Source organism: Enoplosus armatus, chromosome 16, assembly GCF_043641665.1.
Source record: "Enoplosus armatus isolate fEnoArm2 chromosome 16, fEnoArm2.hap1, whole genome shotgun sequence".
Lineage (NCBI taxonomy): Eukaryota > Metazoa > Chordata > Actinopteri > Centrarchiformes > Enoplosidae > Enoplosus > Enoplosus armatus.
In genome coordinates, this window is record NC_092195.1 from 8,588,329 (window position 1) to 8,710,224 (window position 121,896).

Consider the following 121,896-nt stretch of genomic DNA (forward strand, 5'->3'; position numbering starts at 1 on the left):
CTCTTTCAACTATAAATTTAAAACGTACTTACAAATGAAAGACAAATCCTGGTATCAAGAAAATAAAATTAGCTGATGAAGTAAATTAGCTTATGATATGCCATTTAGTTTACAAACCAGCCATTTCTAGAACCCGCTTTGTCCTAGTTTTGGCTGCTACCAAAAGATGCGGAAAAACAGCCAAACTGAGGTGATGTATCTCAGAAAAGTTTCCTGTAACGTCAGTAGGGTCCCCGCTGCAGGTGTTCTGAATGCCTAACTAAGCACCTCGGGTGCCATTAAACTTGTAAAGTAGGACCACATTCACCCAGGCTGGTGTATTCAGTTGTTTGTTCCACACACATTCTTGATTTAGCTCATTAATAAGATTTCGGTAAAAAGGAAAAGCCTCTTCTGAATTTTGATATGTGTAGTCTATGGTTGTGTGATACATACAGAGGCAATACTTTTCTATGCACATTGCAGTCTTGAACAGGGACTGATCATGTCAAAGCTTCGCGCACACTTCATCCTCACACAGCTCTTTGGCATCCACGTCTCTACAGAAATCTTACTGTCCGAAGCTATTCGGCGCTTTTCAACACCTGTCAGTTTGTTTTGCATAAAGCACCTTTCTCCCACATCTCTGTACAAAGGCAACCCGCCTACGCAACTACAAGTTTCATTCTTTCGTTAATATCTAAAGGCATATTTCTGAAAGACGACATGCTGAATGCTGGTTGGCTAGGTAGAGTCCCTCCTGATCAGCAGGTGTGGCTATCTGAATGGCAAGTGCCCTCACTGAGGTTTTCTCAGGCCTGTTAGCTGTGTATTTAAAAAAAAAAAAAAATCACCAATGCCAACTGCTCCTTTCTAAATAAGAAAAGAGGCTGCCAGTCTGCCACCTGATAAAACACTGCTAACGCTGCAACAACTCCAAAAGTCCATTCTAGTTTAGTGCAAAAACAACATTGTCAAATGTTTGAGTTTTATCTCCAGGAAAAGCAATGCCATTCTGATCTGCTATTTTAAGGTGCTGGTAAAGGTAATGTAAAAACGCAAAGAAGCAGTAACAACAAGCACAAAGCCATCTGCTAAAAAAAGACACCTTGATGTCCTGAATTTCAGCACATTATCATTTAGGACACCCGCTCACTTTCCCACTTTCTACACAATATGCCTGGCATTTACCGAGGACATTCACATTTCCAAACATAGCCCCAACAACTGGGCTCCACCTGACAAAGATTTCAATGCATGATTGCATATGATTACAAATTACATAATGTTCTGTGGTGAAACTTAACTGATCAAAGGCCTTGCTGAATTACATACCTTACAAAACTCTTTCAATATGTGCTTGATTTACTCTTTGTTAAAGCCGCTTGCAAGTTCAAAACAATACAGTCTGACTAACAGCACCACAAGAGTGCATTTACAATGTCTCCAAATCAAGAATGTGCACTTATCATACCTGATGTGGGCTTTGCATTTGTTGTTATACTGCTCAGGTGGAAAAAAAAAAAAAAGTTTGTCAGTTCACTGGTGCATAGAATAAAAAGGAAAGAAAAAAGGGAAAGCTGTGTGTGAATACCAACACACTTGAAGAATTTGGTCGTACAGCTCAACGCTCAAAACCCCTAAAACGAAAAAAACCCAAAACACATTCTCTCTTATTAGTTCGAGTAAAACTATGAAGAAAAAAAAAATCACACAACTACATAAACTGAGAAAGCGCGTTCACCATCATGCACACCAAGCGTTTAAAACCTCTACTGTCAATGAAAGACTCAAACAATGCCAATTAGATAGATAGCAGGGGTAATTATACAGAAATGGCCAGCAGTGTGATGTTACCATAACACTTTAACAGGTAACAAGAGGTAGAACACACGGCCATTTCCATACAATTACACCAGTGTCACGCAATATGGCCGAGCCTCCTGCTTCAATTGAGGAACACACATCTATAGAACGTTCTGCTATCAAAAGTGCATCCAAATTTACATGTTGTGAGACCAGCACCGATAAGAACAATATTGACATCATAACAGTAAATATCAAGTACATGATTTTCAGAATGCCCCACAAACACAGTCAGTCGGATTTCTAGTTGCTTTACAGGTAATGAGTAAAAAGGGTAACACAGAGAGGTCGTCAAAGGGAGAGAAGAGATCCTCAAGATGATGAAGCGTCTTTTTAACATACAGGTAAAAAGCCTTGTTGACCAGTCCAGTGAGGATTTAAGGTGGTTAACAGTGAAAACTTCTAGCACCTAGAATCAAGATGTCTGTTTGTGCTTCCATGTCTTTTGAATATTAATCATGTAAAAGTTTGTAATCTTGTTTGGCTAAGAAAGATTGTGTGTTACAAAGGATACACCCAATTTTCAGGCTATAAAATTTACAACGTTACAAATGACCACATAAATACTTCATCCCGTTAGAAAGGCATGAAGATGCTGATAAGCACTAAGAAACGCTACTAAATGCAACATGCTAAAAAAACTACAATAACAAAAAAAAGCCCTGATTATCTACTTCTATAAATGACCCAAATTCATGTGAGATACCCCCACTGCTAAATCTCTTGGTTAAAAATGATGCATAGTTAGAAAATATAGACTACTCGCCTCCAATCAGGACTATGAGAACATTCGCCAGCTTAACTTAGTAGTAAAACTCAGGTGGGATGTTAGGAAATGTCTAGAATTATTAGTAAGACTGTAACAGTCTTAGAAGGCAAGAGAAGATTTGCATTTAAAATCTGTATACAAATAGACAGTGTTAATTTAGACTACATGTGGGCCGGTCATTTAAAAAAAATCTCTATAATATTTTCAGCAGCCTCCACTGAAAGCTTATTCAAAATATACCTTATTACCAACATCATTATATAGTATAAAGACTCACAAAAAGTCATTTGCATAAAACCCAAGCTTTTGTGCAACGACTGCTCCCAAGTCCTGGAGCAAACACTAGTTGTTGTTTTTAAGGGAATTTCGATCAGTTAAACTCTAACATGTTGCAGCTTTCACTCCACTGTACCGAATGCCTGGATATCGAGACGCCACACAAATATCCCGCTCTGACAAAGACACTGCAGAAAACACTATCCTGCTGCTATATACATTAAAACATAGAAGAAGGGTTAATGTGTATAAAGGAAGAAATAAACAATTATCACAAATGCCTAAATGTCTAAAACATGAGTCAGCTACATGCATATTCATTACAAAAATGATTGAAATTAAATTAGACTATAAAATCCGAAGGGAAAAAACAAAAAGATTTCATCAAGTTCCCCCTCTACGTTGATTTCTACATCATGTGTTCATCATTTTATCAACACGGCTCAGAGTACATTAGAAAGGTGTCCTAGTTGGGAACCAGTCCCAATACACTATTTCTCGGCATGGGAATTAGGTTACTGGTGCGACTCTTTCAGTTCAAACTAACGAGAGAGGCAGAGAAGGATAAAATTGCTGTTCGTTCAATCTCTATCTGAACACTAAAAGCCCTCTAGAATAAACTAAGTGTTGGTTCAAGGGTTGATAACAAATCTGATGCAAAGAATCCTTTAGTAAGTTACCACCAGATTTGGCATAAAATGGTCAGTGTCAATCAAAGACAAATACTGAAAACCCAGCAGGCCTAATAATTCATAGTTTTACACAGACATGACAACAGAAAGGTGGTCTCAAATGGCACTTTTCATCACAATATATTAAGTACTTTTGTCCTGATTGAAGTACCCATTCTTATCAGTGCACTTTGCTTTGATTGGCTGATAAATAATGTTTGTCAAATCTTTAGGCATATAAACAGTGAACAGGCCCCCTCATCTTTTGATGAATTTGATCCTTCTCCCTTCAAGCACCAAGACCCTAACAATCAATAGAAACAGAGAGGAGGAGGGTGAATAGCTTCTTCTAAATCATAAATCACCCCAATGTATAATGTTACTGCCCACTAGTTTAGAAATGGTAGATTTCTTCTATCAGTGTACAAACTTTTCTTTTTCCTTTCATACTTTGCAACATATTTCCCTACAACAAATACAAACACACACACTAATGCACAACATGTAAATAAAACCTCTTCCAGCTCAAACTCCAAGAAAAAGGGGTTCTTTTGCATCTTACAGTCTAATAGCTGGCTTGGTTTGGGTGGGTCAGGGGCTGAAGTACAATTGTAGACATATAGGTAACTGACAGGTCTGTTAGGTAGGGAGATCATGATGTGAAACCACTGTGATGCTATCTACAGCTGACAGTGAGACAGCAAGGGGTAGTGTGTTCCATCAGTGGGGGTCTCACCCACCCCAACCTGGGGTTGTGTGCTCTCAGGCAAAGTACATGGTGCGCAGGGTGTCCTGGTGGATCTGAACGGCCTTGGCCAAGGCCTGTTGGTCACGCCCGTTACTCTGGCCTGATGTATGACTGCCCTCGGCACTGAAACGGCAACAGAAAAAAAATGACAGAAGTGTTAAAACTGAGGGTTTACATTTCATTAGGTTTGATTGAGGAATACATAAAGGCAAAGCTATTCAAAAAAGGTGGCAAACACAGCAAATGGCTCAGAGTCCTTACCTGTCATGCTCTTTGTCCACCAAGTGATAGCGAGCACGGAAAGCCACCAAATGGGCGTAGTAAGCTGGTGCTGGGATGGAAACTGACCGGGTGCAGCGCACATAGGTGTGGCAGAGCTGGTAGGTGAGGACCTGCAGTTCATCTGAAGAGAAGTGGTTGTCGTCCCAGAGCACGTGGTAATGAGACGGCCTGCTGGTACCCTGCAAGGAATGTTCATGGATGACAGGTGTTGCTTTTGACTGCCAACAGTCTTCTGTTATTGGCTTATTTGGCTGATGATCCGTTTGTCTTTCATGAATAGTCAAAATTCATCTGCCTCTTACTTTTAATTACTTTCTCTAAAATACTTCACAGACAAATGGCCAGTTAAATTTGTTAGTTCAGTTACAGCTGATCTTAATTCAGTTCTTACCTGAATGCCAGCGTGACTGCAAAGGTAGAAGTCAAACTCTGATGGGTGAGTGATTTTTGTGTCCACTGTGGTGCCTGCAGGAATGTTGCCACTCTTCCCAACCTGCAAAAATACACACAAAAAATGCTTCAGTGAGATAGCGTGGTTTCTTTACATGTTTGGACAACAACTGTGATTTTGTGGGAAGCAAAGGCCCCAAGTAGGGATTTAAATGCTAGTGTCGTGCTAGTGTCACCAAATTACTTAAGATTACTACCTAATTTAGGGACATTGTGTGAGATAGTACACCAACACCTGTAGCAGCTGGCTTGGTCCATCTGTGCAATTTGGTTACAAAGAAGCCAAAATTTCCCACCCTACTACCAATGACAATACTGACCCTCTCGTTTCTGTCCATACAGAACAGTCTTGTGTGGTGTCTCTTCTGCACAACCACAAAGGTGATCCCAGGCTGGTAGTCCTTCTCTAGTTTTATGCATGCCTCACGGATCGCCAGCAGCTCATGTTGAAGGACCTGCATGTATTCAAGTCAAAAAGTCAAACTAATTTAACATGTAAAACATTTACACTGACCAAATTTTTGTCGGATATTTCATAGTTTCTGCATCCTCCCTGTTATATGTAGTATCACCTGGTTGAACTGGCCCTCAGAGATGCCATCCCGGTAGTAGATGATTCTGGTGGGCTTGAAGCGGGTGGACTTGTAGAACTGGATGAGCAGCTCCCTCACCATGGTGGCCAAGTCCTGTATGATGTCCTGACGGTGCTGCTGCACACGGACTGTCGCACAGTATCTGCTGGGATGGGCATCCATACTACCAACAACCTGAAAAGGAAATATTATTTAGTACCAGATAATGTCTTAGGGACATGCAATACACCCTCTGATACAGTTTCTGCTAATGCTCTCTCAAGGGAGTTAACAGAATGTCGAGGGTTACTCTTTATTTGCAAGACTGGATCAGGTATTTGGTTTCATCTCACTGTGGAATTATTCATTAAAACTACATTAATGGATTTTGGGCTACTTGAAGTAGACAAAACAACCTGACAGATACACAGCTGCTATCATATCACCAGTTTATAAAATTGTTAAGGCTAATGTGTTTTCCAAAATGTTCACATCTAGCAGACAGAAGAACTTTGTGTGTAGCCTTGCACTAGGTAGGTAGCATACAGTGGGTTTTTGCTGAAAACAGCTGCCTGAGGGGGGACGTTGGGAGCAGCTGAGACTCTCAATAAATGTGCCGGCCATAAAACCAAAACAATGAGTTGAAAGAAGCTTCAGAGCTGCAGAGATGGCTGGTGATTCTCTGTGACTTTGGTGCTTTCATCACACCCCATTTAAGCATTTTGTGAAGGGTAGATGTTCGTTTGTGTTGTGTGATGTTACTTACAGCAGCGATGGAAGGCTTTTTTCCATCTCCTGCAGGGGGATGAGTCACATCTGCACCAAGGAAGATCACTGGCTGCTGGAACACCAATGGCCTGGAACAAGAACGCAGAGTGCAGACACAGGTGAAAATCAGCACAAAAAATGATATCAACAGTTGATAGGTGTCACATTTCAAAGATATGCACATTGATTCATTTCATTCGTATGTCCACTAACCTGCCCTGTGGGAGGAGGATGTTATTGACACCGCCCAGCTTGACGTTGATCTTCAGACAGAGGTTGGAGAGTGTCTGAGGTGTTGTCTTTTGAACATTCTTCACCTGGACACACTGTGTGGCCATGCCAAGCACCGTGTCCCCAACACGTTTCACCTCAGCTACACACACATCAGGACAATAAGGAGACATCAATTAATTAAACATGATAATAATGATGTTTAGAGTTCCTTCTCTGGTGCATTGCATCAAGTGCACGCAGGTACATTGACCAATAACAGCCATTTTGAGACTGAGGCAACGAAAAGTGTAATATAAATACATTTTCGGGGTTAATCCTTTCATTTGGTTGTAATCTACAAGCAGGGTGGGATTACTGATGTTTAAATGACAAGCCAAGGGGAGAGCAGGTAGGAAGAATCACAGAGAGAATGTATTCTCTGTTGTGGTTATTTCCTAAAGCTGAAATAGAAGCAGTAAAACTCGCTCAGCAGGGACTGAAGCAGCAGGCATGTTCAGATACACCACACCAACTGCCAGAGCTTCAAATATAACACTTGCTAATCACACTGACTTGAAAAAGGGTTTGTTTTAAGCAGTGCCTTGCAAACAACTAGAGTTTGTGATGTCAATTAGCATGACGCTTCCGTTTTAACAACTACAACTGTCCAACCCTAATTGCATGCTGTCATGGCATTATTATTTAGTCAAATGTTATTCATATTTGCCTTAAAGAAGATACACTGATCATGTCCAGAAATAGATAAATATAATCATGTTCCTAAATGACACAAGAACAACAGACTGTATGGGTGGATCCCTCACCGTAGACGGGCGTCTTCCCCGGTAGGATGACGACCACCAGCTGGAGGCCCTGATAGGTGTACTTGAGGTGTCTGAACATGGGCTCCACGCTGTCCGCTCCCTGGGCGTATTTACAGAAGCAAGGCTGACCCTGGATGGGCATCCCTGCATCCCGAGAGATCTTCCTCAGCTGATCTGTGAATGCTCTGAGACAGATGAGGAACTTGTTTACTCACAGTTCAGTGAGGTTTAGGTTGCAAGAGAAAGTAATGACAAGTGACTAACATCACTGTGTGTGTTTATCCTGAACCACAATATATCTGAAAAGAAAATTATGAAACCCAGATACAAAGGCACCTTTAAGTCTTGTACATGCTGGTCTAAAACCTATGTCAACACCAAGATAAAGCTTGAAGCATACCCTATACAAGTACACAAATGCAAATGACAGAACCTAGCAAAGGCGTCGCAAATTAATGGCACAGCTGTACATACTCAACGTGCACTCTTATGCCCCTGTGGAGCTAAAATACCTCGGTCCTCAGGGGGGCAATACAGCGAAAGACTCTGTAAGCTGGGCTGTCATGACAGTTGTGAAAGACCCAACAAAGGCACAAATCAAATAAGACAACGGTGTGCTGTTTCTGCGCTCCTGACTGCGACATTTGAAACTCCAGCTCAGAGCTTAGTATTCTTGTGTTGTGCACTTCTAAAGGCCCTACGCAATATACTGCAGCACTTACTTGAGCAGGAGTTCGGTGCACTGCCTCTGTGGTGCAAAGCAGGCGATGGCCCACACTTTAATCTCAATGCCAGTGTGGAACTGCTTGTTCCTCATATCCCATACTCCCTGGATCGGTGTGGCTATTGCTTTGTTCTGCAAATTGAGACAGCAGCCTTATTAGTGCTAGTCACGATACACAAGATGAAGCTATTCCAATAAAACAGAATACCGATAAACTAATTGTGTTGCAGCTACATGCATGAAGATTAACTTCAGGCCACCATCAATGCATGCAAACTGGTGGTCAACATACCCTGCCTCCATACAGAATGGAAGGTGCTTGTAGGACACGGCCATTCACTTCCGTCATCTCATCCCTCACCATCACTCCAAATTCACGAACATAAGGGTCGGTGTTGAAGTTGGCACTTCTCATCTGAAAACAAAACAAAACAGCAGTTGAAATCAATGTTAATATATCTCAACCTGTCACTTTATCTGAATGCCTGAAAGTTAAGATTTCTTAATTTTCCTTCAAACGTAGTCATGATTTATAAGACAAATGTAACAACTGCACATATTTGTAAACTAAACACTTTATAGTTTACACGTTTATAGTTTATCACAAAAATCATTAATTTAAAATAACAAATAAATAACACTCATCCTTATTTTAAATTAGTGTTACTTTCCAAGCAGAATTCTCAATGTGTTGCGGAGGCAGAGTTGGTGTGAATCTGCATACACCATATATCGTATGTATATTTCTACTAATGACTGAAAAATATGGTAGGTCAGGTAGATCAGCCAATTATAACAAACGTCATGAACCCTCTACTGCAGTAACCAATCAGCAAACGCCACTGAGCATGTGCTTGATGGGCATGGGCAGAAACTTTTTCTTATCTCACCTAAACAGTCAACTAAAGCCTATTTCTGAAAATGAGTCAAGAAACAGGCAATGCAGCTACTGAATCTTGATATATTTTAACACCCAATTTCATTTTTCTGACTTCTCATTGTGTATGTGACAGTGGCACGACTGTAAACAGTTGGTGGGAGTGGCTGGCATGTCTGCATGTTCCAAAGGTTCTCTGACGTATTTGTCAGGAGCCGGCTGCAACCATTGATGTTGCAGGCTTTTGTTGTGTTTTCAGCACTGTCCTGATTGGGGGATTGAGCTCTTGAGTTCATCATCTTGACATGATTTGACCATCAGGCAAGCATTATTGATGAATCTTGGCATGTAGCAGTTGGCACAACGTGAACACTTTGTGTTTGCTGTCTTGTATTGTTGCAGAAATAGTGTCCAAACCAAAACGGAAACCAAGATTTGACAACTGGTTTAAGGTTTGAGATTTGAATGGTTTTCAGGGACAGAGCTAACTCCTGAGTTGCATTCAGTGAACATTTAGGTCACAATCACTTACCAATTTACTAATCTCGTCCTGACGATCCGGTGCCGATCGGGCTGTGGCACGGATCATAGTGGAGGTCTGATTGTCTGTCAGCTTTTTGATGCAGCGCTGTCCTGCCACTATGTTACACACCTGGAGTGGATATACACGAAACCAAATGGGTTTAGAGGAAAATCAATAGTAAATCAGGCAACTTTTCAAAAGGCAAATAAGGATAGGAGGTTAGCGATGCTTACCTCGAGAGGTAGGTAGGTGTGCTTCTGTTCCTGTCCCACCTGAAGACACGGGAGGTGGGGGTATCTCAGGATGAGCTTGTACTTGTCTTTGAAGTACTGTGCTACTGTGCATTCAATAGTTTGGCCGTTCTCCTGCTGCAGGGGGAACCTGAGGGACGCACAAACCAGAAAAGTAAGAGGAAGAAAAATACAGCAAGTCTTCAGCAACAGTTAACAATGATATAACAAACAAAGATGAAACAGAAGAACTTTCTTACGTTTGGTGGCTGGCTGGTCTTCTAGTCACGTTGCACACTCTATACTTCCTCTTCATCTGCCCACAGTGAGTGATCTCCACCTTCAGGCCTGGATGGAGGAATGATGATAAAAGATAACAGAATATTGAAGAATACCCAAAAACTGAAATTAAATAAAGGCCAATTTTGAATGGCAAAAGACATGGGTCATAACTCCTTACATGACAAAAGGGACAAACAAATATTTAAACTGGCAAGTATAAAACTCAGGAGACTTTAGAATAAAGGTTCTTATCTTGTATGACTCTAAACTGAACATTGAATCAGGTCTAAAATTTGAATTATGAAAAGATTTAGAACCTGGATCAAATCTGGATCAAACACTCCCACACTTATTATAAAAACATTTCACCAAGAAATAACCCAAAATACAAAACACTTCTCTGACTGACAAACAAAGACTTGAGTAGCAACTACTGAGTGAGCTCCTGAGCTTTACTTACCTTTGATTTCTTTTGTAAATTTCACTCGTTGAGAGTCTGTTAAGGGCTTCTGTTGTTCTTCAATGCTTTTGAAATCCAAGACCTCACACATAAACTCGATTACAGGCTGGGCTTTGTAGAATGCAGTGGCTGAAACTACAGACAGAACAAGCACGCAGAGATGAGATTCATAGAAACAACTTTACTTCACATAACTTGTGCACAATCAACGAGAAAGTTACCATCGATATTGAGCATCATTTTCCACAGGGAAGGCCTGACAGACTGGTGGAAGCCAAACCACACCTCTCTGCCACCACCGAGGGGGTTCGAACATCCCTCTGAAGGAGTGAAGAAAGAGCGGCCCACCGGGGTATACCTATATATGGATATGGATAATCATTTTGGCAGTTCTACAAGGTTCCAGCTCACAAAAAACAAATGTTTAGCATGACAGATTACCTATTTCAAGTTTCAAGTCTCAACAAGTTTTTTGTCACACCATACTGAGACAAATGCAACCCAATATCTGCCTGGAACTATCCTGAGAAATGAAATAAGTTAAAAACAGGTCCCTCAACACTTTTCTATCATGCTATTTTTATGCTTTGGCAGATGAATTTGGTTTCTGTTTATTTGAATACAAGAGAGGTAATCACTAATATTGTGTGACCAGATTTCCACTTATTTTAATGGACTTGCTTGTGACACCTCACAGCATGTTGAATGGTTTAGAAGAATAATGTAAAGTATGTGCAATTCGTAATTGGTGTTAAAATCACCTCTGTAGTCAACCATAACCTATAAATAAAATCCATCATCCATTAATGAATCAATTCAACAAGTTCAATAATAAAAATCCCACCTCATAGAGGGCAAATGTCTCATGACCACATCCAAGGCTTGGACGGTCTCAAAGGGGACGCTGGGTAGCCGTCCTGATAGTGCCTCGTGCAGAGCTTGCAGGCTGACGCAGGACATCCACTTGATGGAGACTTTGAAGCTGCGGTCTTTGCCTTCCCCAGGAATGGTTACCTCAAGCTCCACCTGTGTGGTAGGTGGGCAAGAAAACATCAGAGGCAAAGCTGTGATATTTTTTTACAAATGCCTTTGTAATTTCTCCAAAAGTGGAGATGTTATTGTTGCAGGCTATCCTGAAAAATACATACTTTGTCTCTGCCTATGGGCAAGGGCATGGCAGTGTAGAGATTCTTCCTGCCGTCATACACCGGCTTTCGATCACCAAAGATTTGCGTTTTAAAGTGCTGGACCATGTGCTCCACAATTTCACTGAGAACAAAATAAAACAAATAAATGATCACAATGCCTGAGAAATTCCAACAAGTTATCCATCCAGGGGCTTCTGATAAAGTATACACATGCACGTACCGATTGACCCTCCTGGGGCATTTCTCAGGCTTGATGTCGATGTCATAATGGTAGACCTCCAGTTTGGGGATTTCCATCTCGAAGAAATTGGCCTGGAGCTTGATTGTCCTGCCCATGGTTCCAAAGTCCGGCCGTGATGGTGGCTTGAACACATATTCTGGCACTGGGGAAGATGGGGGGTCTGAAACAGGGGGGTCAAATGGAGGAAAGTGACATGGTATATAATTAGTATCACATTAGACAGACATAAAAACATATATAACTGGACAGTGTCACTTACAGATTAAAAATAAGTGTTGTGTGTTGCTCAACTTATCACAATGGAAAATAATAATAAACACTTTTGGTGTTAACGGCTTTCAGGGCATCAGAAAACATTAGAATCCATTAACAAAAGAATGGGTGAGGAATTAAATGATAAATTACAGATGTAAATAGTCCTCTTTTTAATGGTTACCTTTAGCAAAAGTTATCCAAGACGCGTCTTATATGACATGTCTCAACCAGTTCTGCACAACCTGTTCAGCCATGTCCATTAATCCTCCTATATATGAAAATTATGATGCAACAAACTAAGAGACGTGATCTATTTAACTCATACACTATTTTGGGATACTATAACCTGTAATATATATATATTTTTTTTTAATAGCATCCCAGATCTGATTGACAGCAGTTATTATATCTAAGGGGTAAATAATTTAGGCTTGTAATGCACATTTGTAACCATGAGGCTTAAAGGGAATTTTCTTTAGTGAGCCTCATCAATGGACCATATGACTCAGCAAGCGGGTCAAACTCAAACAGCCGTCATCTCATGGCAGCTGCATGAGTGCTCTTTTCTAGTGAGACCTTATCATGAACCCTTCCTGCTTCTTGTTGGATAAACATGGCACTTGCAGGCAATCTTGATCTTTGTTTCCCATTTAATAAAAAGGAAAAATGACACCTGTCATTATCTGGTGAAATTAGTTTCTGAATAAATCTGAGGTAAGAAATGAGCACGCAGTTACAGAATCAAGTCTCCTTTTACATCTGCAGCACCTAACTTTATTAGTTGTTCACAAGTTTTGGAAATATTAAGACGCAGTGAGTCATGTCATCATCTAACACCACTGCCTAGTTCATTGATTGTTTTGGCTTCTAGCTTCCAGATTAATATCTTCTAGTCAGTATTGAGCTTGTGAGTGGCTGGCAAAACTCACACTGTCGGATATTGATAAGCCTATTTGAGTATGTGGACCTTCACAGCTCCAAATCAGAACCACTCTGTTCTCTCTCTGAAAGACTTTGAGGTTTTCTTTGTATCATCCTGGAGAAGATGCACCAAACTTTTATCATTGGTAGGCATGTTGAACCCAGATGCTCCACATCTGCAACTTCAGATGTTACAGTGAGACTGTCAGAGCCCACTCTCAACTCCCTTCATCTTTGTGCTCCAGCTCTGTTCATTCAAACAGAATAACACCCATAAAAGCTAGTAATATAGTGGGTACTATTAAATAACCTTCATGTGTGTAAAATGTCCATTCAGAGAACAAAATGAGATGCACTTAGAGGAAATTGACTTTAGAAAGACACTGTTTTTTAGAATCTCACATATAACGCCAAATTACCTGTATCCTATTTCATTATTCAGTCAGAAGGTTAAATCACACTTCATATCGCAGTTCATACTGTGATGCTTGTAGGGTGTAAAAAAGCATAATGTTGCCATTTACACTGGACCAATGCTGGCACCAGTTTAAAGCTTTTAAAGCCCAAATATGGGAAAAGCTTACCAGAGCCTGTTGACCCAGAGGAACGGGGTCCCTCGAGCATCTCAGCAGCTACAGAGGACAAAAATGACGTTATGAATGCTCAAAAATCCATTTGATCAGATACAAGCAGCACTTAAATATGCAGAGTGGTGAAAACGTACATTTGAATCACTTAACACAGGACAGATGTTATTGACTGTTTACTGTAACGTAGCAAGTGGCAAGGAGAGGCAGCACAGAGTGCTTATCATCTTAACTTGTACAGTTTCACTGCAAATACTTTCTTCATTTCAATATGTCTGCTTCCTTATCGCCTCCAGAACACCATCGTCCACAATCAAGGACAACTTTTTCAAAACTCTTATCAATATGCACACAGAAGGCATCAAGCAAGCTGGCAATCTAACAATGCTGAAGCCACCCTTTCTCCTGGAAATAGCCCAATGCTACACACCAATTCTACAGATGCCTCCTGCAACATAGAAAACAAACCTAAGACAATTACTTGATTTGAGAGAAATACAACCTAGTGTTGCTTTTGTTTTTGCCGTTTGTTGCTCAGGATAAAAAAGAGCCAATAGGCAGAAAACCATATGTGAAAAACAAATGCTACAATATTATAAAATAATTAGTCCACTTCCCAAATGAGTCAACTGTTACACCGTGACTGTATCTAGCTTCAGTCAAACTTTATATACATATTTCTCGCTTAACCTTTAAACATTCAATGTCATAGAGTCCGTGTCATATTGGCAGTGTGATTTGATGGCGTCGGGAAGTATATATCGAGGGCAAAAACGATGTACCATAACTACATTTACCAAATGGATACTGTTAGCTAACCATAGCTAAGATTGGTGATGAGATTAGATAGCATGGTCGGCCGCTAAATGTTGCTTTTACTCTGTACTTTGTGTTAAACTGCGAGACACTGAAAAAAATTATTTGTGTTTATAATTGTAGCATTTATTAAGAAAACACACGCCAATCGATCACACTTCGTGAAAATATATTGGGAAGCTAACTAACAAGTTCGGTAACGAGTTACCGTTGAAGCTAACTTGGCTAACAGCAGCTTCTTGTTGTTGCACGCTAGCTAAGCTTGCCTGTACTACTAATGCCTCCACTAGCGACTGGGACGACATGTTCTTGATCAAATGATTTGTTGAGTTTTATAATAACTAGCTCAATGAAACAGAAATCGAGACGGTGTTCCACCAATGGCTCGAAGCAATGTAGCAGCAAAATACTGCAACTAGTGTGTTCATTTTTGCTAGCTGCATCACTTAGCCGATGCTAATGTTAGCTGCACCACTTACCTCCAGCAGAGGAATACATTTTGTCGACTTTTTAAGCGTGTGTCGTGGACGTACAGATACTCCACTTTATTTTGGCCAAATTCCACCTAAACTCATACGTGGTCGAAAAGTATTTATATCTACAAGAGCGGTGGAGGAAGCCCAGTTCGGAAATACAGATATTTAGTTAGCCAAGTGGTAAATATTTGGAGTGTCTCATCCTCGGCACAGCCCCATCCCCCCAACACACAAAACGGGAGCCGAGAGAAAAGATAGCACAGACAAGACCCATACAGGACAATAGGTTTCCCTCCATCTACTTCCGTTTTTGGTCACTTCCTGTTAAGCAGCCTATACCTTTATATTTCTACATTTGAATTGTATTTCTATTTCACAAAATGTGTATTTATCCCACCAGCTTAAGTTTGAGTTGTTAACAAACTAATATCCGTGACACCTAGTTAAGCTTGACACTCCTGTAAAGGAATAAGATTACAACAGGTACAATATGTTCTGTTTATTGTATAAATAATTTACAGTTTAGATTTTCTGTTACAGTCATGCTCTTCACCTGTTAACCAGTGTTTTAATCCTAGACTGTTGCACTCGCCTGAAACGCTGCAATTTCGCTGAAAGGACCAGCGGTTTATGTAGACATGAATAGGAGGGGAACTATCTTGCTCGTTGAACCCTTCAGTGATGTCAGACGCACGTTTAGCGCTCTCAGCCTTGACCCGCATTCAAATCGAATAACCGCAGCAAATGTAGTTTTCTAGGCTATAAAAACAAATAATGGCCATATATAATGTGGGTAACACTGTTTGCCTGGTTTTAGAAAATATTAACCACAAACCGAGTTAGAAAAACTTGTTAGCAAGCAAGACACCACAGGAAGAAATCCATGGCCTCGGTTGGGGAAGTATTTCCGGGGTACCAAAGCCAGGTAAGCTAATATGAAAGTAATAAAACAATCTTACAACACCTAGGCCCATTTACTATTGTTGTCACTGATATGAGAAAAGCACGACAGTGTGTAGGCTACAGAAGGTTAAACAAGGTAGAGTAGAAAAACAGTAGAAGTAAAAAAAAAAAAAAAAAAACCCCAAACACTGACATTTAGACCAGGTAGGCCTGTAGGCTATGTTTATATTTCTTTATTCTACAGGCAATTAGGTCCAGCTTGGAATAAATCCAGTGTATGATAATATATGATTCTGGAAACAGTGTAATGCTAAATACAATGTATCCAGTATTGGTGATTTCACACCTGTTGCCCTAATGCCTTTGGACAATTTGGTTTGTTATTTTTTGTTATGTTATTTAGTGGCCCAATACCCGTTTAAGGTGATCAAATTTATCACCCACTTTTTCTTTGTCAAAATAAATCTTTGTGGATTTGCCGCTAGTCTGATCTTGGCGTGCAGCTCCTCGGTTTTCCCACTGGTCGGCGCTGTCCACCACTCAATGTGAAGGCTGAGGGGCTGAGGGTTGACTTTGCTTGTTCGGCAGCAGGTTTTAAGATGAGATAAGATAAAATGAATCTTCAATGATCCCGTTGAGGAAGCTGGTCAATTTTGGCATTATTAAATATATCCAATCATAGAGCGGTTGGCATGGATTTGAGAGATTGCTTCTGTGGGAGGGTAACTAGTTATGGAATATATTTGATATAGCACATTAGATAAATTGGATCTGCTGATTATATATTGGACATTTAACACTGTTAGATGTAAGACTATATTTTCAGGAATGGGCTGTACAGAATATTTAATCACGTTTAGCCTAATACTAACCAATGAGATTAATGATCATCCGAAATGATTCTGTTTTATGTAGTATTTCTCTTTAATGTGACGTGATTGAGACATTTGATTTCATGCTGTCATTTTGGGGTTATTTGGCCCTGAAAAATTAATAGAATAGTGTCGAGCGTGTTTTAATAAAATGCATAAATAAAGAATAATGAAGACAACCGTAATAACCGGCCAGTCTTGCAGCAGGAGGCCTTTTTGGTAATGAGGTTTTGTCCCTCTAATTCATCCTTCTGAAAACGTCGATTGGCCACACGGCCAACACTTTAATTGCTTCCATTGATTGATAGTATAAAAACACAACAATGCAGCAGCCTCATAGCCCGGGTGGTTTCCCCCCTATAAGAAAGCTGGCTGAGTGAATTGGGTGTAGCTGTGTCTGTGTGCGCCTTGGCCAATGGAACCAGATCCTCCCTGCAGTGCGTAAGAGCGCGATTTAGGATTTAACCAAGTCTTTGCTGCGGGGCTGGCTGCAGTCTTCACCAGAGCCCGACGGCCCGAGAGCCTTTCAACAATGCCAGTGTAGTTTTCTCGCCACTTTTGAGTCAGACTGCCTCGGGTTTTTTTGGCTAATTAAATAAAACAAACCCACGCGTTCTCTCGAAGTATGACTGCAGTATTCGACCGGAGGATCCCGAGTGTGAAACCTGCAGACTTCCAGAGCTCCTTTCAACTCTCCACCATGCACCATCCGTCTCAGGAATCTCCTACTTTACCCGAGTCCACCGCCACGGATTCTGGCTACTACAGTCCCGCCGCTGGAGTCACTCACGGCTACTGCTCGCCCAGCTCCACCTCGTACGGGAAGCCGCTCAATGCCTACCAGTACCAGTACCCGGGCGTAAATGGATCCGCTGGAAATTACTCGACAAAATCCTACACTGATTACAGCTCGTACACGACCCCCGCCTACCACCAGTATGCTGGGACTTACAGCAGAGTGCAAGCCCAGCCGAGTCCACAAGGTACGGGCCGCAGCTTTTTCCATTATACAAGAGCAGATTATTAGAGGGCAACCACTTGTACTTTTTAAATAACCCGATTGTCAAAATTTCATCTTATTTTATAATTTCTTTGCATGTTTTTCTGACCTTTCGTCTTGCATAAAACCAAGAAATGTGCAATCTGAAGCTAAATGAACAAACAAGGAATAAATGCGTATTTGTTTCTTTGAAACTACGCGGTTCGATGTGATTTTTAAGGATTATGAGAATGCACGTGCTTAGCTTTTTTGCCAGTGTGGAATTATTTTGGTTTATGAAATTAGATTTTCTTGGAATTTAAGGGGTATAAGCGACAGTCATTAAAAAGACAGTGTAATTCGCAATAAGCACACATGCTTATTCTTGTTGTGGTTATTTACACAGAAAAGGAGATAAGTGAGCCTGAGGTGAGGATGGTGAACGGCAAGCCGAAGAAAGTGAGGAAACCCCGGACGATCTACTCCAGCTTCCAGCTGGCCGCCCTGCAGAGGCGCTTTCAGAACACACAGTACCTGGCGCTGCCGGAGAGAGCCGAGCTGGCCGCCTCGCTGGGACTCACGCAAACACAGGTGGGATTTTAGATACAATTCATTCTTCGCTCATTTTCGTTGTTTTAAATGCCTCTTCAGTGAAAATAATGACCGCTTTGGTGGGCGTTGTTTCTGTGCGCCTTTACGCACTGTGCCTCTTCTAAATCTATTGTTTCTGGGGTTATATATGTGAGATATTAACGGTCGTGCTTTGCGCTCTTTTCCAGGTCAAAATCTGGTTCCAGAACAGGAGATCAAAATTGAAGAAGATCATGAAAAACGGCGAGCTTCCACCGGAGCACAGCCCCAGCTCCAGCGACCCCATGGCGTGCAACTCCCCACAGTCCCCGGCCGTCTGGGACACGCAGGGCCCCTCCAGGCCGCACAGCCTACAGCCACAAAGCATCAACACGACGGCTTCTAACTTTTTGGAAAACGCGGGATCATGGTACACCTCAGCCGGCAGCTCCATGGCTTCCCACCTGCAGACCCCTAACTCGATACAGCACTCGTTGGCTCTTGGAGCGGGGACGTTATATTGAAAAACCCTGTTGTTCATTTCAAATCTTTTTTTTCTCCTTCTATGGGACTCGTGTTCAAATTTCAGAGGAATATGCAATGTATTTGATGACAGTCATAGAAGAAACGTGTAAAATGTGTAAATGTGTGCATGTAATTTATTGCATTTTGGAAGACTATTAAACGTTTAAATGGACAATGGAAGTTTGAACCCTCCGGCCTCACTGCAGTCTCTTGTTATTTTAACCCTCAGTTATTTACACTGAAAATCACGACAAAGACTCACGGACATAAATGGTGTCTGTGAGCCTCAGGTGACATTTCCACAGCAGCTTATAAATCACAGCAGCTCAGTTTTGAGATAAATGGTAAATCTAATATCAGTAGTTTTAATTCGCCATAATCCCACCCACAATCTACTTGTATTCTGTGGTTTTTATTTTTATTAAAGAAAGATAAACGTAATAATCGTCTTGGAGATGGGGATGGAAAAAAAAATCAGCCTTTTTGTGAGAAATGTGCCTTTATTTCCCTTTACGATCAGACTCAGTTTATGTGCGATGATATGGAAGGAAAAGACTTGCAGTGCAAATGTGTGACTTTATTAAACGAACATTAAGCAAAAAATGTGTTAAATACATTTCTGAGAAAACATGGCTACTATGTACCACAGTATGCCTTAACCCACCACAGTAATTACACTTATAACTGAATGCTAGTGTTTCTTGAAGTGGATTGATTTGTCCTATATTATTACCGTTGTGATTTCTGATATTAGATTAATATTGTGTGTGGAAGTCAGTAGTGGCTCATTTCCTCGATAGCATTTTTTTTTCAATCAATCTGATTTCTGGTGACATCATAGGCTTTGTATCCTGATGTTGTTATAATAATTCACATTCACAAATTAACCTAAATTGTTACAATAATCCCACAGTATTTAGGGATCTATTTTTCCTCATATTTAACATTCTGAAATAGTTTATTATTATTATTATTATTATTATTATTATTATTATATTCACTGCTGCCTCTGATCATCACCAGAATGATCAACCTTTTTATCACCCATATTGTATTTTAGAGGAGAACCTGATTGAGCCTTTCAGTCGGTCCCAGCTCGTCTGTGGAGAAAATGCCTGCTTCTTGCAGCAGACAGTCTGCAGTCGCTCTCGCTTTGTGTCCCCTACAATTAGCCGCTTTGAATGGCAGAGAGGAGGCGAGGGGGGCGGCACGGAGATCTGAGACAATCCGCATTCCTGTGGGGGTAGACCGGCTCCAGAGCTCTGCCACTCCCGGCCGCAGCCCACCTTCCGGGTAAAATAAAAAAGGGAAAAAAAAGAAAGAAAGAAAGAAAAATCCTCCACAATTTCAACATGTTATTAGCAGGCAGTAATACCAGCGCTGCCGCTGCGAAACCGCTAAACAAACCGCGCCACCGTGAGGAACATTGGGGATTTGAAAATTGATCTAATTGAATTTTCCCGGCCATGTGCACAAAGATCATTTAAGAGTTTTTACAAACGAACATGTTGCACCCCCCCCCCCCCCCGTCTGCCCCCCCACCCACACACTAAACAATACTGCATCTGACCCACACACTGACCCATGCATGTTACCATTTCCACCTGACACAGAATCCTCTTCCTCTTCCTGATTGCAGCCTACTGAATACACTTTACTCTCTCTCTCACACACACACACACACACACACACACACACACACACACACGCAGGAGATGAAAACGCTCGTCTTCATCTGAAACGTGCTTGTTGTTGTTTTCAGCCTAATTCTGCTGTAGGCTAAACGGCAGTCACATAATTACAGCGCGAGCAGGTCACTCGAGAAATTTGGATTTTTCACATCGCACGTGCGCGCGCTCAAGAACACTCAGGGCGCGCGCACACCCTCGTGCACAGATGCATACATAGGCCTTTTCTCTCTCTCTCTCTCTCTCTCTCTCTCTCTCTCTCTCTCTCTCTCACACACACACACACACACCACTACTGTATGTTTCCTCTCTCTCTCTCTCACACACACACACACTCACACACACACTTTAACACACACACACTAGTGGTGCCATTATATCGAGAGCCCCCGTTTATTTCCAACCGAACATTTTCCACTCAGCTAGTTTCCCCCCGTTTTGCAAATCGAGTCTAAATAATGACAGTTAGCTTTACTGGACAGCTTCAACTGTAACACTCCACAATAATTATTCTCCAGGATTAGGGCCTCCATTATCATAATCTGGACATTGACAATTACCTATAATTTGCAAAGATGCGCTTGGTTCTTGATTGCAGAGGGCTTTTTTTTTCCAAGCTCGCCATCACTAAACAGTGACAGTAATAACAGCTAATTTTGCAGGCAATATATAAGAGCTTACCGGGGTGTGCAAACACTTTCCCACCTGGATTTGCTTATTCACCCAGCAGCAGTAAAACCGTGCAGTGCGGTTCGGTTAGTCTGTGTTAGAGCAGCGGAGGAAGGTAAGGATGGGTCTTATATTTTCTTGTCCTGTGGCTGCTCCTGGTCTTAAAGGAGGCCGTGACACTCTTTGACTGAAAATGACTCTTCAGGAAGCTCCGAGCTTCGTCGGGATCATGACAGAGAAATGGAACCATTTTCCTAAAATCGGATTTCTGTTGTATTTCTATGGAGAGAATATTTGGATTGTGGATGTCTTTATGAGGGTTGTCCCGGCGCTGCTCAGGTGTACAGTTAATGTGGTGATGTCGTGTGAAATGTTGTCAGGTGCTGTAGGAGCGTTTTATATAGCCTGCTGTAGGCACCAGCTACTGCTGATAGAGCTCACAGAGCAAGAAGTGACACGTCCCTCCCTGCAACCCCCCCACCCCCCTGCACTTTACATGCATCCATCTATCCATCCATCCATCCATCCATCCATCCATCCACAGTCTCAGACTCATCTGATTTAGCTCATCAAAGCCTTTTTTCTCCACTTGCCAAACATGATGAAACGTGTCAGTTCTGTGAGCTGAATAACACAACTGTGTATTTGTGAGCTATGTTGATGTTTACTCGACTGCTGCTCCGGGCTCCCTGCAGCCTGCAGATCAGGGTGCACATGGCCCAGGATAGGCCCTCATGTCTGGGGGGGCCCCAGGTAGGCTGAATGTGCGCCAGTGGGACATCCGCGACTTGACAGCTGCATGAAGCTTTTCAGCGTTGTAATTTCAGATAATATCCCGAGCGCTCACTCTTCTCGGCAATTTGTATATGAATAACCGAATAATTTCCCCTTTTGTTCCATCTGTGCTACCTCAAATCCAAATAAAGATGCCTTTTAGTATTAAAAGTGGTAGAAAATTACAGGTAATTATCTTTGACGGTAAAAACGCTGTAATCAGCGGGCTACATCAAAAATTACCCTAATTATGCCTGCATTTATGAGAATGGAAAAAAAGCCTCACTTGGATAAAAACCCACAAATTGTCCCAAATATCTCCTTCATATTGAACGCCACTGCAGCTGGCTGCTTTGTTCAACATCGATCCCGTGGAGCTTGGCATTTAACGGCCTGCATTAGGACGGAGAGAAGGGAGAAAACATTTTGTCAATACTTCTAATAATTGAGGGTGAAATGACAAGATAAGCTGGACCTGGAGCAAATATCTCTCGGGGTGAATGTAGACAGCAGCGGGGCAGGGTAAGTTAATTTCCTCCGGCGTTGAGAGCATTTGATAAATCTATACACTGCAGCTTTCTTCATCAGCCTCTGAGCGCTTTGGATTTATTTAAAATGTTTACTCTGATGAAATGGGCTTTTCACTGAGCACTGTGTCATTACCTTATGTTCGTGTTGTCTGTTATAAGCTTGTGCACACCAGGGTGACGGGAAATAGGCCTGATATAGTGTGATGTTGGCCCAATATGAAGCATAAAAAAAGGCCTACAGTTTCAAATGCTTTTTTGGGGGGGAAATCATGCAACAGCAGGCATCTGTTTTGAGTCACGGTTTACTCAATCTGACAAAACATAAAAAGTGTATGTACAACTAGAATCGCAGATTATATTTACAGACAGACAATTTGCTTGGTTTTGCATGTTGGAGAAACAACCAAAAAAAAAAAAAAGGCAGTCAGGAGTCCACCATGGCTGAAGGCTGTGGGCGCCACAGAGAGTGTAAGCAGTCTTTGCCCCAAAGTGGCTTAAATGTCACTGATAATATTTGGTATATTGACGTTCAGATGTTGACATGAATGAAAGCATAACAAATATGCGAGCCCACTGAACAGCCATGTACGCTTAAAAAAAAAAAAAAAAAAAGGTTAGTTCCCTTGTTTTGTGTCATCACGCCGAGGCTTGGCTGCGTTTTATCCTCCAGCAGAGGAGCAGCTGATAGGGGTCTTTCTCCTCTCCAGCATCCAGTCTCTTCTGCTGACACAAATTGTATAGGCTACGTATAGGAAACTGCATGGCGGAGATCCGGAGGCCTCCAGGCAGCTCGCTGACCTTCTCGCCTCATCGTCGTCAGTCTATCTCTGCATTGAATCCTGATGTGGGGAGGAATACCAGTGAGAGTAGCCGGGCATGTAGCTGTTGGCCGGCATGTTTACTCCTTTGGAAGAGGCCGAGACGTCCCATATCGGAGGGATGGTCGGGGAGCGCGGGGAGAGGGACATGGAGCCTGGGATAGGGTCGCTCTCGTGCGGGTTGCCGCCTTGCTTCAGCAGCTTCTTGAACTTTGACCTCTTATTCTGGAACCATATCTTCACCTGCAGGAGAAGGGCAACAAGGGCGCGTGCAATTATTAAAGGACGTGTAGATAAAGAGCCTGTTGTGAGAAGGTTGGTTAGTTTGTGCAAGATTGCATGTATTAAATCATTCATTCTAGAAAGAGGATTCCCAAAACAAAAACTTCACAATAATAATAATATCATAATCTTTATTATAATTATATACATGATGACCTCCAGGAGTTAATGTAAAAATCCAGAGTGTGAACTCCTCCTCGTACCTGGGTCTGTGTCAGTCCTAGAGAGGCAGCCAGCTCGGCGCGCTCCGGTAAAGCGAGGTACTGTGTTTGCTGGAAACGGTGGTTCAAGGCTTGAAGCTGCAAACTGGAATAAATTGTCCGAGGTTTGCGAATCTTCTTGCCTTTCCCATTAAACCGAATCTCCCCATTTTCAATCACTGTCGTTTTCTGCTGCTCTGCAACAAAAACAATCAATGTTATTATTCAAAACACCAACAGCCTGGTTTGTCTGCACTTCTGTGCAGGAAAGATAGGAACGTGTCAAACGGCTGAAATATCCCGGGAAGGAAGGAGGGAGATAAATTCAGAGGCGCCGAGTGAAACCGCCTAAAAATGAAAATGCAGGCTGGTAAAGCGTTGACATCTCGCATTGCCTTTAAGCGCCGTGGCAGCCGCGATGCTCGTACGCTGTCATATTTAGGATATTGCTGGTAATGACATGTCAATTAAATGCTAATTACAACATTCAAGGCGTGCGGGCTGCCTAATTTTCACGAGTAGTTGGTGAGGATCGCACGGTCGTGATGATCACACCCCAGGCATTAAAACAGGTTTTGTGGGAAGTGAGGGGAGTGCTAAACGGGACAGCAAAACAGGCTGAGGAGGCTATAGGCTGGATGTCGAATTATCCGGTGCCATTTACGCACGATTTTCTTCGATGTAATCGCCCACCTACGCTTGAAAAGACCATTCGTCCGAATTTGGAGTGGCCGCGGGGTGACTTGGGCACGACACCAACACTGACAGGGAGACAAGGTTTGATCCCCACTGTGGGCCACCCATACTAAAAGAAGGTATGCGCTAATGGTACCGTCAGCCGCCGGGGATGGACATGACGCGGTGCATTTTCCACTTGGCACGGGGAAAAACGGGGTCTCTTACCTGTGCCGTCTAACCTTGTCTGTCCTCCCGTGTTGTTGTGATAGGACGGCAGGTACGGGCTGTGGTGCGGATGGCTCACGTAGGGGTAGGGTAACGACCTGTTGTAGGTGTTGGTCCCGGTGTACGCGGTGTTGTCGTGCTGGTGGTGAGCGTGTGAGCCGGAGTGGAGACAGTGCAGCGGGTAGTGGCCGCTGGCCATCGACGGGGAGCTCTGCTGTGAGTGCGACTGCTGCCCAAACTCCATGAAAGCAGACTTGGACGAGTCCTGAGCCTCCAGACCGTCAGCCATCGTAGTCATGGTCATCATCGAATTTTCTGCCTTGAGAGCACTCACCCCCCTCTCTCTCAAGACCAAATCGGTTTTCTCTCTCTCGCTGCGCTGTTGTCTCTCTCCCCTCTCCACCGCGAACAGATATTGTCCTATTAACGCCCGAATTTTCCAGAGGCGTCTTTATTCCCCCCCCTTGTCCTGTGATATTCTCACTCAAAGTGGCGGAAGGTAGGCATAAGTTAAGGGAGAGATTTTTAGGTGGATTCTGTTAAAATTGAGCCCTTGCTTCCAGACTTGATGCAGACACTACAAGTAAAATGGTTTGTCTCCAAAGGGCAGCGCCTCCCGATTGGTCATCCAACCCAACGTCATCAGTGCTCTGCGCTTCACGGAGACTTGAGCTGGAGTTAACCCACCTTACCAGCTCCCACCGCAACTATGGGGGAAATAATATATGGTGGGAAAGACGCATAATTCCTACAGACAAGCTTCACACGTAAAGCCAGCTCTTTCGGAATTGCCGAGTTGATTTTGTTTTTTACCCAAACCCCCAAATTACGCACGACGCGCAACATATAGTGCGCACTTTGATTTAGCCCGATGAGCCAGCCAGTCTATATGTGCCTCTCTTTTTCTCAGCGTTTAACTCCTCCTCCCCTCAGGAATTCATTACTTATAGGAAAGCATCACACAAACATCCTTTTTTTATTCTTTTTTATAAATAATATCAAAGTCGAATTGATTTTCAAACCATATACCAATCAATTATTTACAAGATAGTCACACAAGGGGAAAATCCATCTATATCACCGTTTAGATGGCTTAAATATTTTTTAATCAAATGTATAAACATTTACAAATGAGAGTGGAATAATCCCAGATTTATCAAACATACATTTAAATATTTTTCAAAGACCTTATACTTATTTAGACGAGAAGTGGTCTGTTTTATGTCAAAGAAACTCCTGAAACAGGTGGAGCAGCCTTGGAAATAAGTGAAAATAGGCCTAAGACATTTTTTTACTCTACAAAACAGAACTTTTGCTTTTTTTATTACAAAGAATACATGATTATCAAATACTATTTTTTTTTTTTTTGCAGTGTAGTGTTTGCTTTGATGTCGCCTAATGAGCAGTCCCTCTTTAAACCCCCCTCTGCTGTGAAAGTAACATATATTATAAGTGTTCGTTCCTCCTGGGGCTACTGACCATATGATTAAGGATCTTCAGACAATTCAAAATACAGCACATGTGACACATCAAATAACAATATGCCTGAGGTACAATAGGTTATTTTGCAGATAGAAGGGTGGATACCGAGATAAACTGACAGTGTCTTTTATCCCTGTTGTAATATGAGGCCTGATAAGGTCCTCAATATATGTAAATTATACAGTTTGCCTCTGAGGGCTGCGATGTTCGATTCGCAAATAAGAATAAAACGATATTTCCGCTTGTATTAATGTAAAAGGTATTCAGATCGTGTTTTGCACCACTTTCAGCAGGTTTTTTTTGCCGCAATGTAGCATTCAGGGATTTCACCCCCCAAAAAAACGATGAAAAATAATTATGGTTGCAATCAAGTTACTACGAAAACCTATTTGATTAGCGGCCACACTTTACTCAAATTGCAGCTATAAAATTAAGAACAATTCGCCTGTAATGATTATGGACTGGATTTATTTTGGGAGGGTGGAATAAAAGTGGATATAGCATAAATTATCCCCTAATTATACGCCAGTGTCGCCTCAATTATCCTCTTATCAAAAATGGTTGTCTAAATGCAGCGTTTAGTTTCAATTTTCTCCTTTTCTGTAACAAGAACTTGGTACCTTGCTATTATCGTCAGCTACGGTTGTTATTTACTTTGTGGGATTTAAAAAGTGCACAACCCAGCCGGATAATCATTTTACAGCAGCGGACCAAGAGAGGAGCACAGAGGCAGGGATGTGAGCCGCAGCACACCCAAGACGGATTGGTTTTATCCTTCCAGACTCTCTTACATTCATTTCAATTTTAATTTAAAAAAAAAATCAGTCTTTTGTCGTCAGCAGGGCTGCAGGTAAGAGCTCTTTTGTGTTCACTGGCATTGATGAATGATTTTATTGCCTCTGATAATTCAGCATTTTGGGCACGCAGCAGCGTGGCCGTGCAGACCTCAGCACCCCTCGGTCACCCCTCAGTGATCTAACACAGTGGCCAACTCCCCTGCCCGTGTTCCACTTGGACACGCAGAGGAGAAACCAGATCCTATACCTTTTCTAATCGCCTTTGAGTGCTACTACAAAGACATACATGCTTTGCAGCGATGTTGGTTTGCTTGCCTGCGGGCTAAAACCTCCGGGCTAGACTGGATGAGACGTCTTCATTTCCATTCAAGTTTCTGCAGAATCATGTGCACCGCAGGATTATTAAGTTGCGGGATAACTAAATGTCAAAGTCTCGGTGTCCCGCAGGCGTGTTGGGAGGCTTTTCTAGGCACACTGAGATTAAGAGAAGTGGTGAAAGGACGGATTTGTTTGAATAGAGAGAACATGACATACTCGACCTTGGTGCTTTTGAAATGTTTAGGATGTAGCCTGCTGCATGTGTGCTGACAACTGCGTCTAATTGCAAGGCACGTGAAGAAGCCGTCGGCCTATATAGGATGTTATCAGTGGAAGAGCATTTACTTTCGTTTATAACGAACAATTTGCGTTTGTGCCAAATGTTTTTAACATTTAGAAGGCGAGCCGTGATGCCCCCGAACGCACGCGTCACCTGCTGTCTCGCGCTGTCTCGTGCCTCCTGTTGTACTCCGCCCTATTAGGGGTTCACAGCCTTGTTCTGGAGAGAAATTATTTTATATTTCACTTCGTCAAAATGTCACTCACAAAATGAACAGCGTTCAGCTGAAAATCTAGAAATCACTTTGTCCCTAAGTAGATGATTGACCTTCAGCACAATCAATGGCCGCGGTGGTTTAACAGAAGTGGTCTTTATTTCCAGCTGTCTTATAAACGCTGATGAATGACTCTCTAAAATCACTCCAGGCCTGGGATTTCCCTCACATCCAATGTCCGCGCCGGGATACCTGAAAGCTGAGAATATTCTTCATTGCGTTTAACCTGACGTTATTTTATGGTTAACACAGTCACTGTCAGTGTGAATATTATGAAGGCGGGATAGGCACCTTAACCTAAATTGGTAATATCAGTGCGCACTGAGGTAAGGTCCTTTACGCACATGTAACATTCATGCACAAACTGCCACTAGACCTGTTAAAAAAAGATGTAAAATATAACTAGCTCGCTCTCCTCTCTCTGAACGTGTTTTAACTCCGCGCGTCTTTTCTTGTCAATATCTGGCCCCACGTGTTAATCATATCTGAGCGCTAACACAGTTCCAGCAGGACACAGGTCTGGGCGGCTGGGCGTTTGCGGTCGGTCCCTCTAACAGCTATTGACTGGCTCGCATGGAAAGCCACCTCCTTGGCTGCTCGGGGACCCGGGCGGTTGGGGACGCGGAGGCTTGTCACTGCAGAAAGAGACCGGGAGGCACCAACATGTCTCCCTTCTCCGCAACGCAAAGCCACTGGCGCTGCACAGACAGCCAGGCGTCGACGGCTCTGCATCTCTGCCGTGTGAAGGGCGGGAAGTGCATACCACACACAGCTGTCAGTATAACATGGTTCATTGTAACTAGATTCAGAGGGAGCACCCCACTCACACACACGCGCACACACACACACACACACATCAGCCCAAAATGATCACCGATCAGCCTTTAAAGCTCCAGTAGAATTCATCCGTGCCCAAATGGTGGCGCGCCGCTTTTACGCACATAAATTGCGCACAGCGTGCTAATGCAAACCCACTTATGCAGAGCTTTGATGTGTTTTGTAAAGGCGTGCGACTACAAGAAGAAGAAAAAAATGAGTGTGGTTTTGTCATAAAGAAAACCATGCGCTCCCAGACAGACGACTGTTTACAATAAGTTTTGCATCATAAATTAGGATTGCATTATCTCTTGAGTAAATAGCAAAATTGGCATATGCATGGCCCCAGGTGCAGGCGAGGGCCTTCAGATGGACCCAGTGTAGCGTGATGGTAGTGGAGCTAAATGACCACAAATAAGCAAAGGCCCTGCGCCACTGAGTCTTCACAGCCTCTCACAGACTAATGGATTTAATTTGGCACGGCTGAAGCTGCACTGGTCCCACTCAGGGCCGGAGTCCTAATTAAGACTGCTTGTTTCTCTTGTCGCCTTCTCTCACTGCATGTTTAAGTCCACCTGAGTGATTGCGTTGCTCGGTTTCCTGCACCAGGCATATGGATTTTTTTTTTTTTTACGTTTTGTCATTTGTTTCTGAAATGATGAAAAGGCCAATAAACCTGAGATTCAGTCAATTGGTTTAGTGCAATATGCGTTAAAATCCTGATCAGCGGAAGGTTGTGGAAATGGCCACATTGTTGTTACATTTCTGGCCATATTATCAATATTAAGACAATTCATGGAGAAATAGCCAAGGAGGAAGATAAGGGTTTTAACATACATTTGCTTTCTCCTGTCGGCAGTTTTAAGCCCAGAATATCCATACTATTTCATATATACTCTATTTTTATCAGTTTAGGCTCAATGCTGCTTGTTACTTTGTCTATATGACCTGGTGCACACGCCTAACTCTATGATCCTGCACGCCAAGTCAATAACAAAGGAGCTATATCCTAAAAGTTGATCTAAATTTTATGTCGGTGACAAATAAGACTGGTGAGTGCCGGGGCGTGCATTGGTCCCCCCCTTTCTTTTCCTCTCTCGACTTAATACGCGACATTATTAGGTCTGACAGCACAGTGGTCGGTCTTGAAGGAGAGGATTTGGTCGATAGATGACAGACAGGAAGGCCAGCAATCATGGGCTCTTTTTTTATCAGAATGTACTGTTCGATGCCGTTTATCCCTGATGATAGAAAATTGCTCTGTTGCCAGGACGCTGCCGCCGAAATAGAGGGCAGGAGCAACATTTCCATTTTCCAGTTTGAAAGCCATTGAAATGAATTAGCAAAAATGAAAAAAAAGAGGAAAAATGAGAAAGAATCCCCTGGTAAACAAAGGGGAGCAAACAAAGATACCATTTTCTTTTGCCGAGAATCCACCCTCCTTATTTCCCATTTTTCCTTTCCTGCAGCAGAGAGAGGGTTTTACTTCAACAGTTGCAAATCACATGCTTGGCTTCTAATGTAGTCCAAGGCCCGGGCCTACTTCAAAGACAATCATTTATTTCCCAACCTCCTGCAATAATTAGAGCGCCTTTTCATCTGTCGTGACACAGTGAAAAAAAGAGAGGGGGGAGAAATTAAGACAGAATATTTGACAACGAGGAGCATTAAGCAAACTCCTGAAATATTTACGCATTAAGCAAACGAACAGTAGCCTGTCACAGCGGGAACACACTGAATATTGAAGGACGAAATCTGGTTTGAACACAATTTAGGTAAAAAGGTTGATCACACATACATACAAATATGTAAAATATACTCATCGTCAATTATTGCGCGGTCTTTGCGTTTAATATTTGTTATTCTCAAGCTTTTTGCGTTCAAACATTGTCATCAATATTAATAATATTATTAGTGGGCCATTATTCTTGATGTTGATGTTGCTGCTGCTATTATCGCTACAATCATCATCATTACATTAATCACATCGCCAGTCTTGTATTTTGGGTTTTATGCTGCAGACAATCTTTAAAACAATCCCGTCAACACTAAAATGTGAAACATGAATAATAATAATAATCATTTCAAAAAGAATATAACAGGAAAATGATTGTGGGAGGTTTGATGGAGGGTATTTTAGATTCGTTAAGGTAATATAGTTAACTGTAATCTGTGGATTATTTCTCTGTGACACAGACGGATCCTGTGGCGAGGCCATCATCAGTGGGCAGGAGGGGTTACTGTCTGTGTCCGAGCAGGTGGTTTAAAACCCCCACAGGCTCGGAGCGCGCCTCCAGCGCGCGCCACGCGCTGCATGGAGTCTGACTGATGGAGAAATGAAGCACAACCCGAAGCACTGGATCACACTAAACCCCTAACAAGGGATATAATAAGGAATACTAAATGTCCCACCACGACTGTGCCAGTCCTCATAGCAGAAGAGTAACAGGCTGTTACAGTGGTGACATTATTACTGGAACATGATGGTTTTTCGTTTGGGAATTAATGGTAATTAAAATGGCTGGATTCTTAATGAGGTGTGGCATGTGTCGCAGCAACCTATGCTAATCTCGATTACAAATGCGAGGGACAAAAGGATGTTTTCACTGAATAATTGAGAAATAAATGAAACTCAGTAGGTCAATTCTGTTCCACACCACACACGTAGCCTGTATTATTAAAGACAAATACCTTTTATTATTAATTGAGTTATATGCTTTGGCCTGCATGGACTGAGTAAATGTTAAGTATAATCTTTATAGGATAATAATGACAGTGACACTTCAAATTTGGAGCTTATGCTGGATAAATAAAGCCACTATTGGCCAATTAAAATCTCACTTTGACGTGAGACTGAGGCTCATCTGCCAAATGCAACCAGATGAACCTCATAAAAGAGGAGTAAACCCTGAGAAAGAGAACTAAACTCTCCATGAAGCACTTTAAAATGGTACCAGAGAAGATATAGACCTTATAGATCTTACGCAGGATCTTATACAGGATTGAACCCAAAAACTTAAATACTACATAAATACTGAAAAATCCTGTTGGTGGGAATATTTCCTAGATGCATCTCTCACAATAAAACAACCACACACACACACACACACACACAACACTACAAACTAATAAGAAAATAGTGTGTGCTCCAACAGGAAAGTCCTGGCTCTCATATAGGAATGAATGCCTCACTGGAGGAAGTGCTGCACACAATAGCCAACACTGACTGTAAAATAAAAGAGCTTGAAATTTAAGAGCACGGTGTGAACTGAAGTGGAAGAAAAGTGAAGAGAAAAGGAGTCACACCTGGTGAAATACAGTGTGGTGGGCGAGCGAGTCTCATTCTCAGACGCTGCTCGGGTTCTCATGAGCTGTGGGCTTGTAGGAGTTTGTCAGGTGATAGCTGAGGACCTTTGTCTGCTGCACCTTAAGACACTCCTACCTGAAACTGCATTTCAGATCAGGTTGGGTTTTGGTTTGGTCTTATGCTCTTCCCTCTTAAAGTCATCGTCTTGTACACAGAAAGTTGGAGTAACTGAGTGTGTGGTATTTGCACAAACCCTACATTTCCACAGAGAGCAGGCCGCAATCAAAAGTCCTGAGTGTCCACATTCATTTCTGGTTATTTTGCAATAAAGAAAAGAGAAATGTCTTGTTAGTAAACGTGCAAACACATAACAAATGCTGTTTCCTTTAAGGGTCAGATCGCAGAGTAAAAAGCTTTTCTTTGTTCCACAATTTAATTCTAACCTGCAAAATAATATTGAAGCTTTTACAAAGATTCAGTTTTTGGGTATGCTTATTTGTAGAAAATACATTTTACATATATTTAACATATATTTGGTACTAAAAACAATTAAATAACCTAATTTCTTTCTCACAGCTCTACCTGCATCATCGTCATCATTATGAATATTATCATTACTATTACTATTATTAACTGGCTCTTGATGTTTATTTTGGTGCATCTGTTGTTGCTGTTGCTGCTATTATCATCATAATCATCAGCCTCATTACATTCATCACATCTCCAGTTTGTTTTTAAAGTATTTAAATCTTGTATTTGCTATGATACTACAGCTAATATTTAAAACAACCCAGTGAATTTTAAATATTAGAAAAACTGAATATTACAGAAATATTACTGCGGGAGGTTTAAAAAAAAAACCCAAAAAAACCATAACGTCAGAAAGCCCTCATCACTGAGCACAGGTGTGAAATTCCTTAAATAATGTCACAGGATTATATAAACTACAGTAAAAGCACCAATAGGAAGCTATGTTGGCTACACATATAATGCTGAGGACAGGCATTAACATTACTTCTTCTTAAAAATCAGGAAATCTGTAGAGGCTCTTTAGCATTTTTGGAGAAAATTTATTTGAAAAATATCAGGCAAAATCTCATCAATTCATCTCGTATTTAGTGACAAAGGTTACATTCTTGACATTAAAAAAGGCTGCTTTTATGAATCAAGCACGGCGAGACCATGTAAACATCACTTAGGGCTTGAAAATTAAAATATGAGCTTCCTAACAGAAACTGTTAGGCAGGACAGTCCAGGGTCCTCTGAGTGAACACACCACAGATCACAGATCAGCTTAATGATTTGGCCAGGAGATCATGTCCACAGCCTGCCTCATAATATCACAGTTATTAATTTGTTGCCTGGAAAGCCCTCAGGGCCTTTATTTTCATTTGCTCTGGCCTGTCAGATTGGAGTGGGGAGATTTTTAGGACTTTGTCCATTTTGGTGAAGTGAAGGTAGCCAATTATTGTCATCATTGCCCTTGAAAAAGCATTACGCCTCACCTGAGGGCTCACTCAATCAAAGAGACTGAAGGGGCGATTAACAGATGACTTCTGACCTTAATCCATCGCAAAATCACCCAAAAGAGCCAGACGGCGATCAACATTTCTCACTCAGCTTCATGGTGCAAACTTTCTTATTGTTGGCATCTAACCTTGGGCAGCATAATGGCAAATCTGGGTTTGGGACCTTGAACATTGTCTTTCGTTATTGCTGTTTGAAAATGGATTTGCCACATTCAAGTTGGTCCAACCTTGAATGAATCAAAGAGTAATTCCTGGTTGTCAATCCCTTTGCTTAATTTCTTTGAAAAATGTGTCAATTTCATGATTTAATTGGTAACACGTCACTTTAAGTCACCCTATGTAGCATTTATAAGCAGTTTATAAACATTTAAAATATGGTAATGGAGTTGTAAGCAGATATAAGGACATTTTAATTGTGAATTCATGTACAGTATTTGTCAACAATTATAACGTCTCCTATGAAGACATTTTATATTATTACACCTGTTATTCATTATATTTATAAAGCAACCTCCATTTTTAGATGCCAGCAGGAGTTATAGTACATAAATATACAAATATGTATTTATAACTACATTATAGTGCATTATAAACAATTTTCTTAAATGTTCATATTTATACTTATAAATGCTAAATAGGGAGACTGTTAAATGTTAGTTTGGATTATTTAAAATGAGCTTAAAGAAAATGTAAAACATAAATAGCCACAGTGTAGTGTCTACAGAGAGTTTAAGATCAAACCATTTAATGTTTCAATTACGGAAAAAAAACTTTGCATCATTATGCCTGAAACTACTGCATGGCCAGCAGTTTTAATTCAATTTAAACAAGCTCATTGTGCCTTCTGTCAAGCTTCCTCTGGTGTATTGTCGGTCTGGCCATTAGCATGTGAGTGCAGCTTCCTCACCTGGGGAACTTGAAAGATGAACGCGAGTCAGGCGTCATGTCCTGGTGATAGCCTTTTCACTGATTTTTCTCCACCTGAATAATTAAAGTGAGCATTAAGCGAGTGAATAAGCTGCTGTGATGTTTTTAATTTCAACAATCAGCAAAAGGTGAAATCGATTTTTTAGGAAATGCTTACGAATAACTCCCCCCCCCCCCCCCCCCTTTGTCTCCCTGTTTTCCCCCTCTCCAATATCTCTCCCTGGCTTTTCCATCACGCCCACCTTCCTCTCATGTTCTCCATCACCCCATGTATGTCCAGCCACTGGTCTCCATCTCTCCTCTCCATATTCCTCTTCATACCCACTCTACCCCTCTCTTCCTCTCCCCTCAACCTCGCTCCCTCTCCCTAACCCCACACCTCTCTCTCCCCCCTTTCCTTCACTACCCCCCCCCCCCCCCCCCCCCAGGTACGCCCCCATCCCCTCTTGGCAGCTCCATCTCCTCCTCGCCTCCCCCCTGTCTCTCCTCCCTCTCCCTGGTTGGTTTCCACAGCTGTGGTGAGTGAGGGGCAGATGACCGGAGAATTGGCCCCTGGGAGAGCGCTGAGCCATCCTGGTGCTATTAGGCTCGTGGCTAATAATAGGTGTTTCAGACCAGGGGAAGATCAATCAGGGGGAATCATGGGGAATGTTCGGAGCAGCGCTTTTTACACATCGGCCCAGATGGATGAAATTACACTTGTCAGTTTTTAGTTGCATTACTCCCAAATTGGTTGTCTACTCTCTCTTTTTTTCTCTCCCTCCCTCGCTCCCTCTCTCTCCTTTCTCTCTCTCTGCCCTCATTCATGTGTCAGTGGCCTGCTAAAGGGATTCGACGGTGAAATCCCTGTCATTTTTGTCTTTTCCCTGTTTAGCCCTCAGCCAGTGGACTCTGTTGCCTGCATATGCACTTAGAAGAAATCAGTTTAAGATGCTGTCTTATGGCTTTGGGCAATTTCCATGTTAAAGGCAAGTGTGCAGCTGACATTCTGTATGTGTTCTGCATGTATAATAAAACCATCTGATTGACTGAAACACTGAGTAGAGTCAAAACCATTAGTCCATCAACAGAAAATGAATCGGCAACTATTTCCATAATCGATTATTTAAGTTTTTTTTTTCAAGCCAAATATTCCAGTTTTTTTAAATGTGAGCAGTTGCTGCTTTTGTCTGTTTTATATTATTGTATAATATTGTATATTCCAATATTAAGTTCATTCACACAAATTTGTACTACCAAATTGATAAATGTGTAAAGTACAATATTTCTACTGTGATAGCAGAAAAATCTTGTCTAATTGTACTTCAATCTTTAGGCTGTGTCTCACTGTTTGAAACTGAATAAAAATTCACCACACAATACTGACTCTCTTTGGTGTTTATTTTAAACATGTGTTGATTTCTTTTAAAAAGGACATCCTACAACTGAAGGAAGGACATAAACAAAGATTTTCAGGTGGACAAGAAAAACAATAAAATTAAGCTGAGGTTCGCATCAGGTAAAAATCAAGGCTTTGAGCAGTACAAAGCTTCTTTACTATTTCCATCTTAATACTACAAACTCCTCTTGTGACTGATGGACTTAGACTCAGAAAATGTTTCACCAACAAGGCAGCTGAGAATATGATAGCAGAGCCGGAGATGTGTTAATTGAATGACCTGAGCTGTAGTTTCGGTGCAGTTGCAGGGAGACAACACGCTCAGTAAGGTGAACGGGGTTTATGTCTTGCAGTTCATGCAAGCCATACAGAATATCATCCAAACCCCCTCAAGCTCCTGATGTGTTACGTGATAACTAGCACAGCGTGTCAGTCAGCAAAGGTGACTATGGAGGCTGAGAGGGATCACTTTGAGGCAGCCAGACAACAGCTATTTGTTTCAGTGATTTCCACTTCTGACTTGGCGTTGACAGACTAAAATGTTGAGTGTTTACAATGCTTTCCTTGCAACTTGTCCTCACATTAGTAATTTCCTCTTGATGTGGCTACAAGCTAAGTCTCCAGCTCAAAGGGGGGTATGGTATTGATATATAAAAGTGCTTGCTTGTGTTACTCCCGTGTAAGACAAGCGGCTACTACACCCTGCCATCAAAACACTGGCGTGACAATCACAGCAGAAGATTGGCTGTGTGCTAAAGTAGCTGCTCTGAATAGCTCACTGGGGAGACATTTTCCCCCCACAGGAAATCAATACAGCCCCCAGATGTTGGGGTCTGCCAGTTCCACAGAGCAGCCTGATGCGGAGATGTTCCTCAATGTCTGATTGCACAACGGAGAAGACTGGAAACAGAAAGGCTCCTTTGACTGAAAGCACGGTGACCATGGGGGAGGGAACCAGGGCCTCTGTGAGAGAGAGTCTCCTTAGCAACGGGAAGAAAATTAACATTGACATCCTGACTTCCCAGCAAAACTCGTCCCAGGGATTCTGCTGGAGATTTCCATGGGGTGAGCAAAAAAAAAAAAAATAGAGAGATGTTCAAAAGCTGATATAAAGCCACACACTCCCTGCTTGTCTTCCATTTATATTGAAATGAGTTTTCCCCCCTCAGCTCGGCTTGTGTGTAGTGAATACAGAGAGTCCTAATGTATGTATTTTGCTCATTTTACTGTGTCTGGCGTTTCCGCGCCTCTCCTCTGCGACTCTGTGTTTGCCTCCTGCTGTGGTAAACACAACATTGCTATGATAGCACATGCATTTCAGAAAGCTCAAAACACCGCCGAGGAGCCGAAACATTCATTCTCTCTCTCTCTCTCTCCCTCTGCCTCCGTCAGTCCTCTCCCTCACTTCCAGCCAAGGTATTCAGCTCCCATGATTGCAAACACGCATAATGACAGCATCTCCCGGGGGCCAGCGGAGGTACCCCACTGATGCTGAGAGACTCTATCCTGTCGTCACATTGCAGGAAATTTGTCGGCAGTACACATTGGAGCCTGGTGAGCTTTGGCAAGGCACCGCCAGAAGCTGGGCTGGCTGTTTTTTGTTAATAAAATGAAGTGCAAATTGTGCCGGGCTCGTATGCATTGGAACAGCTCACTGCTTCCTCCCATTACGAGGCCAGGGCGAGCGCCATGGAAGCATAAGCGTGAATACATTATAAAGTAATGAGGAAACATCCAGGAGAGGGTCACGGGGGGCGTCAAGCGGCTCCAGAGGCCTCACCAAGAGCTTTCAGTGTGCTCCGTGATGGATTAGTCATTCGTGTTTGAAGAGCGAGCGAGAGGTGGAGTTCAACAATGTTACACATAGCAACAGTTGCTAAGAGTTGCAGCGAGCGAGGCCTATTCAGTTTGTGAATATGTACAGTTGCTGCTGAGCAGGAATATAGGTGAATAGAGATAGAGCTGTTTTGTGTATCAATGATGATGATGGTGACATTTGCAACAATGCCACATAATATTCATGAAAATGGAAACTCTACTAGGAACCATGGCTAGTGGAGAGGATGATAATGTAAACCATTCATACCATAGCAGAATGAGAGTGGTTAAGACAAAATGTCACTGATATTTGGAATTTGAGGCAAATCATGATTTGTGGATGTAAAAATGACATCCCAATTCCTGCCATGGCTGCAGCTGGAGCGTATCGTTCTCAAGAATCCCCCACAATTGAAACCCATACAGCCTGGTACTACTTGGAAGGCCTGGGGTTTGGAAAAAAAAAAATCATGCAAATCTGTCTTGCTTACCAGCAAACCATCCGCCTAACAGGAATTATCAAGCCCTATTTTAAACCCAACACTCTCTGATATGTCACAGAAAACGTTGACACACTTAACTGAGGAAGCAAGCCTTGAGTGCATTATATACACTCTCCACGTCAATCATGCATCACACAGACAGGTCACATTCTATACATTCCCGTAAGGTGGGGTGGGTGGCAGCGAGGAGAAGGGGGGTGGGATGGGGGGCTGGTGTGAGCCCAGTGCTTTAGAGCCACTTTCGGTTTCTCCACGGAGCAAACGCCCTCACATTGGCATTCAGTCTCTGATGAGCCCGCCGAGCCGCAATGGAGTCGCCTGATGGAACGCCATGGCAACGGCCGACACCTGGCAAGAGTTCATCCCACCTCCTCTCTCTCTCTCTCTCTCTCTCTCTCTCTCTCTCTCCCTCTCTCTCCTCCATCATTCCCCTTTCCCTCCCTCTCCTCCCCCCAGATGCTGGAACATATTTCCCTCAGACTGACTGAAAGCCCCTGTGAACAAATAATGGGTGCACGCCAGTCTAAATAAAGTGCGGTTTATGAGTTGTGGTCAGAAACGTCCCCCTCCCCCCCCGCTCTCTTTTTAATGTTCTGCACAAAAAACAGTTGCCAACATTTTTTCCTTTTTTTTGGGGCCATATGGCTGGTTGGTGATTATACAAAGCCATTTTTTCCTTTCTCACAGTGAGGCACATAGTCAAATAAAAGACAGCGGCTCCACACCAGTAGTCTGCAAACCCATTTCGTTGAATGGAACAAGGCTCCCAAGCCAAAACAAACCAATGTGTCCCTTTGCCATTTTTCAGCCTCAGCTTTTCAATAATATGTTAGACCTCAGCATTGAATAAATCTTCTGCAGAAAGCTTCAACTCAGCTGTGTTATCAATTAATCAAATTAATCAAGACTGGAGGGAGTTTTGCAAGGCCCTTGTAATTTACCGAGAGGTTGCATAAATATTCAAGTAAACCGCTGTTTGATGGAAACCCCAGAAGTATTCATCACATAAACCAAACTTACTGATGATGGAAGATCCTGTCATGTTGTTTCAGAGTTCTTCACACACAAGTCAGGTTTAAGTCTTTGTCATTAATAATATATTAACAACTATCTTTCCAAGAGCGACCTGAGAAGACTGATATGAATTTCATGTCTTCTACGGAGCTGGAGTCAAAACATGCTTAGCCAAGCTTAGACTGGAGACAGCTAGCTTGGCTCTGTCCAAAGAGAAAAAATAAGTCTACCAAGAACACAAAAGCTGACTAATGAACACGTTGTATCATTGTACATTTAACCTGTAAATCAAATGTAAGAAGAACAATTTTTGGGAATAATGTGCTGAAGCTAAGAATTATACAGAATTTTTACAAACACTTCATTACCATCTATCAATTTATTTTTACTCACTGCAGCCAAGTAGCACCCCTCCCTTTCAAATTCGAAAGGTTAATTCCAATGAATTCGTTGTTAACTGTTCCCAGAGCCAGGCTATATACAGTCTTTATGCTAAGCTAGGTAAACACAAGCTCCATACCCAACACAAAGAGATAAGCTTTATATCAATCTTCTCATCTCACTCTCGGAAAGAAAACAAATAAGTGTATTTCCTAAAATGTTGATGTTCATGGTTTTGAAGAATGCTATGCTATCAAATTCATTGAGAATCCTTGTACCTCTGTCTTAGTTATATCAAGTAACATGAGTGATGCTTCATAAAGTACACTTGATACACCATCATACATAAGACATCACTGACAGCTATGTCAGATAATAAAAAAAGGGTTAGAGGAAGTAGATTTGGCACGTTTATAAATATACAAGCTATCAAGACTTGATTTAGCAACCTGTGGTTAATATCTGGGTCAGTGCTAAGGTTTGGTGAAGCCCTTCGTATCAATTTCTTAGGGTCTGGCAGCATTTACAGGCCTCATTTTGTACCCTAAAACCAATCTGTGAAAGCCAAATGATGCCAGTAGAAAAACCAAGATGGCTACTGCTGTAAAATCACGGAAAATGTTTTGAGGTTTTAGTGAGGAGAACAGCACGATAAATCTTATTTATAAATGTAATACATCTACCAGAAATTATGTCCTCCATTTCAACAACTCCCTGTTAGAGTTAGTGACCAGCATAGATCTTTCTTTCCATCTTTCTAATGTTTCTGCAGTGAAGCATGTGGCAATTGCCAAATTATTTATCCTAAATTGCCAGAGCCAAGGAGAAAAAAATGGAGAAAAATGTTGAATGGTGGCTCATAAAATTATGAGACAGAGTAATAATTTTAAATAGTGTAATAGAGCTATGTTTAATTCTAGTAGGCGATCAAGCTGCTCTCACCATTATCACATTTATGCATGCACGTAAGGTGGAAAATACCTATTTGTAAGTCTATTACAACAGTACTGTATTAACAACCACTGCGTGAGACTACCGACACTCAGCAAGTTTGATATTTGCCTTGAATCCCAGTAACAACAAACTATTGTAACCTGCAGGGAAAATGAACAGAACAACACTGTGCTTTGCCATCCTTGTTTAAAACTTTGGAAAAGGTGTGGTAAACTTCAATGTAATGTAACCAAAAAACATGTTTACAGCTCTTAGTGAATGCTCTGCTTTCAGTCTTTCTGTGACAAATTGTGCTTAATGTGTAAAGTAATGTGTTGAGTATTTAAGTGGTTTTATATAAATACCAGTAGCAGCATACTAACTCCATGTTTATGGAGGCTTGAGAGGGTCTGGATAATATCTAGACACACTCAGGTGTGTCAGAATGATACTAACACTTACTTATGTATCAAAATGTGCAAAATGCCAAATTGCACACAATTGTACAATAAATGTGTTTTTTCAAGAATGTACACTGTTTTAATCTCTTATATTTAAGGTACAGCTTCATGTCAGCTACAGGGAGAAGTAGCCAGGATTTAAACTCAGGCCTGAGAGGAGCCAGAAGTGTTAATGAGCATTAAAAAGCTCTTAAAGCGCAATCATGGACATAGACCCTCACTCTGAGGTAATGCTTATCACATGGCCTCCGTTGGCACACTCTCTCTTAACCTCACAACCCACTCTCCTCTAGGCCAAGAATCATGACACCAGAACCCTTGAATCTACCAGCTCACACTACAATGTTATAGGAGCATTCATAGACATGCAATATATTGATTCAAAAAAGAAGATGCAGCTATGATATTATTGAATTTAGTACAACAATCTACTCTCAGATATGCTCAGATGTGAGAATTCAGCTTAACGTCAAAGTCATTCATTGGAAGAACAAGTTAATGGCTGTTCATGAATCTTTGTGGGGACAATTATTAGGTATTATGTCTTTTGTATAAATTGGACAAGCACATATTTGTCCATTCACTGTGGAAATGAGAGCAGTTCACAGAAAAAAATGACCCTCCCGTCACGCTGCTGAATGGACAGGCTGGGATAGATGTGAATGACAGGTGTGAAGTGGCCAAAATACTCCATACGCAACCAAAAACAATAGTCTTTGTGTTCGCTAGAGGAAGACAAACAGGTGACAAAGAGTTTGTGTGTGACAAGCTAAACCAATGTCACACTGAAGGGTCTGGAAAAAGTGGAGGATGTTTGTTTTTCCTTGGATGGACTGCTTCTTTCTGGAACTCCACTTAAGGGAACGAAAATGAAAAGTGAATACTCTTGTGTTTTACATCAGCCAAACAACCATCAAAAAGAAGAATTAGAATCAAAATATTGGATCTTGGTTCTTTTTTTATATGAAATGTTCTGTTCAACCCTGTTTCATATGTGGCAGAGATACCAAGTATTTGTAATTACCTGTGGGAGTTTTGGGCTTGCAAGATGGCCTACAGGAGGTAGTCAGTAAATTACAGAGGGGAATAGCCCCGGGCTAACTTAGCCCCATTTCACACAGGCACCTTTTAGCCCCATATTTTCAGGAGATAACCCCGCAAACTTGGGGCTAACCCTGTTCCAGAGAAGGGTCAGCAAGCCCAAGACTAAAGTCAAGGTTAGCCCACTTACAATGTGCCAGGATAGTGTCAATGTGAAAGCTTTCTTAGCATGGAGCTAACAGCTTCCTTCGTCTAGGGCTAAGAGTAGTGTTTAAAGCCTATTAGAATGAGGGGGTGTTAGGGTTTGGTTTCCTTAGGTAGCTACCACGAAAGTTTACCTGTTTTGGCTGAAATACCCTACTATGAAACAAAAAAATACTGTCAAACTTAGCAGTAGGTATATTCACATTGACTATTGCTGCATAGTAAATAACTGAAGCCAGACAACCCTATGGAATAGTAACTTTAGAAATAATATTAAACAAAACTGCCCTTCCCAAAATAAGAAAACTGAATTGATTTCAATATTAAAAAGTTCTGTCCGCTTTTACCAGTTTTACCCAATAGCAGAAATAATACATTTGCGGGCCTGTGCGTCGCGGTGCGGTCGACAGAATCCTTCTCCTCAGCAGAGCAAACATACAGAAAGTCCAACTCACATTTCGGAAGCCCTGAAGAAACAGTTCGTGGTCTGAAACATGAAACCAGACAGCACCGGAAGTGAAATCCTCGTCAGGAAGCACACAAACAGTCCTTTCCGGTCAGCAATGGCGTCCTCTGGTCTAACTTAGCGAACGTGAGTGTCTCCCCGACATTTAGCTTAGCACAGACACGCTCCCACAAAACATTCACCCTAATGAACTGCGATTAAACAAAAAATGTGCATCAACAGCTACAGTTTTCTTCTGTTTACTTACACACACACCAGACTATATATGCTAGCGTTTCTCGCGTCTCTTGTTTATTTCTTTCATCCCGCCCTCTCCCTCCGCTTCCTTACGTACAACCAATTACCACAGGTGGCAGTGACTGATACCTACAGCAGCCAATCAAACAAGAGAGCTGAAACTAAAGGCACAGTCTGTGTTTATTTTTTAATTTAGTTCACCACTGTCTTCAATATTGTTTAGAACTGTTTATTGTAACTACTTACTACTACTACTCAATTATTTACACCCTACCTTATTTATGACTAAATTATCTTGATCTCTCAGTTAATCATTTTTCTTTCTTTATTAAACTAAATTACTTTAGGTTCAATTGAATTATTTTCATCCAACTTTATTATGAACTACTTGTTTTAATCCCTTACTTTTATAACAGGGCTACACTGGTTTAATCCCCTGTAGGTTACTAACAGCATCTAGCGATCTGGTCAGCGCCGTGAATAAGATGGTAGATAGATTTGTACAGGAACTGCATGGTGAGGAAAGGCCCATTTAAGGTAAGACAGCTCATCTAGTAACTGTATGCTTATGGCTGAATATTGCAAACATTTGTCTGGCTCTATGATCAATGCTATATGATCAGTTTGATGTGAGCAAGTTGCTTTATTTTTATATACTGAAAATGACCATATATACGCTATCACAGCATTGTGACAATCAGTTTTGTTTTCCCCTGCTGTGAGCCCATCCTAGATTGTAAACAGAGAAACTGTCTATACTGTGGCACACCTCACACTATAACCGCTCTGAAGAAATAAATGTGTTCATGGGAATATATAATCTGAGGGCACATTGATACCAAAGTTCTTTTCACTTGTAAGTTGTATCAACATCTACTGGGTGTTACTCATTTTCATCACAACAACAGTTACAATAACACTAACTCACACTACCTCTGGGATTTATTAGCTTTCAGAGCAAAATTAAACAAGTCTGCTTTACATAACCACCTCAAAATGGCCATCGTAAATTATCACACATTAACAGACGCTTCTGGTGTGTAACAGTATTGTACCTCTGCTGTAAGAGGAGTCATGTACAGCAAGCACCAGGGGACAAACATCGTTCTGTCCGCTTGATTACAACAAATAAATACTACTGGAGGAAGGATACATCTTCCGTGAGAGTGTATCTGGAGCACAGCACCGGGATGTATTTATGAATTGGAGCAAAGAAACTTGAAATGTCAGTCTCTCCATGAGCAGCAGGGTAGCCATGGTTAGTTACAGAACATTTTCTGACTCACTCATTCAAACTTTGTTTTACAGCGCTGACACGCACTCATGACAAGCAGCTAAAATGCTGCCTAATAAATATCGCCTTCGTTTTTATGCCTGCTTTGAGGTAGCCCTAATTAACCGGGCACTACACGCGCTCCCCAGTGACATATGTCCCAGCCCGAGCCAAAAATAACACTGCCCCGAGGGAGGACGGAGGATGAAGGAGGAGAAGGCGAGTGCTTTGTTGTGTGTCTAAGTTGCATGCGTAGGTATCTGTGTTATATACTGTGTGTCTGCTTGTGTGAAAAAAAATGTTCCAAGGGCCACAGTCTCTCAGATTTTTCAATTCGAGTGTAGCTGCACATTTGCATTAAGGGTGCAGATCTGGGTCTCTGGTGGAATCTCCCAGGGGAGTGCTTCAGAGGCCAAGGCCCCGGGCGATGACAAGAGCCTGCTTCCATGTGAGTGAGGCTGGGGCACAGCCACCTGTGAGAAGGTTGAGGAGGAGGAGGAGGAGGAGGAGGAGGAGGAAGAGGAGGAAGGAAAAAGAGAGGAATATATATAGTGATAAATAAAATAAAGACAGAGGAGGAAAGAAAAATAATTCATCTGAGTTATGTTTGTCAGTTCATCCATACATATGGATGGATGTCGGTCACAGTGGTTTGCAGAGGTGGAGGTGAAGCTGTGGCAAACGGTGGTCACAGAGGGCAGAGGAGAGCTGAGCAGGTCCTATGAACCCAAATGACTGTGCAGTGGATTGAGGAAACAAGCAATAAGTTATCACAGGGGCTTCTGCACATAAAGAGTGGTGTGTGTGTGTGTGTGTGTGTGTGTGTGTGTGTGTGTGTGTGTGTGCGTGTGTGTGTCTCTACACACCTGTAACAACCTTTCTGCTGAATGGTTGTTTGCTCTGCATCTTCTCTCCAACCTCCTCGTCCTTCTTTCTGCTTTCAGTCACCTCTCACTTTAGTTTTCTTATTTAAAGAATGTTGGCCTGCTTGACTCACCCTCAATTTTTAACCCTGTGCATCCATCCAACAACAGAAAGACACAGGAATGTTGTAAATGTTAGGAATTGTGTAGTGCTGTTCCAAGCAAAGCAAATGTAACAGGTACACGTACTGCAATGAACCGAAGAGAAGTTGCATTTCAAGTTTTACAACTGTTAATCCTTCATAGTTAACAATTGTATAATACAAACAGAAACAATTAACCTTGTTTGCTGTTAAAGGAGACCTGTCAACATTTTTCCGTATGTGTCTTTGGTAATGGTGATCCATAAGGAAAAATGTACAGCTTTTCAACACCTAACTTCCTGATAAGACATTTCTGTCAATGAATCTCCATAGCAATCCATAGAGATTATGCCAGTGATACCTGCTTTTTGTAGTTTATGATAGGGAGTCAGCTTCATTTAAAACCTCTAGTTACTATTAACAGATAATCCACTAATGGAGAGCAGAAATTATTTGATGTTAATACTGCATTAATTGATTTTATGGCCACTGGGGCAACGCAATAAGCTGTAAACACAACACTGACACAACATTAGCATTCATTTGGAGTTGTGTTTCCATTCACCCAGCAAACGGAAATCCAATATTCACTCTCCTTTTAGCTCTGTTTTGTTCACCACCAACTCCTGAGGGAAATATCTGGCTCTTTATCTGCCAAATGCTCTACTATGTTCACCAGCTAGCTGCTAACTATGTCAGTCTGCTGTTTAGTGCTGAGAAGGTAGCGTATAGTTGGTTTATTAGAGCATTTCTGCCTGGAAAACCAAAACAAAGAGCTGAGGGGAACTGAAAAGTCGGGGGAATGATTCTCCGTTTGTTTGTCACTATAAGCAACACCTTTCATATAACAGATAGACACTTCTTCCATCGTTAATATAGAAATACAGAGTAGTGCAGCTTCAACAGTAGCTGTCTTAGAGCTGCTGCTGCTGCTGCTGCTGCTGAGTTTCATAAAAATTTGTTTTATGTAATTACTGTTTTCAATCAATTTGACAGTAATAACAGAAAACTTTATTGGAAAATTGTTGAAATATAGACTTCATAAATACAAACGTACCCAATTCCTCAACGTAATTGTAACTCTGCACTGTTAGACTAATATGGCACTGTGCTTTTGAATCCAAATCCAGACATCTACCACTAACCCGAGAGCCAAGAGTTGAAGAGCTGATGCTTTTCATCCAAGAGTGATAATTGGTTGAGTCAAGTCTGGATACAAAAGTGTGGTTTCAAGAAACAGCTGTTTCTTATACATCACCTACAAAAAAGAAAGAAAGAAAACCAACTTTTGCACCTATATGCGCCCCTAAATATTCACTAAGAGCCAGAACTTCAGATCCAAAACATAAACCATAGCCAAGAGCTAATTGATATTTTTCCATAAACAGCATCCAGTAAAGTTCTCTAATGGCCTTAAATCTTAATCATTGCAGTTGCTCTAGACTAGACATGACATCATGGCCACAGGTAGCCCAGTTTGTTCCACGGGTCTTTAATCATCAAGATTGCCATCATAATGGCTGAGTGGGCCACTGGTTCACAAAAGAAGGCTTCTCTGTGTGGAGGAGTCAGATAAGGTGTGTCTCTGCTTCAAACAGTCTGGAAACAGAAGAGAGGAGAACAGTGTTTCCTTTATTTTGATGGTCTTGGATAAGATGATACTCCAAAACTGTTCCATTTATGAAGGCCTGGTCGTTGCAATAATAAGCCAAAAATGGAAATTAACATAACAGAATGAAGATGCTGTCTTAATATGATGCAGTGGAGTGGACTACACAACCACAGATGGCTCTCAGATTCTGGACCAAGACAGTCACCAGTTATAGATTCAAACCATCACCAATGACCAGACCCCTGCCAAAACACAATCAGCTCCCTGTCAACACGTTCACTGCACTCCTTCCTCTTTCCTCTCTTCTCTTCTCTTCTCCTGAGCCCTGCATGTTGGATGCCTCGGTGTCAGCCACACCAGTTATTCCTCTAATCCTAAACAGATTGGCTTCCGCCACAGAAGAAAACCCTCAGCCTGGCCGTCTCCCCGGCGCTTGCTCCACAGAAACCCCATTAATCGGCAGCACATGGCGATAGGTTATGGAATGGATTATGGGCCTTGCGACGTATGTGGTCCGCTGGCTGCTCCGATGGTTACATGTTGGTGTTCAGGGACACACTCCCTAACGAGGAGACAGAATTGATCGGCGCTGTTCTCACTTTTACAGCCTCCCCGACCAAAGGGGGAGGGAGACAGTTGTCAGTCATTCCTAATAGTTGCTCCCCTCAAGAGCGGAGTCAATGGCTTTCTCCCTGATGTGAACACTGCATAGAAACTCATGCGGCGGGCTGAACGTGTAATTATCAAACTTGGAGCTGCTTATTAAGATGAGAAAGAGGACAAGGCGATTGTGTTTCTTTTATTTTTTGTTTCTCGGCACAATGGAGTAAGTGGAGGTCTGTGAAATCATGGCGAGGAAGAAGGATCTGAGAGGAGGAGGACAAGAGAGGGAAAGGGAGGGCGCAGAGAGAGAGAGAGAGACATGGGGAGAACGAGATAAAGGAGAAAGAGACAAACACACACACACACACACACATGAACACGCCTGTACACACACACATACACACACAATAGTCACAGAACATAATAGTGAGGTAACCATAGTTCTCTTTTTTCTACTGCTGTTTCAGTAGGTGGTATGTGTGAACAAGTGTGTGTGTGTGTGTGTGTGTGTGTGTGTGTGTGTGTTTGTGTTTGTGTTTGTGTGTGTGTGTGTGTGTGTGTGGATGTGTACCTCTTAGGGAGTGGGTTAGGTCTCAGAAACACAGCTGCAAGGCCTGCTCTGCCTCTGTCATTTGTGCAGCACTAGTCTGCCAAGGGTGAAAAGTGACCAAAATGATTCAAGAATCCAGGGTGAACAGTATGTGTTGGTGTGTGTAAGTGTGTTTGTATGTGTGTGTGTGTGTGTGTGGTTAAGGGGTGTCCTAATTAAGGAGGAAAGGGTGAAAATTGTCCAGAGTGTCCAAAATGTCCAGAGAGTGGATCGTACACCAGGTGGTTGCAAAGCTTCACAGTTTGTGAAGCTGTGTGTATTTAGGTTGTGCTGTGGATCACATGGTGTCACTTTATTCATTTGTTTGTTTGTCAACACGATGGAAAAAAACAGATGGAATTACATTTACTTTATTTCTTACTTTTTGTTGCAAGTGATTTACATTTCACATGTTTCATGTTGCTGAGGAATATGTTACATTAAGGTAACAATTTGCAATTATTTGCTGTTTTACCAAGGCCTGATGTTAAAGATGCCGTGTGGAGATTTTGACCACTAGTAGCGCTGTGGAGTCATATACGAGTAGTCCCCGTTTTGTTTGAACCGTGCGCACACGCCAGCATGCGGGCAGCTCGATATACATTACTGCCAATGTTTTCACACTATCCCACTGATCCTCAGGTGGCAGCAATGTGCCGGCGAAGGCAGGGAGGAGGAAAACTGCAAGCAAGTAAACATGGATGTATGTAGGATTTAAAAATGCGTTTTGGTGAGTAACACTGAATGTAAACATAACTTTTTCTTGTTTACAAGAATACTCCACAGAGCATCTTTAAATTTGTCTCTGTGTGTACAGTGAAGACACTGGTCCAGGATGAGGAGAGGAGGAGATATATCTGTCACAGCGTTAAATACAGAAGATGTGATGTGCAGGTGTGGAGACTTTGGAGTTTGGATATTTAAAGGCATCTCCAATGGAGCCTTGCAGAGTAATGGAAAGCAACTTTCCAGTTACTTTTGCTGTTGAGTAATTTGTAAAGTAATTTATTTAGAATTATGTTTCATTGAATTAGTGTGTAGACTTGGTGCCAGGCATTTACTTACTGTATGTGCAAGCACACGTGACTGGCCATTATCTCTGAGTGTGTGTGTGTGTGTGTGTGTGTGTGTTGGCCTATGTCTGCGCACGTATGGCTGTAAACAATGGGACTGGTTCATAGACGCCACTGCAAGCTGCCCAAGGCCAGAAGGACGTCGGCTCAACAACAGCTCATACAGACGACTCCCTGGCATCTCGCCCATTATCTTCCCCCAACCAGCCAGCTAGAACTACTCTGTGTTCTCTGGCCTTTTACAAAGGCTAATGAATAGACTCAGTAGCAAAACTTGAGGATGATCACGAAGATAGATCACCATATTTTAAAAATGATAGCCTATCCCTGCCAGTGAAAATACTTGATGTGATAAACCGCTCGTTGCAGATGATAGCCCATTTTTATTTAAAGTAATGCACTCTTCTGGCCCATTCAAAGACACATGAGCAGGTCAACATTTGACAGATGAACATGCAAAGTTGTTCGCAGCCTTTATGCCCTTCAGTGTCAAGTAATCAGACATGATTCAGGTTGCTGTGGTTTTTAATTTCATATGATTTCATTACTACCAGAATCAGCTCGGTTTTATTTCATTAGCGCTGGGGTCTAACCTCTTCACACTGCTGCTGTGTACAGCGTGCATGTTGCCGGTGATATTACCAGGTATGTGGGGTTTTTTAATCCTTATTATTCTGAGCTGTGGATGTTCACATAATGGAAGAGAAGAGGTGTTTCACTGAACAGGTCAACACAAAGTTACATCATTCTAAACTCTTTAGCATCTCTTCACAGAGTTAAAAGCATTTAAAAAAAATAATTTTAAAGTGTGCACTTTATTACATGAGAGGATTTTTGGGAAACTACTATAAAACACCTGCATGCACATGGTTGTGTTTGTGTGTGGTGGGAAAATTGATTCTGCAGCCTAATAAAAGAAAATGCCAACGCAATAAAATGTCACTGAAGTTTAGTTTTTTAGGCTTGTCAACATGAATGGTATTCTTATAAAAAACTTTTTTGCAGGAAAATGTTTTTCAGGGGTAATTCACTGCTTAGTGGACAGCTACAGAACAAGTATGTTGGTGTTGATTAATTGACTCATTCTGGATCAAATGACCAGGTTATCCTCTCCAAACATCGTTTTTAGGCAGGTGGGTGGGGCCCATTAACTTTGCTAATAATTAACTATAATCTTACTTTGAAATAACTTCGACACAGTTCAAACTTTTAGGAAAATCTCATTTTCTTCTGCAGTGACGGTGGAAAGGATCCCGTGCAATGCTGAGCTGCTCTGTGTTTCCGCTTCGCGTGTGTCGAGATCTGAGAACCCCCCACACAATCCCAGACTGCCTTGCCTTGATCAAAGGTACAGTGTGTTATTAGGAGAGTCTGAAACTATGATAAAGGGGCTCCTGTTACAATCAGCGGGAAGTTGTATGTTTTTTCACCACTACCCCTCCCCCATCCTTGTCTTGTAGACGCGTTGATCGGACGATTGTGGACATGAGAGCACCGGCTCTGACCCCTGTTTGACAGTAATGATCGTGCCTTGACCTCAGGCTGTTTTGTCTAAGTGATGATGACCCTGCATGTATTTTGTTGAGACATGACTAAGCGAGATCTAGGGCAGATGCATGTGATATGATATACAACACACCATTTGTACGACTTGTGACAGGATGGTTAAACAGTTAGGGAGATGATAGAGTTTCACTAACCCAAACCCATGTTGATCATATACAGTGTGTTCCCCTGTCTGAACTTTACCTCCATGGACTGTTGGACTCTTTAAACCAGCAGCTGCAGTTCAGATCTCATATCCCAGCATGCATGCATGGGAACTTGTCCTTTTTCCCCTGCAGTCCCCCCTCCTTGCATCCCCCCATCCACTTCCTGCTATCTTCAGGGCCAATCTAAAGCTGCGCTATTACCAGTCCTGTACTCGGTGTGTTGGCGGCCGATTTAGAACATCAACACCATCAATCAACCCTCCAATGGGGCCAACCAGCTGGCTGAACCGTCCTGTCCCACTGCCGGACAATTTGTCATCTGACGAGGCCAAGTTGCGTTCAAGTAACTACACCCTAACACCCAAACCTTTCTCCTCTCTGTCTCTCCCCTTGCTAAAACCTCTTTTGATGACATTTTGACTCGCCCTTTCAACTACTTCCTTGAAGCCTCGGCATCTCAACTCAGAACAGCCTCTTTACCAAAAGCTTTACAATTGTTTTCTTTCTGTCCCTCCATATGAGGATAATTAAACACGTAGAGACATCCATGGGACAAGGCTCACTTTGGTTCCTCTTGACTGATGGCTTTGTTTCTGTTCACAAGGGAGTATCAGCCTGTTTTATTCACTGTTTTGGCCATCACATTTGCCTTATGTGGTTTGCTGAGGTGGGTCATTAATCCCCCAAAATATATGGCCAACAAATAAACAAACAAATAAACAAGCAATGGAGAGAACATGAGTCATTGTTCTATAAAACATTGGATATGGCTGCCCTGCTCACATAAACTACGCAAATATTTGATTTTATGCACGCTTCCTGTATAGTTGAGCGATAATAATAGAGTAAAACAGACTTTATATGTCCATAAAAGTCATGGACACAGTCGATAAAAAAGAAGGCTTTACACAAACTAATAAAACAGGAGTAAGATTTATTTTCTAAAATCATGTCATCAACTAAAAAAACTTTTCAGATGAAATCACTGTTCATTATTTGTTCAATTCTAATTAGAAATCTGAGTTACTGCAGCTATACATGTGACAAATGGCTTTTATAAAATCCCTGTAACAATGATGTCATAGATTCCTCATCACCCCATAGCTCATAACACACACACTTGCAGACACACACACACACACACACACACACATTTCCCCTCTTAATTGCTCAGTGTTCACTGCCTTGCCTTATTTCTTGGTCGCTCTCACTCTCTGGGCCAGCTGAGAGGCCCCTGGGGGGACTGTGGGGGCCTTGGAGTTGTCCAAACACCCCAAATGAAGGTCTGGGGAAGTTCCTTGCTCTTTTGTCTCTGTCGTCTCTGCCAGGGGAACAAGTGCAGCACAGTGCGCAGACTTGGGAGTGTGTCTGCCGGGGTCAGTTACGCAGTCCTCGCAGTCACGCTACCATTTCTCCCCTTAGTTCCCCACTGCCCTGGCCAGCCAGACAGCCGGCCCCAGCTGCACAACTGGCTGCCCTTTACCAGTTCAATCAGCTAAGGTCACCAACAATCAACCAGTGATGATGCACATCTGTGTGTCTGTGTGTGCGGGCAGGAAGGCATCGAGCAGCATGCCTCCTCTGAGTTCTTTAAATAAAATGGTAATGTATCTTTTACACAAGAACAAGCGACTGTATACACATAAAATATCATGTTATTGCCGTCTGCAGAGAGCGAGAGCTGTGTTAAATTTAGATGATCAACTTTCAAGTGTGTGCAAGGGATTAAAATTAGTCTGCAGCAAATCACAGTCGACACTTCCAAATTTCAGAGTGAAAATGATTTCTGCTAAACAGAACCATACACCAAAAACTGGGCGGCTTGTTACATGGTCGCACGCAACTTTATTTGCCTGTAAATAATTTTCCAACATCCCATTCAAGAATTGGAGCGTTTGATTTTGGTTTTTATGAGAGCATGTTTTACAAATGCTGCACAGGCCAAGAGAAACTGTACCTGGCAGTCGCACTGAAAAAGGCTTTCCTCACCTTCTCTCGGTATTAATGAGCCCAGAAACAGCTCGGAGTCAAAGCCAAAATAGATTACATACAGCGTGAGGCAGTTGCCAAACATATTGCCTGACAAATATTGATGCAAATGCTGCTGAAAAGAAGAGACCTGTTATAACAATTAATGTTTAAAAATACTTCTGTCTATGTGCTTCATTAAAAATCCGAGTAGAACATTTTTAGCAACATTGTAAAAACATTTCTGGCTTTGTGAGGAACGTGATATTTTTGCATTTAATCACACGCTTCCAGTTGCAGCTTGTGTGGCGTGCTTTGGATACCTGAAAGAAGAATGCGTTCAGGGGCATGGGGGAGCGATTGGGGTGAAATTATAACAAGCATAAATTGGACCCATGGCATTGGCCTTTCTTTGAAAAGTCTTAATGACAAATCACCACTTTCTCTTTCACCTCCTAGTGTTTCATCTGGGCTCTACCCAGGGTGCTCCGCTCCGAATCCTGAGATGCCACATCATTGGCTGAGCCACTGAAGCCTCGCCCATGGCCATATTCTCAAGAAAACATTTTGGTTTGGACTTCTGTGCTAAACTGACTTTCACCACTGGCTGGTTACCACAATTTGAAAATACAGATTGGCAAAGTATGTGGGAACTGTGGTGTTTTGTTGTGGTGCAAGGATTGATTCTGTTTCTTTAATGCCACTTGCACAAAATCTGGCTTAAATGATAAATCATTCATGTCAATTTCTTCCTTCTCTAAATGTGGAATGTGCGAATGAGAACCAAAGTAAGGAAACATTACAATTGTTCTATACTGTACATGTAGAGTATATTGTAGCCTCTCTGCTTAATTTAAGATGTTTATTTTCTCTTTTTCTCCCTGAAACTTGTAAAATTGAAGATGAACAGACACACTGTGCATCTTTGTTTAAAAATTCATTGAAGGAGAAGAAACAATTAAGAAACAGTAATGACTTTACCAAAGGGGGGGAGTTCAATGCCTACTCTTGCATACCTTCCTCTCCGTTTTATCATTAACTTTCCCCAATACAAATAACAACACCTGTGAAGGGGGTAAAGTTAACAAGGGCTGAAAATGCTTCATTAATAATTCAAACTTCATATTGTCCTATGTTGTGGACAAAGTTGGATTGTTAACATGCAAATTCTAAAAGCAGAGGACGGTTTCCTGGTTGTTTTGATAAGGTGCTAATAATTATATCTTTTTACCTGACCAGGCTGAACAAACACACAACCTTTGACCTCAGTGCAGAAGAGAGGATTGTGTCCCATTTACAACATGAAACCACAGTCAGACCTCCAGACCTGACTGATGGCTGAGGGATGCCAAAGCTAAATCCAAGCCCAGGTGACCACCAGCGGTCCCTGTCTGCAGCCTCGTCTTGAGGGTCTAACTACTTAATAAGTGGCTGTCCCAGGTTTCCTGGACATAGTCCAGACCCACAGAGGCCCCCTTCGAACGGACGCCCAAAAGCATAAGAAGGGCTTCATTTATCAATCAGACCAATCACAGACTTTTCCGGGGCTAGGGACAGCCACATGTTGGGGATTAGGTGCATGGAATTCAGTACAACCAAATTGTGGAGAGTTAGTCAGTTAGAGATTATAGCAAATCAACAATGAAAAGAGTTGGATTACACTACAGCTGGATCGATGTGCTGGGGGTATCACCTATCAATGTAAATTCAAGACACTTTAAAAGAGAACTGTGTATGTTTCGCTCAACAGCGGCCACTGCAGTCACAAATGTCAATATAGGATTATACTAAAATGCTATTGTAACAGTAGCAGTAAGGAGTAGAGAACTGATTGCTGACCTTATAAAGCAATCTAATTTTTGCTAACATTAGCCACCATAAGCTACTAGTCATACCAGACCAAGTAAGGCTGTAACAGCAAAACCCCTGCGTGTATTGAATAGAGCAAGGGTGCGTTTCATTGCTGATGAAGACTGCTTTTCATTTGTAAGAGGAAGAATTAGTTATTTCTTCTCTCAAAAGTTACATAGTCTGGCTTTATGCATCTATAGGCTTGTATGTAGACTGATATACCTGTCAGCATAAATTCCAAACTCATTTGCAGTTTAAGATGATCAAACGTGTGCAGATGGACACTAATCATGCACATTTCCTTACACCACATCCACAGCATCACAACTCAAAGTAATGTGTGACATCACTGCATTACGAATAAGGTTCATCCGAAAGCTCGGAGTAGATAATTATTGTTACCCAGACGACACACACGAGCCGCGAGCTGTGCAACTGATTTAGAAGCCGGCGGAGAGAGATGAGCCGTCACCGTCACCTCTGGCATGTTTTGTCACTCCTGCTCATTTCCATCTCTGCACACAGATGACAGATGAGGCTCTGACAGGTGTCAGAGAAGAGCAGAGCAGGTCTTGTCACTCATTCACTGAACCCCCCGCCGTGGGGAACACGCACACTTTAATATACCATGACTATAACTAGAGAGAGAGAGGGGGGGGTCTCTTTCTGTGATAGATAGAGAAATAGGAAATGATTGGGGAGAGGAAAAGGGAGAAAATGGTAGAAAAGAGATACATAAGTGATGATAGATATGGATACAACAAACAATATGTAATGATCCTCTTAAAATATCAAGCAGACCAAAAAATTGAAGGTAAATCATGACTATATAAAGGGAAGACATATTTGTTTGGCACAGTGGGAGAGAGCTTAAGACGTTTTGAATCCAAAAGGTTAGAAAGCCAGGTAGCCAGCATTTCTCCATGGACATGTGACATGTGTCATCTCTCACAAAGCCCCTTTCGTGGCGCCGATCTTGGGACACATCACAGCACAATAGATGCACTTCAAATTAGCAACGGCTCAATAAGGAGAGAGAACATGTACACCTTCTTGGCCTAAATGAAGAACATTTTAACCATATTGCCTTTAAATTATTTTATTTTTCTAACTCAAACATTTTTCAAGTGGAATTATGAAACATCACAGAGCTCAGTAATTTGAATACACCTGCATAAACGGTATATATTTCATATCTGTGGGTTGCACTACTTAATTTATGTGGAATTTATTTGCAGCAGTCAATGAAACCATGCGCCATTGCCAAAGAAATTAACAATGATTTTACACAGAGGACAGCTTAAGCTAATGACTTAGTGTCAGCATGAGGATAGACTTAGCAGATAATGGGTACTTCCAATAAGAGTGCTTTTCACAGAGGGGGTTATCACCTATGGTAAGAGTGTGTGAGTGCTTTTCACGTACAGTATAGGTCTATGGCATTGGACCATGGACACAGAGGTAGCGCACTATTAGCGCACATTACTGGAAATAAATTAGCATGTAATTTTATGATTTTATTAAATTATATTTTGGAGGTCTAAAAGTACAGCTGCTGTAATTGTGATTGAAAGTATTTTGAGCGGCAGGATTGTCATGCATTTATGCAAAATAAATTTAAAATCTAAAATGGTTTGCAAAGCCTGTGAGGGAAATCCGTACCACCTCAGTGTTGGGAACAATATTAAACAGTATTGGCAAATAACTATTCTGAATTTTGGGAGTAATATGCTGTTTACTCCAACCCTATAGACTGCCTAACTCCACCAATAGAGGTGTCATTGTTCCTCAACTCTAGATTTCAACTAGGGGCTCAGGCAAAATGGAGCTAGACCCCCCATATTTCATTTCTCCCTCGCTGATAGCATTTATCAGCAGTGTCCTGATAAAAACAAAATATGCAACTTAAGCCCGAGCAGGGCTAAGCCGCCGAGGTGGACAGGATTACCTGGAGGCTAGCCGGGACAGGCATCAGATTGTACTGTCATAAAGGGCCATTAGCCTCTTGGCAAACTGTACCTCAAGCCCAAGATGACAGAGCTTTTCAAGACAGACAGGGGGGGGAAAATATGAAACTTAAATTCGTCATGACAGACATCTCAATGAATGAGATCCCCAGAAAAAAAAAAGGTTCTTTAAAGCAAAACAAACACAAAAAGATCCTTTCTTTTTTTCATTTTTAAGTTGATGCCTATGGGAATTTAATTGATTGTATCACCAAGTTTCTGCATGAAATAATCAATATCCACTGTTCTGTACTGGATGTAAGTATTTATATGAAAAGAGAGACTTCCACAAAACACACAATGGAGCAGACTTACTGACTGGCTGGGATTAAATTTAATACAGGATCTTGACAGACATATCCTGGAAGCACATCGCTCCCTCTGCAGATTTCCGAGGAGCAAAGCTTACATGTTTTTTCTTGGATTTGCCTCATTAATTGGCTAGTTAAGTCCCCTTAATCCATGATGATCACTTTCTTGTATGTCTCAGGGCATTTCTTTAAGCTCATATATCCCGTTACTTTCTTGTCGTAATACTTTCACAGCTTTGACAGCAAAATGAAGCTCCAACACAACTTAACTTTGTTATGGTATGCATGCTCTCTGTTTTGAGTGGTACCATAGGAAGCCTCCATTTTGAGGCAGGGAAAATGACAATGCAAAGTGTAATTGTTGGGAGGGGGTGTCTAGACAAAGTGTCCGCAGGTACAGCGAGTATACGGCCAGACGACACAGCAGACAGTCGGCTTTCTTCTTATGTCACTTTCTCTGACATGTGGAAGAAGAGGTCTTGTCTGTTACCTTTGGGAGGTGATCTGGATTATTTGGTGAAACACGCACACACACACACACACACACACACACACACAAACACACACTTCTCTCTTCTCTCTCGAAATCTCCACCCATTTCCATCCATCCACCTCTCACTGTGCACAGCCTCTAGGCCATATCATGAGTTGAGCCTCTGATAAAGAGCCAGGCAGTAGTGGCGGGGGTGGGGGTGGCAGACCGTCAGACTGGCCGGGCAGGCTTGAGCTGGAGTCTTCCTCTGTCTGCCCTGTCTGTCTCTTTCAGTGCACTTATAGCGGCTGCCGACTTGTCCTTTCCCAGAGGGCTTTGTGAAAGGACAGAAATGTGATGCTGCTACTTAGACAGAAGTTATGGTGGAGTCTGTCTCGGTGGCCATGTTGTATCTCCCCTTCTATGAAACCCCCCACCCCCCTCCACCTCCACCTCCTCCTATTTTACCCGAGCAGAGACTCCAGGCGCCAGGCAAGGTGTAACTGCAGTCTCAGGTATGCTGGGTGGACGTTGCAGCCACTTCCCAGGGCTTCACCTGCACCTGAGTGACGCATGCAGGCACCAGAATCAGCTATACTTCAAGGAGAAAGCAAAACAGAATATCATTCATCAATCAAATTCTCTAAATGAAGATGGGAATGAAATTGCCCCTTCAGTTGTCATTATATATCTTAAAGCCTAATTAAATGTGATTGCCCCCATCATTTCAATCCTATAGTCTCTTTAAAAACAGACACAGTGACACAAACTTATTCTGTTGTCAGAAATAGAGTCATTGTGAGAGCAGCTAATTGCTGAAGAGCTATCATGTAAGGGGCACTTGTATATTGCAGCTATTTTGATAATCGATTGATCATTTTCCAAGCAAAAATGTCAGGATTTGCTGCTTTTCTTTGTCTTATGTGACAGTAAATATAATATCTTTAGGCTTTGGACTGTTGGTAGGACAACACAAGACATTTAAAGACGGACCTTGGGCTTTAGGCATTTTTGATGTATTTTTCAATATATTTAGATATTTTATAAATCAAACAATTGATCAACTAATCGAGAAAAAGATCTGCATATTAATCTGTGATGAAAATAATCATCCTTGTGTCAATAAACATGTAACACTTATTCCTTCATTCATTATGTCAAATGAAAACAGTATTTTTAGTCTAAGAAATGTTACTAAAGGTATTCTAATTTGTATGCAGGCATGATCTTATGTTTTAAATGGTCTTTAATGCCGAAAAGCTGTCATTTTAAGCATGCATTTCTACATCTAACTGGAGTGAGGCTATTTAAACACAGTGACATTTACTTCCTGCACTTTTTCTCCATGTCTCTTGTTCCTCCCCCGAATGTTGTGGCATTGTCATGTGTAAAGGCTTAGGGTGATTACAAAATAATTTGAAAATAGAATAAGTACATTGAGCCTAAGTTGAGGTTTGCTCCATCTGTCAACATATGACAGCTGCAGAGCAATTTTCATTGTGGTGCAAGTGGTTTTGTGGTAAATGTGCGCTCTCATTTATCCAAAATACATCCTAAGCTGTGGCTGCCGCTTCATTATTTGAGCAGGCCACATGGGTTACAATGTGCATTTGTTCCTAAATGAAAAATCTTTGCTGAAATTTGACTGACTTGTGTGCATATGTTTTGAGGAAAGAGGACTGCACGAGGCTTTTGTGGTGGTGTGGGACAGAGAGAGTGTGTTTGGGAGAGAGAGAGAGAGAGAGAGAGAGAGAGAGAGAGAGAAAATATACAGGCAGAAATTCAGAGGGGCAGAGAAAAAGAGTTTTCTGTTTTCCCAAATATTTGCAAGTATTTTCTATGCCCTTTCAATGTTGAACCGCTGTTATTGAAAACCGTCCATGCTGAAAACACAGAAACAAGCAAACAGATGTGTTAAAGTAGCTCAAGCTATATCTGCAAGGCGCTAAACTGATGAAGGTCTGCAGGCTTTTTAAAATGTCTTCATCCAATAGGTATAGCTTTAAACAAAACATAATAAAGTTCACACCAATACAAATGAATGTAAAAGTCTAGTCTAAAAGCGTTTTTGGTCTTCGCATCTTTCAATAAGGTGCCACGCTGTTCAGTGCATGATCAGCAACTATGTAAGAATTATTCATTTCCATCCAATAAACCACATGCCACAACATCACATCAACTACATCAAGCTTTCCTCGTCTAAATAACAAAATTCTTATTACTAAATAATTTGATGGACAGCATACAACATGCACCTATATGGAAATTTCCATGACCATGTGGACTCAGGTACAACTTAGTCTTAAATATTTTTGTGCACATTAAATCTTTTATTGTCACATATACAGTATGACAAGCCAGTAAACTGTATTGGTGAGATTAATTGGGCTACTGGATGTCCAGAATTATTTTACAATTGAATAAACATAAGACTTACGTACATGTAGTCCTAAAAATCAAAGACTGGAAATGTATTCACACTTATGATTCACTTTGTCTCTGGAATACAGTGAGCAAGTCAGTCACCTCAATTAATCTGGATTTAGCTTTAAAAGTCAGTAACATGTATGACAGCTTTTATAACTTGAAACACTTTGATAAACATTTTAAAACATTTCATCATGTTTATTATCGGTTACTGCATGTGTGTATCTGTGTCAATGCTGCCTGAGCGGTCCCTGGGTGACTGCACATGCATATTAACGTAAAGCACGTTGAGTTTACTCGTCATCAAATGTACTGCATTAAAAAATGGCGTACCTTGCATTGCTGTAAGGCTGCGCTTTCCTGCGCAGTTAGCGCAATCTCTACCCGCTCAAACAGCTTCAGCGTGACGCAAGTCCTGCGTTTTAAGACCCATTCATTAACAAACAGCAACACAGCGGCAACGCAGCTAACATGTCAGACAAGAAACAGACTGTGGACCTGGGCTTACTGGAGGAGGATGATGAGTTTGAAGAATTCCCAGCCGAGGGTAAATAATCCAGATAATATTTGAAGTCATACTGCTCTTGTTTTCTTTTTGCTAGCCATCGGTAACTCTAACAGTTTTTACAGTGCTGGGCCCTGCAGTGACTCAGCTAGCCTAACGTTAGCCATATTAGCGTTAGCATTAGCTAGCGAACTGGTGCCACAGTCAACTCATTTAGGTAACATAACCAATATAGTTCACTCGTGGTGTTCTCTGTCTTTTAATGCCACATGCCAGTGTGCTTTTGTTATTTCACATTTACTTTTCTGTTATGTTGACAACGTGTGTACTTTAGCTCCCTTGCTAACGTTTACTTGCTAGATAGCTAACCTAACGTTAATGCGTAAACCGTAAACTGAAGTTAGCTAAGTAGACGTTTACACAGACGCACTTATGGTTTGTATTTTTACGTTTCTTTTTTAGCTTGAGACAAAGCTGCTGATAGAGTACGTGTCTTTGTTTTCTAATGTTGGTGATGTTCCACTGTTGAATTCCTAGATTGGACGGGGCTGGATGAAGATGAAGATGCTCATGTTTGGGAAGACAACTGGGATGATGACAACGTCGAGGATGATTTCTCAAATCAACTGAGGTAATCTGAAAATTCATCAAAATCCACAATATTGAGTTACACTTCCCTATAAGCTGTCAGTGTGTCTAAAGCAGGTTATGTAATCGAGGTGCTGGACACAGTTGAATTGGTTTGTTTTCATGAATGCTGTGACTTTAACAGGCCACTAAGTTACTGAGTCGTTCTTGGTGTGTACTAATTCATTTTACTTGATGCCAAACCTGCAGGCCAAATCCTCTTGCACACAGCTCTTTGATTATTTACTTGACATTTTCTAACTGGAACATACATCCTGTAGTGACACACAAACCACCTTTCCTCCAATAATTTGCACTGCAGTAATGGAATGACAAGATGTTGATCCTTGAAAGACTTCACTATATGATTAGCTACTTTGGATTCATGTGTTTAACTATGATTTTTATTGACTTGTATGTACTGTATGTATTAAATATTACTGTAAAATTAAAGGGGAATGTCTTGAAATGATTTAAATCTCATTCAAATGTGTGTTATCAAGAAATTAAACACAAGTAAACAAAATATACCCATATAAATAATTGCAGTTCATATTGAAACAAGTTGTTTTGATTAATTTGTTTTAAACATTCTGACAGGACCAGTTACAAGTGTATGAACAATGTATGAAAATGTGTTGTTTTACAGCACCAAAACTATAGCTCAAGACATGGCCCTTTGTTTTTGTTTTTTTTTACATGCATAGGAGTTAAAGTGGAACTATAACAAGCTGCTTCAGCAGCAGTCAACATCTCAACACAGCTACTTTTAGGATCCATAGTCATGATTTCTTTTCCTAAGTAGTGATTGTAAAGTGAGGTCATTTTTTAATGTTTCCTCATGAGTTCTTGCAATCTATTATGCAGTTTGAGTTGTAGGTCTAGAACTTGCAACACCAAAATACCTTTGGGGAATCTCATTATTGGAGATTGATCTTTGATCAATATTAATGCATCTTGCTATTTGGAAATTGCAGGAAATAAATCATTTGCTTGCACTCTTTCTTATTTTGCAGCCATTGTGCTGGCTCAGTAGCTTAGATTGTTGTTAATTGCAGTGGTCTGCTGCATTTTTTTATTAAACTGTTAAACTTGTAGTTATGTATTACACATCAAAGTTGTCACAAGATCTGTCATGCTTTCTAGGCTTACACTTTTATTGAATAATCAATAACTGTTGGTAGATAAGTGGCTGGTCTGTTTTTATTTGAGTACACTTTAGACAGTAATATGCTATTGTTTTATTTAGGCCAATTATGACAGCCATGCTATTATGTCGTTTCTTAAAGATATCATTATTGTTAAAGGGCACAGCTACCATATATATGTAATCATCAAATCCATAGCTGCACGCATTATGCAATATTTATATATTTTTTCACTCCCATCTCTTAATGGTTCTCACAATCAATAGCAGAGGGTACTTATGCCTCAACCACCCACCTGTAATCATCTGTACTGACTTGATCTTTCTATTTTCCTTTTCCTCTCTGCAGGGCTGAGCTGGAAAAACATGGTTACAAGATGGAGACGTCATAGCGGCTGACAAGGCCTTTGATGATATGATTGGCCACACACCACCGAACGAGATTTGAGGATGTTAATTTGTTTCCTTTTTTTGTAAGAAATGTTGATGGAAGTAAAGTGTTTGGAGAAAATAATTTCTTTGAGTGTTTTTACTGACCAACTATACTGCAAATGTTAAGACAATAGCATTTATAGATAATACATTTGCTGTTGTTTATGCACCACATTGTAGTTTATTTGACCATTTTGTGTGTTGTCCATTTTAGTAATATTTAATGTGATATACAGACTGGTCCTGGTCATCTAACCTAAAGAAACTGGATTGCATTTCTTTAGTAATCAAAGGAACATGAAATTGAGCAAGCTATATTGGTAAATGAATACATCATAATTGCCTTCATACCTCCAATTCATGTAGCATAACCAATGGCTAAATTTAACTGATGCTTCAATGGTTATCAGGAATCCAGCTCATGTCCTTTTGTTTCACCTTGTTCTTGGACTGCTCTTTTCTATGATACATAAGCTAAATCCATCTTTGCAGTTACTAGGTTTTGTATGGAAAATGGCTCAGGGTTGAAATATGTACAAATTACAGCCTTGGTAAGAGCTTTGGAGTCAACACAATCTACCTGTAATGGACAGCTTGTTATTGCCCTCTGACTCGTGCATTTATTTTGGACTATATGAATTTTGCACGATATTACTCAAGTTCAAGGGCTCAACCGAATTTATTTGAGACATTCCTGATGATTTTGTAGCTACCATACCTTTTTTATATAAGGCCCTGGTTATTGAAACTGTCAAAGTGATGTCTGCATGAGAGAGGAAGAGAGAAAAGGTGTGCACGGGAAAACGGATATGTACATACGCTGTGTGCAGTGGAAGTACACACAATGCAAACAAGTGTGTTTGTGGTGCATGATGCACACATACAGAGGCAGTTCCTCTGCACTGTGCTATATAACAGCCCCCTTCCCTCTTAGCCCCACAGCGCAGGGCCGAGTCCCTGAAGGAGAGATTATCCACTGCCGTGTTTGTCAGAGGCAGGGAGGGGGTCTCAGCATGGGGCCTCCCAGCCTGCCTTGCCTGGGCCTGCCCTTACTGCCAGCCAGGCCCTTCTCTTCCGCTTGGCACAGCGGGGACTCCGTACTGAACCAGAGGCCAATTTATCCCCGCCACACTCCCGCGGCAAAATGATTTCTCTCAGTGTTTTGTCGACTCTCAGTCCCAGGGTCCTAATGAGGTGAAATGGATGCCAGTAAGACCAAGGCTGCAAGAGCAGCTTTCATCCAGAAAACAACATCCATCCTCTGCCTGTAGAAGTGGAAAGTAACCTAAATACATTTACTCTAGTACTGTATTTATGTATATTTTTTTCAATAGAATTCCATTTTGTGCAACTTTCACCATGAAAGCCTATAGGGGGCAATATTAAAATAATAATGTAAACTTCAAAATTAATGTAATTCCACAAGAGCATTATCATTTTCCACATACGTATGTGTTATTTGAGTAAAAAGTGAAATGAAAATGCAATAATCCAATTTGCATTTTCACATACTCGTTCTATGACCATACTAAAATGGAAAAACTGTTGGACATTTAATTTTCAAAGTTGTACCCCACACAATATTCAAATGTTAATTCCACTTTGAAAATTAAAATGCATCATAAACAATATAGCCTAATTTTCCATTTTAAGTCAGTCAAAATTAAAATGCAATATTCCAACAATTTGAAAATGAAAACAGCATTTGACATTTCATTTGACACAAAACCTACTGTACAGTGGACAATATTCAGTCTATTGCATTTACATTAACATGTCTCCATGCTCTTTTAGTGTCAAAATGAAAAAGCAATCTGTCAGTCCTCTCATCAGGGCGGGTCGTCAGTTAGGACGTCACTTCCTCGTTCAGTGACGTGGTTCATAAACATTTATGAGTTCTACCTACCGACCTCTATGCTACCGACCTGGGCCAGCTTTACACACCAACCAGAAGCAGCAGTGTTTGTCTGTCACTGGGGCAATGGCAGCGGCTTGGCTGGTGCGGTAAATAACCACTTTGGCTGATCAGCAGACAGCAACTTCATCTCCCCAAGAGAGGCTTGTGACAGTGACAATTTTCATTGTAGTGAAAATGAAAATGCAAATTGGATTATTGCATTTAAATTTTTACTCAAATAACACATACGTGGAAAATTATAATGCTATTGTGCAATTACATTATCATTTTAATTTAGTTCCATATAGGCTTCCACATTTTACTCTTGCGGATGAAAATTTAGTTTTTAATCCAACATGTATGTAGCAATTAGTTACTTTGAATAATAAGGTTTTATTTGCAAAACTCTCAATTAGCTCAAAATGTCATGTGTGATAGGAATGTGTTCATTCACAGAATTTTTATTTTTTAGCATTTTATAGCATCAGACGTACAATTTAAATGCAGCAGGGCTTTTATGTCAGTATTGTTCCATTATGATATTGATCATTTCTGCCACATTCAGAATATTTCCTCCACCTCTGTCTTCTGCCTGTGGGTGGCCATTCCTAGTAGCTTTTGTTAGTTCCCTCTTGTGGATCTGATTTACCAGCACTATTTTCTGTTTTGCATCAGTTTATATTCAGTTTATATTTGGAAAATAATCACTTCACTGATTTTGGCAGTAAAGGCTGGAAAAGGTGGAAGTGGAAATCTGTTAGCTCAGGTCAAGCGTTTAAATGTTGGCAACTGAAAGCATGCTGACAAGCATCTGACATTCTCTCGCTCTCTTCTGGGAAAATACAAAATCCCTGTTTACTACTAGTTATTATCCCAATCAGCTGCATATCACAGCCCAACAGCTCTCCTGTGTGCACAGCCCATATTGTGATTGAAAGACAATGCTCCAGCTGCTACTGATATACATGTCAATAAAGAAAATAAATATTTAGTACAGCAGGAAATAAAGCAAAGTCACATGTTCATCAAGTGAACTCAAAGAGCTCTGACTCATACATATGTGATACTCAGATCTGTTTATGCCCTTGAAACTAAGGGCCCTGGGCCTGATGATTATTCTAAGGGTTGGGAAGTCAGTGAAGTGAGAGAATCAGTAAGTGAGAGCAACACAGGAAGACCTGTGACCATTTTGTTTGTGCTGAGAGCATGAGATTGGTCCCTTGTGTTTGACGCCATGAGGGCCTCAATGGGCCCTCAATATTCAACCTCACACAGATCGCCAGGCTTCTCATTGTCTCTGCACCAGTTCTTCTTTGATCCCATTTAATCCCAACTTTAATTTGTGCAAGCATTTTTGTTGTTCCTTTGTGACCCGCATGATTCATCTTGACATGTAGTAGAAGGCTCACTGTGGCTGATATTGACATAGAGAGACCCGGATAACAATCTGCTGGGTGGATGTTTCGGCATCTTTGAAAGGTTGCATTTTTTTGGTGGTAAAGTTTAGTCTCCATATGGAAATCCAAGCCATGAGTAATACTTTTGCCACATTACATTCTGGATCAGACTATATGGGAACTACTGAATGCCATAAATTCTGTAAACTGATTCTTGTCTTTCTGAAAGCCTAGATTCGTCAAAAAGCATTTTCTTATTTGCAAATCGTTTTCCCTCGGCCCACGCAGTTCTGAGACCACATGACTTCATGCAAGAGAGCAGCCAATGGAACTGTGGCAAGGACTATTTCATAACACTTCATGTTGGGAGATGGCAGATCCATTGTTCTCAAGGCCCACAAGCCTGTGGGCGAGAGTCCCTGCTGTGTCTACACTGAGGAAACACACCAGCCTCCTGGGCTATATTTTCCTCTCTTTTCTGCAGACCCTGGAGGCTACTGAGACCATTCCAGCTCTCTCCCCACTGCTGTGGGCCCTGCTCTTCTCCCCTCTCCAATCCCTTCACCACAGAGCCAGGGAGAAGATGAAGCTGCCGCTGCACAGCTAGGAAGCATGCAGCTGCTACTATAATAGCCCTAATTGCACGTTTCTTTTGTTGAGCTGAAATTAGCGGCGGAGCTACAATACTACTACTAAAACCCCCCAAAACCTCCAAGTAAAGATGGGGGGAGAGAGTAAAAAAAAAAAAAAAGACACTCAGGGTGCGTTCACCAGTGAGACTGCCAACCCACTGCCGAATGGCCCACACCTGCACGCTTGCACCCCTGCTAAAGTAAACACAGATAATAAGGTATAATTACTTTAGAAAATAATAACGAGGAGCAACCCTTCAGACCCCCCTACTCCCAGTGACAAAGGGCTGCCTGTTTATTGTGGGGGGTGAAACAGCCCCAAGGGACGCTGGCGAATGCCCTATCAAAAGACCTGAGGGCCCTACTGAGGGTCTCTTATAGGACAGTCATCAGTGTCAAGGAGGGCTGGGGCTTTTAAGTCGCTTCTACCCTAACTGCCTCAATTAACCAGTATGGACTGACCACAGGCTACTTTTTCAGCACCATTCATTCTCATCAAAATGATCCTGTGTTGTCTTGAATGGTTTTCCCTCCTTTGTAGGGGATCAGAAGGTGGTTCACAGTAAAGGTTCAAGTATCTATGTATGTGGTATATGTCAAAGACAAGAATGTGGGAATATGAAGACAGCAGACACAGATATTCTCTTAAAGCCAGTTCAGACCAAAGATTTGCGACAAGACGAGTTGAAACTAGCAACTACTTGCAATGCGCCGGTCTGCATCATTCTGAAACCAATGCAACAGGACAAGATGGTGTATCGTTTCCATAGCAACAACTCTCTGTACTTCCATTCTAACTGCTGGCTTTTCAGGCTTTTTTTGTAGCTGGAAATAATTTGTAGCATCTTAAAATATTAATGAGGATAGTGATAGTGAGTTACTTGCTACATTTCTAGTAATGATGAAATGGCAAAAACGTAAAAAAAACTAATTGCAAACAGTAGTTCGTAACTGACTTGACCAGCTGACATCGCTACGAGCTGATTGGCTGTTGAAACAGGTCACGTTCTAAAATCAGCCACTGGCGACTTGACAAGTTGAGTCTCAGGCGTGAGTTGTGCTGAGATGGGCCTGTTTACATCGCTGAAAGGTTTCCCTTCAATGTTTTGTTTAAAACGGTTTCGTCTCGTCGCAAATCTTTGGTCTGAACTGGCCTTTAAGATAGATTAAAATATGGACAACAGCCTTTCAAACAGGGTTAGAATATAGGGATTAGGGTGTTAGCCTTATGTTTAACAAACAGATATGAGAGTGGTTACATCAACGTTCTCATTAAACTCTTTGCGAGAAAACAAATTACTGTATTTCCCAGAATAAAAACATATTCCTCTAACTACCTTTCTGTAGTTGTATTGATTAATGTCCTTCCTCTTTTAATGTCAAGTTAACTAAAGTAATTTATAAACATGGCTGCAGCTCGGACCCAGCACACATCATTCCAAACTTAAGCCACAAAAAGCAGAATTGCCTTTAAATCTAAAAAATAGCATATGTCGGCACTACGATTACTTTGATCTTTAGAAAACTAAGGAAGTCCGTGAGAATCGAGCATCATACTTTGACCCAAAATGTCATGCTTGAGGTTGAGGGGAACATAAATATCTAAAATGGAAATTACCCCACCTAGTTACACATTTAACTAACAGATACAATATCTGGGTTATATTTCATGCTTTGCTCCAAAACCTCACTGTGTTTTTATGTCAGTCTTCACAGCTCAGCTGAAAATTAGGATAAACTCATCCGAGCATGTGAACATGACACTGGATAGTTGAGACAGTATGGGATCACGCCACGGCCTCACTGTCACTTAAGCCTGTCCAGATTTTAACCCGATCTGACATGTTGGCACACAGAAAGAAACAGATGGGTATGTTTCAGTTTAACGCTATCCCTGGTGGTTGTCACTATGAAAACACAAGACTTTGGTTTGATGTCAGGACGGATTATGAGTGCCCTGTTTCAGCCGCGCAGTTTATGGCATGATCCATCTCGCAGGTCTTTGACAGATATCAGCACCTCAAATCAATGCCTACACTGCAGGACGGTTTGTGGTTCCAGAAATGGCCTCTTCAGCCATTTGAAGACCCACAATAAGGACCCCCCAGGAGGACCATCACATTCGACTCTGAGTGATCGCCGATGATGATGACGAAATCAAAACAACATATTTGATCAAAACTGATTGAAGACCAGAATTTGACCTAAAAAGTGATTCAGCCATAGAAATAAATATGGTAAAAACTAAAATGCAATGAGTCCGGCTGGCTATGGCTAGGAGGTGAGATAGCCTTAACTAAAACTAATTTACACATTTTATTCTGCTTCCTGTAATTGAAAAATACATTTTGATGCTCCAGCATCTTAGTAATTGAGTTTGTTACATCACATAAATAAGGCTGTAGAAAAATCTAATCATAGCAGAGAAAAAAAAAGTAACACCAGATAAAGTTACTGCTACTCTGCTAGTTAACTGCCGTCTCTACAGCCTCTGGCTCCAGTGAAATTCAAATGATTGTAGGTGGTTAAGCTACCTTTAAATCACATATGTTGATGTATTTGAATTAAAGATTAATTTATTAAACTAGTTTAGGAACAACAACAAGATATTTTGTTTGTAAATGTGTTTTCACTGCACCCTTTAGATTGTCCAAACATTGAGTGCAGTATCTAAATATTTTGAGGGTTTTGTGTAAGGTCTGTGGCAATGATAAATAATAGCTATATCTGTTACACTGTTTGGCCGAGAGCCTTCAAACCTTCAAGCTTTTTTCCAACTTCACTGTTTAGTTGCAGCTCTCTAAGGCTTATTTGAGTTATGTGATCGGTATCTGTGAAATTTGACACATCATGGACCTTGGTAATATGCCAACAGAACCAATACTGCTTTATTCATCCATGAGCAACCAAAGTCAATCATAAACCAGGCTGATAGTAGCCTCCAACCTGCCTATGCTGTGAAATAACACACAACACCCAAGTAGAAATTCTCACTGAGTAAATGTTTTGCGTCTATTTAACACAAGTTTTAGTGGAATCCTGTACTTTTATCAACACAAAGAGGGGATAATAGCTGCTGTGATTAAGGGTCTAATGTAAAGTGAATCAGTGTTGCATGTGAGTCATCCTCATGCCATCATTAAACCACAATGTGCAACCGAGCCGAATGGCCCTGCGAGGATGGCAGCGTGTTTTTAACTGTGACGTCTGTGGCAACAACACCCCCCACTGCGTTTCCTTCCCGTACGCCCATGATACCTGGCAATTAGGGAGTTTGTTTTCTATTTTTACTCCTGGTTTTTACCCCCATCCCCTCCCAAACCTCCAATATTTGAACACACCGGATCAGCTATCCACCTGTCCTCTTGCACTTAAAAGCATTGGACAGTGAAGGAAGAGAAATTAACAGGGGGGACAATTTAGACACCGGAGAGGCTTTTTCCGCCAGAGCAATAAAGCACTCTTGATGTTATTATCATCTCTGGTGAATTATCAGGCCTCTGATAATTGTAATTAATCAATCATCAGGCTCACTCATGCACTCCCATGAAACCCAGCATCACTGTAGATCAACCTGGGCAGTGTTGACCTATGAGAAATCAATGTGCAGCCATGGTTCAAGGAAACCGCTAGAGCTTCTTTCAGTTGGATCAAGTAATTAGAGCATGGTTAATTACATGTCACAGTATCTGCATCAGAACTAGACAAGGGAGGGAAACAATTGCAGGAAAAAGTCCATTAAAGACCTTTAACATTGCACAATCCAATTCAAGTGAACATAAAAACGTTGCAGGACAAATCCTCCCCTCAATTCACATCGATCATTTTCACCACATCCAACCAAAAAACCTCACCACTTCACTGTGTGGCCGGGTTCAAAACAATAGCATGTGTTTAAAAAGAGAGTCCAATGACAGACAAACTCATAAAATAGGACATAACATTCTCTTTCTCTCTCTTGCTGTCTTTGCCTTTCATCACTCTCTTTCTCTCTCTCACACACACACACACACTCGTCCACGTCTGGTAAGGCTGGGTGGGAGGCCTTGGCCCAGCCACACTCAACTGGTCCCAGTCCCAACAGGGAAACAATTAATCATGTGTGAGCGCCTGTCTGAGTGTCTGCTCTCTGGACAACAACAACACTCATTTATCTCCCCTCAAGGCAGGACAGCCAGCCAGCACACCACGCAGGCATGCAATCTCTCATCCTCACACACACACACACACACACACTTATACACGCTCACAGATGTGGACGGAGGACAAAACACACTTCCAAATACACTCAAGTACAAGAATGTTCAAATACATGAAAAACACATGAATGCAAGTAAATGGACACTTTCAACAGCAGATGTGAATAACACTTGGCAATGCACTCACACACACACTCACACACAGGTGCTTGCTGTTTTGTCATCCTAATCAGATAGATGTCAGCACTTCCTAATGGTCATGATGACATATACAGGAGCTACATGCTAGCTCACTACAAATCTCCGAGATCAAAGACTGACTAAAACAACTCAACTTTCTTTCATAATTCGTTGGAGAGCGAAGCCTTTTACCACGGTCGCCTTTGATATTTCAAACTCTGTTTGCTGTTCATTACCCAGAATGGAAGGACTGGGGAATTTTTCTTGCACTCTTCTGAGATGATGGAGCAAAGTTGAGCTGACAGTCATTTAATTTCAGGAAATTTAGTCCTCTCTAATTTAACTCTTGGTCTTCCGACGTGGCAAGGCAAGTTAGGAGTGAGCTAAAACAGGCAAGACTTAGTGAAATGAAATAGGAAATGTGTCGTTTACTCCTCATTGCTGCATCTACCTCAGACAGGGGGTGGTTTGTGAGTGTGGGTGTGTGTGTATGTATCCGAACATCATGTTGGTTTCAAAGTGTGTATCCGCGCTTGTGAATTGGTGTAAGCGTGGGCGCATCTGTATATGTGTTAGTGCATGTCCAAACCCCCCCCCAAAAAAGGGCCCTAAACCTCAAGTGGAGCAAACAAAGAGGCCGGTGTGTGTTTCAGGATGGGGCATCTGGATGGCATCAGGAGAGCCTGGCAGATTGGTAGTGACACAGGTTACTCCTGAGATCCCTGGTGAGAAACACATCGCCACAGTGGAAAAGGAGCTTTAAAGTGCCACTGCATAAAATGAGGAAAAAACACATCTGCATTACAATGTTTTCATGCAGCTAGTTTTTTATTACACCACCCACGTCTGGTGGAAAATAGGGTTGCACTTTGCAGGTGGACCACAGAGTTAGTCTGCAAATGACAAACAAGTGAAAAGAAAGAAAAAGCCAAGATATCTGTACACAGTGAATTCCATGCCCCAGTCATTAAATGAAAATCTCTACTGTTAGGCTATGTTGTATGGAAAGACTTTTATTTTATGCATGATTCAATGCTGTTCAGATCAGCACTTGATTCACATGAGTGATACCAGACATTTTGGGAAATACGCTTATTCGCTTTCTTTCATATAGTTACATGTCTGCACAGTAAATACAGGGCGGCATGGTGGCACAGTGGTTAGCACTGTTGAACGGGAGGTAGAGCAGGGTGGAGCGGGTTGGGGGTACAATCCCCATTTATCATTTTTAAATATATTAGTTAGTAATAAGTTAACGCCAGCAGCTGGTTAGGTTAGCTTAGCATAAAGACTGGAAGCAGCAGGGTTATGTTTCTCCCAGTGGCCAGTCTTTGTGCTAAGCTAAGCTAACCGGCTGCTGGCTGTAGCTTCATATTTCCCTTACAGATATGAGGCCGGTATCAATCTTCTCATCTAACTCTCAGCAAGAAACTAACTATTCCTGAGACAAAGTATTATTCTATAGATGGCAACCATCAGCAGAGTGACAGCGTCTTGGGTCAAGTGTGCTGTTGGGATGAACAGCTGTCCCCCATCTATAAAATAAATCCTTCAAAAATGTGTAATCACACTATCCATGGTACATTCTAAAACTTCCTGCGCCAACTTGAACTTCAATTAAGTCATTTAGACAAACGTGACCATCGTTCTCTGGCTCCCTCCTTCTCTCTCAGTCCAGGTGGCAGCTTGACAGGAAGAGGAACAGGAAAAGACTTAAAGATTTGCTGCTGCTCTCATTCTCCTTCAAAGACAAATGCCCCTCTGATAATTTCCCACAATGCTCCTTGCACGGAGGCCTCTGTGATCAGTGGTTATGAGAAAGCGCAGGAATCTGACAGATAACTGCCTCAACCAGGGGAGGAACTTTTTCTGTCTCTACCTACTCCCCCCGCCCTCATTCCCTCTGCCTGGCCGCTCTGCTCTGCATTTGCAGGAAGCATCTGGGTTCATTTATTCCAACCCAGGCAGGCTGGAGGACCCCGGTGCCCTCTCGGGTTGCAGGGTCTGAGCGTGCTTCAGTGTGGGTCCTTGTTGTTGTGGAAGAGAGGAGCTCGGGCCTGCCCGCTAGCCTGTCTGGACCATCTCAAAGCTCCCATCCACCCTTCCCCTGCTTCGCCAGGCCCCCGGCCCATCCCAGATGCCCCGAAGCATGGTTAGTGTAGCGATTCATCTGAACTGAAAGATGCTAAACAGATTCATCCAGAAGCTACGGCGAAGACAGCCTGCCTTGAGGTTTAGGAGAGTTTCATGGCAGATGGAAAAGAGGGAGAGCCTGCAGAGAAAGCAAAGCTGGTGCTTCAAATAAATGTGTGTGTGTGTGTGTGTGTGTGTGTGTGTGTGGCTGACGCTAACTTTACGTGTCTCACATGTTTATGAATGCACACGTCAACATTTGCATAATGAGACAAGCGGATGTACACTGCATCCGCAATATGTGTGCAGGGAAATGCACTCCCATGTCTCAAGACCGCAGGTGAAACGACTGAGAAGTCCATTCAGCCCTACTGTTTGGTATAATCCACAGTCCACTCCATGCCAAACGTCAGTCTAGGTTATCAAGCTGCACAGCTGAATGGAAGCAGAGTGAGTCGGCTGGTTACTTAAAGTCACTGAGAAGTTATTCAAACACCCAGTTATTATGGTGTAAACAAAGGCGGCTTGTCACACGCTATTACAGATATGGTGTTTACAAGAATGCCACTTTAATGCAGTGCATGTTATGTATGATGATTAGGGATAGTGTTTGACAACCAACTGGCTGGAGAAATGAAAGTAGATTATAAGAGGCATTGTTTTGTTGTTAGACAGACAGCAGAGACTATGCAAACAGAGTGAACTCTATTATTTTGCTAATAGGCTTCTTATATGACCGATAAAGAAAGGCTTTCATGTATTCGCACAAATAATGTCTTTCTTATGGAAGAGATAGTCCACCATAAAGAAGCGTGAAAGAAGCACAACATGTCAAAGCAGATATAAGAGACACTTTTTTGTCTTGTGCGTACAGTATATTAGATGGGTTAGAGGGCTCATTTCATAAGAATGTCCCCACCATGATGTTTTCTTCCATCATTTCTCTTCTCACCACCTTTGTGTCCTTTATACAAAACAGATTTGTGTGTGTCGTCCCACACTATCTGGGCAGTCTACTGTGTGGTTTTGGTGACACTTCTAAGTTATATAAAACCCCCACTTTGGCAAGTGTGAAGTTTGCAATGGTTTGTCATTGCACAATGTGTGTTTTCATCTCTGAATTTGCATTTTTCAAAAGCTGAACACAACTGGAACGACTCTGGCATCAATCTGGGTTCTCACATGAAACATACTTAATTAGAGGGGAAGCAATGTGGTTATGATCAAGTGGTTGCAGGTTTGTAGCCACTGTGTCCATCAACAGCCATGTGTCCTGCTAATGTGTCCCTGAACAAGACATTATGCTCAACTCACAAATGACAGATCTGAATGTAAACATCAGCTGAAATGGTACAAAACAAAAAAAGTGATTCTTGGAAGAATTAAGATGTGGGTTGGGTGAGGGCCACCAAATTGGGGACATATAATTTGGTTTTGCCAATCAGATAGTTGAAAAAACCCCATTTATCAAGAATAGTTCTGCTCTGTGTGCCCACTGAGTTAAATGAATCAAAGTCACTAACAAGGGGTTGGAATCCTTTCTCGTCAGCACATTAAATGGCCAATAAGCTCATAAAAAACACATTCTTTCTGTTTGCCTGAAGGTAGCGCTGTCACAACTCTGCATCCGGCATTTATATTAATGTAGTGGGATGAAATTCCCATGACAATTAACAACCTTTAAGCTTTGTACTACGTCTGCCATTTTTGACTATGTTTATTCTTATTGTCAACAAATATGAAAAGACCAAAACCAACAATGTGTTAGTCCGTCTCTCAATACTTTCCGAAGTCCCTTCCTTATCTGTGGCACTCATCCCCTTGCCTATTTGGTTCCTACTGAAGATGTGAATCTTGGCTCACAAATATATAGTTATATTTTCAAAAAGGCTCAGTCAAACAGTGCATTTCTTTGGGACTATTTTCATTTGGTGATCTTTTGAGTATTCATGGCAGCAGTACTGTATGTGTGGGTTTAACTCAAAATAAAGTACAGACTGACCCTTTAATACTACAAATATGACGTATTTTATATAATATAATATGCCGTTAAAATGAACACCTTATTACAGCCACTTTTTTGGGTGTTGCTTTCTTTATGTAATAGGTTCTTGGGTTAAGTAAAAATCTTCAAATTCAGTTTATTTTTATTAAGAAAGCACATTTGGTAACAGTGATCTTTGATCTGTTAACTTCACCAAGTTTCACAATATTTCTAATCAGTTTTATATGGCAAAAAGACAAATCTGCACTTTCAGAACTGTTCAGTACACTATTTTGAAAAAAACAACATATTTACAGTAGGACAATACAGTGCAACTTGCCATTGACTCATGCTCTCCATCAACCCTAGGAAACCCTGTTTTGGCAGTAAGTGACAGATCTATATATTCCTCCGTTGTTCACACATTTGAACTCTTTTTGGCTTTGTGTCGCCATCCAATACATTTTAAAATGATATTATTAGGAATAGTGAGAGTGACTGAGAAACAGTGCCTCTTGAGTTGTGGAAAACAGGACAAAGCCATTGCCAAGCGGCCTCTTTTTTTTTCAGGTCAGAAATGTCTTACAAATTTGAATCTCATTACCATGTCATGAATACGTCTTTGGGAATCCATTAGGCATTTCCTGCCTAAAACTACAATAAGAATTCACATTCAAGCAAAAAAGAAAAGACAGAGTGGGGAATGAGAATAAAGCCTCAGCGAGAACATTACTGTAAAGCTGTTTTAGCTCTTTCAGTCCACTTAAGACGAGGCAGAAAAAAAACGAGAAAGATGTGAATGACTGACAGATGATAGCAATAAAAGTAAGAACAAACTGGCCATTTTACTGCGGTAGAGCCATTTGAGAAGGGATTATTAACTTGTCAGCATTTCAAACTGAGACACAACTTCTTCTCCTCTAAAACACATCCCCATGTCTCTGTTACTTTTATTAGAAAGTCTTTAAACCTTTTGACCCCCAGGGCCTCCGTTATTGGCTGTTAATAGGGACTCGCTGGTCAGTGGGGAGACCCTAAGTGCCCTATTAATCATTTGTTTAGAGCTCGGGCCTATTTTGGAAGCTCTGTGTTTAGTGTGGGTTAAAAATAGGAGGAGGCAGACTGAGACAGCCATCCGCCACTCATCGCTCAAGCTGTCAGGACACGTGGGCCCTTGGGGATGTGGGCAGGAGACCCCTCAAGCCATTGAAGTTCAAAGGTCACAAGGTTTATCATTAACCCACTTACTCCGTGACGGTTGACAGAATCATTGTTGGCTTGATTGCTAAAAATACAGACCGAAAAGCTGTTCTGAAAAAGCTAATTTATTTCACTTTATTTCATTTTTAAATAATCTTTTCGAATAAACAGTCAAGAGTTTCATGTCAAAGCTGCTAGACACTGTAGTTTACGTATCTCAAGTAAATTTTGCAGTTCATGAATAATACACGAGCCAAACAAATGCTGCTACATGCTTCCTACACCAAAATGCCACAAGTAAGTGAGTAGTTTGCTGGCAGATTGACAGTGATGGGAAATAAAATGTCATGGGATCAAATCATTAATCTTGTCAAATATTGTCATATGACAGGGGAAAATACAGGTGTGGAGATTGCATCGGCTGATAAAACATTACTTACAGCCATTTTTCCAATAAGCGATGGACTCAGTGCTGTCAATATTTGGAGGGGATGCGAGGTATGCCCTAGCGAAGGCCATTTTGCGAGGAGTAGAGAGCCTGCTGGGAAAAATACAGTGGTTCATGCTGGGTCTCCGGGAAGCTGAAAAGCCACCGGCAAAAAGCTATGAATTATTTTGAGCGCAAAATACATTTTCTTTGAAGACTGTCGGGCCATTAGAGCCCTTTTGCTCCCTTTTAAATTGTTTTTATGCTGTGAGTAATGTTAACCTTTGCTTTTGTAGTCATGAAATTCTCTCTGCACCTTTTTCCCTCCTGGCACAAAGCACAGATGGGCTGGAAAAGCTGGAAATAAAGTATAGGAACCATTTACTGCAAGGAAAGAATAGGTGTGAGGAAGGAACTAAGGCTTTTATTCTGACGTCTACAGACCTCTGTTCCTTAGTACAGTGGAGACTTGATGGAGACTCGCATAAGAATAAACCCACACAGAAATAACCATGTTTAATAAAGCTTGCAGCAAAAACTTTTAAATACTTTGCTGCTACTGGAGGCCATAAATCATAAAACTGTAATACAATGGGAGCTATAATTATGTGCCATAACACATGCACTGTTGAGTATGATAGTGAGTTTTTCAAGAAGGAAGTGGTCCAGTTGTTTACATGATCACCATGGATGGATTATGAGCTATTGGGCCCTTGGGTGCAGACATGTAAAAGGCCCCATCTCTTAATACCAGAGCAACCCCCCACATTGTTAGCATTCGCTTTGCATGCTTTCTGTGCTATTTTTTAGTCTTGATCTTGATTTTGTTGTTGGTTGAAACTTTGTTTTTTTGTTGTTGCTCATGCTGGGGATAAAGAGAGGCTGTTTCCAAATCCATCCACACTCACACTTCTTTTCACAGTTGCAAAATACTATGGCATACGAAATATTATAGGAAACCACCAAAAGAAGCCTGTGATTTCTCCAAGCAGAGTCATTTAAATACGATACTAGTCGATACTAGTTTTAATATGCTGCTCAATGTCGCCTAAGTATGCATTGTGCAGCTGTATTAGCGAAATATAAACAAAAATATCACAAATATGAAAACTAGATGAGGCATGGTATCAGCTGATACGCAATATTGACAGATCTTGCATAGGGGCCCCGAGACACTTTGGGCCCCTGGGCCTCTGTCCTGAAGGCTCATTCAGCAAACATGCATAATGATCACACATCCAGGGAGGGACAGGAGCTGATTTAAGGCTGCAAATGCAAGACACATCAACTCTCTGTCTCTCTGTCTCTCTCTCACACACACATTAATGAATTGATCTGACATGCACATGCCACTGACCAGTTGACCTCTCGTGCCCCTGCACCACGTGCACAGCTGATCCTCTCTCATCCTCCTTTCACTGCAGCGGGCGCGTGATCTCCATGGGAACGTCGTCACGCAGGAGGAAGTGAACGGGACGTTATTTGACAGTGAGCTTGCTTAGCATGGCAGCAAAGGTAAGCCGAAGAGTTTTCCTCACAACAGTTTCTCCTCTCGTTCCTCTGGGGAGCTGTCGCCTTGTCGGTGATGTGCTCGGTCCCGGGAGTGTCTCCTCCGGAGGTCTCCGTCTGTTAGGATGTCTGACCGGAGGGCTCGCTAACTGCCGGTTAGCCTGCTAAGAGGATGTGCTTAGAGGTTAACACTATCCATAGGGCAATGACATTGAGGCTTTACTGTAACCGGTTAGCTAGTTAATGTACACTTGTCTAACGGTGCCTAAGTCAAACTGACGGAGCTGTCGTTTCAACAATGACGCACAGCACAGTAATGAACCTGTTGCTGCTTTTAATCCATGCTGCTCCTCTCAGACCACGTCTCCAGTTTAACTGGTCTGTCTCCGCTAAAAGCCGGCTGTAGTGGCTGGTAACCTTGATTAGCATCATGCTACATGTTGTGGCATCCCTGTCACAAACTACTTGCACGTGCCAGAAGTGTGTACAGGCTTGGGGAGACGTTTTCACACGGCTGTGCTGTCATCGTTTGTTTTCAGCCAGTAGTTTGTTTTTTTCTCACACGTGATACTACACCAACATATTTCTGCCACACAACATTAAGTCATTCCAAACTCAAGGTTCACTTACTATCTTTTCCCAGAGCTTTCTAAATCTACTGTCCTTTTCAGTGACTGGAACTTGCTCAGGTGTCATCACATGACCTAAAGATGTGATAAGTAATCTTTCTCTTTGCTTGTGAATTACTGGAGAAGTTTGGTGTTTTTGTTTACATTAGGCCCCTAAAAGCATTCAAATAAAACAATCCGAACCTCTGCTGTACAGCGACGATTCACATGGGCCAATGTGTTCACTTGGTGTGTATGAAAGTTGTATTCACAAAATGTTCACTTATTGTCATGCAGGCAGTTCTGCCTAGGAGGGCTGACCCCACTGAGTTGAAAGCCATTTTTGAAAAGGTAGGATTTTACCTATGTATTTTTTTGTTTTCTCTTTTGTGTTTGCCTCTTATCAAAGACGCTTTTCACTTATCATTCGATTTATGTTTGTTTCTCTTTTTTTTTTAAGTCAAATTCTAAAGCTCAGCGTGCCTTGTGTCTGTGTCTGTTTTTTTCTCTTAACAGTATGCCAGCATCAAGAAGAATGACGAGCACTTCATGTCACCACAGGACTTTGTGAGCCGTTTCCTCCATGCCCACACAGACATCCGGCTGTCAGATGAGGCCACAAAGCTGCTGGCTGGAGTGGTGGATCAGAAGAAAGATGGGTTGGTCTTCTGATGTGTTTCTTTTAATATTAGGGGATATTTCACATGAATTAAGATGCTGGTATACTTTTTATTCTAAACAAATTCATGAGATAATCCTTTCACCTTGGTGGGTATACATATGGAATGATGGATCACACATAACACTGTTAGAAAGAGGGCAAATATGGCCATAGAAATTTTACAAAATGATGAAAATAGAGGATCAACAACAAAGTGTCTCATGAGGACTGACATCATTACTGTTTCAAAATATTTCTGGCAGAAGTTCTGACTGTGAAATTGCTATGCTGAGTCTCTGTTTAAGCCACACATTTATCTCCCCTCATTAATATCAAGCCAAGTGCTAAGTAGTAAGCTTATGAAAGACTCTTATCAAAGCTATCAGTACATGTATTATGTATCCCTTTGATCTCGTGTGACTACCTTTCTAGTGTTATTTTGCATTTTATAAACAAACCTATGACTGAATCCTTTGGTGTAAAAAATTCACAGGGGGATGTTCATACTTGAATTATATAGCAAAGAGACATCAAACCGCCAAAGGCCCCTTTCAGGTGTTTCCTTCTTTGTAGATATACCCCCAATTTCACACTTACTCCTCCCCCCATCCCCATCACCCCTGTTTTTTACATTAATATGTATGTATTTAATGATACATAATGATGGGTAATAAAATGTTAGGGTAAGTCAAAAAAGATTTTAAAAAAAAACTCACATTGCCATGGTAACCACCTGGGCTTCTACAAAGAGCAAAGTGCACATGGCTGCGTAGTTTCATGTTATTACATCTGCTTCAAGGTGTGTGTGTGTGTGTGTGTGTGTGTGTGTGTGTGTGTGTGTGTGCACACAGAGGATGGTGAGATGGAGTAGTGGGGGTTTTGGAATTGGAAAAAGAGAGAGCAAGGCATCCACACACGCATGCACGCACGCACACACACACACACACACACACACACACACACACACATGCACTGTAATTGCCCATGCTATTCAGGAGCACTCCGTTGCATTGTGCGGCTTTGGAGCAGGATAAATGGTGGCCGTGGCATCAGGGTAAATCTATTAGGAACCCATGGCCCAGGCTTTGTATCTAAACCTCATTTTGGTTTTGTGGAGGGGAATGGAAATGATATGGGGGCAAAACAGGGGGAAAAAAAGTAGTTTTTTTCTCTGTTCTCCCAAATAATGTTTAGACCTTGGTTTAGATGTGATTCCTTTTTTACTGTTGACATTGTAAAAGCCTTATGATGCTTGTATGTTGTGATGTGTTATTTTCCTCCTGAACTTTGATAGATAAATTATTTGATGAGACAAAACAGTCTAGATGATTATTCTGCAGACCTGTGTCTCATGAACACAAAACAAATGGATATAGAAAGTAGGGATGTGGCACCGACAGTGCTAGTGCATTGTTTTTCAAGCGCTCATCCGTGCAAACCTTATGAAAAGAACGGGCGCAAGACAAAACAAACCACTTTAGTGGCTGTATTTTCATCCAGCCTGCGCCAATCTCATGCAAATATGTTTGTGAACAATAAGTTTTGGTTGGTATATGAGTGTGGTATATTTGAAGCTCGTGCGCCTGCTGCTGTTTTTGCCAGGTAGGACTCCATTTCAACAAGATGAGTCAGGGGTAATAGATTTAGCAGGGGGTCGGATGGCAGGCAGCATGCTCGCTTACTTTTCTGTCGGAGTGTATCTGTGTGAGAGAAATTTCACTTAGATGCCAGTGTGTGTTTGAGTGTGTATGTGAATGGGTTGGTGTGTGTGTGTGTGGGGATGTAAACAGTGAAAATGCATTTGTCTGCCTCCCCCTCTGCGACTGTGTAAATCAGGGGATATAGTGACAGTCGTAACAATCTGTTATGTGGAAATCACTTTTCTCCCTCTTATTCTCGCTGCTCCCAGTGAGACAGAGAGACAGAGAGATAGATAGATAGAGGAAGAGAGAGAGAGAGGAAGAGAGACAGGGCTTCGGAGGGTGGAGATGTCTCAATTTCCAGGAATCAGATGTTTTGTGTATGTCTGCGTTGACATACAGAACTGCAAGGTGGTTTGAAGATTTTCCTTTCTTCTTTCTTCTCTTTCTTTACTCTCTCCCACATACCATAATGCACCCTGAGCTCCCTCCATCTTGTTTTGGCTCTCTCAGACTCCCTACCTTTTTTTGCTTCCCCATCCCTTCTTCCCTCTGATATTTTGATAGAAGCATCTGTTCAAGTGTGAAAAAACCCCACTTCCCCCATAGACTCTTGGAGGTATAAAAAAAAAAGGAGAAAAAAAAAAACTTTGTTAAGGGAGCGTGCTGGGAAAATAGCAGTCTGCCAGCTGCTGTGGGCATTCTGGCCTTGGACTGGTGGGTGTCCACTCTTAGAAACCGAACAGATACTGGCAGCTAGCACTCACCTGGGTGTGTGTGTGTGTGTGTGTGTGTGTGTGCGCGTTTGTGTGTGTGTGTGTGTGTGTGTGTGTGTGTGTGTGTGTGTGTGTGTGTGTGTGTGTGCGCAAGCACGCTCTAGGTGGGTGGAAGGCTGTCAGTAACAATGCCAAGATGCCAGGGACAGGGGATTATTGAAGCCCCTCTAGGCCCTTCTCTCCCACTACTATCACCGAAGGAGAGCTGTCTTTCTATCAGCTGGGCCTAACCAACACCATGCATTTATGGTACTTGTAAACAATGTTTCCAAACCTGGTTTTCGGTTCAGAGGAGTGTATTTGGGTGCCTGCTGAGAGGAGACAGAGATAAAAGCCAGGTGACGAAGATGAGATAAAAAACAAACAAAAATATAAGGAATATAGGGTGGAGTTTTTATGCCAGACCGACGTATCACAGACAGTTTAAATGTCATTGTATTGGCATCCTAACACCAACATCATTCAGCTGTCGTCTTCGTTTATGTCTTGTGCGTTACATCTCTCCTCTGATACGTGTCACGGATAGGTCTGCGCCTGTTTAAAGATTTAACAAAATCCTGCGGAGTAATGTAAGTGTACAGTACACTGAAGAGATGCCATACCACAGTATCACATTAGCCCTGTCTCCGAAGTTCATCCTGGGCTGCGTACATGGATCGGGCAGCCCTGGACACATGCCATGGCAGTTGATGGTTGGGAGATGCCGTCGGTTGATTTGATTATTGAGTGTCTCGTTGGGGTTGTGTCTGCGTAGCACAAAACCGATGGCTTCCCCCCTCTCATGGTAATCATTTTGCAGCCGTCATGGCGCTGCTAATCAACCATCATAAGCTTCATCCCCGGCTACAGAGCTGTGTGTAAATGCTTACGAGTATGCAGAATGTTTCCTCGTGTGTGCGATGGAGATGCCCCCTGGATCTTGTCTGGACTCCCTGGTCTAAACCATGGTCCAATCCCTTCATGATCAGCAGCCCTCTCAGTTACACTAATATGCTGATTATCCATGTCTGGGAAAACACAGACGGGACGACCAGCGCACATGTAAACTGATGCGTGTGAACAAGAAGAAATCTGACTTTTTCCCTCGGTTCTGTCTGGGAACACTAGTGCTCTCTGAGTCTTTGCACTGCAGCCTGTAGCTGCTTAAACTCCTCTATTAACCTCTCTGAGGTTTACTTTCAGAGTGTACTATACATCTGTCACAAAAGAACGATCATTATTGGAGAGTTTGATAATATTCCAGCAGCGTCTGTGGCGATGGTATTGGCTTTGTTTTTAACAGTGGCTTCACGTCGCAGCAGTTTGCTTTTGTGCCCCCTTCCACCTGCTAACCATCAGCAGGGCCCTGCTCTTTAGAACTACCTGCTTAGTTAATAAAACAATTGTTTCAAATACCTTTGAAACAACAACAGCTGATTTGATTTGCCACTGAGGAGGACTGTATGCTCACATTTTATTCCCACTCCTTTTTTCTCTTTGTTCCTCTGTTGCTCTCTCTCTAGCACACACATCTATTCTTTTCAGGAAGCGTATTGATGCCGTCATAGCAATATATTTTTGAGTTTGTACTGAAACCAAGTATTAATCTGAGTCTTTTGTGTTGACTGTTTTGGCCTTTTATTTTTTTTTCCATGGATGGTTGAAGGGAAGAATAACATTTTTGCAGACTACATTCAAAAGACTTTAAAGCCAGTAATCTAAACATGCTTTTCAGCCTTTATTGAGTATCTCTGGCACTCACCAATTTTAAGAATATTTCCCTTTTTCTGGTATTATTTTGATAACCAATACTTTTGTCAGTGCACATCTTGCATCTATACCGTATTTTTTCTGCATATAAGTACATATAAGGATGCACATAAGCACCCACATGCAAACCTGAAACACTCCAAGTCCAAACAAACACCTCTAAATTTAATCAGTACCATAATTAATTACAGTAAACAGGAAAATGTAATCATTGCACCCTCCTTCTCGATGCCAACCCCCCCCCCCCCTCAAAATTGAAATAGGTTTAATAGATGGATGCTCGGGGACGGCTCATTAGCACTGACCCCTCCTGTAATTATCAGAGCCATTTGTGAAATTCATAATGGACTTGTGGCAACTGTGAACCAGGGCCTAAATAAAGGCTAGACTGCGTGGTCCAGTTCCCCACAGCAGGATTCTCCCATGGGAGCTCTCAGTGGGTTCACACAATACACAGTGATGGTTATGTTTATTTATTTCTTGTTGATGATGCATGTAGGCATTTGTGTTATTACATAGAAACAGGAGATAAAACAGTGTTTATCAGAGTACTGACAAACTTGGAAAGAGAGGAAGAAAACAAATTTGTTGTGTTTACTTTCAACTCATAACTTTTTGAGTTTTAGTGTTGATGCAGACAAATCAAGTTCTCCATTTCAATTTTTTTCCACCTTGGCTTCTCTTGACTTTCGCTCTAAACCACATATTGTATTACGTTTATATTGAATGAAATTGTATTTCCTTAACTGGCTCCTAACTCCCTCCTTGTCTGTCTACTTGTTTAAAATGGCACACTAAAATATAAAACTTCATATTTAATCATTTTTCTTTCTGTTGGTGTAAGGTTGGCCCTCTCTATACCAGCTGCCAGCTCAGACTGGGAACACACACTGAGCTTTTTAAAATGTTTTATTTTCTTACTGTCACACTCAATGAGTTTATGACATTACATATGGAATAACAGACTACTGGATAAAAGGCAGCTTGAATTACGCGTAGCGCAGATTGATAGGTTGTCTAAGTGTGCTGGTTTGCCACTGTGTGGCAGTAATTACAATCAAGTTTTTAGTTTAATGTAGTGTTAAAATAGCTTGTTTTTTATTTAATATTTCATTTTATTAGTGTAAGTTTTTATTATGCTTTATATGACGAAATTAATATCAAAGACTCAGTGTCTCACATGTGTAGCTGATTAAGTATTTATACAGGGAACTTGAAACATGAGTGCCACATTAATAAATCAACTCAAATGACAGCATTTAGCAGTCTTTTACAGTCCTACCTGTCCTCTGTCTTTCTGCCCTTCTCTCCTCTCAGGATGATCTCCTTTCAGGAGTTTGTAGCGTTCGAGTCGGTGCTGTGTGCCCCAGACTCCCTCTTCATGGTCGCCTTCCTGCTGTTTGATAAAGAAGGCAATGGAGCGACCACTTTTGGTAAGTAACTCTGCCTCTGATTTACAGGGTTAGATAAAATAATACTATAGTCAAGTTTGCACAGATGTACCTAGTGTCTTACTGAGCCAGTAGCATGTGTACAACAGGTGCTGTAGTGTGCTTTACAAGAGACCTTGAATTATGTACTGATTCTTGAAAGGTACAAACCCCAGAAACTAATTTGTTACTCATTTTCAAATATTGGTATTGTGGTATTTATTATGTCTTGTCTTCCACTCTTCTGGGAGCATTGTTACTTTTCCCATATATAAATACTGTAGGCCTATCCAAGCACTCAGCATGTTCCTCTTAAATGCACCACTGAAGAAGAGATTTTCATACAAAGTCCTCTTTTATTTATGTGAGGGTCTGACCTCTCCTCATCTGTTCTGTTATGATTGCACCCACAAACAAAAATACTGTTTGTGGTCCTATATCTTGTTTGTAAAGAAGGTTAGGTTTGGAGGTGGAGAGGGCTGGTGGCAACTAAAGGATAGAAATGAAGATGGAGGAGGGGGTTGGTAGCTGTGTGTGTGTGTGTGTGTGTGTGTGTGTGTGTGTGTGTGTGTGTGTGTGTGTGTGTGTGTGTGTGTGTGTGTGTGTGTGTGTGTGTGTGTGTGTGAGAGTGTGTGTGTGTGTGTGTGTGTGAGCGCGCGCGTGCATGATTGGCACCATTACTCTGATGCCTGGAAGCTCCGAGGTGAAAAGGGAAGACATTTGTACTCGTTGCTTATTTCACATTTGCCTAATTGATTTAAACAAGTCTAATGCCAGCCTTCTGTAGGTGTGCGAGGCGTTAGCACATTAGGCTTGATTTGAAATGCAGTGCACACATCCCGCTCGCAAACAGGGAAGAGTAAGTGAATTTCATTTTAATTGTTGCTGTCGACAGGGTGCAAGATCATTGCGGGTGATTATATATGCACATATGTAAATTTTCATATTTAAAAGGATCAATTAGAGTGACGTTGTCTTGGTGGCAATTAAAAGGTCTGCTGTTTTTCTGCGCCTCCCAAAGGTTAATGAATATCCCAATGCCTGTGAGTTATGAGACTCACATACAAGTGGAAAATTGCATGAAAAACATAACACACATCATGCCATGCACAAACACTGACTACAGTGTCTGCCACTTGCATCGGGCTAGCATTTCACCAAAAGCAAATAACTTGTGACTAAGATTATAGACTTGTCAAAGTTGCTTTATTGTGACACATTACAGAATTCTCTCTTTTTCTCCCCTGCTCCCTTTTTTCTCTTTGCCGTTCATTAGATTAAAGAGCCCCACCAAGGCACAAAATAAAGAACTCCTTTCTTTATTACCTATTAAAAACATTAATAGCTGCAGCTTACATTGCATTAAAGGCTCGTTTGTTTTCCCATGCAGTAAACGTCTGTACTCTGATTTCTTTTTATTTCATTTTTCTATAAAGCCATTTTTATTTGATAATAACCTCAGTAATTTCTGTTGAGTACAGGCGGCACAGAGCTCTGAATTTTTTAGCATGTAAAAAAATAAATGGGTAATTTGGTGGAATGTCGAGTTCATAAAAATTGCAACGTAACACGGCATATGAAATGCAGTTGTGCCTCAGCCAGCAAGACAAAAAAAAGAAAGAACTAAAGAGGACTGAGTGTTGACAGGTCTATAAAAGCTGATAATATAAACGGCAGGCTCTGGAGCGGCCTCTCCTTTAAAGAGTTAAAGGCTGTATATTTATTGCCTCATTAAAGTGTAAAAAAACAATGCACAAGCTGTCTTCCTTCAGAAGGTAAGGCTGAGCTGAAGTAAATATCACCTTTCTCTCCCCCTCTCTCTCCTTTTCCCTCCCTTTCTGTCTCTATAAAAAATTGTTTCTTTCCTCCTTTCCTTTCTCCACTCGTTCAGCGCGGCTTGTTTGGTAATAAGAAACAGGTCGCTCTATTGGTTTGTTTTTGTTTCTTTAGTAAGGCTGTAATTTAGGCCTCATGTTCAGTGTCTCTCCACTCCACTGGCTGTAGAGGCTTAGAGGGTTCAGGCAGAGGAACACGAGTGAGAAGAAAAGGCTTTCCTTCTGAATACAGAGCCTACACAGCTCAAACAACTTCTGCCATGTGTCATTCAAGACTGATTTAGAGTCGAGGAACTTCAGTCTCAATCAGAGCAGAATTGTGTTCTGGAGATTGACGTTGACATTTTGTCACAAACAGTCGCAGACATTTTTTTCCCCCCCAAATCAAATAATTACTAATGTTAACCACAAGATAGGAAACACATGCTATTTGTTAAGACCTGACTTACAAGACTTTGTACCAACAGATTTTAGGTCTTTATTAGAGCAAATTAAAAACTTAAGATGGAAGAAGTATTTCATCATTGTTTGTTATGAAAACAGGAACATACAGAAAGGAGAATATGGAGAGGATTTTAATGGTGGTGAAGGCCTTATACATAGTTAATGTATCCTTATGAGCCTTAAAGGTAGGGTCTAATTTGTAAAACCTAAACAGAACTGTTATTCTATAATTGTAAAGGATTCGAAGAAAAACTGTTTTGCTTTAGCCTCATTGCTTACTAATTTTTATTTAGATTGTGTACATTTACATATGTCAACAAAGAAGTTTCAGATCAGTGATTAGTGGTGGCATGTAACTAGCTATGGTTGCTTTGTTAATTAGATTTTACATGCAAAACATAATCAGCTTATAAAATATGACACTGTTTTACCATTTAAACTGCCTAAGAGTATATAATGTGGTCATAATGAGTTCCAGCTTGACCAGCTACAACAGTAAAATGCTATTTACACATTGATGCATAAGTAACAATAATCTAAGGATATAATATATAACAATCACATGGGCTGTTTGTCTGCATAACAAGTATATTTACTTTTGGTACTTCAATGCTAATAATACTTCTGTACATTTACGCACGTTACGATTTTGACTGCAGGACTTGTATTTTTACACTGTTGTGTTTATATTTAAAATACTTCCTCCACCACTGCAGACAATGCTGGTGCACTTCCATATTGAGTTGTTGCATCTTGTTATTAGGCTGTCAAGAGCAACTTGTCATCATTCAGTCATAATTAAAGCAGCTTGTCTTTTTTTTGTTGTCTTGGTTGCAGAGGATGTGAAGCAGGTCTTCAGCCAGACCACCATTCACCAGCACATCCCCTTCAGCTGGGACTGTGAATTCATACGGCTGCACTTTGGCACACAGAGGGACAAACAGCTCAGCTACGGAGAGTTCACCCAGTTTCTCCTGGTAGGTTTCATGTTGATCACCTGCTCTCCACTCTCTTTGTATCTCTGTTTTTCTTCTTTGTCTTTCTATATTTCTGTCTTTGGCGCTTTCTGTCAGTTTGTCTAACTAACTCTGTCTTATTTCTATTATCCAGTGACCATCAGTGATAGTCAGTAAATCGGTATCAAGCTATATATGTGCCTGTACACGTTGTCTTATCCTCACGTATTGTTTACAGGCTGTTCATAACATCCTGTCATGTAACTGTATTGTTAGAGACTTATCTAAGCTTGGCCAGACAAATGTGACCATACACTGCACAGACACACGCAGGTTTTTCGTTGTTCCTTTCCCTCTCAAACACAGCCCTCCATATTGACCAGATTAGTCATTAATGAAACACTGAGGTTATGTATTTGGGACATTTTCTGCATTTGTTTTCCATTAGCTGACGTACACCTAGCATTACTCTACTCCACCTACTCTGAAGCAGGTAGAGACGTGGTTCCACCTCCATAAATAGTATAGCTGGAATATTCCTAGTGTATTTGTGGTGTGTGAGCCATTTTCCAATATGATGTCTAGACTTAAATCAGGCCTAAGCAGGGAGAGGTGGTGGTGGGGGTGGGAGAGAGGGCCTGAGCTGTGCCAAGTTTGCATCCACACTCACCATGTATCTGAATGAGCTTTTTATATTACACTTAACTTAGACCAGATGGCTTACACACAGTGGGCAACAGCGCATGGATATTGGGACATTGTTATGTGTGCGTGCGTCCTTGTGTGTGTGTGTGTTTGAACGTACACTATGTGTGTCTATATATCTGTGTGGTTCTATGTACTGTGTGTCTTTATCTTACTTTATCTGCTTAACCGTATGTGTGAGCGGTGGCATACAAGCTTTGTGCATCTGTGTTTATGTCTGTGTATTTGTGTGTGCTTGTTTTTGGCCCTTGTGTGTGTGTGTGTGTGTGTGTGTGTGTGTGTGTGTGTGCATGAGTGCAAGTCTGTGGCGTTGTGGCCAGTGGACGCTGTACTTTTGCATTGACAGAGTGCCCAGTTCTCTCCCAGTCAGTCACTCAGTGGTTTCCAGCTCCTCACAGCAGCAGGCCAGCAGCCAGCCGCACTCATTGCTCAATATGAAATGCACATTTCCTGCTTATGCTTGCTGTATTTGATCATTTCTCATAGCTTTTGATTCATGCCTTGATAAATGACAAAAGAGAGTGAATTTCAAGTTTTTGTAGGATGCCTCTCTGTGTAGGTAAGGGTAAGAGATGTTCAACAGAAGATTTATTTAAAGTATTTGAAATACCGTTTATCTAGCACTTCCTTCACTGGTCTACTGATATTCACAGAACAAAAATATTGTATAGAATAATCTACATATTTAATTTTAACTTTAGATGTCTAATTCTATCATAGGTTCTATTAAAGTGTGTTTCATTAATAAGACATATTAATATCACTGCGATGGTAAATTACTTATTGCAATTATAGTACTTAGGTACAAGTAAGATTCAGGTGGTGGCAGTTCACTCCTCTCATAGGGTGTTATCAGCTGCTGCAGTGATTGATGACAGGTCAATTAGGATAGGCACAACAACATTTCCTGAATCAGAATTTAAACCTGTGCAATTACTACATACTTTGTGATTGCACTACTAACCAATGCTGTTACGATACCTTTATTAACAGACAAAGCATTTGTAAATGTTAGCCAGAAAAAAAAGAAAAGTACACTCTGCAGCTATAAAAGTTGTGAGAACCAACACACACGTCACACACACCATATTCAGAATATTACATTTAAAGTTACATTTATAATTCCCTACCACCCAGCTTTCCCCCCTAAGAATGTTCCCATCCTTTATTTCCTCCTCTTCCTGCCATACAGGCATGTGTTTATTGTGTTTTTCTGCCATTGTAACCACGCCACTGCCAGATGCTCACAAGATGGGATTATCGGGGAAAACGTTTGCACCGCATATTTCTCACAAGGGCTCTCTCTGGCCAATTACTGTCTTGATGGAAGCCAGAGATTCTCACCAATTACATGCATTTTTCCCGTCTCACGCGTGGACGCTGGCCAAGGCTCAGCTCGCACTGTCAGTGTGGTGTTGTCTCTGGCAATGGCATTACCGATGTCCAGAGAAGTGGCACATAGTGGCACATAGTAGCCCATATTATAAATCCTGGCAAGGGCTCGAATTACATGGAGGGGACACACCACATGTCCCACTTCTTTCCTAAGCACTCAAAAAAGTGAATTGTTGGCATTGCTGAGATTTTAAAAGTCCCAATTATATGTTTGACTCTCCCAAGAATCAGTGGGCAGCCCTTAACATCACAGTGTAGAGGGCTCACTGGCACACATGTAAATGGGCAGTTGCACTTAAGCTTCTCCTTGTAATAGCTTTGGAAAAGACAGGGACAGTCCTGCTCCTCTCATATCTATTGTTTAAGTTTTGAAGAGAGTGGGGGAAAAGAATCACAGCCATTGAAAACAAACAGAGGTGGCTTGTCATGTGTTTTTATTCTCGTCGAAGGACAATTAAGGCGACTGCAAATGCCTCAGCGGTCTCTTGTTGGCTGTTTTAAGCCCCCTGCCTCCCTCACTCCCCTCCCAAATAAAAACCATGTCCCTGCTACTCATACAGTTGCAACAAGTTAAGGTTTTTAGAGGCTGAGACTATAAACTGCTCCATCCCCAGGACCTTAGTTGTTTTGTTGCTCTGTGTGGTTGATGTGTGGCTTTTCAGACTTTTGACTTGTCCAGAGAAACAGGATCGGATTTTTTTTTTCTTCATTATGGAAACAAACACAGATAAACCTTATTTTCACACAGTCGTGCACGCAAAACGTTACCTTCTTCACTTTCCTTTTTTTTGTTTTGACTTTAAATATTCATCTCTCATCCTCCTTTTCCTCTTCCCAGTTTATTTCACGCCAAAGTGTTTTGACCTACTCACAACCGACCGGAGAAGTGAGTCATGACACTCAGGATGCTGACACCAAAATATCTCACCTTATTTACTTTGGGAGTGTTTACGTGTGTCAATCTCTCTTCGCATTCCTTGCCTTTCTCTTATACACTCTCCGGAGCCCCTGCTGTGCTCATAGGTGATACTGACACATGGCTGCTACATTTGCTGTTTTTGCAAATCTGGCTCTTTTGTTGCAATGTCTATTCTTACTCCCCTCCGGTCTCCACTCAGCTTTGTGTAAATGTCACTCTTCCCCAGTCATTTCTCTTGGGCGCCGCAAATTTAGAGTTCGATCAGTTATGCTGTCAGTGAAATATCACTCAAATTCAACACAACAATAAGTCATAGCCTCATAGGGTTTTGTGTTGTGCTAATACCACTTTTTTGAGTTCCATTTATAACAATAACATCTGAATCAATCAATTGAATAATGCCATGCATGTTCGAGATTTAATCAGTCCCCCGTCAGCATTTTTTGTCCGACGTGTGGCTTGAAGAATGTCCATTCTTCTTGGACGAATTGATAATCATTTATTTTGAACTGAATTACTAACTTACTTATTGTACTAAAACTACTAGCTAGTGCTTACTTTGAGAATCGTCATTCAAAAGCATTTTCCCTGACATGGTTCTGCACTTATACAAAATGTTGACATTTTCATTCTGTCTACATGTACATACAGTTTTAGGATATTTATTGGATTATGTCTGTCATAAAATTACTTTTTAAATAGAGAAATATTTCATAGTGTATATGCATGTAGGGCTGCAAGAAATGATTATTTTCACTATCAATTATTCTGCTGGATATTTTCTCAATTAATTAATTAATAATTTGATCTGTAGAATATCAGAAAATAGTGAAAAATGCTCATTATGATTTCTCATCATCATCAAATTACTTGTTTTATCCAACCAACATTCCAAAACCCAAATATATTGAGTTTACTATCACAGAACCAAAAGAAAAGCATCAAATCTTCACGTTTGAGAAGCTAGAAACAGTGAATTTTATCTTCTTTTTATTTTTATTTTTTTTAATTAATTGATTATCAAAACTGTTGCAGGTTCATTTTCAGCTCTCCATGTATGTGGGAAATTACAGAAGATAATTCAGAAAAGCTGTTAAAAACTGTTGCATGGTGCTTCAGTTGAGTAAACACATTGATATGTACTTTAAAAGTAGGTAAGCTTGAATTGGCTGTTGGCATTGTGTCACCATATTCCAGAAGCCTCGTGATTTTTTGTCTCTTTGCGTGTTTGACCTAAAGGCCATGATCACAAGTGAGTCAACAGCCAAACCGACTAGTTTTAGATTATGGTCGTATTCCACAATGACTCTTTGTGGATTATTATTGTTCTGATATCCCTGTCTTTTGCTGTGACCGAGTTTCTTGTTGTAAGACAGAGGAAACATCGGTGGCAGCGGTTTGTTTACAGCCTCTCTCTGAAGACTTGTGGTTGCAGGTACCGATAATGGCTGCTAATTTCAAAGGCCTTGTGGGACCTGTACCCACCACAGCCTGCTGTTGTCCCTGTGGACTGTTGTGTGTGTGTGTGTATGTGTGTGTGCAAGAAGAGAGACAAAGTGAGCAGTTGGGTGATTAGCCGTCTTGCCTATGCGTGCACGTCTGTGTGTGTGTGTATGTTTGTATGTTTCTCCCTGAAGTGGATTTAATGGGGATTTGGGGAGGGTGTGAAAAGCCCAAGAGACAACTCACAGTAGGCAAGCCGCTTTTGGGAGAGGGGACGAGAGTGAAGCCTGGCCAAACGCTGGCTCCCCCGTTACTGAGGGGGGGAGACGGCACCAGGGGGCCCATCAAAGCAAATGCTGTGTTTTTCTGCATATGTGTTTATGTGAGTGAGTTTATGTGGATTTTAATTTACGATGGCAATTTAAAGAGGTGTATGACCCACATATGTGTACAATAATATGCATTTACTGTATGATCTAACACCTAAACTTCCCTCTCCTTTCTTCTCTCCACAGGAGATGCAGCTGGAACATGCGCGGCAGGCTTTTATCCAGCGGGACCAAGCCCACAGCGGCTCCATCTCAGCCCTGGACTTCAGGGACATCATGGTCACCATCCGGCCGCACATGCTCACACCCTTCGTGGAGGAATGCCTCGTGGCGGTGGGTTTTTGTTTGGCTCTGCGGTTCTCTCTTCCATTTGTTTTGCTGTCCACGAGAGCCAAAGTCAGGCTGGTTCTAAATAGTGAGATCTGCCAGCACTGTACACCTGGGAGTTATGAAATGATTTTGTCATGATATGTTAAGAAAATATTGGACAAATTGGGTGTTCTTTATTCAGCAGCAGCTAAATGATAAATTAGGTCACTGCAAGACTGATAATTTAATTTCACATCTTAGCTACAATGTTCATCATAGTACATGTGAATGTACATCCATGTTCATTATGTGTTAGCCATGTTGTGATAAAGTGAAGTATCTATATATTTAACAACATTTTCACAAACACAGTGTTGCATAAGGAGTGCCTCTAACATAAATACTATAAGCAATGTTTGCTACTGATTCAGTTGCTAATGCCAGCTAGGAAGGCTAGCAACCTAACATTACTCTGTTCTCTGTAAAAGAGTTAAAGGCAAGAGTGTTTTCTTCCATTTCATTACTTCTTTCGTGTCTTTTCTCCTCACTGTGTTCGCTTCTTTCTCTCACACCCCCACAACCAAACACCGTGGCTTTCTCTTTCCCTCCAGCTGTCCATCTCTCATTTCTTCTTCTTCCTCTTTACTTTTTCTGTCACCTCCCATCCGCTCTCTTCTTCCCTCTCTTCATTTTTTTTCTCCCTCTCTCTCAACCACCCCTCTTTCTCTCCCCCCCCCCGTCCCTCCCTCCCCCGTGTCTCTGTCTCTCTCCCAACATGTCATTAAGTCTAACCTCTCTGGCAGTGTCAAAGCCAAGCAGGCCAGCTGAATGGGAAGATAGAGACAGAGCTTTGCAGTCCATCATCTTTGCCTGTGTGTTTGTGTGTGAGCTGCCGTGCATGTGTACTCCTATTTGTTTTGAACCCTGAGATGTTTGTCTTTTTTCGTGTCTTGTCTTTTCTTTGTGTGTGTCAGTGTTTTTGTTGCAAGTGTGCATGTCTTGTGTCTGTGTCCATGTGTTGCCCCATTTCATAAACACCTTGTAGACTCTGTCATTTTCTCCGCTGCGTTTACCTCACCGACCAGACATCTTGGTGTGCTGTTAGTAAACTCTCTCTCACACACACATACACACACACTCGTACACACACACATATCCAAAACCCCATAAACACTGCAGACACATTAAAGGCGGTATTATCCCAGAACACTAACAGTGAAACAGCAACCTTTAACTCACTTACCAAACATGGCAAATGATCAGCGCCACACTCTTTTCACCCAAATATTGTTCTCCTCTCCCTCTATGTGAAAGACCCTGTGTTGAATATGGTGGGAAGATCCATGCCTATAGGCTCATGGACATGAACAGATACAAAAGTGTCTCTCTGTGAGGGCAGTTTCACCCAAGCCAGAGCTTCCACCCCGTTTTGCAAACATAGTGAGCTGCAAGCAACCTTCCTGAATGTGTCTGTAAAGCAAACAGTGCCATCTAGTGAAAGGAAGCTCCAGATTTTCTGTCCTCAACCCTCAACACTGTTAAGAACTGCAAAGCCTCAAGGCTCATCTGATACTCTGGCCAAAGCTACCCAAAACAGGCAACAACATTTATGGAAGGTACTCAAACACACATTTCTAAACAGACAGCAGTTCGAGCTGCTCCGCGAAGAGTTTGAGAGCCTGATTTGGTAAAGATGGGATGCTGTTTCACATAAAAGAGTTTGTGTGCAGTCTGGAATGTCCTCAAGAGCCCAGCATCTATTTTTAATCTGTTACCTTTTCTTCTATTTTCTGTTCTTTTACCACTTCCTCCACCTCATAAAGAAAGTTAATTAAACTCCTTGAGAGTGTTCGTTGTGTGATGGAAAAAGTAGCGGTTGAAACAGGTTTACTTCTCCCTGTGGAGCGATGGTAAAGAGGAACGTTGATGATTAACCACTGGTGTTTGTCAAGATTTCCTCTTGACGTGTGATGTTTTAGTATGTTTCTTCTGTGTGTATGTATACGTAATCATTATATCTAGATGTATCTCTCAAGCATTTATTCAGTTTGGAGTGCAGTGTGTATTGTGGGTGATTGTAAGATTTTACTGCGTGTTCAAATACGTGTCTCCATCCTTACCCAGGTTGCGGGTGGCAGCACATCTCACCAGGTCAGCTTCTCATACTTCAACGGCTTCAACTCGCTTCTCAACAACATGGAACTGATCAGAAAGATCTACAGCACCCTGGCTGGTCACCGCCGAGATGTAGAAGTCACCAAAGGTACCCGGGGAGAAAACCCCCCTCAAAAACTCATACACAAGCTTATGTTAACACAGGCAGCCAAAACGCTGATGCACATTAATGAGTATATATATGCAAAACAAATGTGAGCATGCACTGTATGCGCTCAGGTACTGTATCATACAAACTGACACAGCCCTGTACTACAGGCAGTTTTAAATGTGTTTTCCAGATAATGTATTTACGTCTGCATGTGTTGAAGGGAGGGTGGAAACTTGTTTTTGTTTGGTTTTCTTCCTTCCCGGTGGCATTTAAATGGGCATGCTGGATCCGACCCAGCACACGTACTGCATACCCGCAATCCCTGATGGAGCCTGTCTTGTCTATTAGACATCCTGGCACTGATCTGAGGAGCACTTTATTTGTTCTGGGATGTTTTTGGTTGATAATGAGATGTTTAATTCTTAAAAAACGGACAAAAATGAGGAATGCTTGCTTTGTTGACAGTTTTGAGGTGTATTAGTCTCACCCTGTAGATCAAGTGCACGTTAGATAGTTAAAACCATTTTATTAGCTTTTTCTTAACTCATCTTAATTACTGCAAAGGAAAGATTTAAAGCTACAGGTGATGAAGTTAGGTCTTTTTTTTTATCAATTTGTCTTTTTCAGACATTTTCTCTAATTCTCTCTGTCTCCCATGGCCAGTTTTTTTTCAATCCTTATCTGTCTCACTTGCTCACCCCACTTGCTGTCTCTCATTCCTTTCCTCAGCACTTGGCAGTAGGCCTAGTTAGCTTTCTCTTTCTTTCTACCTTTCTCTGTCTCTTTCTTTCTGACTCCCTCTCTCCTGCTCTGGACGTCTTTAAGAAACCATTCTGACCTCTCTCCACATGGCCCGGGGCCACTAATGTAGCCTTATGATGCTATCTGAAGCCTTATCAGGGGTGTGGACCCTAGCCGACCCAGACCAAGAGCCCATACGCTCCCCAGGCTGTTCCCACCATGGGTACACCAAGGCTGGGCTTGGCTCGACCCATGGTGGCCCGTAGCCAGCCAGACCTCCACGGCCACCACCCATCCACCCTCCACTCCCTGAGTCATTAAGGCCTCCTCAGGGACTGCAAGTGCTCGCCTCCATGTACTACTGGCTGGCCGACAAACACACACTGTACACACACCCGCATGTATCAAGTGTGTGCGTATTTTGTAACACACTATTTCAAACATTTCTCACTTACACACAAGCATTCAGATACATTAACACAGCCAAGCATGCACACATGTGTAATAATCCTGATTGATTCCGTATGTGCAACAAGGCCACTGTTTTGCCTTTGGGACGTCATTACAGCGCTTAACGCCTACACAAAAAGGAGTGCACACATGTGTGTGAGTGTTTGTGTGCGTATGTGCACAGGAGACTTTTACAGAACACAGCTTTTATTGAGCCAGCAGTATACGCCACAAGGCAAACCATGACTGTGCATGTCTGTGAACAGGTTGAAATCAGGTGTGTGTTGATATATGTGTTAACACAATATACTGTAAATGCATCTTTACTAGATAGTGCCAGAGCTGATGTTATGTGAGCCATTTCACTTCTGAAGGTTCTTTAGCACAACACCAATGATTGTTCTAAAATGTTAATTGCAGTGATCAGGTTTTTGCCAGTAGGGTTCTTGACCATGTCACAATCTCAGGTTGTTTTTTTTTTTATATCATTGATGTTTGGCCATGCTAGCAGTGTGGCTCTAGAGATGGTAATGTCTGTCGGTTCGTAAATATTGGATGGATTGCCATGAACTTTTGTGCCGACATTCCAGGTCCCTTGCAAACATGCTAAACTAAGGTGGTCAACATGATAAACATTATATCTGCTAACATCAGCATGTTAGCATTGTCATTGTGAGAAAGTTAGCATACTGATGTTAGCATTTAGCTCAAAGTACCACTGTGCCTAAGTGCAGCCTCACAGATCTGCTAGCATGGCTGTAGACTCTTGTTAAAGTGTTTTTAAAAAAAACTTGCTTTTATGTAATAGCATTTTATTGTTTGTTTTTTGATGTCCCTTTTATGCTTTACTCATATGTTTATTGTCGTGCCTTGCTTTCATTTTTCCTTCTTTTTTTTAACCCATTTGTAATGGGCTTTGTAATTGTTTTCAAAAGTGGCGTATAAATAACAATCATTATTATAATACTCAGAGTAGATCTCCATTAGGCACTCATTAACAACAAAGCACAAATTACAGAAACATAGGATGGTAGGAAAAGTTTAATTTTAATAACTCTCTAATATCTAGGTGTGTAAATGTTCTTAGTCAAAGTTGTTAAGAGTCAGTCCAGAAATGTCAGTAGCTATATCCAAACAGATTTTTATATCACATTTCCTTTTCTTCATCCTCAGTCAGTTTGAAAATCTGAGGTTTTTGCAGAGGACAGTGGATATATGTATGTTCTGTGTGTATGGACAAGGCAGTTATGTGGGACTCTGCTTATCAATTTAGTACTCTATGGGCTAGACCACTTCACAGAGAGGCAGGTAATTATGAAATGTGTATTGAGGTCAGTCAGGTGTGTGTGTGTGTGTGTGTGTGTGTGTGTGTGTGTGTGTGTGTGTAGTGGTGACTACAAGCTAGTTATCAGCATTGTGATCTGTGATCTCCCCAGACAGAACTCTGTCTATGTCTGAGTGTGTGTGTGTGTGCGTGTGTGTAAGTATGCTCTCTCACATGCTTGTGAGCATTACCTGCATGTACCCATGGATATGTGTGTGTGTGTGTGTGAGAGAGAGAAAGAGAGCATGCCTCAGGGGTAAGCTGAGCCTCGGTGAGGTGAATGGCTCCAGTGTAGGACGACTTTGTCACAACCCCAGCCTGCTGCTCTTTGAATAAAGCAGGTCAAACAATGCTGACTCCTCCACTGTAAGCCAGCCTACAGTCAACCTGTTCTTTATTCCACCAACAATAGACCAGGTCTTAAGTTACGGCATACTGAAGCTGCCTCAGAAGGACTCTTGAAGTCCATGACTCTCCATGGCCATATTTTCTATTCTATTTTCTCATGATGAATTCAACAAGCTTTGACACTTACCTCTAAGTTACAACCAAGTCACAGAAGGACTGTTGTGAGTGGCAGAGATGTAGGGGTACTCACCATATAAAACAGCTACTGGCAATTACTTCTGCGTGTCACGGCCTACTTTATCATTCTAATGTTCACATTCCTTTATGTATTCCTTTACAGGGATGGGAGCAAAAAATATGATGAAATGCAACATTTTACCAAGGGGCTTGATCCGGTGTTCATTATCTAATTGGCCATCTATCTGTATATAGATTTGGGGCAGGTAATGGGGAAATGGAAAAATATTGAATTAAAGGTACAACATATACAACATATCTTGTGGAATGCACACATTTTGAGTATGCTGTAACTGAAACTGTAAAAGTTTTTGCTTATTGCACATCGTAACAGCAGTAAATGTGCGAATGCACACTTATCATATTATGTTGGTGCATTGTATGTAGCATAATATCAACTGATGATACTGAGTCTATGATACAGTATCATGAACGGTTAATAAAAGAATAAAAGAGATGTCAGTCACAGTTGTCAGTCAGAGGAAACGGCTCTTGTTTGTGATAACAGATTGTGGCTTTAGGTGATTCATTCAATTCTGTACTACATATTTGTACTTATTTTCATGTTGTAATGGCAGTGTGTAATATATCACACAATGATGAAAATATACCATGACAAACTACATACGTACCAACGTACAACTACAGATAGGTATTAAAAGCAGTGTGTGGTGCTTTTCAGACAAGTTGTAGGTTATGCACTATGACAATGGCATTAAAACATTTTTGTTTACTCCAGGCCAAATTTGCTTTGCTGCTTTTTACCAAAGCCCTGACAAACCAAATAAAAAGATAAAAAAATAAATAAGATACTTTTAAGATATAGCAGTTCCTTGAATGTAAACTAAAAAAAATATGGAATTATAGAATAACAGTTTATTGAGCCTTGGCTTCAGGAGGAGCAATGCACATTCTGTCCTGGTTGTGAAACAGTGGACCAGCTATTCACTCTTGCATGGAAACTACTGCCACAAAATGGGGTGCCAGGGCTGCTGATCAAAGCCATCGTCCTTGTATAACTGCACTGAGAGATGTGTCTGCCTTCTCTGCAGTAGGTCAGATGTCTTCTCAGTGGGCTTTGGGATCCACCAGGGCTGCTCCTCGTCACCTATTCTGCTTGTAATTGTCATGGACAGAATCTCAAAGCACAGCCAAGGAGTTGAGAGTTTTCAGTTTGGTGACCTCTCAATGGCATTTCTCTGCTGATGATTTAGTTCTGTTGGCTCCATCAGGGCATGACCCCCAGCATGCACCAGGGCAGTTTGCAGCTAGGTGTGCAGCTGCAAGTGTATTGTCAGCACCGCCATGTTTTAGGCAATAAAAAGGCCAATTGCTTGCTTTGTGTTAAAGAGTTGGAAGTTGCAAGTGAGGGTATGTATAATGGAGCATGAGATGGATAGCCAGATTGGTGCCCCGTCCACAGTCTTGTTGTGGCCGTGTACTCTCATGGTGACGTGAGCCTGAAAGCGAGGCTCTCAAGCTACCTGTCACTCTACGTTCCTTTACCAGTGGTCATGAGTTTTGAGTTGGTATCTGAGAGCTCCGACATTCAGAAGGAGCTCTGAGATTTGCATTGAAAGGAGGCTGTTTCAGGTTATATCTCATCATGATGCCCCCTGTGTGCCTCACTGTGGAGGTCCCCACACCCAGAACACACTGGAGGAATTATATATATCCCATCTGGCCTTGAAATACCTCGGATCCCCCTGGTTGAGTTAGAGGATGTGGCTGAGGAGAGAAGATAGGCAGTCGAAAATGGAGGGATTTGAAATTGAGATGAGACGCTTGAGATGAGATGTTATTGTGTTTCCCCATTTTTTTTAATCCACATGCATATCTGTAAATGTTGGCTTGTATCTTAAGGTGTGGTGCTCCTCATTTGAGCAAAAACTAAACAAAAATCTGTCTTTCTTTGTAGAGGAGTTCATTGTGGCAGCTCAGAGGTTTGGCCAGGTGACACCCATGGAAGTTGACATCCTCTTTCAGCTGGCTGACCTGTCGGAGGCCCGTGGGTAAGACGGACACAAACACAAACACACACAGGCTAAAAAATATCTACGCTTCAATAAAGAGAAAATCATGCTAGCTTTGATTTAATACCTTAATTTTGATAATGTGACAGTGTGTTTTTTGGTATACCTTGTTCTTCTATGTAATCTAGTCTAGGGGTAGATAATATGATCTCTGAGGAAATAATCATTAGAAATATGAATATGATGGCCATGCAAGTATAGGCATTCATTGTATGTTTCACTGAGAACAGGCTCAAGTTCAGAAAATTGTAGCTATGTTACTGTGGTAATGGAGGAATAGCAGCTCACAACTGAATTATACCTAAGTTATTTAATGTTTTCCTCAGTCAGTCAGGGAGCTGTGCAGAGAAAGTCTATCCTACACTTGCCCCCCAAAGCGCACCTTTAGCCCCAGGGTCCATACCTCAGAGAGACGAGCGCTTTCTTCCTTCTCAAACTTCTCTGCAAAGGGATCAAAAGAATCAGACATGACTACATCAGTGCCAGAGAATCCTCTTTCAGTCAAAAACCAATCCAAACTCCCATTTATCTTTAAAAAAAAAAAAAAAAGGGGGGGCAATTCCAGTCCCTATGATCCGTGGCACACAACAACTGTATGTGTCTCACATTCCCCCACTTCCTTTGCGTCTGCCTCGCGGCTCGACCAGTGCGCTCATAATTTCTAACCCCGGCCTGAGACACCACCTGATTATTATTTCTGGGCAATGGGATACTTTAATAGCTCTCTCCACTCCCCTTGATTGGGGATGCGGGAGATAATAGCCCCAATATTCAGAGGAGAGGGGTAGGGTTGGGGGGGGGGGTTGGCGTTCCCTGTTCCCTCAGCCTGGGAAATCTGGGGCCTTCATACAGATGCAATGGAAAGACTCAGAAAATTTTACATCCAAAGGTTAAACATCTTTGTTATGCTTGGATGAAGGGAAAAAGGAGTGGGAGTTGTCAGTTCATATAGATCAGTTGTCTTACTCAATCATGCCAAGCACAGGTCTTGATCTTTGAATGCCACAATATTTTCACATGGAACGATGGCAAAGTATCTGTAACTTCAGACTGACAGGTAGTGCTTCCAAAGGTCATGGACTTGGTGATGCATTGATGAAATATTATAATCCTCTGAGAGTGAGTTTTTACAACAGTTGAAAGTTACTTGAAACCTCTCACTCTCTCTCTCTTCATCAGACGTGTTGGTTTAGTGGACATTGAGAACATCGCTCCGCTGGAGGAAGGCGCCCTGCCCTACAACTTGGCTGAGGTCCAGAGACAGGTACAGAATATGAAGACTTGTTGATGTGTTTGGTTTCCTCTTCCACACTGGCAGCTCTTTTTCGCCTCAGTACATTCTCTTGGGCTAGATGTTACCATGCTGATAACTAAGATTTATAATATAATTTAGGGAAATCATATCTCCTGTTCACAAGTAATTAATCCTCCAAACAAAAGCATCTGTTTTATTTGCGATTTTGGCGTGAATTACACAATTAATTCATTGTTTTAGACGTCTGTGTAAGTCAAAGAAAAAAAAATACAGGAGACACAGATTCACACAAGTTTTGTCAGATATCAAGTGGAAAGTTTGCCCCCAAAATGCCAGTTGGCCAGTGCTCATCAGCCCTGCTCATTTTCAAAAGTTCATTCCAAGGTTCAGACCAAGTTGTGTCCAAGTAACTTCCCATCACAGACTGAAACTTAAAGAGGCTTTCTTGAGAGAAAACACAACGAGACCTCTCCCTGACATGTGGTTGAAGTCTTAAAAAAAACATACACACAAATCTCACAAATCCAGGGGAAATAAAGACAAGCAGAACCATCCTCAAGACCTGATGAACCTCAAACATGCTTCAAGTTGCAAATGATAGATGTGGAGAGACTTTGCAGCAGCTAACAAGAGCAATTTGTAATGAAGAAAGAGGAAGAAGGACGTATGGACAGCCAGACAGATGAGCAGAGGACTGTTTTCCTTCCCGGGCTGTTTGGTCAGAGTTGTGTTGCCTGGTGGGTTCCAGCGCTACAGTGAAGGCTTGGCCAGGCCATATTGAAGCAGGCGGGGGCCAAAGGGGAGAAAGCAAAGGGGCCCAGCACTATACAGACGCCAGTCCCACCACAATGAGCCACTTTAGGCCTTGTGGTTTGGCCTCGGGGGCTAGCTGGAGCTTTCTCTCATCTTTTGCTAGTTCTCTCCATTTCCTTTTTTGATCTACGCCTCTCTCTCTCTCTCTCTCTCTCTCTCTCTCTCTCTCTCTCTCTCTCTCTCTCTCTCTCTCTCTCTCTCTCTCTCTCTCTCTCTCTCTCATTTCTCTACATGTTTGTCGGCCCTTTCTCTCCTTATATCCTGTTAACTTGTTCCCTCTCTCTCCCTCAAACATCCCGACAGTTAGTAGTTAGTATTGCCAAGTTTCACCAGGCCTCAGGCAGACAGAGCTGAGGAGGATGGTAGAAGTGGAGAAACTCGTGTTTAAAGGAGACATTTGGGCAGGAGGAAAGCTCTGGGGATGAATTATAGAGGGGGGTGGGAGTTCAATCTGACAGGTGGACCTGTTTTAGATACTCCCATCCCCCTCTCTCTCTCACACATACACACACACACATACTTACAACACTCCACCCCCCCTTTCCCCAGGGCGGAGAGGCCAGGGCTGGGCAGACCAGACGAGGCAACAGGTACCTCAGGTGGAGGGTGGCTGATGTTACTGTGTGGCTAATGCAGGCTACTAACACTCTTCTGCTCTTTGCATACCGTGGTGATGTTCATAAGGGTGTACTAAGATCACTGTGATTCCAGTTTTATTTGACGAATGCCAAACGACAAATTTTAACTATACATCTGATATTTATCAGAATATCAGAAAGATTCCATCATTACAATTTTGTGTGCAACAGTCTGTTGTTCAATTTTAAACCAAGAAAGCTTAATATCTTTTGTACTTCTAACCCTAACTCAGGATACATCACACATCTCCTGCAGTAGACAGATAGGTCCGTTGAAAGTTCATTAACAGTAGCTTCTACTTTCAGTCTACTAACGCTGACAATTTGAACTTTTAATCCACCACCTGCTCACTTGTGCAAGGCTTTTACCAGTTATTTGATTTTCTACTGAAATGATTAGTTTGTCAACAAAAAAATAACCCAAGTTTGATGATTAATCAATTTTTTCAAGTAAAAACTGGTTAGAGCTTTTCTGTCACTGTAAAATGAGATGGGCTTTTTTCCACTATTTTCTGGCATTTCATAGTCTAAACAATTAATCAGTTAATCAAATAAAGAATCAACACATTAATTGGTAAAAAATATAATCATTAATTGTGATAGGTGTATCATAATCAAATACTGAATGTCTTGACTGCATATTAAGACATTTTTGTATTCTATTTGTGTTTATCTCATCAATTAGAAACACTTACTCTTATATTTAAGGAGCTTCTCACTCTTTTTCTTGTCAGCGTAGTTTTACTAAATGAGCATTATACTTTACCAATGTCCATCATGAAATTGGAACAGCAGGTGTGACAAGTGATGGATCTAATAGCCTGTAACTGAGCTTGCAGGGTGGTGGAATTAGATGTGTGGCATGCAACATTTTATGAGTATCAATGTCTGAAACAGTGGCTGGTCTAGTGTCATGTCTCTGTCTAGCTGCTCTGGTTTTAATTTGTTGTGTTCCACTTCTGCACTAATGTCTCTATTGTCTCTTTCCCATTGTGTGAGCAGCAGTTGGCTAGTGACGCCTCCCGCCCCATCCTTGTCCAGGTGGCGGAGTCGGCCTACAGGTTCACCCTTGGCTCAGTGGCAGGGGGTAAGAGTCACGCCCCATTGGCTCCCTGCATACCTTCACCCCACCACATACCTACCTGCCTGTGTGCCCCCCCCCCCCCCCCCCCCCACCCTCTGCTGTCCTCATAAGAAAAGGGTGAGAGAGGGAGAGGACAATGGCCCCTCTATTGCCCTCTCCCTTGTTTACAAGAGCAACGGTTGCTCCCCTGCTTAAAGAGAAGTGCTCCCTCTCTTTCTTGTTCTCGCTCAATCTCTCTCTGTCTCTCTTCCCGCTCTTTACCATCCCTCGGTCTCTGTCCTGTCTCTCGCCTCTCTGCGTGCCATGGGAAAACCCTCCTGTGTGGATTCTTTTGTACCTGTGTGAGTGATCAGAAGAGGGAGGATGAGGGCGGGGGTGAAGGGTGGTGCCCAGGCCTTGTGTTTGGCTTCAGACTCCCCACTGTTCTTCTACTCCTCCTCCTCCTCCCTTCCTTCATTCCTCCCTTCCTCCTCCTTCTATCCCAAGGGAGACAGCTTAATAAGGAGGTATGGGTCTGCCATCCCTTCTTTTCTCTCGCTCTCTCTCTAATTAAGTCTGTCGCCTTGGGTCGGTTCTTTTTGTTTTTGTCCGTCTGACAGGCCGGAGACACTGGAAATGAAAACACTTCAACGTCTTTCTTAACATTACCCCCACAAACTTCCCCTTCCTCCTCCATCTTTTCCTCTTCTTCCTCTAGAAGGGTCAGTTCAATCAAATCACAGACAGATATTTTATCACCTATCTCCAGTGTTATTTAGCAAAGCAGGTAGTTTTAGTTTTCCACCCCAATATAATGGAGATGAATGGAATTTTGTTTGTAATGCTCACAGCATTATAAAACATTTTCATATTCTTATCCTTAACCTCTCTTACTTCTTTCTGTGAGGTTTGCTCATGTCAGGGTTCCAATTTGCATTATTAAACTTGTCATAAGGTTTCAAGAAAAAAGTTGAATGTTTCAAATCACTTGTACGTGCCACTTACGAAGAAATCTACTCGTACAAGTGGTTCTTGCATAAGCCCGTTGTCTCTATTAACCTTAGCTTAGGTTAGCTTAAAGGCGTTATCATTTTATTACTGTTGTCTTCACTTGCAAAACACAAAGATGCAGGCACATGGGTGGGATATGGATGCTGTTTAAAGCAACGGGAGGACAATGGTGGCAGTAAACCACATAAGTGAATATGTGTATTGAAATAAACAAACAGTACCCCCATAACATGTGATCAGTATCTAATTAAGCATTTTTTAATTCTCTGTAGCCGTGGGTGCCACAGCAGTGTACCCCATCGATCTGGTGAAGACACGCATGCAAAACCAGAGGAGCAGTGGCTCCCTGGTGGGAGAGCTCATGTACAAGAACAGCTTCGACTGCTTCAAGAAGGTGGTGCGCTACGAGGGGTTCTTCGGCCTTTACCGAGGTCAGTATGCATGACCACTAATTTAAAACTGCATTGTATATTTATTTTTTATTTTTAATGTGTAATGTCAATTATCCTGCAAGTAAGTCTTGGTTGTAAACTGTACAGTTGATACCGTCTTTGACTTCTGCAGCATTTATCCTGCATAATATTGCAGCAGCTGCTGTAGCTTATATGTACTACAATGTTTATTATACTTTCAATATAATGCATCACTTTCCAGATCTTTCTTCTCGACATGTAGAAAACACTCCAACAACAGTATTTCCAACACCATCGTGGTTACCATGGTCATGCTAGAGAGCAGTGTACCAATGCAACACCAAGATACCATATATGTTATTAACTATTAATCATTAAATAAATTGGCCAAACATCCATCCCCAAGTTTGTATTTACGACAGCTTTCAGGAAAAACAACTCACAGGCAGACAAATCCACAAAACAGGTTTTGGAAAAAAAGAGGTGAGATGAGAGAGAAGAAAGAAGAAGTAAGTAGGGACAATATAACAGAAGAGAAGGGAGAGGAGACGAGAGGAGAAGAAAAGTGTAGGGTGGACGAAGGGCGGTGTGAGTTCACCTCTCTGTTGACCTGTCTCCTTTGAAGTGATTACCGGCTGGCTGGGGACTTTCAGAGCAGGACAATGAACACGCAAGGCCACATACTTTTAGGCCTGTGTCACGATGTAGTGATGTCGCATGGACTTATGCACTCATACAAACACACACACAGACACTGAGCAAACGCACAAGTATGTAGGCATGCACTCACGGACGTGCAGGTGACTCCTTGGACATGCAGGTACGCACATACCAGGGCATGACATCCCTAATGACTACCTGCCCTGTCTTCAGAAGCTGGGGTTAGGGTGTCTGTGTCTGTATTGTTGGGGTCGGATTGAAAAGGGTCCCCTGGAACGGTGGCGGGGCCTTTTTAAAATCCCATGATCGTGATTGACAGCACAGGGCTCCCGAGAGGAAACTTGAATGCTTGAATTTCTGTGGGAAACACAAAGGCCATCAAGAGTGGAATGGCTTCACAGACACAGAGACAGACAGGTCTGGCTCCAGATAGATGGCCAGACAGGTACCCTGCCAAACTGTAGTTATGTAATATAAGTTGAAAGTGCTTTCACGGAAAACCTTGGAAACAATCTGCTGAGAGAAGAATGTGGAATCAGCAGCGCAAAATTGGCACAATTACTAATCTAGTGTGATGCCGGGATCTCTCATAAACAAAACAGCACAAGAGAAACAGGAGCATCTTTCCAGGGGTTTTTTATTGGGATGATTTTGCCAAAATAAATTAGGTGTATTTTCCCATGTAATTTCATGCGTGTGTACACATGAATATTCTGTGTTGAAAAAAATATTTAAAAAATGATTTTGGTTTGCATTTTTCTGAGGTACGGGTCCAAATTGAGTATATGATTATGTGTGTGTGTGGCCTTGTTACACACAAACTACTGTAGATTATTAACTGTGTTTGTTACTTTAAGTAAATGCGTGTGTGTGTGTGTGTGTGTGTGTGTGTGTGTGTGTGTGTGTGTGTGTGTGTGCTTCTTGCCTTGGGGCTGGGGAGGGGGCCAAGTTTCATTGTGCTCTGTTGTGATTATTTTGTTTATTTTTATCCTGCTCTGGGTTGTAATTGAGGTCTGCGTAAACTTTTGGTTGGTTTGTTTTATACTCTGCCCTTTTTTCCTATTCTGGGAAGCAGTTTCTCTCTCTTCATCCTCTCTTTACCCCTTCTTCCTCTCTCTCTCTTATTGCTACTCTGATGTCCCCACACTCCACATCAATAGATTTCATTAGCGTCTGGGGGATCTTGCAGGGTCGGACGCATGCAGCGGGAAGCCACATATCATGTGGCGTGTGTGGAAGTGGTATATGTATATGTATATGTATGTATGTATGTCTGTGTGTGTGTGTGTGTGTGTGTGTGTGTGTGTGTGTGTGTGTGTGTGTGTGTGTGTGTGTGTGTGTGTGTGTGTGAGTGAGTGAGTAGGGGTACCACAGCCCTCTTTTTTTCTAATCATCTCGTCGTTTTCTAATGATAGGTCTCGTACCACAGCTACTGGGTGTGGCGCCCGAGAAAGCCATAAAGCTCACAGTAAGTCACAGCATTAGAAGGCGCATCGACACATGCATGCACATTCACACAGACAGAGATGCATGAGGTTCTTCCATCGCTTCAATCTTTTGGATTCTATCTTTTATGTGATACTATGTCCATAACACACAAATAGATGACCTACTGTATAGTTTCATATAGTTGCATTCACATAAACTTGCAACTGTTAACTGCCAATCAGACATCTTGATTAAAAGCATTTACAGCATTTGATTTGTTGTGCACACGGTGGCATACAACATCAGCATTGCTGTTGTCGTTACAACATATGTCAATAACTGCTAATTAATGCTTTATGCTTGTCAATACCACAAATGTAAAGTTATAAACTCCAGTAGTGAATTAAAACAAGGATATCCCTCAGTGTAAATATACAGTGTCCTACATAAAACATTGTACATTGTTTGTTGACTGCATAGTCATATTGTGTTCCACCATACCAGCTTTAAACATCCTTGGTCTTTGCCTGATATTACTACCTTTGTGTTTCCAGGTGAATGACTTTGTGCGAGGAAAGACCAGACAGAAAGACGGCACCGTCCCGCTGGCAGCTGAGATCCTGGCAGGTGGATGTGTGAGTCTCAAGTCGACTGTTAACATTTCTTACATTTCGTAATGAGAACTTATTCACTCATTTGCAAGTGAAGTGACTTAACTAGGTCACTGGTAGCAACCTGGACAGACTTTAAGACCACCCCAACAACTTTTAAAAAGACAGTTTACACATTCAGCCAAGACCCTATGTAATGTATATTTTACCTTCTTAACGTTCAGGCTTTCCAATCCAATCAAATAGGGCTGTGTTCAATGTGCTAATAATTAGCTGAAGTGAGGTCTGAACAACTAAACAGACTACACTCATATAAATGTTGTGCATTGTGGTGTGCAATTTGAAGAGGATAGTTTTAGATAACGTAGTCACACTCTTTATAGTTCACATTACATTGGACATCATGATAAGTTTGAGCATTAAAACTTTACATTTATGCACTGCAGCTTAACGCAGTTTAGGGAGGAGGGAGTGGAGAGCTGAATATATGGAATGTATAGAAGTGAAATGGGGAAAAAAAGATAAGTCACTTTGTCAAAGGCAGTAGGTTCCTCTCAGTTTTTATTAAAGAGGGATTTTCATATTTGAAAGTAAACCATACTTGACATAGACTATATGTAATTATGGTGTCTGGCTCTATATGTGAATTCTGAATGACTAAAACAGCAGTGCTAACAATTTGTCTTGATCAAGTGAGAGTGTCTAATCCTATCGAACAGTCCCACCTCTTCACAGGTAAAGGCTCCTCTCAGCTCCTCTCAGAGTCAATCTCTCACTACGAGCTGTATGAGAGTGTTGTCGGTGTGAATGTGGCCACAGCTATTCAGCATGTTTGCAACAGTGTGCGAGTACTTTGCTCAAATACAGTCAACATATTTCAGTGTTCACCTTTATTTTTCCATAAAAGCCCAAACATGGAGCCTCTCTTGCTCTCCCTCTTCATCATCCTGGCTCTTCAAAGTGCACTGTGCAGAAACGATGCAGTACAGTACACAGACAGTGTATACAGTACTAAGGCAGCATACATCTCCTAACTATGTTTGCCAGTTTTGAGTACCGCCCCTCTGACAGTTGAGCAGACAGACATGGACCTGTTTGGATGCCAGAAGTCGCCGTTTTGTTGATGGAACGTGTAAAGATCACACATGAAAGAGCAAACGTGCATACTGTATATGCTCGCAGGAGTGTGCACATATATGACAAACAGAAGAGCATACAGGTGCACGAACACACACACACGCACGTACACACTCTTAAAAGGAGGAAACGAAGATTGACAGCGACTGCTACCTGAGACTACCCCCCCCCCACATGTCTGTTACCTGCTCCCCTCCCATCATAGGTTTTGATCACTGAGCTGTCACAGTCTACCCCCAACGCATGTATGCACACACACACACACACACACACACACACACACACACACACACACACACACACACACACTGTGAGTCCATCAAGGCTGGCAGCTTTAGCCTGAGCAAATGAAAGAAGGTCTTTCACTCAACCCTCTTTTGATGCTGATCACTAAAGCAAAGTATTTCAGGATACACAAGTCATTATGGGTTTAGCTCCACTCAGGCACATTCAATTGACCTTATTAGTTCTAGGAATATGGTTAAGAAATGTTTCAGCATGGTACATTTGCTGTAATTTTGCGTTCCATTTTGGATAGCAATGTTGTTTTGTGACAGAGTCAAAAATGTAAAAAAGTGTTGTAACTACAGGAAAGCAATTGTACCGAAGAAATGTTCTGTACTGTGCTCGGTGTGAAAAGTCGGGGTTGTCTTTTTTTTTATACAACCCATGTGGTTTGAGAAGCAGAAGCATAACAGATGCAGAGGGAGAGGAGAGGATAAATGTAGAGGAGAGGAGTGTGGATGGATGGATTTTTCCTCTTTTCCTCCGTGAGCCGTCGTGACAGCTCCTTTCATCCTGGCTGAGGCCCCGGTGTTAGTGCTGGCACTGCGCTCTGCCTGCCACTTTATCTTACACACACACACACACACACAACACACACACACACATAGAAGTCGAACCCTCCTGAACCCTGTTTTAGTGAGGCTCCAGCCACAGCACATGAAATCTGTTTATATCATTGGGTAGCTGTGAAAGTGTTGGTTTGGACCACAGTGTCAGCCTCAGGTCCACAGTCTATGAAGCAAAAGACAGAAAGACAGAGAGACAGAGAGGGGAAACAGGGGAATGGTCATGGTCGCTTTCTGTGTCATAAACTTCTCAAAGCAACTTCTTTATCTCCTCTAATGTGCCGTTTTGCCTCCCCCTCTTCTCTGCTCCTCTCCTCCTCTTGCTCCCTCCTCTTTCCCCTCTCTTAAACCCATGGCTCAGCACCATTAAGCTCCAGTGCGTGTTGCCAGTTTCTAATGATTATTTGGTAAGAATGGCATGCTCCGTTGACTGAGCTGGCTGGATGCTTATCTGGCAGTTACTGGCCTGCGTTTTAGGACTTAAGTTACACAAAATACTTACTGGGTCATTACTGAGAGGAGGAGTGGGGTAAGACTGAGAGGCAAAATACAGTCATACTTTGTTCGCATTCATTGTGAATGTTTCACAGTTTGCATGGCTGGTTTAAGTCTTTGTACTGGGTTTCTTATTCAGGCCCTGCTGTGAATTATGAAAACATTATCAGAGAATCTAATACACACACACACACACACTCAGACCTGCACATGTAGCATGAAGGGTGTTAAATACAAATGAAAGTGTGATTGTTATTCATGGAGAGCAGCTCATGTTTTCAGTGGATGCTAGTCTGTTGTATGGCCATAAGTGAGTGGTTGGCGTGTGTCTTTGTGTTGGGAGGGGGGGGTTACTCAAACTTTACACATGGCCAGGAGCTGTGATGCGTGCATAAAGTGCTGACGTCCCAGGTTTCTAAGGATCACCTTGCCTTGTAATTACCTGGGAATCATGAGAGAGCCGCCAACGCTGTCACTCCATAATCACAACCCTCAACCTCACTGCCTCAACCTCGACCTTCCCTCACTTCTCTTGTTTTGACTACTCCTCTCTCTGTTTCTGTCTCACCGTCTCTCCCTCTCTCATTAGCTCACTCTGTTTGTTTGTCTGATTCTCTCCTTTCTGTCCGTCTCTCTCTCTCTGTCTCAGACTCTCAAAGTTAGTTATTTTCCACAGCGAAGTAGGAATCGTGGGATGGTGAAGCGCAGAAAAAGCTCTGCTTTGTCACTCCTTTTATCTTATGTTGTCAGGACTAATTGTCAGCTCATCTCTCTGAACAATGTTGTTGTTTTACTCTCCTTGAGTAAACAACATCTCCATCTCCAGTCTCATTAGTATCCAATTGAAGCAGCCAACACTGCTAGGGGCCGGAGCCAATAGCCTCTTAATGCTTGCGCCATTAGCCAGCATGTAATCAACTTAGTTATTTCCATAAAACAAGTCATAAAGAGTTAGCTGTGAAATGTAGCAGTTTTAGAGCAGCAGCCCTCCTGCTATTCACAGCCTCTCATTGGGTCTGGAAGGGAAGCTGTAGCCCACTACACTCTGTGTTATTTAAAAAGCGGCTGCACACACCTTCAATGAGACTATTATGGTCTCTGTCTCTCCCTCCTCCCTCTCTTCTCTTAGGCAATATATGGTAACACTTAAAACTGAGGGACATTTAGTAAAAAATATGCCCATGCTGCAGATTAAAGCTTGATGCTTTCCCGTAAGGCAAGAAGCGAAAAGCACAATCCGTCATTCATAACGAAGCGAATGAAATAGGGGGAGACAAGGGAGAGAAACAACAACAAACAGACCAGGCCTATTTAAGACAGAAACGGCGCCATGGCAACCGATTGCTATCTAATTGCGATGTGCCGCCCTTTTGCGTGTAGCTACAGTAACCACTGGCAACCGTAGCAAAAGAGAGACAATATTAGAGAAGATGAGAGAGATCATTTGAGGAGGAGGTCAAAGCAAGAGACAGAGAGAGAGAGAGAGAGAGAGAGAGACAATGCTGGAAAACACATTCAGAGGAAGAGAGTGAGAGAAACAATTAAAGGAAAATGGACGACACAGAAGTCAGAAAAAAAGCCCACTTTCCAAATAGAGATCTTCAAACGGTGTAAACATTTCTCAGTATCAAGAAGTATTCTGGAAATGCTGTCATGCTCCCTGACTAGACACAGTTAACCATTCGTCTTGCCACAGCTCCACCACAGCAGCTCCCTCTCACACTTTAAAGCCCTGCCGACCTGAAAGGCACCGAAACCAGTCTGAACTTGCTGCAGTATTGTTTCCCTCCCCTCACAAGTACAGGTTTTGGAGAATGGTGTGAAGTGAGAGGTTAGAGAGAAAACGAGAAGTCAGAGTCCCCGCAGGGTCTGTGTGATGAAGACAAACAGCTGACAGACTCGACTGCATCAGCTGGATTTCCCGCTCCTCTCCTGCGCTCTCCTCCTCTCGACATGTTTGTTTTGCAGCTGGTTGCTGAGGCGGCACTATTGTTAAGTTGCATCACTTGCCGCAATTGCATAGAAGCAAGATAACAGTTACATTTTCAATCTTGATTCTATTATAATGTTTTTTTATTCAATGGGTGTGTTATGTTGACAAAACACTTCATCTTCAGTGGAACTCATATTAAACATGGACAAAATGAATGTTAAAATCAGGTGTTTGCTGCAGCCAATATATTAAAGTCAGTTTTCATATTTAACTTAAGTATCCAATCCATTTCTCGACTTTTTGAAGTTCATTCCAATGATTTCTTTTTGTCCAGGCTGGTGGCTCCCAGGTGATCTTCACCAACCCACTGGAGATTGTAAAGATCCGTCTGCAGGTGGCAGGAGAGATCACCACAGGGCCGAGGGTCAGCGCCCTGTCCGTCATCAGGGACCTAGGCTTCTTTGGACTTTACAAGGTGAGAAATGTGGTTGGGGTCAGAGGTGCATGTATAGATCATTACACACAATGTAATGTGGTTAATTTCACGTCTTCTCATGTGTCTTGGTGGCAAGTTTGAACTGTTCCATTAAGAGATATTAAGGCTAACACTGGTATCAGACCAAATGTGCACGAGGGAGAAACTAGTTTGTGTTTGAGGTAGTGTGCACAATGAAGAGAGCCATAATCCTACAAAGCAGCTAACTAGGATGCTACAGACTACATGAGATGAGAAGAAGGGAAGTGAATGTTCATGCTTCTAAAAAAGCCGATGAAATGAACTCTGAACAGTTAAAAATCAGCCCAGTGCAACATCATCATCAGTAAGAGGATATTGGACATGATGATACTTTGATGACAGATGTTGAAACTGAAATCTTTAAATGAGAGGTGGAGTCGTGGTGGAAGCCCAAAGCCATATTTCATGTAACGCTGAATTCAAGTTAGATTTGTTGCTACTAGATTCATTGGCAAATCATTGCCAGACGTCCAGTATCCATTCTATTGTGTTTTCATCAGCCTCACAATTTCACAACAATCTATTATTTCTCATTACTATTATGACTAAATCATATGTGATTTTCCTATTAACTATTGTACAACTATACATATGACCTTACCCCACATCAGCTATCACTTAAATCAACAATTCCATGTGGTCTTCTGTTCAAGAACAAGAAAAGGCACAATTTATGCTAAAAGCTGTATTTAACCTTAATTGCCATAATTGGTATTTTTCAATGGCACAGGGCTAAAAATTACTGCGCACTGTTTGAGCATATTAGGGTTGTATGATATTACGCACCCAACACATTGTGGAGCAAGCGGGAAAGATTATAGTGTCATAAGCGGCTAATATAAAAATATTGTTGCGTTGGTGTTTTAAAGGATATTTTCTGCATTTTCATAATTATTATTCCTATAAATATTATGACTTCTAACATCAGTCTGTCGACAGTGAGGTGCACAGCCACACAGTGTCTTTTGGATGCTGTACCAGTTAGACAGGAGGGCTGTAGAGCTGTGGCTACCGCTAACATTAGCAGCGCAACTGGCTAGACAAGGACATTAGCCCTCAGGGTGAAACAGAGGATGTCTAATTAAATTACATAAATAAGTCCTAATGGAGCGTGGCAGGGGAGACTCTGCTTCAACTGTAAACACAATCAACTGTGAAAATGTCAATCTCATACCTGCGGTTGTATTAATTTGCAAGTAAGATGATGGCACTTGTGTTGCCAAATTCCAAGTAGTAAACTATTTTTCTATGACGATCTTGTCTTCCTTAGACCGGACCGCACAGACGTCCATGTAAACCTTTTGCTTCTGTTAACAAGTCTGTAAGAGAATGTGGAGCCTCCCCTTGTCTCTGTCTACCTGCCTACCTGTTCCTGTGTTTGTAGTAATTTATGACTATGTTGAAGTATGTGTGTGTGTGTCCATAAAGCTACTGTCTCCATTCAACTGTCTGGGAGACTGCTGCGTTACCCATAAGAGTGTGTGTAAATGTGTGCTCGTGCACATACTTCATGTTCGTCTCCTGGTCCATGCATTGAGACAAGACAAAGTGCATTGAGAAAGCAGTAGCGGTGTTGGCGGTGGTGGTGGTGGTGGTGGAGGGAAGGTGGGGAGGAGACGAGCTCCAGCCTGCAAGCCCCAGACGGGCTGGCTCCGGAGGGGCTGCACCCAGGCACAGAGCTGCCTTTGTCAGGGTAATTATCCTGACGCTCACCCTCTGCTGGTGGAGCTACTGGTTGGTAGGGTGGCTAACGCACTAGCGCCACCATTCATTACTGGGGGAAAGTTGTCAGTGTAGGAATATGGACCCAAGTGGTGTTTCATGTTTATGGACTTGTTGTGTGTTAAGTTTTTCTAGTGTGCAGGAGTACATTGGAGGCGTTTTGCAAAGTAATTTAATTGCATCTCATTTTCTATACACACACTCTCTCTCGGCTGTGCGCTCTGCCACCGTTACCCTGATATTGAGGTTTCTTGTCCCAGTCCCTGTCCTGCCTCGATAGAATCTCCCAGCTTTCAGCATCCTCTCGGGCCCAGGCCAGCCAGCAGGAGGGACAGGCAGGCAAGAAGTGCCAGAGGAAAGAGAGGAAAAGAGATAGCCCAGGTATCTGCCGATCCTCTCCCTGTTTGTGTGTGTGTGTGTGTGAAGGAACCAAAGGATTATCCCATAGGAGTTAAATGAAGCCTGTCCAAAACAGGGAGACCCGGCCCAGCTCTTTAAATGCCTCCTGTTGACTGTAGCTGCTGTATCAAGAAGGTGGCAGTGGGCCAACCGGCTTGAAATACAGCAGGAAACTCAATAGGCTTGATGATATAGTGTTGTTTACAGTGGAAGACGAGGAGTCATCTTCGTCAGCCAGTCTGTCTTTCCCTGCTTTTCCCACTCTTTTTTTTTTTTTTCTGTCAGCTTTGCTTTTGGAGTTGCCTCCCTCACCTGCTGCTGAGGACACACATCGTTTGCACATGGAGAGACATGATTTGTCTGGCATGTTGTGGTCGATATTTCAGTTCCTGGAGTCTTTTGGCAGAAGTTTCTTTGGCAGTAACATCAGTTGATGCCTGATTATCTGTTTTGTGAACGGACTGTTGATGTTACATATTGTGGCTAGAAAAAACAATTAATCTTCTGAGACCCGAGCCAGAAGTCAAGGTTTGAATCCCCCGAGCAATATCACTCTTTCTCTGCTCTCCTTACTGAGAGTTTAACTCCTAACCCAATATTATGACCTAAAACAAATCCTTTTCCCTCTGACTGTCTTCCACTAGGGTTCCAAGGCCTGTTTCCTGCGGGACATCCCCTTCTCAGCCATCTACTTCCCCTGCTACGCCCACATCAAGGCTTACCTCACTGAGGAGGACGGGCGGATAGGGCCAGCCAAGATGCTGCTTGCTGGAGCGCTGGCAGGTAAAGTACTTCCATCCCTCCAGCCTTTACATAGACAGAACCAAGATCAGGTTTGGAGGCAAAAAAAGTTTCCAGATAACAAAACAGTTTTTGCAAGAATTGTACCTGCGGGCTCCTTGAATAAAAGTCAAAAGCACCTATGTGTTCTTCCTGGAAAGCTTTTCTCAAAGTACTGAACGTACTGTTCACAAGAGTAAGAAGATATGGCAGCAGGAAAATTGTAATTTGCCTTCTAGTTTTTTCTCTGTAAATGGTAAAATTTTTATTCTGAATTGGTAGTGTACTTCATCTGGTACTATTAAGACTGAATGTAGCCAGTAAACATTATTCATTTCTGTCATAATTGGCATGCTATGGGCATGCCACTATGAACATTTAAGCAGGCCTTAAACAATATACATGTGTGCGGCATTAAATAAAAAATATTCACAGGTTTGCCAGGTTAAGACAACCATGTTCCTGCAGTTACGGAGCAACATTAGAATTAATTTGTAGTCGCCGATGTAAGTCTGATTTTTACTCTCATTTTAGGTCTCCACCAACTCCTGAAAGAAATATCTTTAGCTGCTAAATGCTCCTCTGTGTTATAATTGTATTTTGGGATCATCTCTGTTGAGTCTTTGTCTAAGATCTTTTACGCTCGACAACTAATAGAAGAAGTCACACAAATCTCAGACTTTGTAATCAGTTCTGTTACAGTACAGCATACCTTTATTACCTGTCATTACTGAATTCATCTCATGCTGCCAGGTGCAACAACCATTTGACACGCAGCTTCTTTGCAGTTAGTTTGTTTGGGCTCTACAACCCCATGTTGCCTGTGAGAGTGTGTTCATAACTTGAAAATATTTGACCATTCATAGTGAGCCAGGAAGCTTCAGTCGCTGAGGTAATGTGTAGAGCACTGAAGTTTATGAAATGAAATCTTTGGTCAGGTCCCGTTTTGAACCGTGTGTGAGAGCAGGTCTCACTCAGCCTGCAGTAACAGTAACAGTAACAGTAGCAGAGCTCAGAGTTTGGAAGCCAGGCAGCCTCTGACCGCAGGCTCCATGGCGGTAGCTGCTAATTAGAGCGCTGCTCAGTGATTGGGGACTGGGGTTTTGGAGCTCTGCAGCAGGGAAGCGCCTCAGATGCCTGCCAACCAGGCCGGCAGGGAGGCTTTCCAATCCTAATATATTGTACACACACACACACACACACACACACACACACACACACGAAGCAAGCACACAAACATGCCCATGCATACTTTGTGCATGTTCACCCTGCAAGAATGCATACAGTCCCGTCTGTAGGTTAGTCATAACAGTGAGCAGAGGACCAACATCCACTGATGACTTAACAACTTTATCCTCTGCATGAAAATATGATTTATCCAAAGCAGAGTTTTAATATTAGATTTATAATATACAAAACACTAATAACAGGGCAGCACTCCCTGCCAAGTTAAAAGGCTTTAGAACATTTGCATAAAGGACTTAATATCTGTTTTGAATCCTCAGAGATATGTCAGCAGCACTCTCTTTTTGACGCAGAGGCGCAGCCCAACACGGAAAAATCATAAATCCTGCCTCCCTCCTCCATTTTTTTACTCTGGTTTCTCACCACAAGACTGGCAGCCACGGCCCACAGACTCCGAGCTGAAACGAGCCTCATGATTTCTTTATTTTTTTCGTTACTTCGACACATTTATCATCCTTCTTTCACATATATTTATCAGCGGTTACAGCATTCTGGCAATTAGTGTTTTACAGTCAGCACAGGAAATTGAATTACATGCTCAGTTTGCACAGCATTATTTAGCCAGGCATTACTCTGCTCTGTGAAGAACATAGTGTTGGCCATCTCTAACATCTCGCGTTAGCTCTGTATGTGAGAAAGAGTTATGGAGAGAATCTTTGGCCTTATTCGCTGTGGGGTGTAAGGAATATCCATGTTGTTGTCCGACTGTTCGTCAACAGTTACTGGCCAGATTACCTTGAGATTTGGCATGAATATTAATGATCTCTAATATTTTCGGTGAATTCCCTAAATTTACTTTAGCACAGCGGTCAGGTCAAATATTTTTGTCCATGGCAGTAAACTGATGTTTTCATGTAGTCATGTATGGTTGAAACACTTAGTTGATTTATTGATTAGTCTTTTCAAGCAAAAATATCACACATTCTTAAATTTGAGTATGAAGGAAAAAATGTATCCTGTGGAGTTTTTAAGACTTTTTGGGGTTTTTTTCCCCCTATCTGGATAGAGGGTGTTATGTGCTGTACAGATTGTAAAACTCCTTGAGGCAAATTTGTGATATTGGGCAATACAATAAATACAATACAGTACAGTTTTAAGGCTTAAAATAAATGTTAAATAATAAGTAGTATTAGTACAATCTACCTGCTCTACCTCAGATCCCTTGTTCTCTACCACATCTCCTCAAAAAACACAGGAAGCTTCCTCTCCTCCTCCCCTCCTCTCCTCTCTTATCCTCCCCTCCTCCCCTCCTCCCCTCTCCTCAGTTCAGTGCAGGTGGTCAGTCTCCACCGGGTGCCAGTCTGCTACCTAATGCTGAGTTGATTAGGCTTGCTGAATAGCTCGTTTGGCCGTTACAAAAACCAAGAAGTCAGAGTAAATCGTCAAGAGGGCAGTTGATGGTAATAACCGAGCCATCAATGATTGAGTCCATTCATGGCTGAAGTGGCTGGAGTGGGGGCTCTGCAGTCACTCCCTTTAGTCAACCAGTCACTTTCGGCAGCACACGGGGCACAGTGTGCATTGCTCTCATTACCGTCCATTGTCTGGCCCCTTTCAAACGGCTGTAAGGAAAGTGGGAGAGAGAGGAAAGGAAGAAAAAAGGTAGAGATTAAATAATGGCCTCGCTGGTAGTATGGATTGGTTGATGGTGAAGTGATAGGAACTGGCCCCTACTTGTGTATAGTGTATGTATGCGGCAGACTTGCTGCAACATGGTCAAGATCCAAGATGACGTGTTTTAAAAGAGGGAACAAAGAACGCTGAAACCACTCTACCAGATGCAGTAACGATGATGTGCAAGATTTCATTCGCTCGCTGATGGCTGCTTTCTGCAAATCGTCTCATTTGTTTGGGGCTGACTTTAGGTTTGTGCTCTATTTAGAATCAAACACATCCGAAAGCATCACGTGACTAAACAGCTCTTGCATTCTTCTCCACAGGCATGCCAGCGGCCTCTCTGGTGACCCCAGCAGACGTGATCAAGACCAGGCTGCAGGTGGCGGCACGTGCCGGTCAGACCACCTACAGCGGCATGGTGGACTGCTTCTGGAAGATTCTCAGAGAAGAGGGACCCCGGGCTTTCTGGAAAGGAGCTGGAGGTAATGTTCACTGAGGTCAACATCTAATGATGAAGAGAAGAAGAACAACCCCCCCCCCCCACACACACACACACACACTTGAACAGTTACAGTTTGATTTCCTCACTAAAATCTCTCTGAACAATGTCCTCTGACTGTCCAGCCACCAAACTCCAATGAGAGAGTCTCTGATTCTCTCCTCTGAGTCACTCTCAGTGATCACCATGCGCTCACAGCAATAATATTTACAAGCAGGTGCAGTGAGTGCTCTGCAGACTGCTTCACCTCCCAGGCTACACACAGCAGAAACTGAAAAGGGCTGCAAAAAGTATCCATGACGCCCAAAGACTGAGTTGGCTGCTCACATATCAAACATGTAAAGAGAAAACCAGGGAGAAAAAAATCTCTTCATCAGGATCAACTTTAGGACACTAGCATTTCTTTTCTTTCTTCTGCTAATCGGTGCACAATATATTCAGCATCTTTCACATAAATGTAATTTGAAAGTATGTAAAAGTACATATAATGTTGTAACATATCTTTATTTTCATTTTCTTTTGTATACGTGTAACTGGAATGTTGTTGTTGTTGTGGAACCTCTGACTTCATCGTGTCCCCCTCACTTCTGAATCCAAACCTTGATTATACGCTTGTGTAGATTAGCGTCCATATGAATTTAAATGAACACACTTCCACGTCTTCCTGCAGCTCGTGTGTTCAGGTCCTCGCCTCAGTTCGGAGTGACCCTGGTGACCTATGAACTCCTGCAGCGCTGGTTCTACATCGACTTTGGAGGACAGTAAGTCTCCTTCTCTCTTACAAACCTTCCAGCGAGCATGGTTTTCTGTTTTAGACCATCTCCTGCCAGAACAATAGGGTTCATTTCCACAGACAGAAGCTGCTCTTGGTATCCTGCCTCCTCCACCACAGAGAAAGAAATGCCACAAGAACAAAAATAATTTCTGTGCACATTAGCTGACAGACTGAAGCCCACCCTCAAAGCTCTGGATGTGACAATTTTCTCAAACTCGCGCACAGTGATCAGGGCAGGCGGCACCCATTTGACTTGTACATGTACTTTCCCCCACTTCTGGGATTGAAACAAGCTCATTGTCCTCCTCAAAATAGGTCCCTCTCAGGAATAATTCTCTCCTTTTCTAAAGTTAAAAAGGTCCAGTGGGGAAGAGAGGTGGCGAACCTCTCCAGAGATGACTGAGAAAATGCTTCTTTTAATGGACAGCTGCGTTGCACATGCATGTGTTCGCTGGATGGCTCATGACTTGTACATGTAGCTTTCCCTAAAGACTCGCAGTGGAACCAAATCAACTGCAGATCCAGTGAAGACTTGCTGTGGTTTCTGAGCGAGTCGCTGTGTGCTCCTCTGCTGTCCGCGTTGGCATCGAATCACAGAGCCCGACATGAAATCAATGAGGGATTTGATTTAGTTCTGCTCAAACCGTTCCACTTTTGATTTTCTATTAAGATGTTTATTTCTGTGGTGAACAGTGCTGAATATGATAATAATAATTAATGATAATTATAAAACATCTTGCACTGTGTTTAAGTTGTTTGACACTTTCCCTCTCTTACTCCTCACCTTTCACTCCCTTTTTTCTCTTTTGTTCAACTCTCTCACTGCCTCTGGCTTCCTCCTCCTCGTCTCTCTTTCCCTCTCCACACCGCAGAAAGCCGGCTGGCTCAGAGCCCACCCCCAAGTCTCGGATCAGCCTGCCGGCGCCCAACCCCGACCACATCGGAGGCTTCAGGTTGGCCGTGGCCACGTTCGCTGGCATCGAGAGCAAGTTTGGACTCCATCTCCCACGCTACACGGTGCCGGCGGCAGCAGAGGCCCCCTCCAATGCAAGCACCCCCTGAACCTCCACGGGTGGGGGGGTAAGGGAAAGGGAGGGCTTGAATGTTTTTCACCATGTCATTGTCTGTAGCATTTTATGTTACTTTTAAAGTTATTTATAATTTGTCATGATATATATATGGTAGTCTATAGGCAACCATATTGATTAGTGATCCGATAGGCATGGGTCCTCAAAGAACAGTAGGACTGGTGGAGTATTTATTTTACCTTTGATTGACGATGTATAGAGTTGTATTATAATGTGGTTTACAGCACACAGGCAGCAGAAGTTTAAACAAACAGCATCAGAAACTACATACAGTTGCAGCTTTTTCCAGTGTCTTCCTCTTGTTGCTTTATAATCAAAAGCACATCCCTCACATGATCA

At 41.9% G+C, this 121,896-nt stretch overlaps 4 protein-coding genes and 1 long non-coding RNA gene across 6 annotated transcripts; 3 read left to right on the forward strand and 2 right to left on the reverse strand.

The window, feature by feature from the left end:
• Window positions 1-4,313: 4,313 nt before the first annotated feature.
• ago2 (argonaute RISC catalytic component 2) lies at window positions 4,314-15,002 on the reverse strand. Of its 2 annotated transcripts, none has more exons than XM_070922312.1 (20): window positions 14,962-15,002; window positions 13,664-13,711; window positions 11,883-12,063; window positions 11,663-11,783; window positions 11,359-11,540; window positions 10,736-10,872; window positions 10,515-10,649; window positions 10,033-10,120; window positions 9,776-9,923; window positions 9,552-9,671; window positions 8,435-8,557; window positions 8,141-8,274; window positions 7,419-7,603; window positions 6,595-6,754; window positions 6,380-6,470; window positions 5,614-5,808; window positions 5,362-5,496; window positions 4,983-5,084; window positions 4,571-4,770; window positions 4,314-4,432 (listed from the first exon to the last, which is right to left on the reverse strand). In XM_070922312.1, the coding sequence occupies exons 1-20, from the start codon at window positions 14,978-14,980 to the stop codon at window positions 4,324-4,326; spliced, it is 2,613 nt and encodes an 870-aa protein (XP_070778413.1). In that variant the 5' UTR covers window positions 14,981-15,002; the 3' UTR covers window positions 4,314-4,323. The 2 variants fall into 2 exon arrangements, with proteins under 2 accessions (XP_070778413.1, XP_070778415.1); XM_070922314.1 differs by having other exon boundaries at window positions 11,883-12,080; window positions 13,666-13,711; window positions 14,962-14,980.
• A 2,122-nt stretch (window positions 15,003-17,124) lies between these two features.
• dlx5a (distal-less homeobox 5a) lies at window positions 17,125-18,987 on the forward strand. The gene is made up of 3 exons (XM_070922315.1): window positions 17,125-17,716; window positions 18,119-18,303; window positions 18,492-18,987. Exons 1-3 carry the CDS (start codon window positions 17,359-17,361, stop codon window positions 18,804-18,806), a joined length of 858 nt encoding a protein of 285 aa, XP_070778416.1. The 5' UTR covers window positions 17,125-17,358; the 3' UTR covers window positions 18,807-18,987.
• Window positions 18,988-23,041: 4,054 nt separating this feature from the next.
• dlx6a (distal-less homeobox 6a) lies at window positions 23,042-24,978 on the reverse strand. Its single transcript, XM_070921762.1, has 3 exons — window positions 24,672-24,978; window positions 23,772-23,965; window positions 23,042-23,529 (listed from the first exon to the last, which is right to left on the reverse strand). The coding sequence occupies exons 1-3, from the start codon at window positions 24,976-24,978 to the stop codon at window positions 23,290-23,292; spliced, it is 741 nt and encodes a 246-aa protein (XP_070777863.1). The 3' UTR covers window positions 23,042-23,289.
• A 35,188-nt stretch (window positions 24,979-60,166) lies between these two features.
• On the forward strand, window positions 60,167-62,533 carry LOC139299433 (uncharacterized). Its single transcript, XR_011598779.1, has 3 exons — window positions 60,167-60,287; window positions 60,783-60,876; window positions 62,369-62,533. It is a non-coding gene; the product is annotated as an uncharacterized lncRNA (long non-coding RNA).
• A 15,470-nt stretch (window positions 62,534-78,003) lies between these two features.
• LOC139299035 (electrogenic aspartate/glutamate antiporter SLC25A13, mitochondrial) lies at window positions 78,004-121,531 on the forward strand. Its single transcript, XM_070921900.1, has 18 exons — window positions 78,004-78,015; window positions 78,915-78,968; window positions 79,134-79,276; window positions 84,761-84,876; window positions 87,990-88,129; window positions 93,086-93,232; window positions 95,333-95,471; window positions 100,493-100,586; window positions 101,787-101,871; window positions 104,316-104,400; window positions 105,660-105,818; window positions 107,876-107,928; window positions 108,443-108,523; window positions 113,250-113,390; window positions 116,198-116,336; window positions 119,519-119,677; window positions 120,365-120,455; window positions 121,342-121,531. Exons 1-18 carry the CDS (start codon window positions 78,004-78,006, stop codon window positions 121,529-121,531), a joined length of 2,028 nt encoding a protein of 675 aa, XP_070778001.1.
• Window positions 121,532-121,896: the final 365 nt, after the last annotated feature.

Coding starts and splice junctions, on each gene's coding strand:
- ago2 (XM_070922314.1), bottom strand. Junction 10,121..10,514: donor ATTTACAAAAGAAATCAAAG/GTAAGTAAAGCT, acceptor TCCTCCATCCAG/GCCTGAAGGTGGAGATCACT. Junction 9,672..9,775: donor ACACCTACCTACCTCTCGAG/GTAAGCATCGCT, acceptor TATCCACTCCAG/GTGTGTAACATAGTGGCAGG.
- dlx5a (XM_070922315.1), top strand. CDS start 17,359: ATGACTGCAGTATTCGACCGGAGGATCCCGAGTGTGAAACCTGCAGAC. Junction 17,717..18,118: donor AGCCCAGCCGAGTCCACAAG/GTACGGGCCGCA, acceptor TTATTTACACAG/AAAAGGAGATAAGTGAGCCT. Junction 18,304..18,491: donor TGGGACTCACGCAAACACAG/GTGGGATTTTAG, acceptor GCTCTTTTCCAG/GTCAAAATCTGGTTCCAGAA.
- dlx6a (XM_070921762.1), bottom strand. CDS start 24,978: ATGATGACCATGACTACGATGGCTGACGGTCTGGAGGCTCAGGACTCG. Junction 23,966..24,671: donor GACAAGGTTAGACGGCACAG/GTAAGAGACCCC, acceptor TTTTTGTTGCAG/AGCAGCAGAAAACGACAGTG. Junction 23,530..23,771: donor TAGGACTGACACAGACCCAG/GTACGAGGAGGA, acceptor CTTCTCCTGCAG/GTGAAGATATGGTTCCAGAA.
- LOC139299035 (XM_070921900.1), top strand. Junction 93,233..95,332: donor TGGAGGAATGCCTCGTGGCG/GTGGGTTTTTGT, acceptor ATCCTTACCCAG/GTTGCGGGTGGCAGCACATC. Junction 119,678..120,364: donor TTTCTGGAAAGGAGCTGGAG/GTAATGTTCACT, acceptor GTCTTCCTGCAG/CTCGTGTGTTCAGGTCCTCG.